We start from the raw sequence: 144179 nt of genomic DNA, 5'->3' as shown, positions 1-144179 counted from the left end.
TTTGTCCTCCTTATGGAGATAAAGAACTCCATTTTCAGAGAGGGGTGCTGGGAGGTTCTGAAGAGACTGATTGTCTTCCCAGGAGGGTTAAGGAACTCCACAGGTACATCCATGTCCAGAGCAATTGAAGAACAGTCCTGCCTAGAGGCAGAATGACACATCATCCTGGGAAGTGAATTAGGTGAGGATTCAGAACAGCCAATGGTACACAAGAGCACCTGACTTCAATTCCCTCCCACCCCTACCTCTTTAAAAAAATTAGAGAAGCCAGAGGGCCTCCATGTTTGCATGCACAGTGTGGATGCATGAACCTGTATCTGCCTGACCCCCTCTCCTGGCCTTTCCAAGCTCCAGGAGTGCACACATGACGTGCACAGACATATGTGCAGACAAACACACACAAACTAACATACTTCGTTTAAAATGAATAAATAAATATGAAGGGCACAGAGTGAAGTGTCCTGTGGAGCAAGTCTGCACAGATGTCTGCAGGCCCACTTTCAATAAACTAACTGCAGAGGCAGCCCCGAGAAGTTTGGCAAGCAAGCTAATGTTTTAATTCTAGCAAACGTATGAATTCAGTATGTTATCTCTTCTTTTTACTTTGAATATCATATGGGGGCAGTTCTGGCTTGAATATGTTCATAAGTTTGAACAATTGGTCCCGAGCTGGTGGCACTGTTCTGGAAGGTTGGAAAATCTTTAGGAGGTAGAGCCTCACTAGAGGAAGTGAGTCGCTGGAGAAGATGTTGACCGTCATAGCCAGAGGCCACTTCCTTCCTTCTCTTGGCTTCTTGACTGTGGGTGCAATGCCATCATTTACCATGATAGACAGTATCCCTTCTGTAGGATGCAACAAAGTAAACACTTCCTCCTTTGGGTTGCTTCTTGTCATGGGTGTGATTACAGCAGCAAGAAAAACAACTAATTCAGAAGGTATCTCTTAACTACTTTGATGGTGGTCTTAATTGTGTCCTGTGTGTATTATCTCTCCAGTTCAGGACTTCTTGCTTAGGGAATGGTGCCTCCCACCATGGGCTGGGCCTTCTCACATCAATTAATTTAATTAAGACAATCCCTTTACAGATATTCCCTTCCAAGACGACTGTAAAGTGAATCAAGTTGACAATGAAAACTACCCATCACTGGGCATTACCTTACTTAACAGTGGTACAACCTGGCTTCTCCCTCTCCCATATTTCTCAAGAAAGCCAAACAAATTATTTATGTATTACTTAAAATAATATGCAGCTTCAAACACTCCATCAGGTGGCTTTTAAACATCCAAACTGTTCCATATGAAATTAGGTAGATACGCAAAGATAAAAGAGATCTTAGGGGGAAAGTTCATTGATGCAATTTGTCTCTTAAATAATAACAGAAGGGCCATCTCGTCTTTTATCTGAAATTTGGCTGTCTTCATTTTCTCTACGACACAGGGCCCAAGACCCACATTATTGCATTATGTTTTTGCAAAGCTATCGAGGGGCCCTTGAGTGAGATTCATCATCTTGTCCTCAATTCTCTGCACACTCCAGTCAAAGCCTAGTGGCAGGCAGAAAGGATTGTCAGAAAACGTAAGAAACAAAATAAAAATTGTATGCTTTTCCAGGCAAGTGAGGATTTGCCCTGTAGCATTTTCTGATATTAACTCATTAATCCTCATGAGCTATCCAAAGGAGAGATTTAGGGGAAGAGAGCCCTTAGCTTTATAGTCATGGCCAAGACTGACACCAGAACACGGCCCCACCCCAGGCATAGACTAAGTTTAAGAGTATTCTCAGAGATCTGAATGGAGCAGGAGAGAGGAATGGATCAGATTCGGAAATATCTCTATAATTCCCTCCTCTGCTTAACCGGACAGAAAAACCACAGGGCCCAGCCCTGAGTTTAAAGAGAGGAGGCCACCGTTTTGAAGTTTCCAGGAGTGGATCAAGCAGTCCTGGATGTTCAGTCGGTTTTCCAGTCCTGTCTGACATGCACCTTAGCGGAACAGGCAGCGATGGTGTAGTGTTTGGGGCAAGACATGTCTTTTTAGTCATAAGCTTATGACAATCATACAGTCATGAAAGTCCACATTCTCTCTCTCTCTCTCTCTCTCTCTCTCTCTCTCTCTCTCTCTCTCTCTCTCACACACACACACACACACACACACACACATCATTGTACAAGCTTTCCTGTGTGTGTATGAAATAAACTGACCAGGTGCTTAGATTTATGACTAAAGCACATTATCTATCAGTATCTATTAGCTTCTTTGATTCATTTTTTTGCCACTCTTAGTTCATGTGTGCTTGGGTCTAGCCCCTGTTTAATTATTTTATATTTAATCGTTGCCGTATAACCCTATACCTTCTCAAGAAGAGGCATCTCGGAAATGTGCCATTTCTAATAGTCAGTACGAAATCATAACTTAGGAAAACATTGCTGAGCTAATTAAAAGCGACTATCAAAATAAATCCACATCTTTTCTGGGCCACAATCCATATCCGAATCATAATAACTGCGAAAATGTTTACAAATCCTTACAAATTTTCCACATAGCTTTTGCTGGGCGTTAGAACCAATGGCATCTTCTTCATCATTGGAGTTGACAGGCTGGATCATCTCCAATGAGAGCTCGGGTTTCAGAAACACTCACTTTATTAGCAACTACACAAGTCAAGAGACAGAACTAAAATGGGCTTTAAAATGTAGAATATAAGGAGCATGCTTCAGGAAACTATTTGGAGTCTTTTCATAAACATAATATGTTATTTATTTTGAGGGAAACATTTCTTGACATTTTAAAGACAAGAAACTGAAGGATCCGCGCCAAGAATTTAAATTGTTTTGCATATTCTAATGGTTTACATATTAAGCAAACTAGGATGTAGCCTAAAAATTATAGCGAAGTAATATGTTTATGACAAAATAAGGGGGGAGTGGATTCTACACATTTGCCTATTCTGCTCTTCCGTTAGCATGGTGCTGATCTCTGCATGTAAGGCCCTCTGTGCCGCTATGCACACAGGATTGGAAGAGCACGTTAACTCTGCCTGTCTCACCCCTCCAGAAGTTCTGGCTCCTCATCTTGCTAGGAACATATTCTGGGAAATGATGGAGTCAGTTCCTTCAAAGCCCTAAAACTATGCCTGTAGCTAGCCAAGTACCCCATTTTAAAATTCAAGGAAGAGGAATTCAGATTCAAATTCTAACAAGAATGATATATCCATACTATATGAATGCCTATGTAAGTAAGCTCTTGGAGTTCATGAACCCCAAATCTGGTGAAGGGTCATTGTTCTGCTGTGAAATTTTCTGTCCTCTCACTCTCAAAGAATTAGACAGCTAAAGGAGTGGCCCAAATGCTCCATTCTTCGGGGCTACAAGTCCACATCCGGGGGCTTTTTTAAGCTCAGAATCCACAATGTTCCAAACAAGTCAAATATCTTACTATAAATGTTCCTTGATTCTAAAGCCACTCAGGTTGCTTTCCTGCACACGCTTTGTCCAAGTTGATGTTTGTCCTGTGGCCGAGGTGTGCATTTGCCATGGGGATACCAACTACTTTGAAACTGCGACTATTTCCAGCCTGACACAACTTGGATGCCTTCTGTACCCTCAGACACCCATGGATGACTCACACACAGGAAGACGGTGTCAAAATAGAGAACACAGCTTCCCTTGATGGCAAACGGAAGAATTTCCAATTGGGCTAATATTTTTCTTAAATATATGGGGAATATGTAAATAATTCTATGACTTGCTAAATATAGGAATGATATTTTTCACCAAAATGATTTCAGCGAATTGCAATCTCATTTCTGTCTTCTTTAATAAGACATTTTTTTTCCTAAAGAAAATTCAGTTACATGTTCATATAAAGTACTGTTAAGAGTTTGTTGTCTTTGGATCTGAGGTTTCAAACACCTCCCTTCAGATTCAGAACCCCAAGGTGTTCCAAAGAGTGTTTAATGTAACTCATCTGGACTGCCTTTCCTAGCAGTACTAGAATCTTCCATGATTCACTTCTTTGGAAAGAAATTGAGAAAATATGAGCAAAAATATAAGCAGTTCCTTACATGCATCCCAGTGGGTTGGTTATGACCATAATGATTTTTTTAAATTAAAATTATGGGCAAAAGCAGGGTAAGTAATGTAATGTTCTATAAAATAATATAGGAGTTATAGTCACAAGTATACCTGCTCTCAAGGCTTGGGCACTTTGGAGAGGTGAACAAGGCAATTTGGTGTACTTAGAGTGTGCCAGCCTTCTGAGCAGAAACAGACCGAGTACCTTCTCTTGATAACCCTTTACTTCCCAACCCAGCGCTGTTGGCTCAAGAGAAGCATGATAACCCCATCTGAGCCCAAAGATGGTTCCTGATTGACACATCACCACCTTCTATCTCCCACCTAATGACCAGAGAGAGCCCGGTGAGAGACAAGCACAGAAAGAACTCTGCAAGGAGTTGCCAAACAAGTTAGTCTCCATCTTGCTCTCTGATGGCTACACGGAGAGACTTTTCACTTTCGTTGCTTGCTGAGTATTAGGAGCTACTGTCCGGTTTTCCCTCTCCAAGCCTTGATGGTGTGAAGCAAACACAGTAGATGGCACACAGGACCAGTGAATAAAAACAAAAAAGAAATCCAGGCCCTTGAGTACCGTGGTTTGAAGGGCCACTCAGTTAACTCATTTCTTCTGGGTTTCAGGCTTTCTGTGCCATTCACATGTGCTGACCACAGGAAGGTCGTGGTCTATAAACCTAGCCGTGTTATCATTAGAAGGCTGGGTGTAGTAACAAGCTACATCTCTGAATACTGTAACTATCACTTTTTTAAAAAAATAAATGTGGATGGGAAATACTTTTTTAAGTAGCAATTGGGTCCTGGGATGTTGATTATGTCCCATACACAACCGACCCACAAAGGTTTATTGAACAATATTAATAATGGCATTGACCGACCCCTTACTTTGCTCACGGCAATGAGCAAATGCTACTTTTCTCAATAGGAAACTGTGGTAAATCACTGGTCCAGAGTCACTGGACGCCTGGCAGAAGCAGGAGGACAATCCATGTCCACCGTGTATTAAACCTCATGCTCTGAGCCCAAATGGCACCCAAACTTCAGTAGGCGGTGAATACCTGAACGATCTTGAAAATTTTGATCTGGTGGCTTGAAACGTGTGTAAGCCACAGAGTGCCTAAGGCAAACCGGCAAACACATTACTTGGCACAGTTATTGATTTGTGGCAAGAATATGAACAAGTAGAAATTGTTATGTGTGATGGTCACTGTGTTCAAAAACAGCCCCTAAAATCCTCCTGGCTGACAGAAATCATACATCCCTTGGCCACCACCGCGGACCCCCATCCATCATCTTAGTCTACGCTTCTGTGAATCAGGCTTTTCAGTTCCACGAATGGGAGACCTGTGTTTATATTCCTGCCTACTTTATCTCATTTAACTGAATGCCCTCCTGGTTTATCTACATCGTTGCCATGACACAGTTTCCTTTTATTAATGCTAGATAATACTCTATTTTGAACACACACAACATTTTTTATTTATTCGTTCTGATGGATACTTAAGTTAATTCTAGTGTTGGCCGCAGTAAGGAATGCTGAATTAACTATTAGCATATTAATTACTTTTTGCTGCTGCCGTGATAAAATGCCCTTATTAAAAAAAAAGCAAATGAGGCTGCAGAGAGCTAGAGTCCATAATGGACGAGACAGCGTGGCGTGGAGGCAGGAGCAGGAAGATGCTCCACCACCTTTGTCCATACACAGAAAGGAGAGAGAAGGACCTGGAAACTAGAGGGAGAAGCTACCCATGCTTACAGCTCACCCCAGGTGAGATATTTTCTTCGCAAAGGCCTCGGTTCCTAAAGCGAATAGCATCACCAGCTGGGGGGCCAGGTGTTCAAACACAGGAGCCTATGGGGAACATTTTTCATCCAAACCGTGACAATGAGTAGACCATGTCTCTTCAACAAACTGTTTCGTTTCCTTTAGATACCCACTAGAGAGAAGAGACCACTTGGCCATGGGATGGCTCTTCTTGTAAGTTTCTGAGGAACCTCTATGTCATTGTGCATAATATTTGCTAATAACTTATCTCTAGCAACAGTATGTAGAGATCCCTTGTCCTCTCATGACTTCACCAACATACTCTTTTATCTCTCATCTTTTCTATAACAACTATTCGAATAAGGAAGAAATAATATCTATTGTGATTTGATTGAATTCAAACTCTAATAATTAGCAATGGTGAGTATTCGGGACTAGCAATTTTTCATGCCCCTCCTACTTCTCAGAGTCTGGCAATGCTTACTATTGGAAGTTACGTGTTTAGCCTCTAAACTACACAACTGCAGTCATCTACTTTGAACGATAATTAACTAAATCTTTTTATATTTTCACTGTAGAAGATTCTGAACTGTAGTTAGGTCTTTTCAATCCCCAGAGAAGTTAGCCTATGAAATAATACAACCAGGAAAAAATAAAATAAAATTCTATTCAGATAAGTATGGCCAACTTGCCTCATGTATGTCCTATTGTTTGGCCTAGTTCTGATGTCCTGATCATTTGCCAGCTGACTTTACTATATTGCATTATGGAGATCTTTCAAATATGGGTGCTTCTAACCTTGGGTGTTTCCCTGCCATTTCATGGCTTTTGAATTTCCAATAGGAAAATCAGGAAAAGGGTGATTAATCATCACCAAACCTTGTTATTGTGGTTTTAATTCACTGTTATCAAATTGATTCAGCAGTTCCAGGTCAAATTCAGATGTTAAAGAGAAACTGCCCCCCTGATTGATTGCTTTCAAAGGATGAGACTTGAATACACACGTCACTGTGTTCCTCTGCAGCTGATTTTCAGTTGAAAAGCTAATTCAAGCTCCCTGAATTAAACCCCAGCTCAATGTTTGCCATCACAATAAGGCTCCATCTTCTTCAGATGCCTAGTGAATGGGATGAAAATGTAAAAATGCATTGTCCACACCCTCGGCTCCCTAGAACTCCCACCCCTGTCCACCTCCGTCACTCTCCTGAAAAATATTAATGGTTGGCCATTCTACAAACACTCTAAAGGAGCATATATCTTCAGAAGGGAAAAGAAGTCAGAAATATTTTGCAGCGTTACACCGAATGACACAATTTGACAAATTGACCATGGATATCAATAAAATGTTATCACGGGGCAGTAAATAAGCACATTACGTCTGAATGACTGGAAGGCACATGAATAACTTTCGGTCTCTAGAGTCCTTTCTGGGGAGCAGAAAAAGTCCTTCATTAAGTGCAGCTCTGACCATATAGAGCTTGATATGTGGCTTCAAGCAGTGAGCTACATACTGAGAAAGGTGAGCTAATTGAGCCCTATTCATATCAATTTAATGAATTTTGTGGAATTTGAAAATGACCAGGGCATATGAGATCTCTAACAATTTATGAGTATGATATAATGCCTTCCTAAGTTAGTTTTCCTCAAAAGAGTGCCATGTAACACAGGGATTTGTTAAGATAATTAACAGTTTTTTAAAAAATGTATCCACATAAGCAGCATTCAAATAGGTACTGAAATAACATCCGGAATGGTGGCAACATCTTGCATTGCTTACATGGTTATGTGTTCATTATCCATGTTCAATGTCAGTTGCTAGATAATTACCTGTGCAGTATATGATTGCTCCCCTCAAGACCCAGGGAAGCATTCATGCAATTGTCTTATTTATACTAAGGTAAACTTGGCAACTATTAAGAGCCTCGTTACTTGGCATCCGTTCTGATGGGAGAGCTAGCTGCCATATATTTTGGGGGAAAAAAAAGCTAAATACATGTGTCCTTTCTGGGAAAAAAACACTGAAGAAAGCACAAACCAGATGGTTTTTCTGTTTCCTTGTACAGCTAGCTCTCCCTGAAGAATAGTCTTTCTTGGTCCCATTGTTTCTGGCAACCAGATTTTACCTCTGCCCATTGTCGCCTACAACACCCTCATCTCTCACCTGCAGCTGTAGCTCAGCCACACCATGTTGTCTCTAGCCCTAAACACAGCTCCCAGCTTGCAAGCCAGCCCCCCTTCCAACCACAACGCCTGGCTCTCAGCCCAACAGTCATCATCTCTGCCGCCCCAGCCAGCCTGTGACTTCAGAAAGGCCTCCACACGCACCACAGACCGGGTTTTCTTTGCCTCCATAACGTGTGTAGTCTCAGCCCCTCATCAGGCCTTCTACTCCCCTCTCAGTTCTCTCTAGACATGGTCTTCTCACCAAGTCATTCATACGTGACTTGGAGATCAAAACCAATATGTCTTAGTAACGCTTCACCGTATGGAGGATAATTTCTTACAGTCTTGCGTCATGATTTGGTTTCTTATAGAAAGAAGCAGGGTCATCGTCTCTTTTCTGATGGATTCTCAAATCATAAGTTGCCTTCCCAAGACCAAATGTATCAAAATATTTGTGGTTGTTCTACCATAATATGGTCTTCAAATTACATAGGCGCAGCCAATTAGACGGCCCTTTAAAGACATTTGGCTATGAGAGAAAGCAAGCAGAATGACATAATAAGAAAGCTAGATCAAAGGAAAGTTCTCTATCTTATGGACAAGGTTTGAAGGAGGCATGAGATAATCCACAGAACACAGAAAAGTGGGTGGCAGAGCCGAGAGGGTACAGGATGAGGCAGACTCCTTCCTGCTGGGTAGAATCTCGGGAATATCAAAACAGGCTGGGGTCAGTTGGAGGAGTTTCGTTACCTGTACAAAAGTTTGCATTTTCTGCTGGATCAAATGGGGATACAATTCATGTGTTCATGTAAAACCGTATTGAGTGAGTGTCCAGTTGATGAGACGCAATGTCTCATACGAAGAGGGTTGACCTCCAATGCACTGGTATGTATTTAAGCGTGTGTTGAGTGCTCTCCACCTGTCGGACACCACATCAAAGTATTTCTACATGCAGTGTTGGATTTGGTTGTCAGCCTAGCAAAATTTACTAGGCATTTATAACCATGGATGTTATTAAACACAGCACAAGAGAGTCCCCCCAAACCAACGCTTACCAAAATGGATTGTTTGTGTTGCGGTATGTTTTAGCTTATCCTCAACAAGGCCCCCAGTGTCATTTAGAGCAATTGAAGAGATGTGCTTGCATGGTGGCTGCCTCCAGAATTGCTCTCTCCACGGAAGCTCCCACGAGGCATCTACAGTGCTGTTCTGCAGTTGTAATAAAGCAAATGATTCAGTAAGTTCAATCCTTCCATCGTGTGACTAACAAAGATGCAGAGAATTATACAGTGCATCTCACTGCGGCATGCCCAGAAACGGGCACCACAGTCTGCCCCTACCACAACAAACAGGGGTCTGAAGTGTCCTGCCGTTCAGGGGAAGACCAGGCTGGGCAGGGGCAGGCGTGATGAACACAAGTTTATATCTTGATGTATACAAAGCAAAACAGGCCACAAATATGGGCACGGAATGAAGTCCCTGATGCTGCAGGTTAGAACATGGATAATGTTACTTCCAAGGTGTTGCCTTCTTAAAGCACTGAGATTTTATCTGGGATTATACACCTTTACATTCAAAGGAGCATTTTAGAGATGGGTACATTTCTGAGCAGGTTCACTTAAAGGTCAGGGTTCATTCACGCTTAGCCCAAGGTCACGGAGCACGTGTTCAAGAAGTTAAAATGGAAGATGGGAACAAGATGGCTGAATAGAAGACTTCTGGGCATGCTCACCTTTCAGTGTACATGTTAGCCAAAAAGGAAGAGCCACTTAGAAGGTATGCCAACAGAGGTGTTTGCCTCTAAAGCTGTCCACCCTGCTTAACAGCTACAGGGGACATCAAGCTGTTCTTTTGCTTCTTCACATAAAATCAAGTCTCATTTAAGTTATATCTCAAGTGTTTGTTTCTTGGATAATCTTTCATGCTTTTAAAGAATATATTTGAGGGGCTGGAGAGGTGGCTCAGCTATTAAGGGTGTTACTGCTCTTACAGAGGACCTGGGATCCATTCCCAGCACCTAGGTGAGGTGGCTCCCAACCGCCTGTACCTGCAGTCCCAAGGTCCTTGTTTTCTTTTGGCCTCCATGGGCATTGGCATGTGTGTGTTACATGTACAGAAAGGCACACATACACATTTTCAAAATAATAATTAATGAAAAATACATGCGAAAATACTCTCCCACTCCAGACCTGCTCCATGAGTGGAACTCATGCCCAACACTGTTCAGGTTGCCAAGAATTTGAGATTAGATAAAACCATAGACCAAGGAGAAAATGCTTTGTTTCACTAAAGGAAAATAGCAATAAGGTGACTCCTAATGACTTTCTGCTAAACCCACAGATCAGTGCTCATCATCAGAGAAACGTCCTCCTGCGGGAGAGGGGCACAAATACAGAGACCCTCATCTGGACGATGTGCAGAAAGTGAGAGAGCTTGGAAGACTCAGTCTGAGGATGCCCTCATCAGATCCAACCCCTCAGGGCTCAGGACGGTGTGTGGAAGAGGGAACAGACTGTACGAGCCATAAAGGATGGATGATATAAGGGAAGAGGGTCTTCCGGATACAACAGGATGGATGCACATGTGAGCTCACAGAGAAGGTGGCAACATGCAGAGGGCCTGAACCGGTCCCAACCAGACAGGCTCCCAGGGCTGAGATGGGAAAGTGAACACGTGCTCCCATCTGCAACCAAAACGCTATCCCCCAGTTGACATCCACTCATAGAGGAAAAGTTAGCTTTCTCCCAGGGTGTCTCCCTGGGTACACAACCCATGCATAAAGATGGGCCCCATGCTCGGCAGTACACGCCAATGCAAAACAAACTCAGTGGCATTTGGGGAGATTTTCTTGTCTCATATTGCTTTGTTTGGACCTTTTTTTTAACCTTATCGGTCGTTTGCTTGTATATTATAGTTTCCAACTTTGTTTTGATTTTTCATGGTGTGTGTGTATGTGTGTGTGTGTGTGTGTGTGTGTGTTTGTATACATTTCTTGAGCTCTTTGCTTCTCCCCCCGCCCTTTCATTAGTTTGTTTTTTTTATCTTAGCCTTATTTGTTTGTCTTTCTATTTGCCTGTTTGTTTTCTTGGGAGACAGAAAGAAGGTACAGAGTCAGAAGTGTGGGAAGGTGGGGGGGGGATTTGGGCAGGGATGGGGGAGTGGAAACCGAAATCAGAATGTATTGTGTGAAAAATACTTTATTTATAATAAAATACATAAAATAATTATTATGCTATACTTTCATACAAAGTGCCACCAGTGTCTTTCTAGTTTCATAAAATTACATATGTTTATAGACACATTGTAAATGTGGGTTTATATGTACCTATAAATATATATGCACATATATAAATATATATAAATATATTTGCATACATGTACCTACACATAAATGATGATGTCCTAATGACATCTCATACAAACTTAGAAGTGCTAATAATCATTAAATTTTCAGAAATTTTGTGAGTCAATGGTTTAAAATTATATAACATTACAATTAAATTACAATGAGAAGAAAGGAAACAAATGGCACTCATCACTCCTCATTTTAAAAAAGTACTCTCCCCTACTATATAGGAATTAACTGTATATCTTATCAAGCAGTGATCACACATATTTTTATTATAAAACCATAACTCAAAAGTATTAGTTAATCATAAGCATGAGCTGACATCTGGAAATGTAGCAAAACAGGTGGGCAGGTCTCAGAAAGAAAATCTATGAAGTATTTCATGTAGCACAGAGGGGAGCAGAAGTAAATGAAAACATAAAAGGCAGTTTAAAGTCAAGGAACCATGCCTGAAGTGCAGACTGCCTCATCAAAACTACTCTCCTCCTGGGCATCATTGTCCACAAAAAAAACACCCCATATTCTCCCTGAGTCGTGACCAGCAAACCCCAAATTCAGAAGAGTGGTCTCACTTCAAGCCTCACACTCCGTTATGGTACTCAGCCCATGGGCCAGACTCCTTAAGAGAGAATCAAAGCATGGAGAAGACAGAACAAGGCAAAGGACAGAAGTCTGCATGTGGACAGTTGCTGGAAAACATTTTAAAATTCAAAAGACATAAAAAAACAGAGAGAAAGAAGAGAGAGAGAGAGAGAGGGAGGAGGAGGAAGGAAAGAAAGAATGACGGATATAATGAAAATAATGTGTGTGTGTGTGCATGCATTTTGCTTTAACTTGTAGAGAAGAGATTAAATTACAGCCAGATTTTATTATTCTATTCTGCATATACAGATTATTAAGGTACTGAATCTACCTCATGCCCATAAATAACTGTAAATGAAGCAAGACAGATTCATAGCTGACATAAATTCTTTCTGTATTACTGCTCCTCTGGACATGGCGGCTTTACCTTTTGCTCTCTGAAACCAACACACACACACACACACACACACACAGAGCAATCATAGCCATAAACTAAATGGCTACATACTTGCCATAGATGGATGCTAATTGATAAAGACATCATGCAGCTATGAGCATTGCAATGTTAAGGAGACTCCTGGCCTCATTTCTGGCTCTTTTATTCAAAGTTTAGTACTTACACTGCTTTTTCTTCTTTCTTTCATGCTCTGGAAGGTTCTTCTTAAGGCTGTTGGATTACTTTTTACTGCTGATTTTACCCCTTGGAATTGGACCAAGAGTACCAATTTTTAACTGTATTTTTAAACACGTGCTCAGCAGCAATGAGGCAGAATGAAAAGGGATAATGGGAACCACATTACCAAAAGAAAACAAGTAGAGAAAACTGATTAACGGATTTATGCAGGCAGCTATTTGGCCTCATTAAAAATTGAGTCATACTTTGCATTCAAATACAATAATCTCCCTTCCCATGCTGGTGTCTGAGTATACGAAGGAAAAGTCTCCAGTGAACACCTTGTATTGCTGATGGGTTTTTGAAAGGTAGGGAAACATCCATCCTGAAGACATCTGTAAGCTTAAGCAATTTTTCGGGTCATAGGAAAGACCTAAGAATCCAATGCAGAAACTCTGAACTTCCCCTGCAATGTTTGGAAAACGCAGCCAGAATTAGCAAAACCTGGAAAGAAAACAGGGCTTGATACTCTGCCCAGCTTTTCTTTGGCTCGCATTTATGATGATTCACAGCGAGACCACATGGTTTCCCTATGTCTCAGCTCCTTCCTTTTCTAAGAACTCATGTTTCTAGAAGCCTCCATCCCTCTCTTGGACACTGGGGAATGCAGAGAAAAAAAAATAGAAAAATGCAGATTTGGGGTCTTGATGGAAGTGTGGGAAATGTTTCTTTTCATATTTCCTTTTAGAAGTAGAGTTGGAGAAAGCCAATCAATCATATAGTGGAGTGGTGAATTCTTAAGTTCGAGAAGACATATTTTCCCTAGTTTAGCTCACTTGCAGACCATTTTATGCGCTGCAGAATTGTGCATGCCACACATAAACCCCAGCAATGTAACTAATTCGCTGCTCAGATGCTGGCCGCAGTGAAGGCGGAGGAGACTGCATTTGTTTGCACTCTCAGAGAGTTAAATGGCTTTTAAAACCAACAACAACAGCGTCATCTCCAGCAAGTAACCTCGAGGAGAGCGAAGAAGCCGATTTCCCAAAGACGTGGTGACTGAAACTGAATTGCTCAGATCTTAAGTCCAGATTACAAATGATGGCAGCCCTAGCGGAAGTCGGTTGTGATGACCTCACCGAGTGACATCACCGTCGCCATTTTTCAGCGCCGAGGTAATTTGGCAGGGGGTGGCCGGCTGACGGTCCCACGTGCTCCTTTCCTGGGAGCTTCTCTTGGAATACCAGCCATCATAGAATGGGGAGCGCTCGGCTTGGTGTTGCAATCCCACAGTTCAGCCCAGGTGGGCTGCTCTTACACGAAGGGACATACAGCTGTTAGTATCATTGCCTAAATTGCCCTTCCTGTTTAAAATTTACAGTACCATCTCCCCAAGCAATAGCTACTAATGCCCCCAAAGTCGCCTCTTATTTCCCATTCACTCCCTGGAAGCAGTCAAAAAGGCTAACATCATTTAGAGTGAGGTAACCCAGACCCAGAAAGACAATTATCACATGTACTCACTCATAAGTGATTTTTAAACATAAAGCAAAGAAAACCAGCCTATGAATCACAATCCCTGGGAATTTAGACAGCAAAGAGGACATGCATAGATCTAATCTACAAGGGAAGTAGAAAAAGACAAGATCTCCTGAGTAAATTGGGAGCATTGGAACCTTGGGAGAGGGTTGGGGGGGAGGCAGGGAGGGGAACAGAGAAAAATGTAGAGCACAATAAAATTCAATAAAATAAAATAATAAAATAAAATAGCTAACAGACCACTCTCTAAGGGACTCCGAGGATGAGGAAGTAAAATGCCACCATTACACACAGAAAAAAAAAAAAAGGAAAGAAAGAAAATAAAAGAAAAAGAAAGGAAAGGAAAGTTTCTATTGCAGCTGCTAACAATACACACATCTAGATTGCTCAGCCTGTAATGCCTGTGTGCAAACCATCTCAGAAAGCTAAACAGAATTTCTGGCCTACCTTCCCACCATTGTCAAGACTCACCATCTATGCCAGCTTGTACTTGGACTGCGTGTGTGTGTGTGTGTGTGTGTGTGTGTGTGTGTGTGTGTGTGTGTGTAGCGGGGGGGTGTCTACAGGTACATAGGTTATTTCAAGCACATAGATTTTTGTCAGTTAAGGCTCATGAAAAGTAGTTGTCCCCGCTAGAACTTTGTGATCCCAATGACATCATTTATTTCTTTAACTGACAGTGTTTGTCCTCAGCTGAGAGCTGTGGAGGGCGTTGAAGGAGCCTTGCGCAGCCTGACAAAAGCTACATAGGGTGGGTTTGTTTGTTTGTTTCTCACAGCTTTGAAAGCATTTACTTTTTATAATATTGTAAGACTGTCTGAAGGAAACAGTACATTAGGAGAATTAGTGGGCTGAGAACAGAAAAGCTAACGTCAGACGGGAAGCTGAAACACATTGTATTTTGTACGTTTTACAAGTGAGACACTGACCACGGGATGAAGTCCTTACCTAATACATCCTCGTGTGTGTGCAATGTGTGTGCATGCGTGTGTGTATGTGTGCATGTGTGTACCAGATGTCTTCCTCTCTTGCTCTCTTCCTTAATTATCAGTCAGGGTCTCTAGCTGAACTGGAGCTCATTGATTAAGCCAAGACTAGCTCTCCAGAACCCCAGGGATCCTCCTGTCTCCATCCCCCAGGACGAGTGATAAATCAGGATGTGCCTCCATTGCCAATTTTTTGTGTGGGTGCCGGGATCTGAACCCAACTCCTGATGCTTGAGCAGCAAGCGCTTCATCAACCAAGCTATCTCTCCACCAATGGCACTTAGTTGGATTTTTCACGGGGTAAATGGCTTCCAAATCAAATTTCTGCAATATTATGTTTAAAATGCCGTCACAAACAATTTGCTCCTTTTCTTGCCCCAGAAGCGCTTTCCATGATTGTTTGACCTGTCTGCATAGGCTTAATGTGTATGCCCATGGCAATGATTGTTTCCTCTGATGTGGGAACGTCTACTGACTGAGAAACCTAAGAAGACCCTTGCACAGCTCATGGCTCTAACCTCTATGAGCAATTTCTTAGTGTGTGTTATTAGAAAGTTTTCTTACTTTTAATTCTGTTGTTTTCCGCCCATCCACAACAACTTTTACTCATTAATTATTTGTTTGCTTTTTATGAAATGTATTCAGTGGCCAAGCACTTGGGGGCTCTGCATAAAATTTAAACTAAAACCCAGCAGCTAAAATCCCTCTTAAACTATAATGGAATTACCAAGTTAATGGAGCGGTGTAATCAAGCCAGAAACAATAAATATAATGTGGCCTAAAATATGCCATGAGAAAAAAAAAGTCAATCGATATTGACAATTCTCCACATGAAAGCATGGCATTCGTTACATTTATGTTCATGTTGTCACGACTTTATTATTTTTACAGTCCAGTGACAGGGAATGTCTCAGAACCACAGTCTCCAGCCTAATAGAAATAAAAGGTCCAGACAGTGTTCCACCTTCCAAAAGCACACTATCCCGGGTGTTTAAAAAAATAGCACACATTAAAGTTCTCCGGAGGGGTTAGTCCATCAAAGTGCACAAACACCCACTAGCACACAGTGCAAAAAATGGGTCTCTAAAGCCTGGTAGAAAACACAGGCATGTGAAAGGAAGGCTTTAAGTTATAAATATACTACAGGGTACATTCGGCATCTCTTCTAGTCTTCAGAGGGAAAATATTGAAACTCATGGAAGTCTGTGTTTTGGATTGGACGTAAGCATACAGTTCTTCAGAGTGTGTGTAGCTTTCAGCTTCTTCTGGAAGCTTCTTATAATATCCACTTGCATAAATGGACTGTACGCCAAATTCCAGATTTGAGAATGGAAGAACTCCTGGGGCAGGTGGCAGGATGACCCTTTGCTGTCCTGTGCCATGCCAGGATCTCCTCTGATCCCCAAACTAGATGAAGAGAGATAGTGGGGACCCCTTCACACTGGCCACATTACCTTGTAGAAGCTACCACCTATTGGCTTCTTGTTCATGGATTAAGAGACCTATGAGAAATTTCCAGAAAGCAAAGAGAGGAGTTTTGCTATGATGCAAATGTATAAGAAATCATATCGTTTGATCTACCTTCATTAACAACACTAAACCAACTTTAGCTTTCCTCTTCAAATTTTTGGCGATGAGGTCAAAACATTAAAAATAGCATTTGGGCTACCAAAAGAAGTTGTTTTTTTTTTCTCTTTAAGGGAAGATATAAAATATGTTATGATGAATCATAATTAAGGAGTTGTTTCAATAGAGGTGAACACTACAGTTTCTAGCTAACTGAGCTCCTTTCAACATTTTCTCTTTAAAAACTACAGGGGGAATTGTTGACATAGAATGACAGACACACGGGAGTTCATTGATTGAACTCTTCTCTGTGCTTTTTGCAACTTTGAAAATCTCTACTACGAGTAAAAAATAACACTGCATATTAATCACAGAAAATTTGTGAAGTGTAAAAAGAAAAAAGAAGTCATCGAAAGGAAGTGTTTTAGGCAGCATCCCTGTTGCTTTCAGACTATAACACATCCACTGTCACTCACAGATAGTCACAGAGACACATGTGCCCTATACCGCACTGCTCCGCACTGCTCTCTCTCAGTTTATGATAAAAGATTTCTCGTGGTTGTAAATGATTTATCCACTTATTATAAATCATTTCTCAAGTACCTTTCTTTGCATAAAATCTCATTTTATGAATCCAAGTTGATTTTTCTACATCATACCCTGATTACTGGACATTAATTGCCCCTTTCCCCCCACAATTATTAGGAATTTTACACTAAAATGTATACATGATATTTAAGATGATACAGCTAGGCCTTTAGGGCACTGGAGAGGAAATACAATTGCCAGGTCAAAGTCTGGAAAGCTTAAAATTTTTCTGGGGCAATTTATCATAGGAAGATGAAGAAATGCTATCAATTCTTGTGTCGACTAAAGATGGTCACCGGTGTCCATCACTGCCACCCCCCCCCACCACATGACTCTCAATCTTGCAAGCAACAAATTATGAAAGATTTGAATTTCTTCAACCGCTAGTAAGATTGTTAACCTTTTGCGATTTACTGCTAACCATCCACTTCATAGACTCTAGGATCACCTGGAAGCCTGGCCTCTGGGCATGCTCATGGACTAACCACAATTGTTTTCATTACAGCCAGAAGGCGCACCTACTTGGGGATGGAACCATTTCCTGGATTGGGACCCAGAATTGCAGACATGGGGAAAGGGATCTGAGCATCAAGCAGCACACACTCCTCTGTGCTTCAGTATTCTGGGTTCTAGATGACCAGGTGCGTCAAGCCCCTACCCGCTTAGATTTCCCCATCATCAAGGACTTGAGCTTGAATTGTAAGATAAAATAAACCTTTTTCCCTTATGTTACCAAAGTGTTTTATCAAAGAAGCAATAAAAAAGGATACCTTTCATGTTCAGTTTTTAAAAAAAACATTTCTTCTGAGATGTTCCCGCTTTTTTTTTCTATGTAGGAAGGGAAATCTGTATATTTCTTATTACCATGTATTTATTTTCATAATTCTACTTATTCGGTGTTTTAATTTCCCCACATTGGGATATGATTTTAATACAACCATTCTCATATACTAACCGACTTTCAAAGGTGGCTTAGTTATTGTTCTATTTCTGTAAGAGACACCATGACCAAGACAATTTATAAAGGGAAACAAATAACTAGGGGCTTGCTTACAGTTTTAGAAGGCTAGTCCATGACCATCATGGCGGGGAAGAGGGCAGCAGGCACACATGGTACCATAGTAACAGCTGAGAGCTCACATCTAATCCATGAGGTTGAGGGAAAGAGAGAGAGAGAGAGAGAGAGAGAGAGAGAGAGAGAGAGAGAGAGAGAGAGAGAGAGAGAGAGACTGGTTCTGGTATTGGCTTTTGAAACCTCCAAGCCTACCCCCAGTGACACACAAAGCCACAACGCCTAATCACTCTTAAACAGTCAACCAACTGGGAGCCAAACATTCAAACATAGGAGCCTATGGGAGAACCACTCTCATTTAAACCACTACAAAAGCAACATTGTGTGTGGATCTTTGTTTTTGTGCCAATGCCATGCTGGTTTTATTATTATTACTCTGTAGTATAATTTGAGGTTGGGGTAATGCCTCCAAGCAGTTCTTTGATTATTTAGGGTTGTTTTAGCTATCCTGGCTTTTTTGTGTATTCCCGTATGAAACTGAAAATTGTCCTTTCAAGATCTGTGAATAATTGTATTGGAATTTTGGTTGGGATTGCATTGAACCTGTAGATTGCTGTTGGTAGAGATTGCATTGAATCTGTAGATTGCTGTTGGTAGGAACTGCACTAAATCTGTAAATTGCTGTTTGGTAGGGATTGCACTGAATCTGTGGATTGTTGCTGGTAGGGATTTCATTGAATCTGTAGATTGCTGTTGGTAGGGACTGCATTGAATCTGTAGATTGCTGTTGGTAGGATGGTCATCATTACTATATTAAGCCTACCTGTCTGTAGACAAGGGAGAGCTTTCTATCTTCTGATATCTTCAGTTTCTTTCTTCAGTGTCTTATGATTTTGATTATACAAGTCTTTCACTTGCTTGGTTACCCTAGGACATTTTATACGATTTGAGGCTATTGTGACAGGTGTTTCCTGATGTTTTTCTCAGTCTGTTTATCATTTGTATATAGAAGGGATACTGATTTTCTTTAGTAGAAGTTTCCCAGGAGAACTTTTAGGATCACTTATGCATATTACCGTATCATTTGCAAATAAAAATACTTTGACTTCTTCCTTTCCAATTTCTATTCCCTTAATCTCCTTCAGTTGTCTTATTGCTCTAGCTAAGGTTTCAAGTACTATATTGAATAGGTATGAAGAGAGTAGACAACCTTTTCTTGACTACTTTAGTGAGATTGCTACATTGCACACATGTGTAATAGAACACATGTTGCACACACAATAAATAAATAAAAAATAAAGAAAGAAAGAAATCTGACCTTAACACATTGTCTTAGTTTGGATTTCTACTGCTATGAGGAGACACCATGACCATAGCAACTCTTATAAAGAAAGATGTTTAATAGGCATGTGCTTACAGTTTCAGAGGTTTAGTACATTATCACATGGCAGAACATAGCTGTGTGCAGGCAGACATGGCACTAAAGAAGGAGCTAAGAGTTCTACCTCTTGATCCACAGGCAATAGGTATTGGGAGCTGCAGATCCCTGGTCGCCCCCTGACTTTCTCTGGCTGCAGCTGCTCTGAGCACGAGGCCTTGATGGAAGGCTGATGAGACCTCCAGCTGAAAGATCCTGAAAGCTGGGCATGGCTAAGGATCCCTATATGAGCTGCCCCTGAGCACAATAAAGTTTGGCATTTGGCATCAGCATTCTTGTATCAAGGATGACCCGTGTCCGTGTCTCCGCCTCTGTCACTCCCTTTGTGTCTCTGTGTTTGTCTAAGTGTTTTCAAGTCTCAGCTTAGTTCCGGCTTACTTACTGGTCCTGTGGTGGCACGGGAGCTATAGGACCGTCCTCGTTCAGGTTTTTACAAATAGGAATTGAACTGTCACACTGAGCATGGTTTGAACATTTATGAGACCTCAAAGCCTGCCCTCACATTGGCACACTTCCTCCAACAAGGCCACACCTATACCAACAAAGCATACCTCCTAATGGGCCAAGCGTTCAAATACGTGAGTCTTACAGGGTCATACCTATTCAATCCACCACCACACACATCAATGCTCATAAAACTGCCAAGAAGTTCAAATGGACACAGTGGAATTGTATAGGCTTCCCTGTAGCAAGTTCAAGTCACATGGAATGTATGATAACTCATTAACAAGGAAACCCATGACTCATGGGCGTGGTGCCATATTAAAGGTCGCCCTAGCAACGACTGTGATGTGGCTGTAGATGTTATTATCCTGTGTGTGTGTAGCTGGTGGTCAGAGGCTGGCCCCAAGGACTCCCTCGGTAATTCTCCAGCTTAGTATTCTTTCTCACTACACCTGGAGCTGATCAATTTGGCTTAATTCCCAGGGACCTGCCTGTCTCTGCTGACCCATCCCAGGAATTACAAGCATTCACACGTGCCATGGCTTTATCCATGGGTGCCGGGGATCTGGATTTTCCATTCTCACACTTGTCTGGGTGTCCTTTATCCCCTGTGCCATCTCCTTAGTCTCCCCGCCTTTGTTTAATCCTGCAGAATTGAAACATTTACATGTTTTTCAAAGACGCAGAGATTGGATGAAAAAAAAAGATTACACACGAGCGAAACATCCCTAACACTCAATTTAACAGATGGAGGCCCTCCAGTATGTTTATGTGTGGATAATAGCATATTTCAGTACATGCTTTTAATTACAAATTGAAAACATGACTAACAATAGGTACTTTAGAAAAACGAATATCAAGTTAAATATTAGTAGAACATCTGAATACAGCTTGCAGACTATTGCCTTGAGACACGATGCAGTGTATTATAACATGGGCTCTTAATTTGATAGTCTCGAGTTTAAATTCTATCACCTCCGCTAAATGGCTCTGCAATGCTGGGTAAATAATTAACTCCTTTAAGCCCGAGCGATCACATCTGTTGTGAGGTTTAAGGAAGATAGGGCACAAAAAAGCAGTTAGCCAGAATGCTGGTTTCGATAACAGGAATGATAAGGTTTATCTGACTGACATTCTTTTTTCTCCCAGACTTTCCTTATCAGAGGGAAAACTACAGCGAGCCTGAATGCCCCAGCCCTGCATTTCTGATGCCCTAGGTGTGTTCTTATTGTTTTCCCTAAAGCACTCCCCACTGTCTAAAGAAAACTGCATTCATTATCAGTCAGGAGATACAGTTTCCAGTTTTTAAACACACGCAGAAGGTACTCCGCTCTTTGTCCATCTCTACTTCCCATGGACAGACAAAATAATAATTAGACATTCGCTCCCATCTGGAAATGACATCGAGGCTCACAAACTCCCGCGACAGGAATTTCTAGGAAAGCAGAGGGTTTGTTATTGTTGTTGTTGTTTTGTTGTTGCTGCTGCTGGCTGTCATTTTGGTCTAGTTCTCTGGTCAAGTATTTGTGACATTATCATGTAGCCACTAGTACAGATTTCCTGAACATTTGAGAAGGGCTGTAACCCTGGCTTCTGAGGAAGCTGGGGCAGGAAGACTGCGTGTTCAAAGTCTGTTGGGTCAGCGAAGCAAGTTCACCGTCAAGGTTGGCCTGGGAAAATTAAGGAAATGCCTTGCTACACATAGTCAGCCATTTTAGATGGTCTCAGATTGTGAAGGTTGTTTCTTTTACTGGTGTTTTGTTCCTAGCACGCAGTATAATCGTATCACTGAGCATTCGCCGGTGGGTATTGAGTTAAAATCAAGCCTTAGTACTGAGTTTATCTCCCCATACATAGGAAAGGCAGTTGTCTTTGCAGCCCTCCTGTATTGGACCTTAGGAGAGCAGAAACAGGAAGCTCCCTGGGTATAGAGGGAAGGAGCCACTTGTCTTATCCCTGCAGAACCCAGCCTTCTCCTACATGAAAATAAGAATTGCCCAACAACTGTGTGGCACAAGAAAAAAATGGATTTTGTTGGCAATTCAAGGGAGGGACAGATCTACCAATGGTTTGAGAGGAGACACGAGCAATAGGAGACTAGAATGTACAATGCTTTATTGTAAGCCGTCCTTGACTTTCGGACAAAAGACCATGATGTCCCAGAGCCCTGTGGCTCTCCGGAGACAGGTAAGAATGTTATCACGTTCTGAACCGTCACACTTCAGGACTGGGCTGGCCAGGCAAGGGGTACCCACCCGTCCTTTGAAATCTCTCCACTCTAACTGCCTTCTCCAGCTGCTGAACCACAACCAAGCTGCATCAGTCAGCTCTGTACCTGTGGCCCTGCCACGGATTGTTATCAGAGGGTCCAGTGGCTGAAAGAGACAGAAGACGCTGTCTTAGTAAGACAGTTCAGAAAAATGATGAAGATCACACACAACCTTCCAAATGATCTAAGCAACCTTCCAACTGATCACTGGTGAGATTTCAGAACAAAACAGAGCCTAGCAGAACACCCTAACTCCAAAAGCATCAAACTATGGAAGAAGTGTTGGCAAAGATCAGTACGGTCCCAGGTAAACTTTGTACTGGTTCCTCAACATCATTCTCTTCTAAGATCTATCTTTTCTTCATTTATTTTCCTCCCAACCTTCAACTTTTGTGTGGTTTGTTTTCTTCGCAAACAGTCTAAATTTATATGCTTAGTCTAGCATAATTATTTAAAGATTTTTCTAAGAATAACATCTATATTTCACAAAAAATGAAGAACTTTATTCCCAAAGGTGACTTTGCTGGTCAAAATCCTCACCTGATAGAAGTTGCTACTTTACATTGTATCCAAGTCATTCCTGGATCCTGGTACCCACCGGTAGCAGCATCCAAGGGCATGATGTGGTCTCTGTAACTTCAAGTTGGAAAAGAGCTGTCAGTCAGCCATGGCTCTGACCAGTGGCTTGCAAAACATCAGCCAATGCCCTGTCTTCTTTTGTGGATCTGGCCTCTCAGCACAGAGAAACAATCAACCGCCACCTTAATGAGAGATTCCCGTTGTTATAAGATAAAATGGGAACTGACCCTAGAAGCAGACTGATGGCAGAAATCTTCGAAAAAAAAAAAAATGCACATCTTCAAGGTCTGCAGCACGGAGGAGCAGTCCGCCTTGAAGATGTCTGAAAATGCATCCTATCTGGAAAGGATTCGTAAATGTTAAATAAGAATAACACACAGGGTTTGCGATTGCACTGAGCCATGGGGGTAAGCCTAACTGCAAGAGTATATTCTATTGATTGACTAAATCCCTCATCTCTGCTCTTCAAATATTTATTGGAACATACGGCAGACAGTGAGAGCAATCACTCTTTCAGCCCCAGACTCGAGTATGTGGAATGAAACGTGGAAGGTAAGTTCTAAAAAGGCAGCGGAAGGCGCTTCCTCTTTCCATGGTATAAACCTCAGCTTGGCAATCCTCCCCTAGAGCCGAACTCTTTTAAGCTACAACAGAATTTTCCTTCTTCAAAGGTCTCTTAGTAAAACACAAATACTCCCGGTATGTGTGGGGCTACACCATCTCATATTTTCATTATTACTATGTAGGGCGGCTAGCCTACCAAGCGAGAGATGCTAGATGAGTCAGAATCTATTGCAATAAGCACTAGAGACAGTGGGGAGAGAAGAGAGGCGTAGCAGGTGACATGGAAGGTTCCAGAAAAAAGTTCATGCGCCCATCTCGGCCCCAGGGTGTTCCACACCGCTGAGATGAGGTGAGGCACGGAGAGGGCCACAGCACCACGGGAGCTCATTCGCAGTCCATCCGACTGTTCCGTTCACAGCCGTGGGACACAGGGTCAGTTTGCCCAAGCTCTGGGAGGATGCGGCACCTTCATCTGCGCCAGCGATTCTGGTGAGCGGCTAGCCAGTGAGGTGACTTCACTTCCCCGGCTTCATAAGCACGTGTGCACACCAGAAATGTTTAATGACAGTCGCGTTGTGTATGTATGTGCTGCAGGGATCGGTTCAGGCAATGAACGCTTGGGGAAATTATATGGTAATAGAATTTTTGAGAAGAGGCTTCCTTAGAGATTATCTGCTGGTTCTTGAAACTTTTAAAAGCACGGAATCCTTTCTTGCAGAATTTGTATGAAAGCTATTATGTAAAAACAGATAAAACAAGAACGCATATATATATATATATATATATGCGGGATGAGTTGAGAGGTGTCTTAGAGAAGGGGACAATTTTTGCTCAGTCAAAGCACTCACAGAATTCCCAAGGGGACAGACGAAAAGCAGAAGACTTTTCTGCTATTAATTTCATAGCACAAAGTCACTTTTAGGGAGTTTTGGAGGAGGGGAAGTAATGAAAATGTTTTGTTTTGTTTTTAGGTATATGTACAATACCTGCCTATCTATGTAAGGCTAGATGCAAATGAGTGCAATGCCTGCAGAGGCCAGAAGAGGGCACCTGATGCCCTGGAACAGGAGATAGAGGAGGTTGTGAGGTGCTGAATGTAGGTTCTGGTAACGAAGTCAGGTCCTTTGTAAGAGCTTCAAATGGCCCTACCCGCTGAACCGTCTCTCCAGCCCCTGAAACCATCTGGTCATACATAGCTCGCTAAAGAGAAGGGTGAAGCTAGATCTTTTAGGCTAACCCAAACCATGTCCTTTAAAGCCTCAGCTCCCGTTTCGGCAGTTTGGGCCAGTCTGTTTGATGACCCTTCTAGAAAGGAAATATAGGATTTTTTTCCCTCTGTTTAAGCATTTTTACATCATATACAGGTAGCTTAGGTTTGTTAATTTGTCTTTGGACCAAGTTATCACTTCCTAAACACAAATGAGTGACCGCAAGACAGTCCCCAGCAGCATGGAAACAGGTGAAACTGAGGTAAATCATAATATACAGATGGGAACAATTGAGAGGACTCGCTTAGAATTGTGGATTTTAAGCCTAAGCAAACTGGGACCCATTAATCTGTAAACTACAAGCATTCTCCTAACAGCCACCCCTGCCAGGTGCAGCCCTTTCAGCTCCTGTGGAATTCTACATCTCAGAACATGGGAGGAGGTTTTACTGAGGGGGGGGGGTCAAAGCTTCAAACGTCAGGATGAACAAGAGGAGAAGACCGAGGTATGGAGCCTCCTCTGCCTTCCTAGCACAGAGACGATTGTGAGGACCAGAGAGCTGCTCTTTTGTCTTCTCATGTGAAGTGTTTAAAAGCAATCTTATCAATGGGCAGATGGGGGGGGGGGGGGGGGAGCACTGGGGGAGGGACTAGAAAGTCTCTTTAGTACTCTAAAGCTGAGCCACTTGTCCAGGGCATGAATAGCCAAATCTCGTGGACCCCATCACACTCCTCATGTCTGCCATCAATCATGACAGTAATTAATTGAGTTTGGGGACAGCTTCTCCAGCTGAAGAACGGGATGGGACAGGCACAGCCCATAAATTTCCCGAAGCTCACAATGAGTTCCCAGGTCACTTATAGTCAGTCCCATCAACCGCACAGTATTCAATGACCAGCAACAATGGAGGGGAACAAGGCAAACACAGTTATATTGGTTACTTTACCTGTTGCTGAGACAAAATGACTGATGGAAGCAATTTAAGGAAGAAAGGGATTCTTTTGGCTTGAGGATAATCTGTCATGGTGAAGCCCTGGTGGCAGAAATGTAAAGTGGCTGGTCACATTGCCCCCACGGGAAGCAGATATAAGTGAGGCTTAGCTATCCAACATCAAGGTCTCCCCACGGTGGTGGCCCCACCTACACTAGCAAGACCTACGGCTTAAAGATACAACCACCTTCCAAAACAGTTACCATCAGCTAGGGACCACATACAGGATGCTTTGTAGGGCATTTCCCGTTTGAACCAAATTAACCAACTTCCTTGTTAAAATCTTAGGAGCTATTCAAGCTAATCTCAACTGTGGTTTCAAAAGAAACACGACACACAATTATGGTAGCTGAGGCAAGTGTACTACAGAGCCATGTCTAACGGTGTTAATATTTACAAAGAGTATCAAGAAGGGCTAGGCTAGCTCTGCAGGAAGGTGCCACCATTCTTAAGTCTTAAACAGTAAAGGAAGAAAGGTTAACCACACTCCGAGAGAGCTATAACCATGCTTCAATATGTTTGGTATAAGGACCCAGCTCTCTGCTGTCTAGAAGGAAGGAACCTGGAAGAATGCTCTGACCTCATTTCTCTACCCTCTAGTGTCCATTCACTTGATTTCACATTGGCCAATCCTAACAATAAGGCAGAAGGCAAGAAGAATTGTAGACACCTACCCCCCTTCCCGCTGGCACCTAGAGAAGTTACATCTCTAGTACACAAGGCCTAGTGGGAAAAGCCAGAATGGTGTGACAGGCAAGGGGGAAATGGCCACACGCAGTAAATGGCAGGACCCAGTGGCAACCTTGTAGGGCACAGCTTCAGGAGAGCAAGGGAATTAAGGATTGCAGGACTTAGGGTGGGCTAGGGAGAGGTGATGAACAAGGAACAACTTTCTCAATAGACAGAACAGAAAGAAATGGAACACCTTACAGAACTGTCTAAATATCCTAGGAACAGGAAAAGATAATGATTCCTACTTTGGGGGGGGGGCAGAATATTTATCTGAGGAGCATTAGAATTCAGCATAAAGAGAGAATGAAGATGAACAGAATAACCCCACCTGGGAACATAGAGTGCTCTGAGGAGGAGCTGTCTATGGGACATCGCTGCCCCAGCCACTCTCAATTATAAATTCTAAAGAATTTCCTGGGTATCAATTTTCAATTGAAAACTTTAGGAATGACAGTGTCTGGATTCTTAAGATACTGTGAATCTCGTTTGTGACATTTTTTTCATCTATTTTTGAAGAACCTGACTGATATTTACCATATCAAGGATGGGATCAAGAAAAGTGAAGTTGGAATGTTTAGCTCTGATAAAAACCTGGCGAGCTCAGGATCACTGGGATTGCTCACGTACTGACGCACCAAAATACCAGTGTTCACCATCAAATTAGCCTCTTCCTAAACTCTCGTGTGCTTCTCTCATGTTTAAAGGCACACTCTTCCTTGAACATGCAATCCACATGAGTTGGAAACATTCTGGAAATGCCCACGGCACAGGTGTGGAGACTGGAGTGCTTTCATTACAAGGGTCCAGCTCAATAATCAAATAACATCGAATCTTCCCACATTCGATAAATGTGCCAAAAGTCAGAGAACGTGAAAAATAAACAAGTCACCGTAAATCCTAGTATCGGTGTTTTCCTTTCCCTTCCAATACTAAAGCAACAATGTAAAACTAGGAAGTGGCAATCTGCGGGCTTCACTTAGAAGCCTTTAAGTTCAAGATTAGCCTGAGCAGGAAGCCTTAGCTCAGCCCGCCCCGACGAGATGCCTTCCTCGCTGGCACGTCTCTCCCAAAGAAGCGGGAGACTAATGTCAGCCAAAACCTCTGCGAAAAGAAACCTCCGGACTAGCAGGTTTTCACAACTATTCTATACGGAGGGAAAACATGCTGCCCCATAAAATTAAACGACTACCCCCAAACTCACTTCCCTATTAATTATAACATTAGCTGCATTAAGGTAAAATTGGAATTCCATGTTTCCTGAGGTAGCTCTCTTGTTACCAACTCCATCTTTACTGTAATATTCCATCTGCTCCCAGAGTCCAGAACTGGAATAGCGATGAAATGAACTGTAGAATGTCCAAAGAAAAGGGCAGGACAACTAGGGGCAGCTAAACGCATCTCCTCATCGGAGGAGGAAACCACAATTACTCTTAGGAGAAATAAATGTGTTTGCAGTTTAGCAAGCACTAAACTGCAGGAATGCGAGCCATTCTAACCTCACAGAAGGTGGCTAGCTGCATTCCATTTCTCTGGAGTAAAGATCAAAAGGGAAAAAGGGGGGGGGGGGAATTAAACACTTTAATGAGTTTGGAAGTTAGTGGCTCATATTAAGTCTGGCAATAACTATGAATTGACTCTAGTCTCACTAATTGAACACATTCTAATACAGTCCTTTTAAAGTGGGGTTGAGAGTCAGAACCGTGTTCCTGAGTTTAGACTTTGTAGTGCGAACTCAGCCAGCCCCTTGAAAAGGAAAAATCCCAAGGAAAAAAAGCAACATGACAACCAGCCTGGAGAGATGGACCATATGTGAACGAAAATAGGGAGGGCTTCTGAACACGGGTAGACTGTGGCACCATTTGGGTTGTTTAAAAATTGAGAACACATGAAGGAGACACGATTATGAACCTACGTAAATCAACACGGTAAATTTGTCCCGGGAGGCAAGAGGAGAGATGCCTACCATGGTAAACTGGTTGCTTTGTACAGAGTAGATCCAGTCAGGGCAAAGTACCATCCAAACACTAGCACCAAGAACACCAGGAGGTGCCAAGACTCCCTGCACTTTTTTCATGCAAGGATCCATCTTCGTTAGGGTTTCTACGCTGCCACAAAACCCCATGGCCAAAAAGCAAGCCGGGGAGGAAAGGGTTTATTTGGCTTAAACTTCCACATTGCTGTTCATATTGAGGGAAGCCAGGACAGGAACTCAAACAGGGCAGGAACCTGGAGGCAGGAGCTGATGCAGAGGCCATAGAGAAATACCCCTTATTGGCTTGCATCCCCTGGCTTGCTCAGCCTGCTTTCTTAGAGAACCCAGGACCACCCACCATGGGCTGGTCCTTTTTCCATTGATCACTAATTGAGAAAATGTCTTACTGCTGGATCTCCTGGAGGCATTTCCTCAGCTGAGGCTCCTTCCTCTCTGATGACTCTAGCTTGTGTCAAGTTGACCCCAAACCAGCCAGTCCATTGTGCAATCTCTTTGGAAGGCTTTGAGGCCAATAGAGGTTTTAATTGTGTTTTATGCCTGGAAGAACTGAGCCCATGGTGTCTGGATTTGGCACTAAGTATCTTACATATCAACCTCCAAGCAGGTAAATGCATGGTGTAGTGCATTCCACAGCCAAAAGAAGTATAGAACAACCAAAGAATCAAAAGATGCAGGGTTGGGCTTGTCGCTCCGTGGTTAGAGCGCTTGCTGAGCACTCGGGTGCCCCTGGGGTCAATCTGTGCATTGTATGAAGTGATGTGATGCCTGCCTGCCCTTGGCCTTGATCGTAGGCACCTGGAGGTGGAGGTAGGAGGACCAGGAATTCAAGGTCATTTTCAGACTAGGTTTCTAAAGACCCTTTCAAAACAAGCAAGGTATGTGTATATCCCTTGCTATAATGTGTATATGTATATATGTATTAAGTTATATATAATATGGACATGTAATATGTGTTGTTGCTGAGTTTTTTGCTATGGAAATTTCAAACATGGGCAAGAGTAGATAGTGTTTTAACGCCATTTCTACGGCAATCCCAATTCCATCCACTTCTCTCGATATTTTGGAGTAAGTTGCAGGCTGCCATCTCCATCACTAGTAAATATGCATCTCTAAAATTCAGGTCAGCTTTTCCTTCTAAAGACCACAATGCCATGGTAAGACTTTTAAAGGTTACAATTTTGCTTAAGACCAGCTATCAATAGCCAAAGGCCCAGTCATTTATCACTTCCCGGATATAGTTAGCCTTCTGCATCAACCCTCTGAATTGCTTCTTAAGTAAATTTCTGTTCCCACTGCAATTCGAGCAGCAGGTGGCCTCATCCGGCCCCATGGGTGGGCGGGGCCTGGGCTCCGGTTCCCTCAGCGACACTGGGTCCCACCCCGGTTGCCTAGGCGACGAGGGTTGCTTCCTCTAGCGGTAACATGGCGGGGTCGTCGGGAGCTACCCCAGGGGCGATAACCCCAGTGACTCCAGCAGGCAGCACAGCTGACTCTGAGGTATGCACCCCCTTCCTGTCCCGGACTGGGTCCTCGACTAATGCCGAGGTCACTCCTTGTCAAGGCCACAGTCACCAGGAACGCAGTCACCTGCTAGTTGCCTGTCAGTCAGGGGACCGCTCTGAAACTCATTACACACCCTGGGGGGCTTACACTGGAAAGTTCCATTGCTCGCACAGCCTCACAACCATGCAAATAGTCAACTAAAACCAAAAGCGGGAAAAGAAAAAAAAAAAAAAGCAGTAATCTCTGATCTTAAAGGGGACCAGTCCCTTTCTGTAAGTGCCACCGACTGACTGTGAAGATCACTCACAACTGATCAAAAGGTTCGTGAAAGGCTGCTGCTGTGATCTGAGTGGCTCCACATTAGCCTCTGTTGTCACCAGGCCCTTTGCCAAGAGAAAGAACCAAAAGACCCTGACCTGAGAATCTGTTTCGGTCCGGGCTCCCTGGTTCATCATGAACTTGCCCTTGGTGTACCAGGGACCTCTTGTGTAAGGTCTGTCCCCGTTAAAGCCCTCTCCCCTCCTAGCACCAAGTCTAATAGGGGTGGGGGAGACATTAAGTCATTTTGCTATAGGCTTAATGTCTTGAAGGCCTATTTTTATTGTATTTTTACTAACTTGTGAGTGGGTGACTGGTTGGGTAGGTAAAAGCCTGCATGCCATTCGTTGTTCAGTGTGGAAGTCAGAGGACCATTGGTGGTGTCCATATGGGTCTCCATGATGAAGCTCAGGTCTTCAGCCTTGGCAGCCAATGCCACCATGCTGCGCTGAGATTTTTTTAACCACACACGAATCAGCTAAGCCATGTGTGAATTTTTTTTTAAAGTTTAAGTCTCCTCGCTGAGTCTATCAAATACTGTTTCTAGGATGTTATTTTTCCTTCCTTTTTTTTAACAACTCCGAGGACTGAATAATGAAGTGTTAATTAACATGGCTTTGTCCAGCCTCCATATTAGTCTAAACAACACGCTTTGTGCAGAAGGTAAGTGCTCGGTGCAGTCTCCGCAGTCAGGAAGCGCAAAACCAATAATTTCACGCCTTCCTCTCTGACAAGCAAGGCAGTCCCTTTTCCAGGTTCCCCAACACTGCAGGCAGACCGCTAAGCCTCCAGGCTCTCCCATGAGCCTTTTGAAATAAAATTAGCACATATTAAATGCACATTTTGACATGATAAACTGGGTTCCAAGTCCATCCCTTCTTCGTGATCGCTAATGTAAGTTAATATAATTTTTAAAACCAGCACAAGAAACTTTCCCATTAAATTTTTGTGTCGTTTGAACATATACAAGAACTTCTCTCTTTTTTTTTTTTTTTTTTTTTTTGGTTTTTTCGAGACAGGGTTTCCCTGTAGTTTCTAGAGCCTGTCCTGGAACTAGCTCTTGTAGACCAGGCTGGCCTCGAACTCAGAGATCTGCCTGCCTCTGCCTCCCGAGTGCTGGGATTAAAGGCGTGTGCCACCACCGCCTGGCTACAAGAACTTCTAAGACTGTATAGACTCCTTGTACACACAGTAACACACCAGTGGATGTAATGTCCTCTCTCTTAAAGATAGCTCGTAATTTCAAGTTTAATGAATTGGTATTTAAGAATATGTGTTATGTGTGTACATATATGTATATATGTGATATATATGTGTGTGTATATATTTCAATTTTTATTAGCTCAATCATTTTATTATTAAGTAACTGAAGAAATCCATTTGTACCATGGACCCACTTAGCAGTACCCCTTGGCTAACAGTTAACACACAGAACAGTGGACTCTCCATATTTCAACCCTATAAAACAGTTACGGGACCTGCCATCTGGGATGTCTAGGGACTTTGAGGTTAGAAAGAAAACACAGCCAAAGACACCTTTGTACTCCATACCTAAGGCTGCTGAGGGAAAGACCCTTGGGTCAGATTTCCTGTAGAGCTGACCCCTCACGGTTACCCACATTAGGCTTTCTCTCCTGGTAGATGCTGAATCTGAACTGAATCAGGCAGAAGACCATCTAGTCATCCGAGGCATGCAAGAATAAAATGTTTATTTTGGGGGGGACCATGTGTTGGCAGTGGACGGAATCTAGCATAAAAACAGGTGACCTAGTCATACAGGAGGTGCTCAAGCAATGACAGCAGCACATTAAAGCCACAGGCAGCCTGCCATGCGCCAGATGAAATGGTCTCCGAGACTACAGTCTATGCTGAGCAGCGGGCATGGGGCACAGAACCAGGGAAGCAGACTTTGTGATGCTTCCATGAGCTCTGCTTGCCTGCTTTCGAACTATGAGGTCCAGTTTCCCTCTGTGATATGGGACAAAAGACCTCCTTTTGAAATACAAGACTAGACTTTCAGCCTTTGCCTGTCTGACTGTACAAGGACAAAAGGAAACAAATAACAAAACTCAAAAGGAAAGGTTCTCTATGTATAGATCTATGTGGAAATAGTTTATAAATAAATATCTGATTCAAATTCTACAGCCTCCTGGCCAGCTGGTTCATAAATTGACTTGTTTAGTCACTTCAAATAGGTTAATTAATTAGCATTCTTCAAAGTAATATGGTTTAGCTCACATCAGAGAGCTAAAGGGAATGAACATGCTTCTGTCCTAATCACCTTTGCTGAATATGATTCTTTATATTTGTTTGTTTGTTTGTTTGACTTGTCTAGGCAGGGTTACTCTGTGTAGTAATCCTGGCTGTTCTGCAGCTCTCTTTGTAAACCAGGTTAGCCTCGAACTCAGAGAGATCTACCTGCCTTTACCTCCCGAGTGCTGAAATTAAAGGCGTGCGCCACCGAGCCTGGCTCTGAATATGATTCTTAACATGTCCTAAATGGGCTATGAGCCCACTGCCTCTGGGTATTTACTAGGATGCAGACATTACCTTATAAGGAAAGACACTGATGTTCCTCGCAGAGACCATCAACGTGTCTGTCTATACTAGGTGGTCCCTCTAAGATGTCAGAAAACACACCCTGTTGGTAATGAGAAAACTCGGGCTCAACTTTAAGAGCTAATCTCTAAATGTTTGCATCCTCAGTATTATCCCAGAAGTCAATGTGTGAGACAGGGTGTCTTACTAGGATGTGGATCTCATCAGTTCCCCAAGACCAAACCTCCCTATTGTTGTTGGGACCCTTTAATACAGCTCCTCACGTTGTGGTGACCCTCCCACACTGTGAAATTATTTTCGTTGCTACTTCATAACGGCAATTTTGCTACTGTTGTGAATCTGGATGTAAATACTTTTGGAGTTGGAAGTCTGTCAAGGGGGTTGCGACCCCCAGGCTGAAAATCGCTGTTCTAGGCTCTCTGGCTTTGGAGCTCCAGGGATCTGCCCATCTCCATCGCTGGGGTTGTTAGAGCATACCTCCTGCCTAGCTTCTCATGTGAGCTTTGGGGATCTAAAGACAGGGCGTGTTGACTGTGTGGCAGGCACTTTACCCATTTCCCCAGCCCTTAGGCTGTCCACAATGTTATATCCTTTCCATATTACGCCTTTATATCTAGTTTGCAATGGTCCCTTTCACCGCCTTAACTTCTCCCAGCTGTCTGTATCCTCCCCTAAGAATGCAAAAGTTACCCTTGAAAGTTCTAGGGAAAACTCCACTGGGGTTCAGAATTGTCTTTGCATTACATTCATTGTGTGAGAAGAATTGCATTTCTTGAATTTAAAGGAGCTTCTAATAAATTTCTTTTATCGTTTGTCATCCTTCAAGTTCTGACAAAGTTTTAGGATTTGGTTATAATTCTTATGCCTTTATTATATTCAGAACAAAGTATAATTTAATCAAGTTTTGGGGGCATTTCCATTTCTAATTAGTTTCTCAAGAAGAGAAAAGAAACTGGCTTTGTGTATTTGTGCTATGTATAGCCATTTTACCCAGTTTCTGAGCTGGATGTTAGTACAATGTCAGCCTTCTTAAGGACACTATGATGTAATCTTCAAATAAAGGCCTTTTTGTTCCTTTGTGTCTACTGCTTAGCCGCCTATTTTGTTTCTTTATCTTCTAACCGGAATAGAGGGAAAAGACTCCCATGTTGACTTGCAGTAAGGTTGCTAGTTGGGGCCCCACCTCCAGTTCTTGATTCTATAGCATTGACTACTATCCCACCATTTGGCACAACGGTGGCTGTTGGTTTTGGAGTCAGTCTGACCAGCTCAGTTTTCTTTTTCGGTTTATATTTCCATTTATATTGCTGCTGAGTTTAGGAAGATGCCTGCTGGGTCTTTACGTAACAGGTTCAGAATGTGTATTGAATTTGACCAAAAAACTCATGTCCCCTCTTGTAGTGATGGTTCTGTCCAGGTGATGGGCCGTTATCCTTGAATCACAGTGGGTCTCACGTTCGCGAAATCTATTTTGAACTCTGACCACAGCCCAAGTTCATTAGCGATTTGGGTTTCTATATTCTCTTATTCTCTTTGTGTTTCTTTGGATTCTATGCACATTCTAGATAGGCAGCTTTTTACAAATTCTTTCTTTTTGGGGGGTGGGGGGAATGTTGGTGTTTCAAGTCAGGGTTTCTCTGTGTAGCCTTGGCTGTCCTGAAACTCACTCTGTAGTCCAGTTCCAGCCTCGAACTCACAGAGCTCCACCTGCCTCTGCCTTGAGAGTGCTGGGATCAAAGGCGTACACCACCAGTGCCCAACCAAAACCAAACAAAGCCAAAACAAACCTGAATTCTTAATAGCCTAAAGTTATACCTAGATTTTGATTAAATTTAGAATTTCAAGGATAATACCACATGAGCAAATTGACTTTGCAAAAGGTAGAATCCAGTTTGGATCCTGTTTGGTTAAATCAATTTTCTTCCTTCTCCCCGCTAAGTTTTAACAATTTATATTTTCCTAGGAAATCATCCGTTTCCTGGTATTTTCTAACGTTCTGCCCCCTGCTGTGGCAGACATTCACTTCCTTTATCCTCTAATCATACCAGAGAGCCGCCTTTCTGATCATATTTTTAAGTAGCTAACTATTTTACTTGTTTTTTTTATTCCTTTAATTACATTTTTTTCTTTTAAAAATAATTGGTTTCTGAGACCTGTAGAAAGATTACAATGAGGGAGGCGAGGCCCTGTCCAGCTTAGCATTTAAGATGTGCTAGTACCTTGTCGATGGTTCAAAGGAATGCACTTGATAAAATCAAAGTGGGTGCAAGAAATAATGGAATGGATCAACTTTTAAAATAAAGACAGCGTCAATATCCCTGATTTCTCTTTTGCCTCTGATTCCAATATAGTTTAGGACAACACTGTTTTTAAATTTATTTATCTTTAGGTTTGAGGAGGGAAAACCTCTTTCAAAATATGGCATTTGTGGACAAGCTCATGTTTCTTCTGACATGGAAAACCCTCTTTCCCAATCAGACAAATCTGTTGTCTTTCCTTCAATGAAGCTCCTTAGAGGCTCTCCTACATGGAGCACTACCAGCCACGGATGCAGACATGTTCCTAAAAGCCCGGCGTTCTAGGAAGAAAGCGTGTTTACAAGTGTGAAGTGTTCCAATGACATTGGAGGAAGAGAAATCAGACAAAAGATTATCTAGTAAATAACAGGAGGCTTAAAATGTTGTTTTCAGAATAGATGTTAAAATCCAGCAGGAGGCCGGACGCAGTGAGCTAACAGGGCAGCTGCGTAGCCACAGAGGTGCCAAGCAGGAGACACGGTGGCACAGAAAGCCCAGAGACAGGTGGGCAGTTTTAGCCTGTTACGAATTGCCATTATATCTGTACACCATAGAGATCAGAACGTACACACTGAAAGATCAAATGCTTTTAGTCACTTAATACACTTTCAAGTACAAGGCAGCTTAGAAATTAAAAAAGGAAGAAGGGAAGGAGGCTTCATTTAAGGTAGGTGCAGAAATATGCGTTTTTTCAAAACGCTGCTATTCCTATCACTAGTACTAATAAAAGAGGCAAGCTCTTTTATGCTGAAGAATGATTCTCTCAAACCCCCAAATTTTCCTGAAAACGGTGGCGCTGATGTTGAGCATCGCTGCTAAAGCTCCGACTGCCAAAGCCCTGATGATGTTAGATTCCCTTTCATGGAGTTCCGTGTGATCTGATTTGTTTCTATCCAGAGTTTTTCTTGTCAAGTAAATTGATCTGTATGTCAGTATCGTTCATATTCCATGTACTTCTTTCTCACTCCGACTCATCGTGCGTTCCTGCGAGTACCCAAACACAGAAAAAAAAAATGATCTTTTAAAGTCTAAATCCAAACTTGAGATCAAACAAGTTGGCTTGAGTTGTAAAATTAATCAGCAGTCCAACCATGACCTTGTGTGCAGCTCCTCTAAGCTCCCAGTTCTTCAACACACTCTGAGCAGCCGCACCATCATGGGATGAAGATGAAACTCAGCCATCCCTGAGCAACCCATGTTGACTCAGCAGAGTTTGCAAAATTCCAGACAGAAAGAAAGACAGGCACGTGTCTGAGGCACTCAGAACCTAAAATAATTGTCAGTAGAGGAACAAAGGCAATTTAGTGCTAATAAGGGGCGTGCGTAGCTAAAACACACTTAAGCAAACAGAACACTGTGTCTCTGACTAAAATGCTGTCTTCCACACAAAACCATCCATTTGATTGGGTTTAGAAGTATCTGAGAGGCCAGCATGTGCAAAGTATATATGCTAGATGCTAAAATAGCACACCTAATCAATCCTATGGCCTAGTTGAGTTGAATTTGCTCATCCTATATTAATCGTGTGGCATCAGCCAGTCTAATATGAAGTTATAAACACTGAACCAACAGCGATTGTGTTAGCTTTGAAATTTTCCCTTAGGAAGTGGTGAGACGGGTGCCGTAGATGAGTAAGCGAGGTGCTTGTGTAGCAGGGCAGAAAGGCCTGGACTTGAGCTCCGGCACCAACCAGACACTGGTGGTGCACATTTGGAATCCCAGCATCTGGAAGTAGAGGCAGGAGGGTCAGACATCCTCTGCTGTAGGGTGGGCTCCAGGCTATCTTGAGAGAGGCCGGGAAGGGACATGATAATTACGAGGTAGCCAGGTTATTAGCTACAGTCCTTTTACTTATCGGATCCTCTCATGGGAATAGGTCTATCCCTGGTTGGTGAATTGAAATGCCCTCACCTGTGCCCATCCCCCCCCCCAACATTCCCACCCACCCTGTTCCCAACAAGCTTTGGAGCCTATGCAACTGACTCTCATCTCCACAACACGCTGCAGTGCACACAGCTGACCAGACTCCATCTCATTCCTGGCGCCTCTCCTGGACACCGCTGGGAACTGCTCACTCGGGGCTCCTCCGGGCTCTGGTTATGTCACAGGCCTGAGAGGCCGTTCTCCGTCAGGTCCATTCACATCCTTGTTCTGTCTTTGCTTAGAGACTGAATGCTCCACATCTTACAGCTCACTTGTTATGTTCTTTCTCCTTTGAAATATTCCTTTCTGTTGTTTGAGGATTTCATAGCATATACAATGTGCTCCGTTCAACACCACTCCTACCCTTGTCTTCACCATGTCTGTCTCATGTTTTAGTCACCTTTACTACAGAAGCACCTCAGTCAGTGAGCTACAGCACCAATCCTGCTGCTTTCTAATGGAAAATTCCAAAGCTAACAAATCACTATTGGTTCAGTTTTTAAAACTTAATATTAAATTCTTATACTGATGTTGTGCTATATAGATAGAAGTTTCTGTCCTGCCCAGTTCCTCAGCCATTCAGTCTCAAAGACATACACAGAGGTTTATATTAATTATAAACTGTTTGGCCTTTTAGCTCAGGCTTATTATTAACTAGCTCTTACAACTTAAATTAACCCATAATTCTTGTCTCTGTTTAGCAACATGACTTGGTACCTTTTCCCAGTAAGGCATTCCCATCTTGCTTCCTCTGCATCTGGCTTGTGACTGACTCTCTGCCTTTCCTCTTCTCAGAATTCTCTTAGTCTGGTAGCCCCACCTATACTTCCTGCCTAGCTACTGGCCAATCAGTGTTTTAGTAAACTAATACAAGTAACAATTCTTTACAGTGTATAAGATTGTCCCACAGCAGCATTATTGACATAGGATGAGTAATTTAAGGACTTGATGTTGAGCTTCTGGAGGCAAACAAATCTCTCCGTGCCTTTACCCTCTCTTGAGCCTGCAATTCAAGGGAAAAATTGTAGACAATCAGTGTTTACTGAATTGCAGAGAAGCCCTTGGTTCTGCACATGCCCCAGGATAGACCGCCTAAGTGTGTCACTTCTCAGTGGAGAGCCACCACCACATAACAACAAAAAAGAAAAACTGAGGATTTTTGTGTCATTGGGGGTTAGTGTGCAAAATATACGAATCAGGTAACTCATTCTGTTCTGTTTTGTTTTTAATAGAAAAACACTGAATTCCAGGAGAATGAAAAGATTCTGTCTCAAGATTTTCTCTCAATTGACCAGATCACTGACCTGCTGAAAGAGGGGGACATAGATGGAATTCAAGAGTAAGGACTTTAAAATTTTAGTCAAGTTTAATCAGTTTTAGGCCTTCATGGTATCTGTTAATGTTGACCAAGAGCCACCTGGATCTACCCTGTGCCCTCTTCTGTGTTTTGTCTCTTCCATTCATGAAGCTGTCAATATGTCCAATAATCTAAGAGACATCCTTTTGTAACATTAATTATATTAATATATATATATAATATATATTAATATAATATAGCAAATATGTTAATAGCATCAATTGTTAGGGTCTTCTCTTAGTTTGGGTTGCTATTGCTGTGATCAAGCATGAAGAAGCAGGATGGTAGTAGCACACACCTTTAATTCCAGCACTCAGAGGCAGAGGCAGTTGAATCTCTGTGAGATTGAGGCCAGCCTGGTTTACAGACCAAGTTCTAGGACAGTCAGAGCTATACAGAGAAAGGAAAGGGGCACAATGACAACTTGATGAAAATGGAAAATTTGGGGAGGAAAGGCTTTATTTGGTTCACACTTCCACAGCACTATTCATTAAAGGAAGTTAGGACAGGATCTCACACAGAGCAGGAACCTACAGTCAGGAACTGATGCAGAGGCCATGGAGGAGTGCTGCTTCCTGGCTTGCTCACCATGACTTGCTTAGCCTGCCTTCTTATAGAACCCAGGACCACCAACTCAGGGGTGGCCCCACACATCATGGGCTGGGTCCTTCCCCCATCAATAATTTTAAGAATATTCCCTATAGACTTATGGAAGCATTTTCTTAACCGAGGTTCCCTCCTCTCGGATGACTGTAGCTTGTGTCAAGTTGACATAAAACTATCCAGCAGTTATGATATTGTCAGTTCTGCATGCTAGCCATTTGCCAGTGAGATTTATGAAGAAAATGATGCTAAACTCTAGACTCTTATGACATGTGTTGTTTTAAATGTAGGTAGGAGTGAATTTGCCACAATAATTCTAACATCCTGCTGTCAGGGCTGGTGTGTTGCGAGGACCCATACCTTGAAATCTGGTCTTTGCAAGCCAGTACTCAGGATACAGGCAAGGTGGCACAGGCCATAATGAACCCGTGACTCCTTCAGTGGTGAGAACAGACAGATCTTACAAATGCTGTGTCACTGAAGTGGTTTGCCCCTGAGAAGGATCTATGGCGGATGTCCTGGATGGGAGAGGAGTCTGAGAAGGCTCATCAGGAGCAGGCAGACAGCATGGACAGTTTTTTTTCCCAAGATGCACACGGAAGTGATAGCAATGACTGGACCTAACTGTCTACTGTCTGCAACTCCCTGAGAGCCCGTCAGAAAATTAAAAAATTCCCACCCATTTTAAATGATTTCTCATAACACTTTTTATTACCATTTCTACATAAATAACTAGTGGGAATTCCTATTCATAGCATAGGGATTGATGAAAAGAAAAAAGCAAAAAAAAACAGATAAACAAAACAAAAATGTGTATCACAGATGGATTGTGGCGCCTGAGTTTGAGCCCTGTCCTACATAGTAAAATGAACTCCAGTAAGTTCTTCTCCAACCTCGGTACAGGTGCTATGGTGTGTGCACACCCTCACACAAACCATACACACAAAGGGTAAGCAAATAATTCCAAAAAATTTTAATAATTGATTTAAAATAATCGCTCATGGCATTAATAATATCCATAGTGATTTTGTGTAAAAGGTTCTTCCCACTTGCGGGTCACTATATGAAAATGATCTTTGCCGTGCAAAGCAATACTCAGTACTAAGTGAGAGCATACAATACAACTGATAGATATTTCATCCAGCTTCCAGTTTACTTGTAATAACTAGTAAGTAAAATGTCAACCTTAAAAATACCAAACATCTAGTATTTAATAGTAATTAATATTAAATAAAATGTTAGTTTCTAGAACAGTGCATTTTTCCATCGTAAGTTGTACTGTGGTTATGTGCCCTACCTTATGGAACACCAATTTCTTTTCAATTATTGACTGTCCTTCGCTGTTAAATATCCAAATTCAGAAAAGACTTATAAGCACCGGGAAGACGTCTGTGGAATGAAGCATGGGCCACAGCCAGTGCCGCAACAGCCAGAGAAGGACTGGGAGAAGCAACATGGCCAGGGACAGAAGCATAGGCTGGCTGCAAGTGCACAGCCAGCCTAGCTTTCAACGTACATCTGGGACAACCAGGGCCACCTGGCTAGATACAAAGACACAAACAAAAGCAACAGAACACAGCACAGAACTTAGCAGCTGTGTCTAAAGCAGGTCTCCAGTGATGCGGACGATCACGGGAAGGGATCGGATGCCGAGTTGTAGGACAGTGTTATCCGAAGGGCCATTTTCTTGAAACTTTCCTGTGTTTTAAAATATAATTCTCTAATAATAATCTACATATATTTGCAGTCATTTTCAATTTAAAACAGCATTATTGTAAGTGATGGTTATATATTTTTCAAAAAGACAGCAGTATAATTTAATTATCCTCTCCTGAGTGACCAAAATAGTCCCAGATCAGACAGTTTGAAGAGCTATAAACCCACTTAAATAAATTACAACGGATCATCATATTTCCCTACATTTCACAATTATGAACTTTTTCTATGTATCAAAGGGCAACCCAAGAAACATGAGGGATTATTTCAAAATAATAGACTTCACATGCCTGGTGTTCTTTTCATGACTTTCTAATGTATGCAATCGATAATAATTTATTTATATACGACTCAGTAGTACTTACAAATCTACTCCAAAGTTTTATTTCAAGAAGACAGGAGAGGTCTGCAGAAATGGCTCAGTGCTTAAGAGCAAAGGCTGCTTTTGTAGAGGACCTGGCTTTGATTCCCATCACCCCCATGGCAGATAACAACTATCTGTAATTCCAGTTCCAGGAACTCTGATGCCATCTTCCAGACTCCTCAGGTATCAGGCACACAAATGGTACCCAGACATACGTATGAGCAGAACACCCATACAAATAAAATAAAATTTTAAAAGAATACAATCTTTAAAAGTGGTAGAGGCTAGTTAAAAATAACTTTATAAACACAGAAGTAACACGGAGCCTTGGTTTTGCTAGATTGTATTTTTGGAAACCAAGTCTGACTCTTGTCACCCAGGCTGGCCTCAACTGAAAGGAACACTCCTGTCTCAATGTCTCAAGTGCTACAAGTTGTGCACCACCACACCAGGTCTCTCAAGATACCTTCTAATAACCTTCTGTAGCCAGACCTCTCTGAGTGGCTCAGCTGGTCTGCAGAGTTCGTTTCTCCACGCAGATGTACTTCGGAAGTTCTAGAGCATGAAGGAATGATGAGATAGTTTTGCTGACACTCTTGATGAGGCAAAACATCACCTCTAGCTACGTCACAATGTCCTGAGATGAGTTTCTTTTCTTTGTGTGCATTAGCCCATTCTACACTACAGCTGTGGCTCTCTCTCTCTCTCTCTCTCTCTCTCTCTCTCTCTCTCTCTCTCTCTCTCTCTCTCTCTCTCTCTCTCTCTCTCCCTCTCCCTCTCCCTCTCCCTCTCCCTCTCCCGCTCCCTCTCCCTCTCCCTCTCCCCTCCCTCTCCTCCCCTCCCCTCCCCTCCCCTCCCCTTCCCTCCCCTCCTCTCTTCTCTTCTCCTTTCCAAACTGGTCAGTAGAAGACTCAGACACTGTTCCAGCTGTAGTAGTGTCTTGCTCTCAATAACTCCTATATCACCTCCTTTAGAGTGGAATGACAGGTGAAGAATAGAAACGGTCAAGTCAATACTAAGCCACAAAGGTCAAGTCACGGGAGGGAGTCCACTGGCAGTAGGGAAAGGGAGGAAGGGGGAGGGGTGTCGGCCAAAGCTGAGGTGGAGGAAGTCAGGGAGTGGTCACCAAAATACGCTCGAAAAAGTTGTTGAGTTCATTCAAACAAAACAGTAAAAAAAAAATAAAAATAAGAAACAAAGACCATGTACAGGTATTCCGGTCAAATATTTACCCAGAGTGCAGGTGGCAGATGAAGAGAAAGTTTAAAGAAAACTCAACAGACGTGAGAGAAATGTTAACCAAAAGCTCATGATTAAAGGCTGAATCAATTCCGCAAACCAGGAGATTAAAGAGCTGGTAAGATATGTACATAAAGAAACCCTTGGAGCTAAAAGAAGACGCTAAGCATAAAGAACTAAGTTAATGTGAAATCTGCTTTGCCGAAAATGAAGTCAGCGACAACAGAAGAGAACGCAAGGAAACTCGTAGCGGGGTGTGTGCAATAACACGGTGGGAGGGGATCGGGCTACACATCTCACATCACGAACCAGAAGAGAGTGAAACTTCATGCAACGCAGGCTTGGCCTTTCCTGTTTCAGTGGAATGAAACTTCAAGCATTTCTTTGTCTAGAGTAAGGTGACCCAGGGACAACGAGTAGGCAGGCCTCTCATAGTTCCCTGTCAGGCATGAGCAACAGCTCTCTGAGGACCAGGCAAGCCATCCCAATCTGGTTCATAGAAAGAATGTGATTTCAGAATCACATTCTTGCAGGGATTGTTTAGGACATTTTTTTTTTTTTTTACACAAAGAACTCAAAAAAACTCAGTGTCTTGTGGTTTATTTGAAAAACTGACCTATCACCTCAAGATTAATCAATTCATTGATGCATCTAACAGAACAATAAGAATAAAACTATCAAAGAGAATTGTGATCTAGAAAACAAAAATAAGAAAATAAATTTAAAAATCCCTGGCAGTGAGAACAAGATTCATTTGAAATTAAAATAAAGGCAAACAGGATAATTATAAACTAGAACAACTATTCTAGAACATTCTGGTAAAAATAAGAATGTGTGTGAGGGGGGAATAACCCAATTTCTACCTTTCATAAAAATAAAACTGAATTTTAGAATGCTTTCTAAAACTGTACCCCAAATACAAAGGGTCAGTAGTTCTCGTGACACCAAAGCTCTTAGAAAATGGTTTGTAAATGCAACTAGTAGGAGTTGGGGAGATAGTTCAGTGGGCGAAGTGCTTACTGCACAGGCGTGGTGACTGGAATTCAGAGCCCCAGCAAATATGTTAAAGATGGGCAGTCATGGTGGCTGCCTATAATCCCAGCACTGGGAGGCAGACAGTGGATCCCAGGGCAAGCTGGCAAGTTGCCCTCTGGCCTCTACACACATGCACACAAACACATTAAAAACTTTTAAGTGGAGGCAGATACATAAATACTCTATGTATATATATATATATATATATATATATATATATATATATATTATACACACACACACACAGATACATATAATGTCACTATCAAATTCAATATTATGAAACCAACCTGCCCCTAAGTCTCCTGTTATGTGATAGTTTAGATAAAGATTACAAGATAGCTGCCAATAGCAATCAAAGCTACTTATTTATGACTCTGTTTGATTTTTGCACAATGGAAGAAAAGCTAACTTGTCCTTGTAAGTTAACAAGGTAATACACACCTACAGAAAAGCTCTTCCCTTAGGCCAGTTTTATAGGCTTAACAACATCGTGTGCCATGGTGGGAAGGGGGGAGGCAATGAAGGGGTGGCTTAAAAACCATCCTGATAGCATTTGCTTTGGGCGTTGATTTGTTATACACATGTCAAAAGACATTTTAGCATCTAAACTTGTTTTAATTATCACTCGTTTAAATCCGGTGAAGGACAGGGCTCTGCTTTTGAAGACGGTGAAGTGAATTTGCCACACATAACCATCTCCCAAGTCAGCCCAAGAAATCACATATTAGCAACAAGAAAAACCAATTAAGCCTTTGTCAAGAAAAGAGAATGCAGAAGACCCAAGCCACGAGCTTTGAAGGTGATCCCCACAACTGGATGGGCAGGAGCCAGTCTGAGGGAGATACACACAGCTGTGGGCTTAGGATGAAGGAAAAGTACAGGACACCTGGAGAAAACCCTAGATGTTATGCTATGCATCCCCATTTGAAGTATAGGATCATGGTGTGCAGGAATGGGGTACACATACCTGTATTACAGACCATTTATGACACAGTATAGTGAGTCTATGCTTTTTTCTTTTTTTATTTCACTAATCCATACAGACATAAACATTAGAAGAATTGACAGAAAGTAACTGCACACAGGAAATGCCTATGGTTTGGCTGTCAGGACAGAGGAAGTACCAACGAGTTTGTATCACGGCACCGGAAGTGTCTCCTAGTGTCGATACAATGACTCAGGGAGCAACCAATAGTTTGTACATAGGCAGGTCTCCACACCCAGCTCATTTCCTGCAAGCAGCTCTCCCCTGTTCAAAGATAAGACCTGAGGACTATGCCTGCAGAGACAGCGACAGAGCAAAGACCAGGGCAGGAACAGGACAAAGACACTGTCAGAAAGATGTGAACAGCGATTTACAGAAAATACAGGCTAATGTTGTGCCACAGATTTTTTTTTTCAAACTTATGGAGCAATAGCAACAACAGCACAAAACAGACTTATAGCCGCTGGGGGAAGAGATGACAGACAAGCAAAGGCTAGAAACAGCAGAAGAAAAATGTAGAGAAAGAAAGGATGTTAAGAGGAGCTCAGGGAAGGAATAACTGCTTAACCCATCCTTGAGAGAGGAGAAGTAAGAAGAAATAGACTCGGGGAAAGGAAGGATGTTTGAAAAAAATTAAATGTACCTGACAGAAAGCCAATGAAACGGGCACAGGCTGTTTCCTTTGCAGAGAGAGAAGGATATTTAACAACCTGTTTTCAGAAACAGATGAAACGTAATCAGTAGATTATTTTGTAGAGAGATCCCGGCTGGAGGTGCGGCTGAATTGGTAGGAAGAGCGCCCACTTTGAATACCTGCCTCTAATCCCAGCCATAGCAATGGAATTTGGGCATTGGGATCAGGAGCTCAAGGTGGTCTTTGGCTGCATGGCAAGTTCCAGACTAGCCTGTGCTACCTGAGGGTTTGCCAAACACACACACACACACACACACACACACACACACACACACACACAAAGAAGGGGGTGTTGAACTTTAAATTTCAGGAGGGAAAAAAATACCAGATATTGAAAGTATAAGAAGTAGAGACAGAGGGGAAAAAAAAAGAATTGAGGGGTAGGGGGAACACCTTCTCTTCCATCCTCTGCTGCTCTTCTCCTTCCTTCCCTCCTCCCCTTTTCCTATCATCTGTGGGTTCTGATATGACTGAACACTTTAAGGTGAGACACATTCTAGAATTTTCATTGAACTTGTTGCTTTCAAGACTTCTCAGAACTGTTTGGTATTTAATCCCATTTAATGTCTGCCTTTTGTTGTTGTTGTTACAGGAAAATGAGAGTATTTCTGAATATTAAAAATCTCCAGACTTGCTTAAGAGATGCCATTCTCTTGGACTACTATGTGTCCGGGTTCCTTTGGGCCAAAGAAATGGACTTTTCCCTTGACCAATATTCAAAATTTATGACTCTGCTGGACATGTTACTGCATAATCTTCAAAGTAAGCCCAGTCCCCCTTTGTTTTTTTAAAGGGAAGAAATGTAGTCTGTGTAAATTAATATTTCAAAGCCAAGATGCTTGCTTCATTGTGGTTCCTTTAATAAGAACTGCGGGTTTGTTTCCTGGATACACAGGGACAGCTCATTTCACACTGAATGGTAAATCCTCAAAGAATTCCTAGCAAGACTAAGGCTCTCTTTGTTGATTCGCCAAAGTTATTCTAATTAGTATTCCCCGCACCAATCACACTCAAAATATCTTGGGATACTCTGATATTTTGTGATTTTTCTGTATATCTAAAACTATGTTTAAATTCAAATATCGTTTAATCTATCTTAAAAGTAGATTACTATGTATTTTACTTTTTTAAAGGGTAAAATGGGGAAGAAATCCTTTTGTGTATTGTATGAAAAGACTCCATATCAGCAGAGTAAAAGAACATGAAGAAGTGTTTTCATAAAAACTTTTGTTTATAAAAGATAAAAAAGGTGTATATTTTTATTTATATGCATACAGGGAAGAAAAAGAAAATGGGAAAAAATGTGAATTGTCTGTGAATCCTGGCATGGAGGCACACACTAGAACCCTAGTACTTGGGATCTGGGGAGGTTTGAGGGGGAGAGTCTTAAGATGAACCTAACACACAGCAAGAATGGGTCTTATTTAAAAAAAAAAAAAAGAATAAAAACCTTTTAGGGAGGATGTGGAAACTGGGGTGTGAGCAGTAGGGGCTGGAGGAAGCCTTTTCAGGCTAGATCTGCATATAAAGCAAAACTTGAATGCATCGGTCACACAAAAATTAAAGTTCCAAAGAATGTTTGATGTAGCTGTCCAAAGCGTCACAACTTCTGAGCAGAGCATTTACAGTCAAAAGAGCGCAGAAGGCCAGAAGGCTGACGCTTTCGAGAGCTTCCCCGTCCAAATCTGAGTGAATATTTCTGTTTCACACCTTTCCCACGCCTCCGAGCCTCCCCATGGCCTTCGGTGGAGCTCTGTGTGTTGGTGTCAGTTCGAGCCTACACTTCTGACCCTTGGAGCAGGCTTCACGCAGCTAAGTCAGGAGAGAGTGAAAGTGGATGCGGGGAAGCAAACAAGTTCATGTATACATCTGGGAAAAAAAACAAGCGGGGCGGTGGTGGTGGTGCATGCCAGCACTCAGGAGGCAGAGACAGGCGGATCTCTGTGAGTTCGAGGCCAGCCTGGTCTACAGAGTGAGTTCCAGGACAGGCTCCAAAGCTACAGAGAAACCCTGTCTTGAAAAATAAAAATAAAAACAAAAAAAAAAAAAAAAAAAAGAAAGGAAGGAAGGAAGGGAGGGAGGGAAGGAGGGAGGAAGGAAGGAAGGAAGGCCCTCTCAAGCCATTTGATGGAATTACAGTGTGAACAAAGAGACAGAGTCAGCTGGTTTACACAGCAAGGAGGCAAAGTGTGTTCACAGCTAAAGCAAGAGACCATGGGGACCTGAGGACCAAGTCATCAACAGCACTCCACCACAGCTCCAGCCACTGAGCACAGCCCGGGTTTGTGGTTGCCAAGCCCAGCCTACTTTTGGACAGCTGGGCTTTTGACTTGGTCCTTGTCCCAAACCTGTGTGGAGTGTGTATAAGATGTTCTGCATAGAGCCCACCTCAGATCAAACCGCATCATCTCAAAGATACGCAGTTTGGAGACTTATTTTTATGGTTTGTACCCACTGAAGACAGAAAATATTTCTGAAAAAAAATCACTTCTATTCAACAAGTTCAGATTTTCCATTCTTGTCAGCATTTTCTGAACAATAGACCACAGCAAATAATTTCTGCATTATTATTCAGAAAGAGAGGGGGGACTAAGATTCAGAGGGATTTAGTTAATTCCTTAAGTTGACATGAGGTCCCCTCAGCAAACAAGCGTCTATCCTTCTGATGCCACATCCAACATGGCTTGCATGGGACAAAACCTAGAGCGAACAACAAAGATAATTCACTGGAAACCTGAACACAGTAAAACGCTAGAACCCAGTGCACATGTGATAGATGAGAAATGATACAGCCTAAGAACAGCACATATATAGTGCCATTCATATACAGTAGACCAGAAATGGGCACATGAAAGGAAAGGCATGTATGTAAAGGAACAGGGGTATGTGCTAAGAAGGCAAATAGGTAAAGGGCTGGAAATGGGTACATGCTAGGAAGAACACATATGTAAAGGGCCAGAAATGGGTCCATGACTGGAAGGGCGTATGTGTGAAGGGGCAGAAAGCACCACACATTATGAGCAGCACACACAGAATAGGCTTGAAGCTGGTTCTCGGTAGAAATAGTACATGTATAATTGATGAAAATGCGGTACACAGCTGAAACAGCACATTCATAGTAGAATATAGGCTGGCACACACTAAAGCGGTGTAGGAATCATCAAGTACAAAGAGCACACACGTAGACTAGCTGTCCCCAGGTTTCTGTGCATTTCCCGTTTGCCTGCTGCAAGCACACCATCATCTTGGATGCAGGTGTTCTCATTTAAAGACAAAATGGCGAGACCAGCGACCTAGCTGGCAAGTGCCTTTACCTGATTCCATCCCAAGTTTTCTAACTAGCTACAAATCTAGTCTTTTTCCTCGCCTGAGTTTGCATTTGGTTTAGTTCCTCCCAGTCTGGTCACTCCGCTTGTGGAACTTCAGTTCCACAAAGAAAAGGGGTAACCCCTGCACTTCTGGAAGCAATCCTCTCTAGCAAGGCAGGCTCCAAAAACAGTTCTAAAGAGTCAGCCATAAAGCCACATTTTGTGTGTGTGTGTGTGTGTGTGTGTGTGTGTGTGTGATAACCATAGTGCCATCCAGAATTCAAATCAGCAATCTAAATAACCCTTTTCTCTTCATCTCAGATTAATGAGTTTGATTTTTCTATTATAAGTTGTCCTCCTCGGGCTCATCTTCCCTTCCCAAATTCCCTTCAGCTGTGGGGGTTATTTTAAGGTTTATTGTAAAAAGAGGAATGTACAGTTGTTGTGTTTTACCTGGGATGACAAAAGGCCCTTGACCTGCAGTTGTGTGTGACTCGTGTGATAACCGTGACCTGTAGGAGGGCCCAGTTACATAAGAATTACCCTTGGTAATCTCTGGGTACTGTGCTTTGAAGGGCTCCACCCAGCACCAGGCACATTTACTGCAGTGCTCGGTGAGATTCAATTAATTTTCATTTCTTTCTAATTGTTACAGATAGAAGAAAATTTGAACAAAATCATTGTAAGCTAGTGCCTGTCAGTAATGTCTTTCTAAACGTTATTTTAGTAATGTTGACATCCGGTGCATGTGGAAGGTGCATTCCAGAGAAAGGGGGATAGGTGCCGACTCAGCTTCTCTAGATGTGGTCCAAGCACTATCAGGCTATACTGTCATATCTCATCGCTGCCTCCATCCCCATCCTACAACATCCAGTTCTCGTACAGGAAGTAGGATGAATACTGATGGATTCCTAAGAGAGCTTCAGCTCTGTACTGTAACCTCCCCACCAGGCACCGAAGCTGAGCGTCACCTCTCCCGATACCCAGCCCAGACACATTTCCAAGACCTTTCAATTCTGCCTCCTGTCACCTCTGTTCTGTGTGGATGCCTACCCCCTGGGGCCACATCTGTGTGTGTCTACCCCCTGCTATCCCCTGGTGCCACATTTGTGTGTGCCTGCCCACTGGGGCCATCCCTGTGCACGCCTATGAACTGTGGCCACATTTGTGTCAGGAAAGACCTTCTAGATATTCCAGTTGCCTGTATCCACTCTCCCAAGCGGGAGGGGGAAAGAGCATGGTGGTTGCTGATGTTATTCTACCTGCCGCAAGAAGAACTAAACACAAGCAACCAATCAAAAAGAACAATAGACATTTATATTTTCACCAAGGACACTATAGAATTAAGTCTGAGGCTATTGATATGTAAGTTTCATTTTTCAACTGGACACAGGAAATAACCTGTGGAGAAATGCTGCTTTGTTGGGTGCATTTGTGTTTCATTGTTGTCTCTATGTAGTTTTCTGAGAATCTTCCAGAAGCACCAAGCTGCTCATTGTGGGTCATGGTGAGGAAGTTGTGTCATTTCCATCCGGCTTTGACATTCTCTCGAAGGCACATATTTGACAAACAGGTTATATAGCTTTGAAGTCTTTAATGGTGGTGATATTTTATACAAAAATCCCTATTTTCAATATAGATATTTAAAGGGCTGGCGAGATGGCCCAGCAGGTAAAGGCACCTGCCACCAACCCTGACGACCCGAGTTCAGTCCTCGGCAACCCACGGGTGGACAGACAGAACCAATCCCCTGAAATTTTACTCCTACCTACCCACAAACCATGCGCTACAAAGAGAGACATAAAATGAATAAAATGTAAAATTAAATATGGAAAATTTGAAAATATCCATATATTTGACTCCTATCAAAAACCTTCCAGCCAAGTTGTTCACATGGCAACAGCCATGTGTTGCCAAGAAACAGGGGACTCTACTCATTGGCCTTCCACACCCAAGTTCAGCACCGATGTCCACGGTGATTGAACCCATGATCTGGGTCTCCTCACCACTTATGGTGGCCAGATTTTCTCTAATTTTATAAACCCCTCTTTTTCCCCCTTAAAATATGCTTTAAAAATTTCCTTTCCATTTAAAAGTGGTATTTAAATAGATATTGGTGGTTTTGCATTTTTCAACTGGGAACAAACCATCCGACCCACCATGTATATATAAGGTCATAATGATTGGTAGATCAACCACTACTAATCATCCAAAAAGCAATTATTAACTTGTTGTCGAGAAATAAAGAGCTTCGCCGTTTCTCCCCTTAGACGCTGGGCAAGGGGAAATCTGGGCACATTCAGGACCTCCTGGACTCTCGTACCTCCACAGCAGCTACTGCGATAATGGGAAGGCTTTCTGACTTTGTTTTCAGCACTCCATATGTCCTTAGAGGACAGCATCAAGTGGCTCGGGGAAGTGATGGCAGAAATTGGACCAAACCGTTCACGGAAGAACGAGGGGTTGCACGTCTTTGATGTCAAAGAAGCCAACGCCATCATCGATTACTTGAAAATCAGGTATGACTTGTATTTGTACCATTTATCTTTCGTTTCTTGTCCTATAGGAAACACCTATGAAAGATAACCTAGACTTTAGTCAGTTCAGATGGGTGTAGAATTTGTGCAACAGCTACTCAGTCAGCGGATAGCTGCTGGGCCGCGGAGATGGCCTGAGAGAAAAGGCACTTGCCACCAAGCTCTGATGAGCCAGGTTCCATACCTGGGAACCACGTAGTAGAAGGGAAGAATCGACTAACTCCTCCAAGTGGCTGGTGGTCATATGGCAGTGGCACAGGTGTACCCACCCCCACCCACATGAACACAAAATGAATTTTCTTTTTTTTTTTCTTTTTTTGGTTTTTCGAGACAGGGTTTCTCTGCAGCTTTTTTAGAGTCTGTCCTGGAACTAGCTCTTGTAGACCAGGCTGGCCTCGAACTCACAGAGATCCACCTGCCTCTGCCTCCCGAGTGCTGGGATTAAAGGCGAGCGCCACCACCGCCCGGCCAAAATGAATTTTCTTAAGGGAGAGAACACTCAACTTCTCCAAAGTGAGGACTTGAGCATCCGTCTCACTCCGCGGTTTGTAAAGGGGATTCCTGAGTGGCACCCTGACTTCACCTGGCCTGGGGACTTCCCTGAGTGTGGAACTAACAGCATTTTAGAAACAGAATTAAACCCCGGTGTAATGGATCCGAAGAGCCACATTTGCATTTTAAAGAGCACCATTCATTTCCACTTAAGAGTTGATTTTGCATGATTTGTGTTTGCACTGAAAGAGCTACAAGACCTCACAGCAGAGGCCCCAAATCGTTGGGGGTGGGGGTGGGGCAAAGCACTAAGGTGTGAGTTCAAGGTCATCCTAAGCAAGTTACCAAGACCTTGCCTCAAAAGTATTCACAAAAAGGACTCAGAATGTAGGTCCTTGGTAAGGTGTTTGTCTCTACCAACCACGAGGTTGTGTACTCAATCCCTGGCACAGAAAAAAAAAAAAAAATGAAGAGAATCACATACTTCATCAAATTTATTAAATACTCTAGGATATTTTGAACTAATAACCAGTTTAACTCGTTATTAAGTCTTACTTTCTACTTACAAAATGATTGTGGATGGAGTGGAATATTTTTCTATAGTTATTCTTCATCACTGTATCAAGAAACCTGTCTCATTTTTTTTTTTTTTGCCTATGTATATGTAGTGTGTATGTGTGTTTGCTAATACAGGGGCACACATATGTATGAGGGTACATATGTGTGCAAATGTGTCTGGAGGCCCCAAATTGACCTCAGGTGTCTTCCTCAATTGCTCCTCGCTTCCTTTATTGAGACAGAATCTCTCACTTGAGCCCAGAGCCCCTCCAATTCAGTGGATTCAGCTAGCCAAATTGTCCCTAGGAAACTCTGTCTCCACCTTCTGAGCAATGGGATCGATCAGTGGTGGTCTACCACGCCCATGCGGCATTTATATGGGTGCTGGGGACCTGAATTTTGGTCCTCAGGTATGCACACCAAGTGCTGAGCCACCTCCCAGCCTAAAATCTGCCTTACAGAGCCTGCCACAAAGTATGTGTGAGAGTCATGCCTCCCTCCAGAGACAATTTTCAGACTCCACAAATCCCGGGACACCAGGGTGACAGTCCGCCTCTACCTAACTATGCCTTCCTGCAGTCTCTTCGCTCTCCCTTTTCAAAGGCATCTCCGCGGCTTCCCAGCATTACAAGTTAGCATCCTTCAAAACAGAGGGCCACCCAATGTCCTACACAGGTTCAAGACCTCCTGGGCAAAGGTCCTGGTTGTTGTCTGGGAGCTTTATAAACATTAGTGTGTTTAATATGATAAAGCTTATATACTGATTTCTGGTGTGGCTTAGTAATGGCATGGAATGTGGTACTTTTATAAGGTAACATCTAATACAGTGTGATTCTTTTAGTACAAACCATGCTTCCTAGTGTGGGAGTCTCACTGAAAGCCTGAGCTTTTAGAGCAAGACAAGTTCCTCTAGTGGGGGAAAGAGGAGGAAATGGGCAGAAATCTAACCCCCTTTTCCCCCCATCTCTCCACCCTCACCCCCCACACTCACTGCCGAAGCCTGGGGACAGGAGTTCAGATTCTTAGAACCCACGAAAAGCCAGGTGTGCCTGTAAGCCCAGGACTGACTCATAGGGAGTTAGGAGGTGCTCGGAGAAGCTCCTGGCCCAGGCAGCAGTAAACAGGAAAGACCACATTCCAGGACATGGTGAAAAAAGCAAGGATCAACATAGAGGTTGTCCAGCCACCTCTATCACCCACCACACAATGCATACACCTGAACACACACAAATACACACACACACACACACACACACACACACACACTCACACATGAACAAGCACATGGAAATCTGTGCTTTGAGGTCCTTCTGCACCTAGGGCCTGAGATTCCCTGGACAGGGGAGGTCAACCACGCACGTTTGCTCTGACTTCCTTCTTCATCTACACATGTCCACATGCTGGTCTGCTCGGGCAGGACACATTTTTGCAGCTGAGTCTTAAACCCAGGTTTATAATGCAAATGGGGTCCCATAGCTAACGAGAGCATCAAAGCTTCCACGCGTGCCACGATGTCCCTTTCCTGACAGCGAGGGACAAGCTCCCTTCCCTGTCTCATCTCTCCAGGCCATGTTCATCAATGTACATCTTAACAGCTCCACACGCCCGATCTTAGATCGCCTAATAAAAAGAATATTTAAAGAGATTAGTTAAATACAGAAAATCCAGATGTAATGCTGCTAAATCTCCACATTGTGATTGTGGAGTAGCTACGCATTTAAATATAGTTATTAGACAAAGGATAAAGTCTCAGTGATTAGGATATCTGGAACTGATAATGAAGCTGTAGGAAGCTGTAGGAACCTTTCCACAGCTGTGCAGAATCCCTCATGAGTTCACACATAGAAGAAACTCAGTAGCAGTGAAATTACCCAACATATTCACTTCAATGATTATTAAGTTTTAAAAAGATGAAGACAACTAAACTATCAAAACTATGTGTGCTTCAGTTTAGCCCGGATGGTCTGTTGATCCAACCACTGAAAGCCACACTTAAGAGACCAAGTTTTCAACCATGGTCCATGGCATGTGCATTCCATGACTATTACTGGAGAGGTGTGAACCAATGGCTGTTCACCCTCCAGAGAACAGACAGACAGACCAAAGAAATAATTCTGCCCAAGTCTAGCTTAGTGAAATAATGAGTTTATTAGAATTACTTCCAGGAGCATGGGTGACTCAAAGATAGCTGAACCATCCCTGCCCCCACCACCAGCAAGGGTGACAACTTATGAAAGCCACATCCTTCAAGCCCCCCGCAGAATGTGACAGGTAGCTTTATCAGTAACTTGCCCCTCTCCTGTGACTGCTTCTTATTGCTTATACAAGTTTGGAGAGGGGCCTCTGAATCTTGTCATCTTCTGGGCTTCTTGAGCCCCTGGTTTCAGGGTCTCTTCAGCCATGTAAATCTTATTGTCATCCTAAGTCTTGTAAAACTCTCCTTTAAGGAGGGAATGTGGCTGTTAGGAGGAAATAGTCATGCAATATAAAACTTAACTTGTCAATAACATTACATTTCTTCAGATACCTTCACTTTAGTCTAAGTGCTATATTTATACCTGTGGTCTGGAAGCACTACTACCAACCTTTCTTCTCAACATGAGTAGGGGTGCTAACCCACTGTAAGAAAATCAACCGTATCCCCACTTTGTGCCAAACAATGTGTGATACCAGGCCAGACAGCTCGGACTGTTTTTATTCCATCTTGCTTCAAGGTCCAACCTAAGAGGTGGATAACATCATCTAAAAGCTTGAGTCAGACAGAAGTCCAATGGAAGCTACAGCAAATGCATTCCCGTGGCTGAATTGTCAGCCGATTCTCAGATGTGGCACCTATTATTTCCCTGAAGAAGCTGGAGGGTGCAGAGAGACAGAGAGGGAACTTGGTCTCTCCTTCAGGAAGTGTCCCCTTAGGCATCTTCCCCTGGGTACACATCCTGGTACTGGTCCCAGTCCTGCCTCTCTACTGCATCTTTGACCATCATATCCAAGTCAAGGATGCTGTTTGCATTGCTTAAGGCCCCTCTTGGCAGCCAGAGGACAGCCCCATCACTCTACGTAACAAGGGTGCAGAGGCTGGAAGACGATGTTTCAGAGTGGAAACGTTTTACCTATATTCCATGTCTAGCACAAGATGGACAAAGTGGTACTTTTTTCTAGTTCATTTACAGGTTAGCAAGCTGGTTCCCAGGATAGCAGGCTGGTTCCCAAATATGGCCTTCCTTTGATTTGTATAACCCCAAATCAGTTATTGTCGGTGTGATAGTTTTGACCCCACAGTTTTCTCTAGGTCACCAATATAAAAGAGAGGAACGCTGAATTTATTTTTACTTCAGTTATTTATCAGACTTCGCTAATCTTCCTGTGTTTTTCTAGCCAACAGATCAAAGCAATGTCAAAAGCTAAGTTAGCCTTGTGAATGTTGATGAGAAAATCAGGTATTCAGTGGCTGCAGAGAAGAAAGGAAACTTGACTGGGCCCACACAGCGACTACTCTTTAATGGATTGAGCTCCCAGGGAGGCTCCACTGCTAATGTAACTCAGAGGGGCCCAGCTGCCTGAGGATTTCTCCATTGATTTCAAATGAATTGAAACTTTGATCCATTACAGCATCCAGGAGAAGCCATTATTACAGATGCTCTGTAGCTACATTCTTGCAAATGTTAATTTCTCAGTTATATTAAAATCAATTTTCTTAAATAGCAGAAGGCACCAGAATGAAAGAGAACCACTAAGACAATTTTTTTTTTGTTCTTGGGCGTTTTGCTGTCTTATGAGTCTATTAATTTCCCCAACCAGCAGGATGAGAATTAGAAAAATTCAAATATTATCACAAACAGGATATTAGAAATCAGCCCTTCGGTAACATTTTTAACTCTCAATGATACATCGCCAAGCTGTGAACTTACTAGAAATATTGCTTTGCAAGCGCGTGACTTGGTGCTCTTATAGCCCATGGGCATTGACCACCTAGCTATCAGGTGAGAAGAGATGATCCCTTTAAACGTATGCCAGCCAGACTTTGACATGTGAGGACACATCCTGCAGGGAAGTCAGATGTCTCCAAAACAAATCTTATACCTTACCAAGTCATTTTTTCCGGTGTTCCTGGAGACTGATTTACTCTTGAAACATCTCAGCAATGTGTGGCGTAATGGATATAGAAACCCAGCCCAGTTCATACCTGGACTGAGTCGGGTCTCGGGCAAAACACAGCTGATGCTGAGACTGGGTAGCTGTCTGGAGTGGCAGCTTGTTTTGGAAAGAAAGAGATGGATCTCTGCCCCTCTGTTTACTGTCTCTGGCTTGGCCAGTTCCCCTTTCCCTTGAGGCTATTTTCTTCAGATATTTTCTCTTTTCTCACGCTAGTTGCGTGTCTGTTTTGTGTTTCAGCTTATTCCAGCACTACAGGCTCTATGAGTTTATGTTCTACTCGACCAGAGAAGAAATTGTCATAGGAACCGCGGTGAGTAACGTGGGGTAGAGCGGCCTAACCACTTAGCCCATCTGAATCCGGAAATGCTCAAAGCAACTTCCGGTCATGATCGCCAACGTTAATATAGCCTAGTAGCAATGAAAAAAAGAATAATTATGCCAGGTGAGTTTCCGATTAAGAAAATAAGCTGTCTTTGGGTGGCGGGAGCGCCTTGAGTTACATATTCAGGCATCTGTGGATTGTTTGACGAAGCTCCCTTGAGTAGGGTTCTCATGTCTCCGTGCAAAGAAAATCAGGAACCCCTCAGGTGGATTGGCCCGGCACAGTCTCTTCTGATTTTGCACAGTTTTCCCTCTACTCCTTTTGAAAACCAGCATCAAACTTCACTTCTCCACCTAAGCAAGCTCACTCACGGCATTGTGTCTCCAGCAAAGGATTTGGGTTCCTTCACTAAACACAGCCTCTCAGGGGTTTTCCGCCTCATTTCAACTGATCTCCTTTTGCTAAATTTTGGCTCCGGTTACACAAACATCCATCATCCTGCGGATTTCTCAATATTTCCTGTGGGTTCGTATAGCCAGGCGGTCCATCAGGGATGTTCCCCCAGGAGAGGGTCATCTGCCTGTCTTCTCTAACATATGGCAGCCTGGAGCATCATATAGGACACAGTCCTCCCGAAATCAATCCTAAGCAGCCAATTAGGTGTCAGATGGAAGGTAGGAGGTTTTACAGTCCGTGATATACGGAGAGACGAGGGAACCTTCTCAGACAAGTCACATGGGTGCAATCGCTGGGAATGAACCCTGAGTGGGAAACCAGCTCAATGAGATGAAGATGTTAAGGTGTTGGGAGCGGTGAGACCCCAGATCCTGAATTTCTTGTAATCCCCTGATCTGAGTGCCTACAGCTGCTCTGAGCATGAGACCTTCAGGAGTTCCTGATGGCAGGAGAGTGGTTTCTGGTGGGTTTGGCTGGGGCGTGGCTATCTCTATATATTCTGCCCCTGAACACAATAAAGGGGGCATTCTTGGGGGGATTCAAGGATGACCCATGTCGCTGTCTCTCTGTCTGTATATGTCTTGTGTATTTTAACCTCCAGCCCCTTGCCGGAAGCTCAGTAGCTGGGTAATAGCGCACAGAGCGCAGACACGGGGGCGCAGTGCGCGGCATTAAGGAAGCTTTTCCATCAGTTCTCCGTCTACTTCAGCAGCTACACTGCTTCCTTCATAGAAGGACAAGGGACAGGCAGAGCCATGGCCAGAAAAGTGGGTAGGAGATCCCACCGTCGACCCGCCTTTCCTCACCTTAGGTGCCAGATGGGATGACTCTAACCCGATCTCGTCCACTTAGGACAACTTGTGTGGTGACAATACTCCAACATTAGTAGAATCAGATGTTTATATCCATGATGAGTGCGCCTCAGGGTTTGTCCCCCGCTCTGTTCCTCTGCACTCCAAGGACAAGGTTAGACAACATCCATGCGCATGGAAGAGTAGCACGGCTGAAGTAGATGGAGGCTGGCTTCTTCGTTGGCTGGTGTGCTTTTTCCATGTGGTCAGAGTGGCAAGGTGTACTCCAGGGAAGGATGTGGGTCTTCCAGACACTCGTGGACTTCTAAAGGACTAATAAAAAGCAGGAATTGTGTTAGAGCATTTGGTGGCATCTTGGAAGTCACTCATGACTTTTGGTGCGATTACCTAGTTTTTAATTAACGGGAAAGGGCAGGATTCTGGCCTACTACTGTGTGGCTGTTTGTGCTGGTCTCAGAGCTCTGGACTCAGAGGTGATAACCCCGACAGTCGCCAGCATGTTTCAGATGTAACAAGCTAGACCACACCGATAAACGTGAGTTTCTTTCTTAACAGTAGATAGAAGACTAGAGCAAAACGCGTATGCCTCTATTCATAGACATAGCCAGATCATAAATGAAAATAGGAAAAAAAAGACATAGAATGCCCCAGTTTTCAGCCACTGATTAAGTAGCAGACCCAGGAAATGCTGGTCAGTGGCTGCCAAAAAACAGAGAGAAGCCGAATATTACTGGTTCCCTAATAGAATCGTCGGAGTCCATCTGAGTTGATCCTGCTAGATCTTTGAACTGCTCAGAATTCTGACCGTTCTCACACTAACTACTCATTTGCTGGCAATACGGAGGTTCGCCTGAGTGTTGGGGGTGTCGTGGGAATGCAGTGAGCTTATCTGGCTGTGTGAGACTGTGTTGGATAGAAGATGAAGAATCCAAAAACATGAAAATAAAAATGATAAAAATGTGCAAAGGAAAAAGGATAAAAATGATTCAACCCCAAGTGCACTCTGGCCTCCTTATTGAGAGCACGTGGTCTGGCGTGGGTGTGGTTTAAGTGTGTCCATCCAAGATTCATGTTGGCTGAAGCTGAGGGAATCTTAACGAGGCAGTGCCTCGGGAGAGGATCTGTCTTTGGAGGGACACCCTCAGAAGGGGTTGCGGAACGTAATCTCTCACTGATATCTTGATCCCTCCCACATGCCCATGCCCTTGCATCACTGGCTCCCATGCTCCCGTGAGGACTTCACCATAACATCACCAGAGTGAGCAACTTGCAATTAAATTTATAGGAATATGAAATGAATTAACTCCTCTTCTCTGTAAAGTTAGCCTTGAGTAGTTCATTACGGTAATGGAAAAAAAAAAAAAACCCAGACCCATGTGCCCTAGTTCCAATAACCAGGGAAATAAACCAGTACAAGCGGAGTTTAGTTGTGAGACCACCAGACATCTGAGCACGAACTAGCTGTGCATTTGGTAATGACTCTATGCTAATTTGTGTAACTCATAAAAATGTCATCAGTGTTTTAAGGGTTGACAATTCAGTTAAGTGGGGGAATTTGAGAGGGGGCAGAATTATTCTGTATTGCTCAAGTGGGCTCAAAAACGATCATTAATTACCTCAGAAGAAAACCAGGGAAAGGAGATGAAGTGGGGAGACTTAGATAATGTACATGTGGTTTTGAAAGAAGAGGTCCGAGCTCAGTTAAGTGCCCTGGCATCTCTCAAGGGAAGACCCGTGACTGTGCTGATTTCTCAACATTAGATTGACTGTTATTGCTCACTATCCTTATTAAGAAATTTAGAGAGAAACTTAATGTATGTGTAGATTTCTAGCACACGGCATACGTATTTAGGAAAACAGCATTTAATATCAACTGCAATAACTGTCTATAGGTTAGATTTCCACCTTATACAAAATTCTACAGTGAGTTCTGCTCACTCAAATCCCTTCCCCAGTAGCGGACACATGCAGCAACAGCAGCCTAACCTTTCCCCTGAAAACAACTAGAAAAACAGGACAAGATAAAATTTTAACTTAAGTATTTGAGATCTCCCCTACCATAGCTCAAAATTATTATGAATCATTATGGAGCTGGAGAGATGGCTCATCAGTTGAGAGTGTATTGCTTCTGCAGAGGACCCCAGCACCCACATCCGGCTGGTCACAAGTCTTGGTAACTTCAGTTCTAGAGGATGTCTGGCGCCCTCTGCTGGTCATCACAGGCATCTGGCCTCACCTCACGTGCACATGCTCACACACATACTCATAATAAATGTATATGCATCTCAGAGGTAAGTCTGGCATTTGGTGATGCTTTCTGCCATAGCATCTGTCTATTTTTAAAGGATGCTAAAGAGACTTAGAAAATAAGAGAAGGGTCTTTGGTGGACAGTTGGAACAGAAAAAAAAAAAGTGAGATAACCCTGAGAGCTGTGTGCCCATACCCCAAAGGATTGCCTTTGAGGAAATCAGTCCCTACGTGGTCTGATTTTCAGCTTGAAACTCTCTGGAGTATTGAAACCAATTTTGTACTGCCCTCCAGAAGACGGCAACAATTTCCCATAACCAGTACCTACCACATATTGAGGTCACCAAGCACAGAAAATATGAACAGACTGAAGAAGGTCTTTATGGATGAAGTAGTCAGATATAAATAATTATACTAAAGAAAAATATGTTCTCTAAAAACTACAGGACATTGTATTTTGGCAAAGAATGTATCTTGCTATTCTTGACCTAGATTCCTTGGTACTTAGACTGGGTGACCAGCAAACCTCTGGGATCTGCACATCCACCTCAAGCAGTGGAAGTGTGTGTCACCACTCCCAGCTTCTTATGTGCTTCCGAGGATCAAACTCAGGACCTCCATCTTGGGCAGCATGCCGTTATCCACTGACCTATCTATCTCCTTAGCCCCTAAAAGGTTCAGTCTTGAAGAAAATGTTTGTTCTCTGGTTCTCCGTGGCATTCTATTGGCAGCTCTTTGCTTAGCACAGTGTAAAGTTACTTGGCTTGTCTTCTGGCTCTCACAGTTCCTGTTGGGAAGCCAAGTGTCCATCAACTTCCTCTTGCATCTCCGGAAGGAAGGTCTTTTCCCCGTTATTGGTTACGCCACCCTCTGCATACATAGGTATGGATTTATTTGGATGGGGAATTTTCTTTTTGCTAGTTTTTAAATTAGGTGTCCAGGGAATGCAGTGGCTATGAACACAGACAGAGCTAACGAAAGAAGGAAGAGAACACTGAAACCAACCCACGGTGCTCAGTTTAAACTACAGCTATTAAGATGGGAGAAATAGGTGGGAGGAAACATTTTGTCTTTAATTTTTGCCTTTCATGTGGAATGAAACACCTGAGTTTCTAAATTTTTTTTTGAGACAAGATATCACTCCGTAGCCCAGACTAGCCTTGAACTTGAGATCCTCCTTCCTCAGACTTCAAACTCCTGTGGTTACAGTCTGGTGTTTAATTTTTTTAGAAGGTTTTTTTTTGGGGGGGGGGGTGGAAATTGGTTTGTTGAAATTGAATCTCTTTCACTTTGTAGTCCTGGCAGGTTTTAAATACATTCACGTTTTTTCTGCCTCACCCTCCCAAATGTGATTAGACTTTGAGTCACCATGTCAGGCTTCCTGACTGTTTGATGAACTAAATCAAATTTTTTAAGTCACTTGGAGAAAAAGAAAACACTTGGAAATTACCAATGGTGATCAAAATACATCACAAATAGTTCATATAATAAAATATGTAAATGAAAGTCAGACAGGAGAAATATGGGGAAAAATGCAGAGTTTGTAGCAGCTGAATTTGGTCAAATTGGGGCTGCAAGGATGGCTCAATGGTTAAGAGTTCCAGCACCCATTTCAGTGGCTCACAGCCATTTCTAACTCTGACTCAAATGCCCTACTAAGACTCCTGGGTCACCATAACCCATATATACAGACAAATACACATATAAAAATAATAAAACAAATTTGCCACATAAGGGGCTGGAAAGATGGTGCCGATGTTCTAAAGGCTTACTGCTCTTGCAGAGTACCTGGGTTCGATTCCCAGTGCCCACATGGAGGTTTACAATCATTATTACAACTCCAGAGTCTCCAACAACCTTCCCTGGTCTCTGCTGGCGCAGGCATGGACTTGGAGCACAGACACAGGCAGACCCAAATCATAAAATTAAAATTTATTTTTAGCTGGGTGCTGGCAGTGCACGCCTTTAAGCCCATCACTCTGGAGGCAGAGGCAGGCGGATGTCCATGAGTTCAAGGTCAGCCTGGTTTATGGAGTGAGTTCCAGGACAGCTAGGGCTATTACATAGAGAAACCCTATCTCAAAAAACTACACACACACACACACACACACATCAAAAGGGAAATGATTAAATAAAAAAATAAAATGCCACCGAAAGCTACAACATCTTTAGAAGGAGTACCTTTAGCTAGGCACGGGATGTGATTGACCCTAGAAGGAAAATGTGAATTTGGGAGTGAAGAGCAATTATGGACAGTATCCCGGGATTTATTTTGAAGGCAAGCAGACATGAAGATGTGTAGCCATGTACATGACAGTACAAGGACAGAAAGACCTCACGGCGAACATTGCTATGGCTTGCCTCCAGGTAGCAGGGCGTAAGCGGGAACTGGCTGGGGAGGAGAAAGGGGCGTTTTGCCCTGTCTGTTCCAGATTGATGCTGGTATTTCACCATGTGACTGCCTTTGCGTACCACTTGTACTGGAAGAAAATAATTCCGAGCTGATTTCTGAGGAGGCACAGTTGGTAAATTAAGAGCAGGTGTATGTTCACAGTCGCCACCAGCATCTTGGCAGATAGACAGCCGGCCAGAGAGACGTTACCCGGAGCTTTACAAGAGAAAAGCTAAACGGAGAAATGATTGGTGCATTTTCAGCCCATAAATTTAAATGCTTTACAACCGTTCTGCCATATTTAACTTTTAACTACAAACCGGGTCTGGCTGAAGAGTCACTTACAGAGTGAAAAGCTGGCATTCTACTGTAACGTCCCAAATTTTCTCCCACAAAAATAAAATCGGCTTCCTGAATCATGAGCTGTGTGTCACGTCTTAAAATATTGATGCAGTTCAAGTCCAGCCGAGCGATGACGCAGCAGACCTCGAACCACAGGCACTCTCAAAGGTCGCCATGCGTGTGCACATGCGCATTGGGAAGACGAGAAATTGCACAAGATTTAGTATGTTTCAATAATTCCCCCAACTTCTGAACTGAGATGGCACAGGCAGTTGGAGGGCTAACTCCAGGAACCAGCAGGCTCACTCCTCAGCAGGGGATGCTCAGACACTGGGATGCTTCCCCGGCCCCTCGTGTAGCTCCATGGAAACTGTTGTTCACGCTGTAGAATGTGTGGCTGCAGTGCAGGCAACAGCACATCCTATGGAGCCGCTGGCAGAAACCCTGCTTTTCCGAGCGGTGCGGTGCCCAGATATGACTATTATCCATGTGATAGATGTACAGAGATATTTAAAGAGAATCATAAATACAACTAAGTGCCTACCTTGCCTGGAGTTATACTTTGGCAGACTTTCAAATCCCAAAATAATACCACTTAAGGTCAGCAAATACAGGAATTCGGAGCTCTTCCAGCTCAGCGGATGTCAATGGGATATAATTTCATGTTCTGAACACATACTCTTCAGCACAAACAAAATCAAGGAAACATTTTTTCCCTCTTATTTCAAAAGTCACTCAGATTATGGGTGTTAATGATATTGTAATTTGAGGGGGAAAATAACAAGACAGAAACATAAATTTTATTTCTGTAAAGTATAAAGTTCAATAAACAAAACAGGAAACTTATGTAACAACCATTGTATCCGCTGTCTTAAGGAAAAGAGAGCAGTATAAACAGCATTCTAGTCTGAACAGATTTGGGAAGGCAAGAGGCAATTGAAGGATAGCTACAAATGTCTTTTCTTCTTCGTCTTCTTCTTGAAATGAAATTCACCTATTAATAATTCACAATACCTTGTAAATCCAGCTCCAGGGGATTCAATGCTCCCTTCTGGACACTTCTGGCACCTACAGTCACATACACAGACCCACCCACAGACACATAAATATATACACAGAACTGAAATAAAATATTTTAAAATAATATCTAAACTAACACAAATGACGTTTTTAATCTTGGACGGGATTTCTGTCTTGAATTAGCCCATTAGCAAGCTGCTGGGAGAGAATGTCTCACAGTGTGTAATTTGCCGTTTGACCCAGCAGAACGGGGTGCTCTGAGAAAAATCTATCAGAAATTGTTGTGTTGAAATAACTTTATCTGCTCTGCCTGGCGCGTGTGACAAAGTGACTGGAGAATCTATCACTTAAAGAAAGTGGTCGATGCTCCAGCCTACAATTCATCAAGCTTCAGGCTCGCCCTTTTCCCTCCAAGCTCTGAAAAGTAATCATCCTCCCTTAAATATCAATCTTTTCAGAGAAATTTGAGGGAATTTGTCTCTAGCCAAACAATTGATAAATGGCAGGTGCATAATTTTAAAGATGGTTTCCATAGCGGCTCACCTGGCACTTGGGCTCCTGAGCCTGTCACTCAAGAGTTTCTGCCCTCCTGGACCACTGTAGCATCCATCTCAGCCACTCTGTGACCTGGCCTTTGAATAAGGCTGGGCTTCTGGTAATTGCATTTTCCCGCTCTCCTTTGCCTGGATGTAGAAAGCCTCACTTACTGTCCAACATTTCTTTGCCAGTCCAAAGTGATTATTGCTGCATTGTGCAACTTGAGAGATGTTTTTATTGAAGGTAGGAGAGAGGGAAGGAGGGAAGGAGGAAGGGAGGGGAGGAGGGAGGGAGGATGGAAGGGAGTGAAGGAAGACAGACAAGGAATTTTTTTTTTCCAATGCTATGTTTCTTTCTTCAGCATTCACTCCCTTGCTGGAGATCACCATCCCTGTGTTATGCCTTAGAAGCTGACTTAAATTCTAGCTCTCCACCACGGAGCTAATTATAGACCACTAAGCGGCCAGAGCATCAGGCATTTTTACTTCTCTTGGTTTGCCCCATGCAGGCACTCTCTACATTCAACCTGTGCTCAAAATTGGACCAAATTAAGTGATGGAAAATATTGGGAGCAGTCTTTCATTGCCTGATTTAAAAACACCACATTTGCAAAATACTTTTTTGTGTATCCAGAGAAAAACCTAAGTCAGTCTTTAAATTATAAATGATCATCCACTAGGTCCTTTACCAAGAGCTTAGACGCTGTTCTTAAAAGAAAGTGGTTCTAGTATTCATGTTTGATTATGAAAAATATTTTTATATGGAACCCCTTGTGAAATGTTGAAATACAGCTCATTGTAAGTCAAGACACTGAGATCCCAAATGTCTTTGCCTATGTCAGAATCTTATGTCTGGGGGTAGGAGGTTACTCTAGACCAATTTAAAAAATCAAACCTCTAAAACAAAATCTGTGATGTAAAAACGTGACAGAAAGGGAATAGTACTCTTGATAGTCTCCACAATTCCATTTTGAAAATTTATACAAAAGACTCGTGCTGAAGGAACCCAACAAAAGCATTTCTATGGGATTGTAGAGGTGACCCTGCAGTTAAGTGTCTTTGCTGTTCTTGTAGAGGACCTGAGTTTGGCTCACAGCATCCATGTCAGGCAGCTCACCCACCTGCAATTCCAGCTTCAGAGTATCTGATGGCCTCTGACCTCCACAGGCACCTGCATGCACGTGCACAAACTCTAAAGCAGACATAGGCACATGCACACAATTGAAAACATGATAATCTTCTTAAAAGCCTATTTACACAAGAAGAGACATAAATGGCCAATAAACTCATGCAAAGATTTTCACCATTTTCAGTTCTCAAGGAAAGGCAAATTAAAAGCCCTATGTGGTGGCCATGGTGTTATGAGCATGTAGGATTGTCACAATTTTGAAGCAGGCCTGGTAAACATGGTGAGTTCTTGGTGAGCCAGGGCTATCTGAGACCCTATCTCAAATCTCCCATCCCAGAAAAAGAAAGAAATGCCAATTGAAACCCCGACATTCTGAAAGGTTCCAACTGCAGCACCCTGCCTTGGGAGAACGTGAGGACAAGCATGTCCCCTCTGGAGTGGCAGGAAGAGAAATGCTGCAGCGTTCCAGTGACAACTGGGTGACTTTGAAACATGGTCACTCTTCATGCACGTCTGTACTTCCTCAAGTTTATCTCAAGTAGATAGTAAGACAAGGAGCGGAAATAAGAGTGTGTGTAGTTGGAAAAAGGTGACATAAATTGTGACATACTTAAATGCCTTTCATTAGAAAGGCAAAGCTCAGAGTATGTGTGTATCTGTATGTGTGTGTCTGTGTCTGTGTCTTTGTGTGCGTGTGTCTCTGTGTGTGTGCATGCACATATTCAGGATGGGAAGGTCTGTGTGTGGATATCTGCACCTGTGTGCAGGTACCAATGGAGGCAAGAAGAGGGTGTTGGATGCCCTGGATCTGGAGTTATAGGCAGTTAGGAGCTGTCCCTCATGGGTGCTTAAAACCAAATTCAGATCCTCTAGAAGAACAACAATTATTCTGAAATAAAGCACCATCTCTCCAACACCCATCTTGCAGCTCCCGTTTCTTCTCCATGTCCTCTGGCATCTCTCCTGTACCTAGACTCAGTTCTTCCTCTCTCTGCCAAGAAGTTCCACCTAGCCTCTTCCTACCTAGCTATTGGCCATTCAGCTCTTTGTTAAACTAGGCAGAAGATGCCTTGACAAAAGCGCATCTTCACAGTGTACAAAAAGATTATTCCACAACAGGCCAGACCCTTGGGGTATCATCTACTGCTTTTACCATGTTCTCCTCCTTACTTCCTGAATCTTCCCATGGGTTCTAAGTTCTCAAATCCCAGGAAGGGTTTCCGAGCATGGATCTAACTTGTACTCTTTTTTTTCCCTTCTGGCCCCTAAGCCTTATGAAATTAACACCTTCATCTCATCCTATCGTTTATCTAATTTACTTGCCAAACCCCAGGCTAACATAGAGGATGCTAATTGCATCTCCCTTTCTCGTTCCAATTACTCCTTTATATAAGCAGGAGCCTGCTTTACACAAATAAACCCCTCTTGTCCGCCATCTTGGCCTCAGATGCATTTCTAACTATACACGACCAAGGCCAGGCAACGTCTACTGCTGCTTGCTGACACTCTCAACCCTTGGGCACTAATCTCCAAGACTGTGAAATTTCCTCTACACCTTTAAGTGTGTTCGGGGCATCTCTGTATTAGTGGGGGTGGACTCTACTCATCAAGCAAGGATGCTACCTTATACCACATAGATGAAGACTGTCATCTTGGAATTCTTCTCACAGACACTCCTCAGCCTGATGGCTCAGCCTTAGTTGTAGGCCTCACTATCCATAGCAAGAACTGTGCGACCACTGCCATAGCACAAAGGGACACTAACATTCACCACACAAGAAAGAACAACTCTCGGTATTTCCTCCATGGATGCTCATCCCTCAGGCTTCTCGGTTTTAGTTGCATACTTTGCTGTCCATAGCCAGAACATGTACTCACTTCTCCCAACTCATCTTTGGTTCTGTCATGCCCCTGTTTGGGCACCAATTATGCTGTGTGACAAAACTTCCTGGGGAGACACAACACACATGTCCATTCACTCCAGACAACGAGCCCACAATAGACCAAAGTACTGACACTGGCAATGTCCACCTGGGTGAACCAATGAGTTTTACTGGGGTTATTTACAGGAGTATGGATGAAGGTTTACTTACAGGAGGAGAAATGACTCAAAGACAGCTGCATCACCAAAACCCACCCCTTAGGGGTGACAACTCACAAAGCTGGGGACCTGGAGCACACGGTACAGCCTGCAGACAGCTCAACAGGATGGAGAGTGTCCTTACCAAGAGACTCTGGTCCAGGCCTCTTTCAGCAGCTCAGATGGTTTCTGCTTCTTCCAGGCTGCTGGTCTGGACTCACAGTCTTCTTTGAAGCTTGGATAGTGTCTCTTCTGAGACAGACTCTTACCTTTTATAATCAACTTTGGTAAGAAGGGGCCTACTGAATCTGGTCTGTTTTAGGGAGTTGTCATAGTTATTTTGAGTTGTTTACCTTCCTGCTTAAGGAGCTTCCATTAGTGCTCTCTTAGTCTGGTTCTCCCGCCTAACCTTATCCCACGTAGCTATAGGCCAGTCAGCTTGTTTATTAAACCAATCACAATGACATGTATTCACACAGTAGAAAGGAATGTTCCACAACGAAGGGTGTACAGAGCATCTGGAAAACAAAACTCTAGCCACAGGGATTTGTTGTCTAAAATATTATCTAACCAATAGATGGCAGGCTGTAGAGGAATGGATGGAATTTGGAAAAAGCCCACGTGTTTCTGTTCTGTGATCGCATGCCCACAGAATCCATCAGTAATCCCAGATTCAGTTTCCAGGTAGAGCAGACTTTTCAATGTTGCCTGAGGTGTCCAGACACGCCCAAGGTAGGCCTCATGGCAGTGAGCAGCCCAGGTGTTTAAAGGAGCATTTTCAAATGCTAAAGGGAAAGCAACCTGGATTTGCTATGAGCCAGAAGCCTCTGAGGTTCTCAGTCAATGTAGCAACTGCCTTCAAATCTGAAGGACTGGTAACAAAAAAAAAAAAGGGACCAGTTTGGTCTGCTGAACTCCCAAGGACAGACCAAAACCAGTGGATCAGCTGGGGGGACGATTTGGACTAAATGAATGCTATCTCTTTGTAAATAATAAAACTATCTAAAACTGGAGGGGCAAGATAGGGACGACCTGAATGCAGGCCTACCTTCCTCTTAATAGTGCTGCCTCTTGGCACAGGGCTTCACCCCCAGAAGGCCTTGTCAGGTGATAATCAATCGCCTATTGACAAGCTCTGAAGCTTCACAATGTTATTCTTGTTGCAATATTTTGTAAAGTCTTCAAGGACTTGGCTGGCAATTGAGTTAGTTGATTTATCTACAAGTATAGAATTATACATGTTGTAGGATGGTCTTTCTGTATGCTGTGAATATATGCTGTCATTGGTTAGTAGATAAAGATGCTTTGGCCTATGGCAAGGCCAGATAGAGCCAGGCTGGAGATACAGGAGAAGGGCAGAGTCTGGGAGACACTAGCCAGCCAGTCACCCAAGAAGAAAGATACCAACAGACCAGTAACACCATGGGCCACTTGGCAATGTGTAGATTAATAGAAATAGGTTAATTTAAATGTAAGGGCTAGCTAGTAATAAGCTTGAGCCATTGGCCAAGCATTTATAAGTAATATTAAGCCTCTGAGTGATTATTTGGAAGCTAGAAGGCAGGAGAGAAACCTCCAATTACACATACAAAAATGGGGTTATCTACAAGTATGGGATTTTTCTAGACAGTTTAAGCTATATGTATTTTTAGCATTATTTCTTTAAATGGACATTAAAACATGTGTCTCCAACAAGGGTCCAGATGGCCTTAATCCAGGTTTCCTTCTGCACTCCTGCCCTCAGGAGGCAGAGCCCACACCCCTGCCTGGCTTCTAGTGAGCACAGTGTGTGTGCCTGGCTTCTAGTGAGCACAGTGGGAGAAGGGATGCAGTCTTAGTTAAGTTCTATTTCTATGAAAAGACACCATGACCACAGCAGCTCTTATAAAGGAAGCATCTCATCTGAGAGGACTCGCTTACAGTTTCAGAGATTTACGCCATTATCATCATGACCGGGCACATGGCAGCATGCAGGCAGACGTGGTGCTGGAGGAGCGGCTGAGAGTCTGCATCTTTCAGCCAACAGGAAGTCAACTGAGACACTGGGTGGTATCCTGAGCCTAGGAAACCTCAAAGCCTGCTCCCACAGTGATGCACTTCTTCCGATAAGGCCAACCCCACGCCTCCTAATAGTGCCACTCCCTGTGAGAGTACAGGGGCCAATCACCTTCAAACCACTACAGATGGGGTGCCTCTTCCAAAACTGTCTACAAAAAAAAACCACTGCTTCCTGAGTGTTCTCCCTTTGCCCCGGCTCATTCATTACTGTATATTAATTGTGAAAGTTACAGGTTTTATCATGACATCTTTATGCATAAAAATGTAATTTTATCATACTCACCCTCAGCCTTCCTTTATGCCGGTCCTCTTAATTTCCTCAAATAGTGGCCTTATACTTTCACGTCTTCTTTTAGAATCTGAGTTACACATGCAAGTGAAAACATGCAACATAATGTTTCTCTGAGCCTGGCTTTCCCCTCTTAATGTGGAAACTGGACCCAGGCCCTCTCTTAGAAAATGTAGGATTACATTCTTTGCAATGGCTGAACAGGACTCTTGTTGTGTGACAAAACTTTCCCTGGGGATACAATGCCAAGCTCTGTTCACCACAGACAGGAGGCCCATGGGAAACCAAAGGATAGATGCCACCAGAGTCCAGCTTGGTGGGCCAATGAGTTTTAATGGGGTTGCTCACAGGAATATGGGTGAGGGGTTCCTTATGGAGTAGAAACAACTCAAGGACAGCTGTATCCCCAAAGCCTACTCCAGCATGTGTGACAGCTCACCAAAGCTGGGAGCCTGGAGCCACACTGACAGCCTGAAGGTAGACCAGTAGGTTGGAGAGTGTTATTTCCAGGAGGCTCAGTTGGCCTACACATTTTCCAGGCAAATGGGCCCATTTCTGTGTCTTCCAAGCAGCTGATCTAGTCTCAGGGCTTCTTTGCAGCTTGGCTTGTCTGAAAGTGACCCTCAGCCATCTTTATTGCTTACCCTGAGATGGAGAGGTCTAGTGAATCAGGTCAGTTTTGGAAACTTCCCATCGCTGTTTTGAGTTGTTTGCTCTCTTAATGATCTTCCTTAGGAAATGAAATGTTTCAGTCTTAGACTGGAGGCCTTACACAACACGTGTGCATGGTGACTTTCTTGACATCTGTGCATTGGTGCCTATCTTGTGACATGGGGACCCTTAGGAACCTCTGCAGAGGTTCCATGTCACCCCACAGTGTCATGTGCATGGGCTTGGAAGTGATCTCTCTGGTTGAGGCTAGTGAGGACTGTAGGTCTTGTGGATCACTTGATCACACCTTTTAAGAGACTTTGAGGCAATGCCACAAGGCATACCCATCCTGGGTGCCTGTGCCACAGGACTCCATGTCTCTAAATGTCTATTTAAACTGGCAGATTTGGGGTCGTTTGTTACAAAGCCCCAGATAACGTCTACTCCCTTCACGATGTGTGTGAAGTACCCACCCCCAAATGCTCAGTCTCAAGTCTCTATCTCTACCTGTCTAGTCCTGTCTAGCCTGCCTTGGATGCTCTGCTGCCCATCACTCTTAAAACTGCTTCTAGAATTGTAGCTCAGCTCCTCAGTACAACACCGCTGCACATAACGGATGCTCAGGAAACATCTATGCACAAGTTGACCACCGTTTTCTTTTGCCTTGTATGAAGAAACCTATCCCTTGAGAGATGTCTTGATGAGTCATTCACACTAAAGTCCAAAGAGATGTACCAAAGTGTTCAGAGCTAACCTTCCTATAAACAAGGCTCTAACCTGACAGACAAAGAGCATCTGCCCCTCACATCTGAGCCTGTTAGATACCGACTTACTCAATGCTTTTTTGCTTCTGCCATGGGAGCAGGCGCACACCTCGGTTCCCACAGAGGCAGAGCTGTGGTGCGCTGATAGTGAAGCAAAGACTCTGAGGCACCAAAAGTCTCAGGTTGACCTACGCAAGCATTTCCAAGGCTGGGTGCTGTACACATCCTCTGCTATGTGGTTGTCACATTTGCTGAGCAGCTGTGTAGGCCTATGATCCATCTAAGTGCCTTGGGGCTTAGTGCCTGTGGTCATCAGTTTCCTGTACAGCCCACACTTCTCCTATGATTCTCTGGTGTCAGCTCGTACAACAGCCCTGGTGGCTCATCATGAGAACGGTAGCAGCAGAAGTGGCCAGCCATAAGAACATAAACCCACGAGAACGTAATTCACAAACAAAGGAAGGATCCAGACTAGTAGAACAAGCTGGAGCAGAAAGGTTTCTTGTCTAGGATCAGTGGATGGGAGGGATCTACTCTGAACGCTGTACTCCTGAGCAGAGATCACAGGATAAAGTACAAAAACTGGGCAAACACGCAAGGGAAGTCAAGTTAGCTAAGCATTTCTCCCATGCCTGGTTCCACGCACCCTTCCCCACAGCCACAGGAGGTAGGCGCCACTTTCAAGATTACGGAACTCAGTAGCCGGGCGGTGCTGGCGCACGCCTTTAATCCCAGCACTCGGGAGGCAGAGGCAGGCGGATCTCTGTGAGTTCGAGACCAGCCTGGTCTACAAGAGCTAGTTCCAGGACAGGCTCCAAAGCTACAGAGAAACCCTGTCTCGAAAAACAAAAAACAAAAAACAAAAAACAAAAAAAAAAGATTACGGAACTCAGGGAGATGGCTGCATGCTGACCATTATCCCAGATGCCTCTGGAACAGTGATGACGTCATTCCGAAATGAAGGATTGTGGCACCCACTTGTAGGGTTGAGTCGTATATGACGTGTTGATAACCCTCAAAGGTTTCAACAGTTAAAACACAAAATAGAACCTAGTTTAACTTTATTACCTTCCCAGCATACACTCCTTAAAAATTAAGTATGGCATAAATAACATCGTAACAAAGTTATTTTAAATATTCATCATTTTTACAACCCTTTCAACTTCTTCATGCTTTCTAGCCAAGAGTCTTCTGATGGTCTCGTTCACACAGTAAATAATGCTAATCTATTACGTGTGCTCCCCTTAACACACAGTGTGCGAAAATGGACACAGCCAAAGCGGAGGAGAGAAAGGGGAATGTGGTTCATTAGTCCCTGCTAAATAATGAATATATTTGAAATAATATGATCATTAACTGCAAATTAGCATAACTGCTAGAAATGCAAATTTTTTCAAAAGTTGAACATTTCCTTCAGATAAACTCCTTGGCTAAAGTTCTGAATATTTAATTTTTCTGTTTTCACAAAACAAAGACAGACCAGCAATTCAACATAATGAGCTGTCTAGGTAAAAAAAAATAGTGTATAACACACGTAGCTGGTATCTTTTGTTTATTCTTCTAGACTCATACCACCCTCTCCTACCCTGCCCTGCTCCCCAGTTCCACTCTACGGGAACCCTCATTAAATAGGTTCCTTCCTCCTCAGGTCTCTAGCTGGGTCACTGGGGACACGAACCAGAAAAGTGAGAGAAAAGTGGTTTTACTCCCGGCTGCCTGGCTGCTGGGTCACGCTGGCCTTGGGAGAATCCTCCACCAATGACTGCAGTTCCTTCCCTGACCTCTTCTTGCTGGATAATGGAACCCGGTCCATCCCTGACTCTGTCGAGGCCAGGAATTAGCAGAGGTGCTAACATTGTTTTATCATGATTTTCCCTACAAGCCACGCTTTTGCAAATGGCCCCTTCACTCAGTCTGTCTCAACACAGTTTTTCACTGTGTTAGGGTTTTTTGTTTGTTTGTTTATTAGTTGCTTTTTTTTTCTTTCTTACAAATTTGACTGTGATAAATGATACCAGGAGAGTTGCTCAGAAATTGGCCTTCAAAACCTTCAAAGTAGAATCCTGAGCTGGGTTATCTCTCTCTCTCTCTCTCTCTCTCTCTCTCTCTCTCTCTCTCTGTGTGTGTGTGTGTGTATGTGTGTGTCTGTGTGTGTGTGTGTGTGTGTGTGTGTTCCAGATAACACCGTGAAGGAGTGGAGGAGAAGCTGCAGTAGAATGAGGATCTATGATGGGAGAGAACTGAGCAGAAGCTTGGGCAGGGTGGAGGTGCTGGTGTTTGTGTGGGACTTGAGAATGTGGCTCCGTCACTCAGCCAGGGAGTCACTGGTCTGCTCAATGGGTTGACTGACAGCTAAACTCACTGGCATCCAACAATTAGGTCGATGAGCCCCAATGCTGAAGGAAGGATCCTGACAGTCCAGAAGTTGAATTCCCTTATTAAACTCGTTACTGTTCCCTGCCCATCACTCCTAGCCGTGCCCTCGACAAGATGCGAACAATGCCTGGGAGAGGGTCTTTATCATCGCTCGCCACCATGGCATCTTTACCCTCACAGGTCACCGTGGTCCTGGCTGTGCACTAGAAGCCAGCACTTGAGCATGAGATGCTTGGACCCACAATTTGCAATGCTGAGGGCAGCAGTCTTCACTCACCAGTTTGTTGGCACAGTTGTATTCGCCTAATCCTTAAATGAAATGTTATACTATTAAAGAGAAGGAGATACTGGGATGGAATACTTCTCTGTGTGTGTGTGTGGGGGGGTGCATTTATGTGCCAGTACATACACACACAAGAGGTCAACAGCTAATGCCATTCCTCAGGTACTGTCCTCAGAGTCTCTACTGAGAGAGAGTTTCTCACTAGGTTGGAACTTGCTGATTAGGCTAGCCAGAGGTCCACCTGTCTCCACCTCTCCGCGCCATGATTTCAAGCACTTGCTTACCTTTTTCTGTGGACTTAGGGGGCCAAACTTAGATCACCATGCACGCATGGCAAGCTCTCTATCAACTGGTCTCTCTTACCAACTTACAATCAGATAGTTTTAAGGAAAATTTCCAGTAAAACCTACCCCAGCCCTTGGGAATTGTACCCGATAATGTGAACATCGAGGCAGGCATAGTCAGTAAATCAGGCACAAGGCACACAGAGCTGGTGGGAAAGCTTGGGTCAAAGGTCAGCACTCCTCACACATCCTTGGGGGCAACGTTCTTAACCTCGGAAATTCCTCTCTATCATCAACAAAGCAAGAGAAATATTTTCCGCCTCCCATAGGAAACAAGACGGGGCCTAGGAGGGAAGGGTGGCTCAGTGATCCCAGCAAGTTAATCCTGCTCCTGCAGCACCTGGAACCCAGAACGGCAGACTATGTTGCAGACCTGGGCGATTGGAGAGTTAATCTCCACAACAGCATTAACAGTTCCCAGCCCAGCCCAGCACCTTACTATGTGAGCTGAATGGATGGATGCCTGTGTTTGAGGAGGCTACGTGAGAATGGTCACTTTGTTGGCTTCTCTTTTCATCCACCTGAACTTAATCACCTCCTCACGGGTCGTCTTTACAGTCAGGGAAACACTGATGAGCCCTCTTTGGGGTGAGCCCTTTCCATCTTGGTGCGTTTGTGCTGCTGTGACGAAAATAACATCAATTGGTGGCTTAGAAACAGCAGGAATATTTCCTACAGTGACAGAGGCTGGGAAGTCCAAGATCAAAGAAATAGCCAAGGTGGTGTCTTGAGATGCTCACTCTGTCCTTCATAAGTGGTATCTCCCTCCTGGATCTTCACGGGGAAGAACAAAGCTTCCTTTAAGAAGACACTAATCTGTCTGGGGAAGGGTTCTGCCTTCAGGACTCATTCACCTGGAAATGACCCCTCCCAGTTCTGCACACACGTACTTCAAAATACATGTTTTGGGGGAGGGATGCATTGAGACCATAGCAAAGTCCTGTCCTGGAAGGAGTGTTATTAGAAATAAATTACATCGCAATTAAAATATGTAGGAATACAGAGTATGCCATAAATTTTGTTTCCCTTCCTCTTGTCCCTTTAGTATTTCAAATGCCGAATGCTTTGCAGGCTCCGAGATAAACATTTGTGATGTGCCGCTGGATGAAGCTCTCATTTTGAGAGCCCACACGCTAGTCATTCCTTTTATGAAACTCTTAAATATCAGATTACTGCCCGTGGGGTTGCAAAATATTTCTATGCCTTTTATGGTTAAAATGCTCCAAGAATTTGGACCTGATCCCACTTGTGAAAGTTACTGCAATAAATCCAAAATGAACAGACACGGAAAATAGCTCACATTCAGCAGTTAAAACTTTGAAGAGGCGAGATCCACAGTTAATTCTACCCCTTGTGTTTCTGCAAATCGTACGAGACAGTTTAAAGCATTTACCCCAAAGAGGCTCACCTAATCATCTCTAATGGGAGACATCAACTCATGTCACCCAAGGATTATTCTTAAAAATGCACATATTGTCTGACTTTACTTGGAATAAACAAAAAGCTTAAATTAGATTATTGCTTAGACATAGAGCCATTAAACTAATATGAGGCCAGACATTTGGAATTAAGTCCATTTAAGAGAGTCACCTTGCATTAAATCATGGCTACAATATTTGCATTGTGTTTAAGCTTTATGCCCAGGCCATAAAAACCCAGTAAAAAAAAAAATTATGGTAGGTGCACACAGTAGGTACGCAGGGCTCTTATACAAATTCCCAAAACCAGAGCCTTCAAAGGAATCTATTTTATATACAACAGTCAACACGAATACACGCTGAACCATTAAAGACAAAACACCCGAAGGTTTCAGAGGTCAGTAAAACCTCTAGTTTTTACTTGTGCCCTGCCTTTCCCCTTTCAAATGGAAGCAAAACGTCCAGGAGTTCTCATCTCAAGGGCAGGTCAGTGACACCCCTCCTTCACGGCTTTACCCTGGGACTCCAGCACCTACACCAGGGCCTGGCGTGTAACAACCTGAGGGGGGGGGCATTTTATTTATAGATTTCTGTGTGCTCAGCAGCTTTGCAAAAACCCGCATTTTTTTCAGATGAAAGGAAATATTTACACAATGAAAGCTCTCCTTATCATTCAAAAATGAGGCCGTAAGTTCAGCAGGGGTGGGCAAGCATGCCTCACAGTCTGTGAGACTTGATGAGTGCCCCATGGATTAGAGTCAGGCTTCTGCACCCCAAATACAGGCAGAGAGGTTTAAGGACATTGTTTTCTTATTTGCCAAAAACCAGAAGAAATTCGCCCGGTGGCTGTTCTTCCACTGAGCTCCTTGTGGGTGGTTGTGGCAAACTTTGTTCGATGCTACAAACATCTAATTCTAATACAGTGTTATTACTGGAGAGCTGAGATGCTGAGTCTGTGTGTGTGTGCAAGTTCACATTCGTGTGCATGTATATTTACATGCCTGTGTGTACATCTGTGTGTGTATACATGCCATCTGTGAATGCTGGTGTGCATCCACATTTATTTGTGTTTGAGTATGTCTCTGTGTGTCTGTCTGCATTCCTGTTTGTCTGTGTGCATGCATCTGTATGCTGTATGTGGGTGCATGATCATGTCTGTCTGTGTGTGTATCTGTGTGTCTATGTCAGAATGGGAAGTCAAACAGGGCAGGAAACTGGAGGCAGGAGCTGATACAGAGGCCATGGAAGGGTGCTGCTTACTGACTTGCTCCACATGGCTTGCTCAACCCAGGCCCACCAGTCCCATGGTGGTACTGCCCACAGTGGGTTAGGCCCTCCCCCGTCAATTGCCAATTAAGAAAATCCCCTACAGGTTGCATACAACCCAATCTTATGGTGGTAATTTCTTAATTGAGGTTACCTCCACTCAGATGGCTCTAGCTTGTGTCAAGTTGACTAAAAAATAGCCAACGCAGGGAGTGGAATGTGACAGGTTTGAATGTAATTGGTCCCATAATTTCACAGGGAGTGACAGGAGTAAGATGTATGGCCTTGTTGGAGGAAGTTATGTAACTATGGGGGCGGGCTTTGAAGTTTCCTATGCTCAGAATACTCCCCAGTGTCTCAGTCAACTTCCTGTTCCCTGCAAGATATAAGAATCTCAGCTACTACTCCAGTATCACATCTGTCTGCATGCCACCATGCTTCCTGTCATAATGATAATGGACTGAACCTCTGAAACTGTAAGCGAGCCACCCCAATTAAATAGAGTTGCCAGGGTCATGGTGTCTTTTTGCAGCAAAAGAAACCCTAACTAAGACTTGCCAAAACAGCCAGGATCAAGGTGACGAAGTGGCAGGAAAAGGCTGCTTGTGCAGGAACAAGACTGGCATGGGAGAAGTGATCTGCTCCAGGTACTGGCTGGCCTGGGCTGTGACTAGTGGCTTGCCCATCCTGGAAAGAATATCTATACAGCAGAATGGAATCTTTGGCAGGAGCCAGGCCACAAGGCAGTTAAAGTTCAGAAACCAGAGGAAAGCAGGCTAGTCAGCATGACCCTGAAGTGCAGCTTTGAGAGTCAGGGGGTCAGCGGTCAGCATCTCACCTCAGGAAGTCTGAAACACCCAACCCAAGTCAGCTCAGTCCATGACTGAACGGAAGCAATCTACCCCCATTCCCGCCTGTCTGAGGGAGATAACAAGTCACTGAGCCATAGACAACATCAGCTGAAGAAATGTCTGTGTCTGGGATCAAGAAGAGAAAAAGAGGAGGGAGGAGAAAAATTTTCTGAAGAGAAAGTGGCCAATTTACATGCGAGTTTACAAGAACCATTAACTCACAATTCCAAGGAAGCCAACCAACTCCAAGCTCAAGACGCTTAAAAGAAACCAAGCCACAAGACCTAATGCTAAACACTGCCAATAAAGAGAAACCTTAAAAGTCCAGAGAATAAGGTCATGCTGTGCCTATCTGGAGGACCGAAGATGGGGATGAGAACAGGGAAATGAACTGTCAGCCCAGAACTGGGTTTACGTGAAATGCAGGTGAAATACTTTACAGGGAGACCAACGCTTAGAACTTCACCACGGACAGGCTCCCGTTGTAGGAAATGTTCAGGGCTTTTCCCGAGGCAGGGGAAAGTGGACCGTGATAGATGTCTACAGCTACGTGAAGACAGGGAAGCAATTTTTAACTAATAAGACAAGGCATTGCAGAAAGTAGAAATGAAAGCAGTGAGTTGTTGGATTTGTGTCATACAGAAACTGAAAGGTAAGAGAGCATTAGTACATTCGCCAACAGGAAAGAGATAAGAAGAAAATGCGGTTGCAAGTGGCTTTTAACAAACCGGTAGGCTATCATTTAAAGCAGGCTGGATTAAGTCGAGGGTATACAGTGTGCCCACCTAAATAATTACCCAAAACTTAGAGACAAGAAGCAAACAGAAAAGGGATGGCGAAGTGTAATTATTCTCAATCCTAAAGAAGGCAGGAAAAGAGACAGTAGGGGTCCAGGAGCAAATAGATGCAATTGGTGACATCGTGCATTGAAACCCAACTTAATTGTCACATTCAGTGTACCAACCCGTATAACAGCACCAAGCAGGTGATCCAAGTATACCAAGCTTTCATGACAGGCTCTCCAAATACAAAGACACAGACACACTAAACGTGAAACAGATAGGGAAGTGAATACAGAGTATCTCAGGCTCTTCCACTGCTGTTGTGATGAATTGCTCTGAAAAAACCCATTTATTGAGGAAGGGAAGGTTTCTTCTGACTTAGAATCCAAGGGTACAGTCTAGCATGGTGGGGAAGTCAAGGCAACAGTCAGTCACATCCCAGGCAGGAAGAGGAGCACAGGAGGAAGCTTTCCACTGTTCAACTCCTCCTCCCATTTGCGTAATTCAGGACACCAGCCAGGGACTGACTCCACCCACAATGGGTGGGTCTTCTCACCTTAATTAACATAACCAAGATAGTCTCTCACAGACATTCCCAGAGGCTAACTTTAATTTAAATCATTTTACATAGGTTTGCCCAGAGGCCAAGCTCCAGGTGATTCTCGATTCTGTGAAGTTGACATTGAACACTGACTGAATCAGCCATTTAACAGTAATGAAAACAAAGTAGTAATGATTTTATAACCAGCTGACGTCAGGCCTAGGAAATTATCAGAGAGAAAGTTATTCTATAGTGACAAAGAGGCCAATTCCTCAAGATCACATAACAATCGTGTGCATTCATGTGCTTAACAGACACTCAAATTACAAAGTAAAGCTCAACAGAGCTGTTAAGAAGTGGATAAATCCATCAGAATAGATTTCAGCACCTCCTCTCAATAACAGACTTAAGAAGAGAGAAATTCCAAATATGAAAATAATTTGACTAATGCTAAGAAATAATTCTATATAATTGACCTTCATTAGACAATAACACAGAAAACACATTCAAGTACACAAGCAAAAGATAATGAGAAAAGGGGCTCACATCCTAGACACAGATCCTGAATTAATATCAAATAATTAACATATACAAAGTGCATTTTTAATCCCAACTGCGTTGTTAAAAGTCAGTAAGAGTAGTCTCACATGTGTACAAACCACAGTTCCCAATAACATGTAAGTACAAGAAAAAAAATAAAAGAAACTTAAAATATGTGAAAACAGAAACCAAACTTGTGAGAGAAAGCCGAATCAGGCCGTGGAGGTCAGTTTTGGGTATGGGTGGGGTGACCTGTAGGCTGACCATGCCCCAGTGGGTGGCCCCATGCCCATGGCTTTTAGCCTGCACTGATTACATTCCGTGGGTTATGGAAAGAAAGAGAAGAAGGGATGAAAGGGTGGAGGGGACAGGAAAATGAGAGCTCAGTAGGAAAATCCAGGGGCCTGGGAGGAGTTGGAAATATGGTTAGAAATAAGTGAATACAGTCAAAATACGTTGTATACATGTCTGAAATTCTTAAAGAATAAATACAAGTACTATATTTTTAAAAATCCTAACTCTATGGCCTCAGCTTTCAAGTTGAAATTCTAGTAAACAGGAGAAGATTAAGTACAACCAAGCAAAGAAATAATGAAAAAAAAAAAGCAGAGATCAATTTTCAAATAATAAGAGGCTTTCTAAAAACTCATTAAAATTGGTATCTCTATTATGGCTAAGCAGGAAACAAATGATAGAAGGAAAAGGCAAGGCCAATAACATCCAAAGTAAGAGGCTGGCAACAGCTGAACTTCTCCAGATGTGGCGAGTCTAATAAGCGGGACTGGGAAGGAACATGGCCAGGTCTGAGATTTTACCTCCTTTCTTGACTTGGGGTGCCACTGACTCATAGACTCTGGCAAAAAACAAACAAACAAAAAACCCACCAAGATTCCTGACGTAACGCTGACATTTAAAACTGGAAAATGTCAGGAGCTGGAGCCGTGGCTTGGTGGTTAACAGCATTGGCTGCTCTTGCCGAAAACCCAGGCTCATCTCTCAGCACCCACATGGCTGCTCACAAGCGTCTGTAACTTCAGTTTCAGGAGACCCGGTGCCCCCCCCCCCCCCGTTGCTTCCTCAGGCACCTGCATATATGTGGCGCACACACATACATCCAGAGAGATACTAATTTACATAAAATATACTCGTATCTATCAGAATAAATAAATACTATTTTTAAAAACTGAAATATAGCAGATTGAACTTGAAGAGGGGGAATGAATAAAAAAGAGCAGAAACTAATTAAATAAAATTATGCAGTAATAACAGTAGTAAGCTGTGGGATGGCTCTTCAGCAAAACTAATAACACTGAAAAGCTCCTAGTAAGGTTTAAAGACTCCAGTGTCGGCAACAAATCCCAGTGTCTATGGATGAGTGGACACGCAAAGGTGAATATAACCACTGGTTTTCATAGTAGGTAAAAGTAATGAAAATTTGGAAAGTTTTAAAAGCTATATATCAAAGAAACTGAACTAAAACTTTGCTTACAAAGAAACCTCTCAAGTCCATATTATAACATTAATAATTAGGAAAGAAATGAAATCAATTTTGGATTACCTTCAGGGTATGTAGAAGCGATCACAATGACTACTGGCCAAGCCTGACCAGGACAATGTAAGAAAGAAAGACTCTCTAAGCTCTCCTATGAACATGCATTAAAAAAAAAAATCAGAAACCCCAGAGTGTAGGACATGACAGTATCTGTGCCCACAGTAAGCATCTTTCTGGACTACAAAGGGGAACAGTCAAGGTAGCTAGCTGTACACACTAATAACAACGAGGGACTGCGTCATTTTTCTCAGGAGATGCAAAGCAGTTGTCCCGCGAATCTCCCACCCAGATATTATAAAATCTGTTAGCGACCCAGGAATGGGGCAGGGGAGAATGCCTTACTATATAGCTAGACTTTAAAGGTCGCTACAAACCCCACATCAAGCCTTATCAGCAACGGTCCACTTCTGAAGCCTAGCCTCCTGAGAGTAGAGAGGGGCTGCCTTCTCTACAGAAGCTGTTCTGTTTTCTATGTGCCGGCGACTCCACCCAGCTCGGAGGAACAGACGGAGTGAGCCAGGGAGTAGAAAGCAGAAACGTGGGATCAGAAGGGCCTGTCACATGTGATTTCACTGTATGTGTGGAATGGAAAAGAGTTCGCAGAAAAGTCATGAAACCTGTAAACTAGTCACATAATCGATCACATGGAAAAGATACGGAATCACTTTTTTTTTTCTTTTTTTCTTTTTGGTTTTTCGAGACAGGGTTTCTCTGCAGCTTTTTTAGAGCCTGTCCTGGAACTAGCTCTTGTAGACCAGGCTGGCCTCGAACTCACAGAGATCCGCCTGCCTCTGCCTCCCGAGTGCTGGGATAAAAGGCGTGCGCCACCACCGCCCGGTCGGAATCACTTTTTATATGCCAGGCAGAAGCAACTAGAAAGTAGAACAGTAAAACGGTATTAGAATAGCATACAAAGCCTAAAACGTCGAGCTGTGAATATCTGAGTCATATATACATGCAGACTACAGAATATGGAGAGCAAAATCGAGTCTGCACTTGGAACTCGGATTTTTAAGCGTGCGATGAAATGGAAGGAGGGCCTGGGAGGCGGATCTGTGCTTCAGCATAAGTGCTGCTCCTGCAGAGGACCCATGCCCAGGTCCCAGCACCCACCTTTGTCCTGTACCTCCAGCTCCAGGGACTCAGTGTCTTCTGCTGACTTCCCTGGGCAGCTGTACTCATGTGACACAGTCCCCACCCCCACATGCACATCATTAAAATAGAAATAAATACTCAAAGATAAGAAAATAAAATAATTTAAGAAAGGCAAAAAATGGATAAAGCAATGTTGAAGATTTAAACTAGAGGCTTTATATCACTATTCCAGGAGTGAGAAATTTATAGTGATTTCAGAACATTGATTAATTCATCCTGGCATAAATATAGGCATAGTGCTGGAAGGAAATAAAAGGGAAAAAAAACCCACACTTACATAGTCATTTACTATATGACATTATATTGTAGAGAGAAAGGAGTCATTATTCTCAATATTAGTTTCAATTATTTTAAATAAATGATTAAGAGTCTAGGGAATAGTTCACAAGGAAAATAATGAATTTGGACCTTTAGCTCACAATATAAGGAAATATTCTTTCCATCTCAATTATAAATCTCAACATTATGATAAAATACTTAGGCTTCTAGAAGATGGTATCGTAGCCTTCAGCAGGTAATACACACACACACATACACACACACTGTCATGGGGCATTCGGTTTGTCTCTATTTTGGAAGGGGGCGGGGCTTATGGCTTTCAACCATAAGTTATGTGTGTACATCCCATCTCCTCTATTTTAAATAACCTCAACTTCAGGTAAGCAACCTAAAAAGCTCCAGTTATAGACTCAGAGGGATTCATTTAGGGCTGACAGATGACAGCCCTGGATACAGGATGTTTACTAAAACCCAAACTTTCTAATAGGTCAAAACACGGTTTCTCCCAAGGTTGTTTAACTCACTGGTATCTCCTTTATACTCAACCATATTTTTTAGCTATAGATACACAAAATAATTCTAAGTATTTTCCAGGCACATATTGGAGCCGAAAAAGCCAAACTTAATAAGGAAAATAGCACAACGCAGCCACTTACTGAGCTCTTAACTATGGTCAGACTCAGTTAGAGCATTTACCTGCCTGTGAGGTTTGGAAGGAAAAGAAAATAACCAAAGAATCAAAGCCAAAGACAACAAAAGAGCAAGAAAAAAATTGTCCCGTAGACTCTCAACAGCTCCAAGACAGGACATTTTGATGTGTGCCAGCTCTGTGGGGAGGAAACCCAGGCTCCAGGAACACACACAGGTAGGTCTTCAGAAGACAGGGGCGTCTTCCCTCTGAATTAAAACCTACCCCTTCCACATCACTCCACATCATGGAGTCCATCGTTGAAAAACACATCAATTTTATGCCTATTAGAAATCTGCAGGATTCAATTTACTTTCATTTTCATAATGTTAAAATCTTTAAACATCCATTCCGGGAAAGAAAGCCAAATGGTAACTTGGCTTAAAAATAAAATGCTTTTATATAGAGGCAATTGTATAGTATTCTTAGAGAAAACGAATCAAATTTCTGACGCTTTCACGTAGCACTACACCTGTGGCGTGTTCTCTGCCGTAACTGATGGCTATTGAAACAGTCAAAAGGGGTGGGGGTAGAGGACATTATGTGGAACTTGGCATGAGAGAACTCTGTAGACTTGTTTGGAAAGAAAAATAAAGTCAAATATTTAGGGGATTAACAGCCTAACTTAAGTCCCTGAAACAAAGCTAAAAGGTTAGGAAAGGGATGAATCCATGCGCATGCGCCACAGCACAGTACGATTTTGTTAGAGTTGGGAGTGGACGAGGCCTTTCCAGGACAGCATTTAGACAGGTTACCCCAGAACTTTCCAGTTCAGCTTGGAGAAGGTGGAAATCAATGACTTCATAAAGCAAAGAGCTGGGGGCCAGAAGGGAGCACCGACCTTTCCACCCAGCGACAGGGGAGCAACTGAGCGTGCTCATCACGTCTGTTGCGGAGAAACTGGAAACTCCAGTCTGAGGACACATCAGGCCGAGCAAGCTAGCAGTGCTCATCAGCATGGTTCAGGCTGAGCACAAAAACAGTCCAAAGCCCTTTTTCATACTTGCCTGTGAGGATAGAGATGATACTAAAGGGAACTCTACTGAGATTTGTTTTCAATATTTTGTTTTGTTTGGGGGTGGGTGGGGTTGAGACAGGGTTTCTCTGTGTAGCCCTGGCTGTCCTGGAACTCACTCTGTAGACCAGGCTGGCTTGGAACTCAGAGATCCGCCTGCCTGTGGCTCCCGAGTGTTGGGATCAAAGGCGTGCACCAATACCGCCCCGCTAATGTTTTGAATGATCTCTTTTGTTGTTGTCGTTCATTTTTGAGGTTGCATTTTAATTACATTTCTCCCTTCCCTTTCCTCTCCGCGAGCCCTCCCACATACACCATGCCACCCCACTTCAAATTCATGGCCTCTTTTTCCTAAGATTTAACGTCGGAAAGTTCTTCCCAAAGCGTGGCTGGAATGAAATCTCCCCGCCTGTTTCCCATGGAATCAGCCTGAGTTTCCCTAAAGAGAGTATTGTTTTTGACATGAAGCAAAGGTTAGAATCTGGGTGTGCTTGCGTCCACAACATGATGATTTGTGTATGTGTTTTAATTTCCGAGATTAGGGTCAAAAGGCAGGCTATGGCAACAGGCATTTACAGCAGCCAGTCAAGCTGCCCACTTCAGTACAAAAATAAAAATAAGTAGTTCACTGGGAAAATGTTTGCACAGCTACATTTAAAGTAAGTTACGAATTATTTGTGAGAAGTAAGCAGTTTTCCATGAAGAAATTATTTTTTAAACAGAATTAGTGTTCAGGAGCTGGGGGAAAGACTCGGCAATTGAGAACCTTTACCGCTCCTGGAGCAGACTAGAGTTCTATTCTCGGCACCCAGATCTGGTCGCTCACAAACACCTCTAGCTACACAGCTCCAGGGGATCCGATGCCCTCTTCTGGCCTCTGCAGGCAACTGCACTCAAGTGCAAATGGCCCCACTTGAACACACACCCGTATGTGTAATTAAACATATTTTTTAAGAAAGAAACAGAGATCTGAGCGTCTCTCTCTCTCTCTCTCCTCCCTCCCTCCCTCCCTCCCTCCCTCCCTCCCTCCCTCCCTCCCTCCCTCCCCCCCCCCCTCTCTCTCTCTCTCTCTCTCTCTCTCTCTCTCTCTCTCTCTCTCTCTCTCTCTCTCTCTGTGTGTGTGTGTGTGTGTGTGTGTGTGTGTGTGATTTTTATAAATGAGGCATATGGTGATTACAGGGTCAAGACAACTCATCAGAGAGTTACTCCTGTCCTCAAAGGAGAAAAGTCACTAGAAAGAGTTCAGACAACCAAGTTTAAGATTAAGCATTTACCAAATAACTGTGAAAAATATCAGGACTCCTTCTCCACATCTAACAACTAGGAACTTTGTCACACACAACCAAGTTTGACTAAACTTCTGGGACATGTTTGTCTCGGACACGTATTCACTTCTGCCCACACCTCTTAGGTACTTAGAAATTGATTTCCAATTCATAAGAAAAAGCTGAGCACAACAGGCAGACAAAAGGCTCAGGGATGAATTTTCATTTCATGAAAGTGTTTCAAAAACAGTTTTAGAAAAAGTCACCAGGTTAAAGAAACCCACTTTAGGAGCACTCACGAATGGAGGAGAATTGCTCCAGTACATAGTTTGAAAAAGCAATACCATGACTCTGATTTTCTGTATAATAAACCAAACACCAGATTTCATCGTTGTTTTCCCGCATCTCAGAATGATGATGTAAGACAGTGATTGTCATCTCCTTGAGACAGTCATGATAGAAGGGTGTGTTTACAAAATGACTATGTTTGATTACCAACCTTAACTGAGGAAGGTAAAGCCAATGATGTAATTCCAAAGAATTGGTATCAGACACCAAGCTGTTTAGACCATGTTCAGGGAGGGAGCTGAGAACCAGGCTTAAACTCTCTAGATGTGAATACGACATGGGGTCATGTAGGCGGAGGCGCCCAAAATAACCACACACAAACTGTACAAATTACAACACTGTTTTGGCCAATAGCTTAAGCATATTTCTAGCTAGTTCTTACATTTTACATTAACCCATTTCTATTATTCTGTGCTTCACCATGAGGCTTGTGGTTTACCAGCAAGGTTCCAGAGCATCTGTCTCCTTTGGCAGCTACTGAGCATCTCTTTGACTCTACCTACTCTCTCTCTCTCTACATCTCTGTTCAGATTCTCCATCTGACTTTACTCTGTTAGACCATTAGCCGAAGCAGCTTCTTTATTAACCAATGTCTATAAAACATATTCACAGCTTACAGAAGGGAATCTCACATCACCTCTCCCTTTCTGTCTAAATAAAAAGGAAGGTTTTAACTTTAACAGAGTAAAATTATATATAACAAAACACTAATCAAGCAAGAATTATAGTTACAATATTCAGTTCATTTACATTTGGCAAATTAAGGAAAATACTCTATCATTCTTATCTTTGTGAGACTAAAGTTTTGTATCTAAACTATCTTTTATAATTATAACTATCTTTCTTCATCTCCACCAAAGACTCCAGAAGGATATAATATTACCTAAGTAAACAGGAAGTACGTTGTAAGCAACTTCCAAAACTCTAGAATTGACAGAGACATCTCGCTACCTGGACAGTCACCCAGAGTTCTTCTGTTATATTCTGGCATCCATTTTTCAGCCTACAGGCCTATAGTATCCAACAAACTTTTCCATGAAGCGGGATATTTGAATATCTGTTCTCCCTTGTAATAGCAAAGCCCATCCGTTGCTTTCTTTTTGTCCTACAGAATGTCTGGTAGACTCTTTCATGAAGCAAAACTTCCGAAGGATGGTCTCACTTTTAGGCAAGTTCAGCAGTCGTTTCTCTGTGGGTCCTGTGTGTCCAGTTCATACAGCATAGCATCAAGCAGTTCAGGAAGATCTCTTTCTTACTGAAATGGCCAAGAAACTCCATAAGGAGCCTCTTACATGCCCCTTTTTCTCTTGAAAATTGGTGCTGCCAGGAGCAGATGAGTCCCATTGTCATGAAAAGTCCCAAGTTCTTTAAATATTTTAAATGCCATATTCTATAGTGTTTGAAAAGTTTGAAGAACAACTATCCGTCTGAACTATATCTCTGTACATCTAGAAAACCTAACGTGACTACAAGCTTAACTATTATAGATGACTATCTATTAACCTATATTTCTTAATTATACATTACATTTTTAAATGAGCTATACAAAAACAACACCTGAAGAGCAGCAATATACATATAACAAAACTGACATTAAATTTGTATCAGTAGACCACAATCCATACCAATGCAAAGTATTCATCTTTATAGCAGGGCCGCAAGGGACACAACAGAAAATCCAAGCAGTGCCTTTCCTGGATGAACTGGAGAACGTTTTTAGCTCCTCCCACTCCTGGTGACAAGACTGACAGGCAGTTGGGTGTGGCTTCTCTAAAGAGCGCTTGCTGTTTGGGGCCTGGTCTTTCCATTGAGAGCAGTCACACTTCAAGAACACAGTAACTTAGATAGGCAAGCCTTTCTTCTACCACTTTCTCAAAACCTTTCGAAACTCCAAAAGTTAGAGGCTAAAGAATTAGTTCTATTTCATGGCATGGCCCTGTGTTTCTTCATATAGAATTTAGGAGGTCACTTCATTAAAAACTAAGTAGTGGTTTTTAAATTAGATGTGATAGCAGAACCAAAGCTTGGAAGAAGGAAATAAGGAAGGAAATAAAAGATAAAAGTAAGGTGGAGATAAGAAGAGAGAAAGTAACAAAGGAAGAGGAGGGAGAGGTGGAGAGAGGGGGAGAGAAAGGGAAGAAGAAGGGAGGGGAAGAATGAATAGACACAGTCGAAATTGATGAAGATTTATTCTAAAGGAAGATTTTAACCTATATGTGTTTTGAATACCCAAATAAATTAAGGGGAATATCTATGACATAGAAATAAAATGTAGTGGAAAGAGAAATGATGTCACCAAAAGGGCTAGGCAGTGACATTAAAAGGTTTCAAAATATCTGAGATGATAAAGAATTTAAAGCAGCAGTACGGGAAAATCAACCTGTGATGTGCAGAACAAGTTCCAGAAAACCACACAATGAATGAGAAGGAAAAGACAGACAAAGGTCCCAGGTTTTTGATGGAGATATAGCACGCAGAAGTCCCAAACACTGGGAAGAAAGGATTGGCAACAAGCCATCCAAACATTGAAATACTATTTCCAAAGTGCCTGAAGACAACCTTTATGGAACAAAGGGAATGATCATTCTGGAAATGAGCAAAGAATGACAAACTGCAGGACATAGTCTAGCCTAGTAAAGATACTGGGCTTCAGTGGCAAAGCACCCATCATAAAAGGATCCACAACCCAAAAGAAGAGGGTAGAAATAGGAAGAGAAAAGGAGGAAGTGGAAGGGAAAAGGAGGAAGTGAGGAGGGAGTGTGCAGGGGGGAATCTAATGGGTTAAGAATTTTAAATAGCATCTTTAAATGCAATACATTTGTAGGAAAATATCAAGCAAATTCTAAAAGCGATTTGTCTCTAAGATGTCACAGTCAAGTTGGTATCCAGCTGTTCAGAAAACAGGAAGTAACTTCAGGATTTGAAGAAGTCTATTTCTCTGAATATTGATGGCAAATCCTCTTGCTGACAAAATTCAACCAATATTCCATGTCGCCAGCTTGGTTTCCCATAATCAGATGTCAAGATGGAGTTCAGAATCAATAACTGTGGAGGGAAGGGGAAAGAAAGTGGATTGGACAGAGAAAGATTCTGGCATGTAGTGATGATGAACTACAAATTCAAATCTGTCCGTGGAGCATCTTTGGAGCAATGGTTAGCCATCAGAGTGAGCATGTGGGGCTCAAATGGTCACTCAAATCCCCATCACACAAGCCCCAAGTAAGCTGATGGAGAAGGCTCACTGATAGCAACTGGTGGGGCCATTTTGTCCACTCTGCTAGTGAATGGTCTCTGATGGCCTTTACGTGGGATACACACACACACACACACACACACACACACACAACCTTTGTATTTATCTACCGGCCTCCAGGAAAGACATTATTTTAAATAGTAGTAGGAGATCTTCAAATGTTATATTTTGGGTTCATAAAATGGTTGCCAATACCTTCCTATATTATACACAGTACATAAAAATACCATCTGTCAACATTGATTACAATTAGGAATGAAAATATGGGTGCAGAGTCAACACAATAGAAGCAGCTTGAAAGTCTTTGAATTCTCTGGGGCCACTCAGGAGCCAAAGAGTGGGTCTAAACAAACACGGCTAGAGAACAGCAATCTATGTATAGAGAATGGCACTTACATAAATAACAAAGCATGATCTTTGACTCATTGCCTTCAATTAGATGATAGGCTTCCTCAAGGTAGGGCTATTTATTATTTATTTGACACTTCTGCAGATCTAAACAAAGGAAAATGCTCATTAAACATTTATTGAGGCAAACCGATTGCATTCACGAAACCGATGGAAATATCATCATTTTAATATCTATGTGAACGCAATTGGAATTTATAAACACTTTAAAATTTCAAAGCTCTTTAGTTGCAATGAAGAAGAGTCATAAATTTTCTGCTACATAAATCTCAAGAATAAATTTTACAATAGTGAGATTTTTAGTGATGCTCTCAGAATACTGGAGAAAGCTATTTAAGTTGTTTCAGGTTAATAATCTCATACCTCAGAAAGTTCTAGAGCTGAAAGAATGTACAGCCCAAACCCTTGCACAGAGCATCTCTCCAGTCAAAATAATGATAACAATTAGATATGTGTGTTTCATCCATAACTCTCTTCAAATAGCAGTGGTTGTTTTTAAAATGAGTTTGTTCCATGCAACTAAAATACAAGCAAAATTGGAATTTCTTTTTGCCCATTAACATTCTATCCTTGTTGTCTGTCTTCTACAATGTTCCTCTTTGTTAAGCAAGAACATTTTCTGATTTTTTTCAGATGATCAGAATGACTCAATTAAAAAAAAAACTCTAAAATAATTTTGAGTGCCTACCCAGTGATATTTGAAAGTATCCACAGGGATGAAATAATTCACCATCTGAATTCTGAATGCTGATGCAGGAACACTTCTCCCTGCTTCACATTCGTCTCTCCATATAAACTATTTAAGTCACAGTGTAATTATGGAACACATTAATAGCAGGCCAGCAGAGTGTTTTGTCAATGTCTGTATGCATCATTTACATTGGTATCTGTTACAGACTCACTTCTAAATTGTATTGCTAGAGCCTTAAAATCACCAACATCAGTGTTTTTAGATTTTATAGTCCAAGGACTAAACACTGTTGTGAAACTCCCTTGCTTTCAAGACCATTTTGGGTGTCTCTAAAAATCAGGGGGAGTTACCTTTCTGATTCTTTGAAAGTCTTTCCTATGGCGAATTAAGTCTTTCCTTAATTCCTTTATGCACTAGAAATCTTTTTGACTATTACTGTCTTTTCTATTTTTCTTGTTTGCTTTATACAATGTTAGTTCTTACCTGTGTTTATGTGCTTGTCTTTAATACTTGGCATGTCAATTGTCAGATGTTTGGCAATAAAAGTCTTTCTCCTGAATATGAACATGTGGACAGTAGCACAGTTGTCCTGTCAGAGCTACAAAGCGGTGTCATGTGTCACCAGGCAATGGCAGATCTCTGGAGAAATAGGAATCAGCATCTTAAGGAAGCCCATTTGCAATTCCCTTGTCAACTCACAAAAGCAAATAGTATCTCCATATTCATATCATAGTTTTAAAGAAAAAACAAGTTTTGAGCCCTAGAGATTAAGTGGGGGAGGGATCAATGCTAGGTTCCTTTTTTGTTTTTACACATTTAAACCTATGATGACACCAATTTATAACAAAAGACCCAAAGAAATGTGCTTTAGAAAGTGGGTTTTCCCCGAAGACTTGACCAGATTGTGCTTCATCTTCATAGCTAGCAGGAGCCCAGAGCAATGCTGCTTACCCAGTCCTGCCCAGTTCCCAGCCATCCAAACCAGCAGCAGCTATCCTGAGACTCACAAGGCCAGAGTCTGGGCTTCTCAGTGATGTGTCCTTCCTCTCTTCTTCACTTCCTTCCTTTCTTTCCTTCCTTCCATCCTTTATCACAACAAGAAACTAAGACTTAACCACAGTAACACAAGAGCACCTAGCTCTTGACCTCTAAATGCCAGAAGCAAGCAGCCAACATCGCCTCTTCCCCAACTGATAAAAATGCACAACACGAAGAACCCTGCACTTTGAGACTTGAGCCCAAAGGTACACAGCAAGGAAGCTACCACTAGCCTGCAGTTTGTCCTCAGGGGTTGTTCAGGAACACCATATATTATTTTGATTAATTTAAAACTACACAGAAAGAAAAAAGTAAAACAAATATAAAATGCTGACCCAATATGAGATTTTTTTAAACCCCAAGATCAACATCATTGGGACATGGGGTAGTTCCCATCAACCACTGAGGCAGGGGATAGTGGGGCCTGGCTACAAAGGCCTAATGATATCATTTCCTTCCCCTGAAGAGGAAGCCAAGGTACAAGCCAGGAATAGGAATTTCCTGACTTCTTCATCTTACCCTGCAGTGTCAAAGAGATTCTTAAGACTTGCCTAATCCCTTATTTGATGTTCTGATTTTTCTTATCTTAAGAGAAAACCAATAACTGGCCCTCAAAAATACTGAATGTTTTAGGTAAGTCAAACTTAGAAATTAAATGTCTTTGCACAGAAACATTCTAATTAGAATGCTCAAGAATGGAACATTTGGCATCATTTTGACATTTTTTTCTGAAATAATAATCTGTTTCTTTGGGGAGAAAAAAGGAGGAAGGAAGATCAGAGGACTGTGTGTTCTTATAGCACAAATACCTGCACAGGGCTCTTCGATCAAGCAATGGTCACAGTCATTAAAGTATGGAACCAACCCAGGTGCTCAGTAGAGGAGACAAAGTGAATTGTCTATGCACAATGGAATTTCATTCACCCATAAGGGAAAATGAAATTACCATTTTGCAGAAAGGTAGACGGTGTTGAGATGCGCTTAGCAGTGTCACATTGAGGGAGTTAAGCCAAATTCAGAAAGACAAATATGTTTTCTCTTATGGGTCCTAGATTTTACATTGATACATAAATCATATATGTACATATGATATAACAAGACACGTGAAACTGTCTAGGGCAACCTTCCTAATACTGTGACCCTTTTATACAGCTCCTCAAACTGTGGGGACCCCAGCCACAAAATTATTTTTGTTGCTGCTTCAAAATGAATTTTTGCTACTGTTATGAATTGTAAGGTGAATATTTATGTTTTCTGATGGTCTTAGGCCGCCCCTGTGAAAGAATCATTTGACATTCCCAAAGGGGTCACAATTCACAGGTTAAGAACCACTGGTCTGGGGGAATGAAGGAGACAAGGGCTGTGGTCAAACTCTATCATATCCTTGTATGAAATGTACTTATGAAGGACATTACTCTATATAATGAATATTTCCAAGTTTAAAAATAAGGAAAACACAGGAGAGAAAAGTTATTGATGGCTTTGCTAGCAGTGAACCCTGAATGCTACAACACTGATCTACCAGGCGAGATGCGTCCACTTGCGCAATAGTGGCATGGAGGTTAGTGGGTCACCAACCACTTTGGGATTGTCTTTGAGGCCTGCTTGACAGAAGGGAATTCATACTTGGTCCTTTAAACATGGACTAAACTCAAGGTTTAGAAGGTCACAGGCCCAGGAAGGAGGGGATTGCTATTTCTGTCTCTCTGTGTGGAATATTCCTTTATACTGTGTAAATATATGTCACTATGATTGGTTTAGTAAAAAAGCTCACTGGCCAATAACTGAACAGGATAAAGTTAGGCAGGAGAGCCAAACTGAGAATGATGTGAAGAAGAAGGGTGGGGTCAGAGAAGGTGCCAGCAGATGCAGGGAGAAACTAGATGGGCATACCATACTGAGAAAAAGTACCAGTCATGTGGTAGAGCATAAATAAGAAATATGGATTAATTTAAATATAACTGTTAACTAGTAACAAGCCTGAGCTATTGGCTGAGCATTTGTAATTAATATTAAGTCTTCTTGTCAGTTATTTGGGAACTGGTGGGTGGGAAAAAAAAATCTGCCTGCATGTCTATTAAATGGATGTCGTCAAACTACCTTCTAGGTATTTATGCTTATATTCATAGAACAGTGTAGCTCTCAGGCTTAGTGCTACTCTCTACACACGCACACACGCACACACATGCGCGCGCACACACACACACACACACCAATAATAATAATGATAAAATTTTAAAAGAAGAAAGGCTAAAAAAGAGGAAAAAGGTAAACCAAAATAAAATCTCATCAATAAAACACTTTTATGTGCAAACAATATTTTGATATGTTATAAAATCTAGTGGAAGCTGTCTCAGAAGTTGGGTTCATTTGACCTCCTGATATGAAAGCATTTGATAGCAATGAATCTATTAAGATTTTGAAGCAATAAAATGTCTCATAGTATAAAGGTTCCAGTGAACTAGATTCTGGATGGCAGGACTGAAGACATGAGGGAGTGGTAGATCACTTGCCATTTGTCAGTAATTAAAATGGGCTTAATCCCCATCATTGCATAATAATAAAATATTATAAGTTATAAAATAGAATGAGCCTCTAAAATAAACAAAGAAAACTGGTTAAGTATGGCTGCATTGTCAAAGTATCAGACTGTATAACAGTTGCCAAATTTACATGACAAAATGTTTAAATGCTATCATGTGTAAGCACATATCCAAGTCTTTTTGTATTTTTAAATCTACCCTCTGAATTATTTATTGACATAAAGGTCTGTCAGTGGAAGCTAAAAGTAAAAGATATTTAAATTTAGACAGTGTGTCTAGATTCCCTGGGAAGGCAATGAACTAGCATTTTAATTACTAACAAATTTAATTACTCAAACCAGGTGTGAACCATCACAAGTATACCTCTATTTAAGCAAGTGTTTTCATCTGTATGATATTTTAATTAAAAAATAGTTATTGTGGTGTGTCTGTGTGCGCGCGCGCGTGCGCATGCCAGAGGACAGTTTTGGATCAGTTCTGTCTTTTCTGTATTTTGGGGTTGAATTCAGGCCGTAGATGGCAAGTGCTTTTACTCACGGAGACATTTCTCCAGGCTCATTTGTATGAAATCTTGATATCATCAGTTTCTAATTTGGAATGCAGGCTCAGAAAGCTGTCAGATTTATACTGCGCTTACATTATTTTGTTTCAACTACAAATTCCTAGACTATCAAAGCTACCAGCATGTTTCCCACCACAGAGGTTCTCAAAATACCCAAGCCCTCCCCCATTTCCCTTCTATTGTTAGGATTAGCCCACATGACATTTTTGAGCAAAAAAACTATAATGAGATGAATAGCTTTCTTACTGGAAATATGTATGTTATATAAACAGTTATTGGAACCATATAATCTATATCGATATCCACCAGGCCTGTTACTTTTCAAATTTAATGAAACTGTCCATTCAGTGCAGCTGGCTTGGTCTTGCAAGGCTCTGTTAGTCTTCAGAATAATAAGACCAGGCTCACAAAGATGCATGGCAACAGCCAAGATCATAATTACTTTTATATTGATTTAAATCTAGTAAAATATTAACATTTTTATCTCTTGGAGAATGGTTTGAAAACATACTACTGAACTGTGAGTTGGGAAAAGGGACTCTTTTTTTTTTAATTCTACATTCGGCCAAATATTCACCATAAACACTGCGGCAGACGATGTTTCCAGACACTTTATGACAATAGAGAGTGCCACTGTAGAATTTATAGTTTGATTCTGTTTCTATGTTTGCTAAGATTGATTTATCTATCTACTGTCTAGTTAGCTAAACATGTCATTATAAGTAACATGGATATTTGAAAATAATGTGGTCTACGCAAACAACTTACAAACACATCCCAATTACAAGTAATAAGTGCACTTTAGAGCACTGTCTTCAGTTTTGATTGATTAGCTCACCAGCTCTAAAATATCCCAGCCATTTTTAAAGCATGCTGTAATTTTGACCTATTTAGCTTTTGCTTCTTTCAAAGCTTGCGTCTTACCCATTTTCCTGTGTTTGAAGATAAAATTTACCATGACTACATGCCTCCAAAGAAAGATTAAATTACTCACAGTCGTTTTTACTCGATAGAGGAAACACCAACTCCCATGAAACCTACCATCCTGAGTTTTGACTACATAGAATTTTCCAGCTCGGGAAATGCACACAGTCTCTTTGAGACACTTCATCCAAACCTGGGTAAGGACAGAATGGGCCTCAGCTGCCGCAGCTTGAACCAATCACACGACAGTGCCCTCCTGTGGAGGTTTGCTACAAGCTTCCTTTGCCTGCCCTTAAGAAAGAGTTTTCCATAGGCAGTGGCAAAAAAATCAAGGCATTCCGAATTAGGGAAATTCTACTGGTTGAGTCACTTCTTCAGTTTGTAACTAGATGGAAAGCGACTTTCAAAACCGAAAGGCATTTACAGTTCATAGGATTTGCAGATTCACATCCACGAAAGGGAGAGCAGCTTTTTATCTTTCTGTCTTAATTATTTCATTGAAGTAGCTTTCCCCTTGATTTTAACTAAAATAATTAAGTATTAAAAGGGGAAACAGAAAACCCAGACCCTGAAGTAGGGAGATAAACTCTTCAGTAAAGACATTTTCTTCAGATTTGCTCAGTGAAAAACCGTTTTCATGTTAGAAGCATAAAGACTATAGATTTGTAATAACAACACCAAAAAAAGTAGCGAAGTTTAATTTAATTAGACTGTGTGGTCATCTATGTCCATTAAGTGTCTGCAAAGGGGGACTTCTTCCAAACCATTAGACTTTTAGCCCCACTCGAAGAGATAACTTTTTCACCCAGTAGAAATCAGTGACACATATTAGATGTTTGTCGCAAAATAACTGGTTTATTTTTCCTTCTTCCAGCACTGACCCTCCTGCTGTGCTCAGTTTTCTGGATATGGCAATGAGACAGATGCACACATGTGTAGACACACACTTGCGTACACCCCAGCATCTCTTCCTTCTTGACACAAATCTCTCAGTAGATTTCAACATAGCCAAAGTCCTCCAACTGGTGGACTTAGATGCCCTAAATTTGGGGTGTGTTTTCTCTTTTTCTGCCCCCCCCCCCGTATATGGCTTCCTTTGAAATTCATTAATGGTAAAGTCCCCTGCTAACTCCTCAAATCTCAAACCCCGCCCTTCTCCTCCACTGGCAATGTCCAGAGGTGCTAAGAACCACCAGACCAGTGGTTCTCAACCTTCCTGATGCTGAGACCTTTAATACAGTTCCTCACGTTGTGCTGACCCCTACCCTCCCCATAAATTATTTCCTTGCTATCTCATAACTGTAATTTTGCTACTGTTGTGAACTGTAATGCAAATATCTGTTTTCCAATAGTCTTAGGCAACCCCTGTGCAAGGATTCTTCAACCCACAAAGGGGTCATGACCCACAGATTGAGAGCTAGTGCACTAGCCCCTAATGAAGACTCTTGGGAGAAGGAGAGGATGACCAAAGAGAGGCCCCCCCACAAAACAAGGATGCTATCTGCAGCATTTGAGTTAAAAATACAATGGATTTTTTGTCTCTTCATGTAAAGCTCTTTAAATCTGCCTCCTACAAATGGAAATGGGAAAACACTGAATTTTCAAAGTCTAAATGTCTGTAATTACAGACTATTAGGTAACTGCAGAGCTCATAGCTCGAGAAGAGAGCTCAGCTCTGTCTGAAGCCTTAGCCACGATCAAGAGATGATGAATAAGCATTTCTCCACGAGAAGAGTAGGGCAAAATCTTCCAAACAGAAATAGCATGAGAAAATGCAGTGGAGTGGGGGATGGTGTCAGCTTCCTTTAGTAAAAATGGCCTAATTAGTAAGACCGGATTAGATTAGAAGCATAATTGAGAAATCCAGCCTGCCCAAAGAGTCCCCTAAAAATCTCAGAAAAAAGGAGATTAGGGGGCTATGGGAAAGGGGTAAATATGTTCAATGTATAATATAACCTTGTATGAAGGTATTGTTGTGTAACCCAGTGCTATATATATTGAATATATATGATGAAGATTAAAATAAATGAATAAATACCAAAATTAAGTGAAGTAATTTTAGTGCTGGGCATCTTTTGTCTTCTGGGTTTAAAAAAAAAAGAATTCTGGAAAAAAATGAGAGTTGCCAAGGCCAGGAATAGATGAAGTTCCATCAACAAACAAGGGGCTACCCAGGCACTTAACAGATCAGACTAAAGTAAATAAGACAAAATGGGCCACAGCTAGATGATGTTCCTCAAATGGATTCATAGTGAACCCCATGGCATCCCATACTTCAGGACAAACCCTTTCCAGAAAGCTAAGTAGCATCAGAGAGAAGTGACCTCCCTAGACCCCAAAATAATAAAAACAATCATTTGTCAATTAGGTTGGACAGTGTCACGGAAGTGAAAATTATCTAAGAGTGGGTAATTGTGATCCTTAAACACCGAGTCTGAATTTCCCACCAAGAGACCCTGGGCCAGCCGGTCTCGAGTTGCAATCTAACTGCAACAGAGTTTCCCTCCACTCCCGCCATCCCGCGGATCCCACTGTCCCAGAGAAATCCTCTGCACAAAAAAGAAGACCTTCTTTCCGAAGCACAGGATTCAGCTGGGAATGCTAATGTTGTTTATTCCTTTGGGGTTAAGTTTGTTTATTCCTAAATTACTTTTCCTCTGCTGCTTTTCCTGTCACGTGAGCCACAGCAAAACCCACTCTGGATTGTGGACAAGCCAGTTGGGAAAGCGAGTGGGAGGGAGGAAGGTGTGGCGAGGCGGAACACGGCTGGACTCCAGAAGGGCTTTGCGGGATGGGGAGGTTGTTCTGTCTGCAAAACTTCATCATCGGCATGAGTCACATGGAGGATAATGAAAATAAATCTTGATACACAATGCAGCAGTTCCAGCAGGCAAGAGCTAGTTTAGCATCTTTACATTCTGGCTTGAAAAACAACAGCCAATTAACTATATTTAAATTGTAACTTTCTGTAACTGGATACGATTGGCTAAAATAAGTCTTCCTACCTTCTCCTTCTCTGATGATATAGGAATACAGAAGCTATGGCCTATTATTTCACAGTTGGAGACATAGAGGACACTATATCTTGTGGCTAAGTCTGGGCCCTGTCTCTCAGCATCCATTTCTTCCTTTCTTGGTCGTGAAAGACTGTTAATCCAGGGGAGAGTGACCAAGACAGAGACCACGTGACCTAATAGTTCTGGCAGCAAAACTTTAGAGTGTCTTGTTATTGTTATTTGGGGGTGAGGGTGAGGGAATAACATTTGTATTGGTTTATTTTTATTTTTCTGGCAAGAATATGAAAGAGCTGTCATTTAGGACCGTCTGGTGATCTTTGGGTAGAGGCCAGGAGCACCTCAAAGAGACCAGGTCCCCCAAAGCTGAAGCACATTGGTGGTTTTGAATGTTTTTCTCCAGCAGCTTTATGTGAAGACAGCATTAAAACATCAGTTCTTTAAAGTCTACTGGATTTCGGTGTTTTCTGTCACTTTAGAAACCAAATACTATCCAACTAGAGACTCAGACCCCCACCCCACCATGTGTGGATGTGTGCATATGTGTACACAGATGATATTCTGTGTACTTATGGAGGTCAGAGGAGGACACCAACACCGTGCGTTCTGGTCTGTCACTCCCAGCCGTACACACTTGAGACAGGGTCTCTAATTTCCCTGTCTTAACACCCACACTGTTGTGGTTAGAGACCCATGGGGCCTTTCCTGTCTTTAGGCGAGTGCTGGGACCTGAACTCAGATCCTTGTGATGGCACAGTAAGTGTTCATCCCTTCTGAGCCATTTCTCCTGTCACCGTAGTTTTTGATATTTTAGTATTTTAAATTTTTAATTAAAATGTCAGAATAAAATAATCAACTATATCTTCTCCATCAAAATATTTTTTTCCTGAGGTTTTGGTGCAGCTCAATGTCAGAGAGCCTGCCTAACATTCATTAAGCCCTGACTCTGTTCTCCAGTAGCCTCCCGCCCCCGTATACAACCAAAAGAAGAAGCTTTTATATTACCCTATCAAAAAATTATTCTAATAGATGCTATATTATATCTTAACAGCTATATAGGAAAATGAATTATGTAGTAGTTTAAACCTTCTTACAAATTACGTACACTAAAACTCTATTAATTTAAATCCAAATCATTTTCAATTTCAGGAAATCAGCCTGACTACAAAGATAATAAACTCTGGTCTACAAAACAATAAAGGCACAATTTAGATACTCTGACACAGAGGGAGTTTAGTTTCAGGGGTATGGAAACACCAGCTATCATATGTAACGCACGTGCACACGAGTGCGCGCGCACACACACACATATGCATACACACTCACAGATGCCCCAAGACCTCTGTACCCTGCTCGTGAATTTATAATTGCTCTTACTCTCTTTATGAGATGGAATTTAAATTTGGCAACAGTTACTGTTTATATGCAAATGGCCATTGCTAATTATAAGTGGTGTTTGTTTCTGGTCTGTCTCATTGCGTTTTTCTCAGTCATTAAGGTAGCCCTACAATCACTCGTGGTAACACTTCTTCAAATAATTACAGTTACTCTAGCAATCTTTTTCACCAGCGGTTCCGTGAGAAATGGAGTCCTACAGGGAACAAGGACAATTCTGAATTCTTTGACGTATAGTATATATAAGTGATGGCGGATGGATGGGAGAGAAGTTAATTCATAACAAGCGCGGTACCTTTGGTTTTGCAAATCTCGCTTGAGGCTGAAAATCATCCTTCCTAAAAATGTACATTGTCTGCTTAGAAAATATCCTACAGTTCAGACTTGCCATCAAATCCCAACAGGCTTTCTGGCCAATTCATCTAAATTCATCTCTTTGGTAAGTATGGAAGCAGCTTCCATTTTAAAACCCTGTCTCTGGTAAGAGCACTGCTCTCCATGTAACTGACAGCAATTTAACTGGTGGGACTTGAGCGTGAGACTGTTGGGATAAAAGCAGAAGCTTGAGGAAAGTAACTTGGCTCTGGCGCGCACACCATTTTGAAGAGAAAGAAATTATGGACAGAACGACTAATTAGGAAGATAAGAAAACTAGGCATTACAAAACATGGCTAGGGTATGGTGAGTGACAATAGTGGGGAGGGAGGGACAACTATTATACTGGAAAGGAAACTTGATGCCAAAGTTAATGGCCACTTGGATAAGGAACTCTAGGGCATTAGGATGAACCAAAATCGGCTCAGACATGAAAGTGATTATACCATCAGCAGAATTAGTAAAACTACATTTTTTTTTTTGCCATACTGAGAAAAGTTGCAACTACAGGTTTAGTGTTGGCTACATTAAGATCAATATATGAAGATCACATAAACACAGTATCCTACAAATAACTAGAGGCCCAGGAATAGAGAGGCATAGTAGAAGGGCTACTGGGTCACTTGGGAGGCAGAGCGCTTGCCCAATAAAGTTTGTGCAGCCATCTTTGTGCAGGCTCCTCCCACCACCCACTGCGCCGTCACTGCACAAAGGTGCCAGGTCCAAGGTCATAGTGCAGCATGAATGTACCCTGTGTGGTCAGGCTCTGGACATTCATGAACGGTGGAGGAGAAACCAGCTTCAAAATGCATGAAACCAGAAGCTAGTCTGTGGAAAAAAATCCTCCTAAGCCTCAGCCGTGTGAAAAGCTAGTCAAGTCTTGCCGTGAGTTAAATGACATTTTAAGAACTCTAAAATATATTTCTGAAGACTTGGAATAAAAACCAAAGTGCAAATGAAATGCAAACATTTGATTCAATACATTTTGAATATACCATTTTAACTGTAATTTGGACAGACTTTTGGAATGTTTTAGTTCAACAAGTGAGAAACGATGTTTCATGGAGGCTTGGATCTCCATGCAAGGCATCTTTTGTCATGCGAAAATTGATTTGTAAAAAAAAAAAAAAACACTGAGAAGAAAATCAATATATAATGAAGGATGGAGCAGGAGTCATCTAAATCATCCAAAGTTGTTCTGACAACAAAAATTAAAATGCAATTCCCCCAAATTCAGATCCTAGGAAAAGCGGACAAGTGACAGCAGATACTTAGAAGAGCAGCCGTGGTCAGGGCAGCCTCCCCGATGGTTTAATGTCATTAAGGGAGAAGAGCAACTCACGTGGCCTCGCTGGAGAAGTCATTTTACATTTCTTACATTTTAGTAAAAAGCATCCAACTATGGTTAAGATCACTTGACATGCATGATGTGCCTTTACAATAAGGGCATCGGGACAAAATTGGATAATGACTGTCATTCACTCAAGAAAAAAAGAGCATCTTAAATTGTCCCTTACATAAAAGAAACTGATCAGAATTTTAAATCTGTGGCCCACATCTCAAGGAAACTTACTGCTCTCTGCTGATACTCCGCATCGATCCTAAAATTTACTGATAATTACCAGTGAGGGGTTCTGAGGGTGAAATCATCCTAAACTGCCAGTGATTAGAAACATCTTGATTAACCAAGAAAAGAACAAAATTTCTTCTGTGGAAAATATTATAATATTGTTAAGTCTGACAAGCTGATCAGACTGAAGCTCAAAGCCTACAAAAATATAGTATTGAATATGGGTCAAGTGATTGACATGTTCGATTCATAGCTTTGTATTTTAAAATGTGTCAGCTTTGTAACAAACGTTATTTATTAATTCTTTGGTTCCTCTGTAAATTCTACATACTGCGGCTCGAATAAGGGTCCCCCAAGGGTCTAAGTGCCAAAATATTGGCACCTGGAATGCTGTTACTGGGATCTGGTGAAAACCTTCGACGAGAGGAGTCTATGGGAGAGTCTGAAGCAGGAAGGGGATCTCGTGGGAGAGCCTTCAGGCATTGGCGGCATGCCCTTGAAGGGGACTGGTTCCTTTATCTTTCTGTCTTTGCCTCCTGGCCAAGAAGCAAGCAAATCTCCTCCACCATGATGTGCCCCTTCACTTTCTTAGGCCTGAAGCAGGGGATCACTTTTCCATCACAAACCACAACCTTCCCAACTGTGAGCTGAACCTTTTCCTCATTAGTGCCCTACCTCAAATACATCACTGGAGCAAGACAAGGCTAGCATACATGTGCAGACACACACACACACACACACACACACACACACACACGCCATTCACTTTTGTGTGTATTTTGATGGCAACCTTGTTGTGGGCTTTGCACAGTCTGTTTCAGGTCTTCTTGTCCCTGGTTGAGTGAAGAGAAGAGGAAGAGAGAATGGAAGGCGACAGCTGTGACCTGGGTGTCTTGGAATGGAGTGGAGGTGCAAAATGTGGGAAGAAATCACTGTAGATTTAGTTCAAAGAAGGCCTGGCAGGAGTTATTGATCAACTGACACAAAGATAAAAGAAAAGGAGGGAGAAAAGCTGCTTCTCAGGGTTCAGGAGGACAGCCAGGCGGACATTAACACTGTGACCCGCAACAATGGGAGGAACACAGGGAAGAAAAGTGGTTCCTCTTGTCTGGGGCTTCTCAAATACATCGTGTTTCCCCCAGACTCTAGAGTCCTGCTGCATCGGGCTATCAACACAATAAAGGCAAGAACTCACTGCTTCACCTTTCCTGGACGTCAGTTTGCTTTCCAGTTGAAATTTAGCCCGTGTATCGTGCCAACTACCATTTACAAGATGTTCGATGTTCTACCAAAACTAGATTCAAATCTCTTAAATAAAAAAAAAATTAAAATGGATAAGAGCCAAGGTTGAAGATAAAGACACCAGAATTAGCACTTTGGTTCTGTCCCTTGTTGTCTGGGAGCCTTGGAAGAGCAGCATAACTTCTCCAAACCTCTTATTCCTCATCCAAAGATGAGAATGAATATATGCCTAGGATTTTAATAAGGTAAAAAGAATAAAACAGTGCATTCAGAATTCTTATCCCAGCATCCAGCATGCATCAACACTCAATAAACCCTATGATGCCCTTGCGTTTGGTTCTCTTTGTATACAGACTGTACCTTCAGCAGGGATCCCACAAAATCAGTGTAGTGGAGACTATGAAGTGAGAGAAGTCATATTCTGAGCATAAGAACTTATCTTAAATAATGTAAGGACAAGATAATAGGTTTCTTCACTCTTGCAGTCCTAAGAGGGGCCGGGAGAGGGGGGACTAAAAGGCACTGTGGGCAAAAATAGAATGAATTTACCCAATTCTTTACTGCACTATTTAACCTCTGCTTTCTTAATCATACGCACAGCAGGGGAAAGGATGTGTTAAAACAATTCATGTGTCATGAACAAAGCAGCCATGGATTTTAGCTCAAAAATCACGCTAGGAAAACCACCAGTTGGAAGTAAAGTAATAAGGCCAAATTTATTTTCTTAATTGAGTCTTGAGTTACAAGCAACCCTTTAATTACATTAATCAAGAGGCTTCCTCTTAGCAAATGATGAGAGAAATGTATTGTTCGAACTTTTGCTAAATTCGTTTCTAAAAATTGCTGGATATTATTCAAACATATGGAAAATAGGTCCCTTGATTTATTTTTCTTCTGGCTTTTTTTTTGCCTTTATCTTTTCATTGTAGTCATAACAAAAGACGAACACACACTAACTTCTAGACATGACTGGAAGTCACATTTGAAACATTTAAAACATTTACATTTTCATGTTTTTAAGTCTTAGCAGGCCTTGACTAGACTAAATTACTTTGTTGCTGTTAAACTTTAACACCGTTTTTTTTTAATTGTTCCAATTTTGGAATTTTGGATATCTTTCCAAGAAAACTGGCTCTGTGAATTGCATGACTATCAACCCGAAGACAGCCTACCTACGTAAGACATGAGAAACCTAAGGTTATTGGAAATTCAATGAGTTTGCCCAAAGGTCATGTGATGATTGAATGTCAAAAATGGATCTGGACCCAGGCCCACTGGCTTCTTGTCTTTGCAAACGCCATGTAAATCTTTTGCTCTGGAATGCCCTTCTTCCATTTCCATTCTTTAATATGTGTTGTTACTTCCCTTGTTGCTCTGTCTCCTGCTCCATCCAACCCTGTCTGGACACTCTTTCTCACCTGACTCCACTTGGGCTCTGTGTGCTCACTAAGCATCCCTGATTCTTTGACTGACCTCCTTCCCCTGCCAATGAGTAGGCTGCTTCTTAGCTGTGTTTCTAGGACACTCTACATACACTTTGAATAATTATTTCTCTTACCGTCCTTACCCCACCGCATACCCACACACTGAACTGTGACCTGTTTGAAAGTAAGGGCTGCATTGTTCATTGCTGAGCCCTAGACCTATACTGCAGGACCAGAAAAGACGCCTGGGCAATGACAGAGAAAATGGAAAACGTTGTTGGTTTGAGAGAGGAGCTTGTTATGTAGCCCAAGTTAACCTCAGACTTATAATCCTCCTGTCTCAGACTCCCCAGTGCTGGCATCAGGGTCTATGATGACACATCTGGCCATAAATGATTTCAGAAATAAGGAGCTACTCTTTTCTGTAAAAAGAGAGTATATATAGGAAAGCCTTAAAGAAGTGCTTGGACTCAACCTTTAAAGACACACAGAACTTACAGAGGTAGGCTATGGAAAAAAATGTTAAAATTTAAAGCCAGTTATTTGGAATAAGCCCTAAATTGAAAATCATTTACAGGAAAATTATTACAGGAAAGTTTTTAAAATCTTATTTTATATTTCTGTTGTTGACAGTCACAGTTTGAGAACACAATAAAAAATAATATTTTACAGTAAGTACCGTAAGTGTATATATTAAATGTTTTCTATTTTCCAACCTTTAAAAGTCATCATCATCACCATATCATTTACATAGTGTCTAGCCACCCCTGAGAAATAGAGCATCGCATTAGCAGTGCTGTCAAGCAACTCAGAAACAATCTCATTGGTGAAATATTTTATAAACAAAACTGATCCGAGACAGGTGTTGTTTCTCAGATAACTTAGTTCAAGATGAAGCCAGGCACAGTGACACATACCTTTAAACCCAGCACTAAGGAGACAGAGGCAGGAGGATCTCTGTGAGTTCACAGCCAGCCGAGTCTACAAAGCAAGTTCCAGGACAACCAAGGCTGTTACACAGAGAAACCCTGTCTCAAAACAAAACAAAAACAAAAACAAAGCAAAAACAAAATCAAAGATGAAATTGAATTAGATAGATAGACTTAGTCTTCTGTAGATGGTAGGCCTGTGCTATACCTGCAAATCAGTCTTTCTCACACTAAGGGGTGCTAAAGAACCAGAGTCTTCAAAAGGAGGTGTGGTCACCTTGCTTTACCATGCCTACACAGCAACCCTTGATCACCTTGGAGCTCATTTGGAAAAAGGAAAACTTATATACACAGCATAAGTCTCAGGAAGACAACAGTGGAGGCAAATGAGACCAATATTTTGATAAAACCTGGAAAGTACTTTGTGCAGGAGGTGAAGCAGTATTAGATTCATCCTAATTGTCCACCTTCATTCTGTGGACTTATATTTTAAGTAGATTATCTATTTGGGGACTCTCTTCTGGGATTAACGCATAGTCCTTTGAAAGCATAGCAACCTTTCCGCGCTGTTCCTGTGTATATATAGTCAGTAATGTTGTCAAGAGCGGTTGGGGAAAGGACTCTCTAAATACATGCCAGGAGTTAGCAGTATTTGATTTTTTTTTTATGTTAAACTATCAAATGTGTTTTCCATAATCCATCACCGGTCCTGCTAAATGTAAACATTTTAAATAAAAATAACCATTGGCCAGCACAGTATTTCTCCTGTTCTCAATAATCAAAGAAATATATATCAAAAATTAACTGTTATGCACACATTCCCCAAGAGCCAAATCTATTTTGATATATTTTTATTTTCTAAGAATGTTTATTGTCACCCATTTCTTTGACTTTGGGTCAGATTGTGATAAACAAAGGTGTCCCCCAGCATCCACCATGCCCTTCCCTTTCTTGCTCCTCTCTGTGGTTGTCCCCGACTGTCATGTTACTCCCTTGCCACCAATATCCATCCCCCAACTGTGGCCATTTTGTACAGTATTACAGTTGATTACATTCACATTTGTTCCTCCAGTCTTCTAGCATCTCTAAGTCTCTCCACTACATCCCCCATTGAGGACAAAATCTTGCTTATATCGTACCTAATACATGACAAATGACCAGATCAATTGAGTGTGTCTACATATTATACAAGAGGCAAAATTGTGTATGGTACAGTGTAGAATTTGCTAACAGAGCCACAAAGGACCTAGCAACAGTTTTCACTAGACATGAACACACATGTGTTGTACACACAATGCACTCACACACACACATACAAGCAAACACACACATACACACACCAAAAGAAAAGTTAATGAAGCAGAAGTAGGAGATGCTTTGAAGGGATACAGCAGGGGCTGGAGAGATGGCTCAAAGATTAAGAGTGCTGGTTGTTCAACCATGAGGACTTGAATTCGGATCTTAGAACACAACTTAGTACACAACTCCTAAATTCCTGAAACTCCACCTGCAAGGGATCTGATGCCCTCTTCTGGCCTCTTTGGGCACTGCACTCACATGTGTTCATACACACATAGAGATGCACACATATACGATTTTACAAATAAAAAGGAAAGCATTGCAGGCATTGTCCATTAATGAATATCTTAAAGACCACTCAACTCCCATATTGGGCACTGTGAGAACAAAAACCGTTCAAACCTGGCAAAGCTACAGGGAGAAGTCTGCAGAATCTAGGCCTGTACTCCCCAGCTCAAGTCTGCAGCATTCACCCTTCTCTTTGTCAGCCCTACATCTCACTCCCCTTTAATAACCACAGCAGCAAATATAATGATAAAGCCTTGCTTATATAGGAGGTTTATCTTGTTAGTGCACTGAGGCCAGTGGAGCTCTATCGGGGCTTAGTATGTACTCGCCTGGGTGATTTAAAGGTGGTAACTTGATGTGTGATTTATTGTCATCTAGTTCCAGATACTAATAATATGACTCAGGAGTTTTTACGTTTTTTTAGAGAAGCAACTTGGCTAAATCCTTGCCACTGTTTCTTACTGGGGTCATCTGGACTACAGTTCCCAGACTATCTGTGAAAGGATGTGCTTTCTGTATGGGCAACAATTGTAATCTATCATAGCTGGTACCGGGTCCATGGATTGCCAGTGTAGAATGTCAGCCTGGTGAATTAAAGCTTTGTTGTAGACCAGCTTGCTACACAATTATTTCCCCATTCATGTCCTATAAATCAACCTTGGGCTCTGGCAACCAGAAACTTCCACGAAGCACGCGAAGCACCTAGGTTTTGTATTGATTGTGCTGTGTAGTGCATCATCTAGAACTGTACTCCATTGCTGCTGCCCACTGCTTGAAAAATAAACTTCCCTGTCACTGGAACCTATTTAGGAGATTGTCTGTGTTCTCAGTGTGTGTGTGTGTGTGTGTGTGTGTGTGTGTGTGTGTGTAGCTGTATGATGTTGAAATAATAGGAAGTGAATTTAAATAGAAACACTTCTCATGTCTTATCTCTCTACAAACAACAACACCGAAAAACATAATTTACAATAAATTATCACGGCATTTGTTGGTGCAGCCAGCTTTTGCTTTGTGAGCTCACACCTAAGCTCGCGAGATGGCACTTCAGAGTAGGTAAGCCGTATAAGGCACCTCTGGAGGTGATTAAATCTGACAGATGCTGGGGGAACGGTGCAGTGTAGAGGCACACCAGCAGACACCTTAGAAAATTCTTGTTAAAATAATAAAGCATCTTACGTAGCGATAGAAAAGCGGCTCTGCTTAAAGAATGCATCAGTTAAAATGTTAGACTTTCATGTCTGAGACCAAAGGAAAATCATTCACCAATAAGCAACTAGATGAACCAATTACTGGGAAATAGACTTACAGAATGGTAGTGATTTAGGAATGTGGAATATTATCTTCCCAGATGTCCATATTTATACATCACCATCAAACCCAATGAGAATACAGACTTCTGCGGCACACAGAAGCTAAAGAAATGGAGTGTGTCTTTTCATAACATTTTGATAGTCTCTCTGCTCTCCAAAACATGCCTTCAACACCAGATTCATCAAAGGTAAAGTCGTCCTCGCCTCCCTGGGCAGCGATGGCGATCAGATGGTTAGTGTTTACAACAAGACTCCCAATCAGAGATACGGTACGGCTTCATTGCAGACTGTATAATTAGATTAACCCAATTAATGAGATAGCTCAGTTTCACAATGCACCTTTATTATTTGAATGGTCTTTAGTCCCGGTTTCTTATTTCTAGCAGGGGAATCTTGAAACAGCTGCTTTGTCCCTGCTTGGTTTTGATTACCGCCGCAACGTTAGCTTTTCCAGATTGATAGGGCAATGTGCGGAGGCAGCATTTTACAAGACACGCCGTTTTCTGGTGGTCTTGGCGTAAATATAAGCACCTAACGCACAGAGTTCCTTTGTTAGTTTCAGCAAGTGCCTTGACTGAAGTAACGTGTACCAGATTTCCACTGTCGCGATAGCAACCCTTCTTCTTACCTCCACCACGTTCACATAAGAGTGAAAACCAGAAAGCCCCTTCAGGTGTCTCCAGACCTGTACGTCCCTCACTGGGGAGCAGACTCCATCATTCTGAAGTCTCAGGGTCCTGCCAACATATCTTCATTTTATGTAACTCCATAGAGCATTGACATCCTTCAGAGGCATCTAATCATGAGAGGAAGAATTTTTAAGAATGAGTGACCACACACCACTGGATAGTCCAATGAGAAGCAGCCTGAGTTCAGGGTGTGACTACCGTCCAAGAGGATAATCCTAAAACTCTATGTCTATCAGGGAAATCATACAATGAAGACTTATTGGCCATCTGAGCCCACACGATGTGGTCTTACATTTAATGATTGTATAAATACCATTACTGCTCCGCAAATCAGCCACCCACGCATACATGTGCACATACAAACACATGCATACTTTAAATTTTTTTTTCTATGCCGTACATAGTGCAGGTACTTTCCACACACCGACCTGAACCTCACTTAAAACCCACGGGCTGGAGTGGTTGCACCTCCCTCTTACAGACTGTCCTGACCCTGGGACCAGGGACAAGCAGGCGCTCCAGCTGCTCTGTCCACACAGCAGATGGCGCAGTCTCTAGTGCTGGGTTGTTAAATACAATCCGTGGAGTATTAGTAACTGCTCTCCTCCGTTTCCCACCCAAAGAAAGGAATGATTTGAAAAGTGAAAACGAGAGTCTAAAACCCACAGGACAGAGTCAGAGCTCAGTCCCCGATGGAAAGCCGAGACACCCCTCCCCCCGCCGGAGGTCTCAGGAGAGGAGCTTGAGACCACCCTTGGACTCCTTCCATAAGAGTCATGGATCAGATCCGGAATTAGGGACCAGGGGGACAAGGATGCTGAACCTACAACAGCACTCATTCACCCAGCTTTGACTTGAAAACTGTTTCAGCCATGAAAAATTATTTCCCCCACTTGTCTTCCATCCTGAGTCATCCGGCCATATTTAATTTTAATCATTAATATGTAAAAATAATAAAAGTCACCAAAAGAGTCCATAGTCAATTTTCTGATAAAGTAAATTTGCTCCCCACCACCACCGTTTGCGATTTAAATGGCCTCCAGAAAGTGTTTTTTTGAAACTAAGTGTTAATTAAAAATATGGAAATGGATTTCAAGCATATTACAGTACAGGATGCCAGAGGTTGGCTCACACAACCATACCCACTCCTAAAGAAAAAAAATGTTTTTTAACCGTCTAGGTTGCTGGTTTTTCACATCCCTCTTCCTAGAGACATCTGTGATCCTGGCGAAAACAGTAATTATAATGACAACAAACAGGACAAATAGCTCGCCTAGCAGAGCCAGCCGCTCGCTTGGTCACCACAGCCGCCTGTGCCACTCTTCTGTCACAACACGAGTTAGTCATGTTCTCACCCCGCGCTCTAACCCCAGCCCATGCTTTCCACACAGCGCCGTATTCAAGAGAAAATTCCATCTCCCCCACCGTAGGTACAGGCCTTAATTTTGGGACAAGTTCTCTTACTGAATTTAACCGAGAACTTTCCTCTTCAGATCCCCAGTGTGTGTCATTCCTCCCTCCCCTTTTTATTCTTTTGTGCTTCCATTTCCTCACCCACAAACGATAGATAAATATTTTAGCCAATCAAGAACCGATGTAGTATTGGAATTAGCCCGCCCCCCCCCCCACCAAGGATCAGATAATACCAGCTTCCTGTCAACCACAGGTGGATTCAAGTTCTGACTGGATTTCACCATTTCGTGTAATCATGGCTCAGTCATTTAACATCTCTGGTTTTAGATGTCGTGACGTCACTGAAACCTCCTCACAGGGAAGCATGATTCCAGAGTGAGCCGGTAATGTGCTTTGTTAACCAGCCCCAGCCCATTTCTCCTAAACAAGTGTTTTGCCCCCTAAGCACTTTCTTTTTCTGAGTGGGGACTGGCTCACCCACCGCACAGTTCCACCACCTGCCTTTACCAGGGTACTCAGAGTGGGGTGGGGGTGGGAGGTTGCCAAACAGTATTGCAAATAATATCGTTTTTGTATGATTATTTCAGGTCAGGGCAGCCAGGAAATGAACTAGCGGTCTCTTACTACAAAATTGGCACTCCAACGTGGTCTACTATATCCACATAAGACCTGAGAAAGCTTAAAGAGGAGTTCTAGACACACACACACACACACAGACAAAAAAAAAACAGAGTTTAATACAGCTTCTTGCTCTGTTTGCTGGCTATGATATGCCACAGCTCCTTTAAGAAAGGTCTTCCTGATTCAGGGGCAGCAAAAACAAACAAACAACAACAACAACAACAAAAACCCCAAAACCTTACAGTTTTGAAACTGTGGCTTCCTGGGTCATTCTGCTAGCACAAACTCTGACTCTTTTGTGTGTGTGGGGGGGTGGGCATTAATTGGAATTTGTGAACATAGTGCTACAACTTGCTTAATGGCAACACAGACCTGCTGCTACCCGACCCTGGATCTGGGGTGGAGAGAATGGCTCTCAGAGCAGCCAAGGGACCTCCACCATGATGGACTGGGTGGAGCCAAAAGGCAAAGCAGCCTTAGTCCTAGCCAAGCTGTTTTGCATTTTAAGAAGAACTCCTAGAAAGAAAAGAATTTCAGAAACACAATAGGACGGATTCAGACATAAAAGATCTCTAGATGAGACACAGTATATTTAAAAAATGTATGTAGGCTTGGGAGAGAGAAGAAGAAAAGTAAAGAGACAGTAAATGTAATATAAAAGAGTACAAACTGTTATAGGTTAAAAGAGTAAAGATAATAAAATAAATATTGAACTTGTAGAATAGATTAAGAAATAAGTTATATAAAGATGGAATATATACAGAGAGTCTGCATTATATATTATTATGTTTTATTTGAATTTTTTAACTGTGAACAAGCTAAATACAGAGGAACATTTCATTGTATAGACTGCTAAGCTAAACCAACCTATATATTTTAAAAGTATCTTGGTTCCAAAATTTGAGTCTAAGGATATGTTGCTTTGGAAAAGAGGTTCTGCTTTTGTTTACACAGAAGATGAGAACCTGTGGATTAATTCCAGTCTAATGTGGTTGGATGGACCAAGACCTCCCAAAACTGTGAAGATCACTTCACCCAACAAAAAGCAGGAAGCAGTTCGGAGAGAACTATGCCCAAATTCCCAAATATTGCCTATAAATGTTTGTTTAAATTTAAAGGGGGATATGCTAAAGAGATTTGCATTATTATGGATCTTGGTTTATTGATGCAAATTTAAAGGTCGATTTTGTTATACTGTGTATATGTATTTCTGATCTTGATTAAAGTATTGCATTTGTGCAGTTTATTTAAAAATGTAATGTATAGTTAAGAAATATAGATTAATAGTCATCTATAATAAGTCAAGCTTATAGTCATGTTAGTTAGATTTTATAGATGTGCAGAGATGTATTTCAGATGGATGAGCATTCATCAAACCTTTCAAAGACTACAGAATATGGCATTTAAAATGTTTAAGAACTTAGAACTTTTTGATGACAGTGAAACACATTTGCTCCTGGCGGCACCAAACTGCTCCAAGAGGATGATGGGCACTGAAGAGGCTCTTTATGGTATTGGTTGGCCCTTTGGGTACTAAACTGCTCTTGCCTGGACTGCTTGATGCTATGCTATATGAACTGGACATGCAGGACCCATAGAGAAATGACTGGTGAACTTGCCAAGAGGTGAGATGGTCCTTTGGAGTTCCTGCTATACAAGAGTCTGCCAGACATTCTGCAGGACATAGAAGAAAGCAACTGATGAGCTTTGCCATTGCAAGGCAGAACAGATCTTCAAATTTCCTACTTTATGGAAAAGTCTCCTGGATACTTTGGGCCTGTAGGCTAAAAATGGATGTTTCATCAGTACAGAAGAACTTTGGGCAACTGTCCAGGCAGTGAAATGTCCCTGTTAATTCTAGAGTTTTAGAAGTAGCTTAAAATGTACTTCCTATTTACTTAGGTAATATTATATCCTTCTGGGGTCTTTGATGGAGTTGAAGAATAGATAGTTATAATTACAGTTTTCCTTAGTTTTGTTAAAAGATAAAATAGATATAAATATTGTAACTAATTCTTGCTTGATACCTGTTTTGTTGTATGTAATCTTGCTATGTTAAAGTTAAAACTTTCCTTTTTATTTAGACAGAAAAGAGGAGGTGATGTGAGATTCCCCTCTGTATGCTGTGAAAACCATTGATTAATAAAGAAACTGTCTATGGCCTGCATAGGGCATAATAGAGTTAGGTGGGGAAAATAAACTGAATGCTGGGAGAAAGAAGGCAGAGTCAAGGAGACACCATAGAGCCACCAGAGGGGAAAGATGTGAGCTGCTAGTTGGAATCTTGCTGGTAGGCCACAATCCTCATAGTAAAATATAAAATAATGGGAATGGGTTAATTCTAGATGTAAGAGCTAGCTAGCAATACACTTAAGCTATTGGCCAAACAGTATTGCAAATAATGTAGGTTTTTGTGTGATTATATCAGGTCAGGGGCAGCCGGGAAATGAACTAGTGGCCTCTTACTACACCCCAGGCCCCAGTGTTGGTTAATCTAAACCACCACTGATTTACAAAGGAGAATCCCACATCACTGGGGAGATGGATACGTAGGTAAAAGCATTTGCCACATAAATGTGAGGACCAGCCTTTGATGGTCAGCAGTCTGGAGGACATGGTAGCCCTCATCTATTGCCAGTGGTTGGAGGATGGAGAAAAGGAATCCCTGAAACAGGCTGGTTATCTAGACTAGTAGAATCTGTGAGTTCTGGGTTCGACTGAGAGAGCCTGTGTCAGGTAGGGAATGATCCAGGAAGATACCCAATGGCAACCTCAGACTTCTACAGCCATGTTCATAAATATATACACACATGAGTATTCACATACACACACCTGTGTGTCCACTCACATGCAAACACATATGTGAGTTCAAGGCCAGCCTGGTCTACAAGAGCTAGTTACAAGACAGGCACCAAAGCTACAGAGAAACCCTGTCTCGAAAAACTAGGGGAAAAAAGTTAGTAATCCCATATGGCTGGAGTCCAAGAAGGCAAGAACTTGGTCTTCAAAGACACAAATGAGCGGTCATGAGAAACAAGGGGGAAAGGGATAGCAGACATCATGAGACAACCTAGAGGTGTCCCCAAAGACCTTTGCGACTGATGTAGCCTTAGACAAAAGGCGGAGAGAGCAACCATTCTCCTGTGAGTCTGATAGCTGCACAGCTCCTGACATCACTAAGATAGAGAGGATAGGAGGAGGAGGAGGCCTGCAAAGGCAACAAAACAGAGTGTGGAGCAAGCCCGGGCCTGCGTAAAACTCCAGTAAGCGGCGGCTGTAGAGCCGAGCTAGTCTACATCACTACAGAAAAGCCCTGGATCCGAGCAATCTCTGTCTTGCGTAAACAGAGCAAAGGCCACTTGAAAGTCAGTAACATGGAACGTAACTTCTGTGACTGGAATAGAGTCTACCTAAAGCCGCCACTCCGCCACCCCGAAGGACTTTACAGAAAAACCAGCTGAGACACAATGGAAGCAGGAGGAGCCAATCTAGGACTCCAATAGCCACTGGGGGTGGGAGCCCAGATTTCTAGAACATTCCAACCTTGAATCAAGATATCATCTAACTATTTCAGAGATGCATTGAAGACTAAATTGGCATAATTTGCTAAATATAGGCAAAAGGTTTTTTTTTTAATGAGAACTCCGTGTGTAAGAACAACATTGTTCACAAAGCCCAACTTAGTCTTAGTTACTAAGATTTCTTATCTGACGATAGAAAACTCCAGAACCTTAGAGTTCCTTCAAGCCTGTTCTTTGCAGTTCGTGACTGCCTCAGATGCTTGCCATTCAAACACACCCACTAGACAGAGTAAAGAACTGAGCATGAGAAAGGAAGGGCCCGAGGCTCCTGCTAAGCGAGTTTGCTTTTACAGTTACAGGCTCCAAAAAAAGTGACCCAGGCAGTGACATCTCCAACACAGGAAGACCTTTTCCTGCCAGCCTGGAGACAGCACCCCACACAATTAAAGAACCAGCTAGCCAGAGATTAAAAGAGCGAGTCAGGGAACCAGGGAGAACTAAGCAGAAAGGCAGGGAGATATTTATAACTATGACAGCAAGTTTCCTAGTAAGAATTTATGAGCCTATCGGAGAAGAGGGAAGCACTCAGTCTATGAATTTAAAAAAAAAAATCCAAAATGTAAACATCATGCCCTCGGCAAACTCTCTTTAGCTGAAACGAAGGCTGAGGTTGAGTAAAGCAAAAGGCTACATTTTCGTGGTCTCTTGTTTCCTTGATGCGAAGGGTTACCGGCTGATTTACAACTTCCCGTGTTGTTTTTCAAATCTATATTTGTCAGCGCATTTTTTAATGTCAGATTACTTAAAATAGACACGCCGGGTCTTCGCCGTCAAGAACAATAACATCCATTGACTTCTCTAATGCTACAAGTTTCAGAGTTCTTCACAAACATCCTAAACGTTTAGCCTCCCAAACGCCGTATTTCTAAATGGAATTCATTTTGCTGTGGTTTTAAGAAGTTGTTTTTGGGTTTTTTGGGTCCCCCCCCCCAACCTTTCTGATGACTCTAGGCCTGGAGTTCCATGAGAACGCTTTGAAGTTAAGTGAATTATGTGGCCGCTTCATCCTAATAGACTCGGTCTCCTCTTGCTCAAGGATTTTAAACAAAGTAACAGAAAGCACCCCCAGCCCCACCCAAAAGACCAGAACCAAAGAGATTTAGTATTTTCCCATTGTAATTTCTCTTCTAACCACTATAATTTATTGTCTGCAATAATTTCTGCAAATTACAGGTAGTTAGCTGCTCAAGAAAAGAGAGAATATTCTAAAATTTGAAAACCATGAAATGGCTTCATCTGGCTATAAGCCCTCAGCAGGGCCAATGAAAATGCAGAAGGAAAAAAAGTATAAAACCCAGACTTTAAGTTCACAATTGACAATTCAAAGCAGGCTTTATCCAAAGATGATCGCTTAACTCATCTTTTTGACTCGGCAACCGAGAGTGCTGGTTAATCTCAAATCCTTAAAAAGATTATCTGATGTACTTTTTAAAATACTAAAACACTCAGAGATCATGCAGTGTACTCACATAAAAATGCATGAATGACTTGAGTATTTTTGAAATATTTCACAGTGCTTACGGGTCCCCATTGCCGACTATACCACGGTCTGGTAAACAAGCATACTGCAGGTGGTCCAAAAACAATATTCTGAAAAATCACTCGGTGTTTCCCGGCTATTTATAACCATGTTTTTGACTCTCCCCCCCGAGGAAGTTGTCAGATAGTCAGTCTAAGAATCAAAAGTACAAAGCCAAATTTAGTACTTTCAAGATCACTGCTGCTTCGTCTTCACAAGAAAGTGCTCGCAAGGCCGCCTCGCGCGGCCCGGATTCTTTACTCTTGATAAAAACGTGTGAAAGGGAACAAGTGAGATCTAGGCCACCACAGGCCACATTTGACACAGAAAAACAAAAGATAGACTGATAAATGAGGCAAGGGAGAGAACAAAATCCCCTTTATCTACTAAGCGAATGATTTGCTTCAGTCCTGATAATGTGAGACAGTTGTGAAATGCCTAATAATATCAAAGAGAGCGTTCCTGGGTCCAGGGAACTCATCCGATGAGGTGGCATTGGTTGTGTTTGCGAGACTGTCACTAATGGGAAGCACTGTTGAGAGCACATCCTACTGAGCTCACCGAGTGGCCTGCGCAACGTTAACAGATACAGATAGCGTGGACCCATGTCATCAAATATGGCTGCTGTAGTCTGTCTCCCAGTGACCCCGTTGGCGAGATGATCTTTTGAATAATAACAGTAATTATAAATAATAATAAGGTTTAATAATACCTCCCCCTTTGAAGAACGCCCAGCATTTTTATCCGCATTATCTAATTTGTGCTTGAAACAATTCAATGTAGTAGCCAGGTAGCAATTATCATTACCCTCGTTTCATAGATAAATAAACCGAGGCCCAGGGATTTTCTTCGCCTCACACAATTAGGAACGGAGCCAAGCCTGGAGTCTATAATTCAGCTCTCCCCATCTTCCAGATTACTGTCTCCTCAGAAAATATCTGGGCATCCGAAGAACAGCTCTGCCCCTTAGGAAATGTTTGTGCTGGAGTCAGACCAAAACATCTTTTGCTTCTAAACTGCATTTATACTAGAGAAGGTAGGCCTTTTCTGATTCATTAGCGAGAGGCTGGCTGGCTGTGGTCATGATGAGAGGCACACTTGGGTTCTATCAAATGGTATCACTGGCCCCAGACAGAAGAACACTTGAAAATCCCAAAGCTCTCTAAAAGACTCTAGAATCAATATAATTAATTATCCTGTATGTGTATATATATGATAATTGAACAATACACATATATATGTGTATATATATGATATATACATATATGTATATATCATACACACACACATATGTATGTGTATTTCAAACCTGAGTTAAATATGATCAAGTCAAGATACATTCATAAAAATGGGCCCAAGGTGTTAACTGGTGTACCCTAGCCAGATTGCAAATTGGCTTTCTGGGGTTTGCCAATTTAAATTCTTCCTTGCAGCTTCAGCTGGAGTGGGGCGTCTTCATTTCCTGCCCCGACTTGTGCGGTGCTACCGGTCCCAGTTTAGGGTGATTAGCATGTGTGTGGATCTGCCGGTCCCGAAGCTCTGTTAAGTTATAAATGTTCAAACTACCAGTGTGCTGTGGGTAAAAATAGCACTCGCTATTAGATGTCAATTCATAGCCTGCAGGAGCCTGGCAACGTTTTGAACCTTTTCAAAATGTAAATACTGCATATTAAGCATAGGAGAGAAAAATTAATGGGCTGCTTCTGCAAAATCATTCCCAAGTCAAAAACCTAAAGAAGAGGAGGAAGAGGAGGAGGGGGAAGAGGAGGAAGAAGAGAAAGAGGAGGAGGAGAAGGGCACCTCTAACAGAACTGTCATCTGCAGCAATGGGTATAGTAATAAGTTTGTAATGGCCAGAACACAAGAAGAAAACAATTCTAGGAGTGGATTGATGAGCCTCTCTGATCATCTCAGCTTTTGACTTTGCTCTTTTAATTTTCCATTTATGGCTTCCTTGTGACCTTGCAGGTGCCATTTGTATGCTACTACTTTACACGCAGTATATTGTGGGCAACAGGACACCATTTGTTCTTGTTGTTCTTGTTGTTGTTAATTTTTTTTCCAGAAGCACACAAGCACTTCTTCATTAGACTTGCAAATGAGTCATGGCTTTTCTGGGGGAGGGGGAGTAGAAACTTTACAAGAATTGTTTTGTGCCTTTTCCCCTCAGTTCATGGTGGGAAAAGTTGGCAATCAAGTTCGCTTTTTGAAACTTTGACATATTTTAGTAAGTTCCGATTTACATATGAAGTCATCCTCCAACAATTCCAAACAAATGTCTTTTCAAAGCGAGTCTACTTCTTGCCTTTGGCTCACAACAGAACTGAGTAGATTGTTCTTGCTTTTCGACCACTCAAAATGGTGGGAAGTTGTCGGCTCAGTAGATCCTTTAATGTCACAGATCCTCTAACGACAGATTTTAATAACTGCCAATTCACCACCTTAAGGACTCTTGAATGGTACAAGCATAACCCACAAACCATTTGTGGTTTACCCATTCTCCAAAGATTCATTGCTAAACAGAAGCAGTGGGTGGGGGTCAGTACCTTTGGAAATGTTAGCTCAGAAAGTCTAGAAGAAAGAGCGAAGTGCCACAGCATGTACCACGTGACACCGTCACATGACTTCTCAGACACACTAAGATCTGGAGACAGAGTCTGATTTCCTATAAGCATATTTTTCAGAGCCAAACTGACCCTCCAGAAGAGGTCAAAATTCCTAGCGTTTATTCCCATGGTAGACATCCAATTCATATTGGAAACACACATTTCAAAAGATTTCTAGTGATTTCATTTGGCTCGCAAGTAAAGGGCTTACATTAGAAAAAAGAAAAAGAAACAGTTTTTGATGGTAGAGTTTTGTACTGATGAGTATTAAATTATGCCAAAAAGCCTGTCATTTGCTATTCCTTAAATACCGTAGCACAAGTCAAGTAAAGCATGGATTACAAACCACCTTCAATAACACAAGTGCACACAAAGAACAATACAGCCAGCTTCAGGTAATTTCCATGTAACAGATAACATCTGGGGGAAATGCAGAAAATAAGTTATGCAAAACTAATTTGCAAGTGACCACATCTGTGGACGTTATTTATTGCATGTTCACTTAACAGTCCATTATTCTGTTTAGAACTCTCTTCTCTTCTTTATTAGAGCTTTTAACGTGCTCACCTTGGTTCCAACGGCCTGCTCATAATCAAGGGGGGAAAAAGTCTAAGTGGCATTCACGTGGAGCAACATGGCTGTTTTTATTATATCCGTTTGTGTGCAAGCATTCAGAAATGGCAAGAGAAACATTGATTGCTTTGCATCCAAAGTAATACTTAGGGGTATTTGAATGTCAAGCAAAACCAGTCATTTGGCCAAATGGATGTGTGTATGTATCAGAAAGCCCTACCTTTTTAGCTCAGCGTTAGGCCTGAGGCAAGTCTCTCAAAGCATTTCCCTTTGGTTCTTGGTCTGAATGTCATGGGTGCTAGTCTCCTTGGAAAGGGGATGGGGGTGAGAAGTGGCTAAATCCACACCAAATATGCTGTTTGTTGGTTTTGTTGCTGTTGTTTTATTTTTTAAATATGCTCACTTTATCATTTTTCTGCTTCTCTTTTTCCAGTTTTAAAAGGTAACACATTAGACTTCTGAGGGGGGAAAATATGAGACAATTGCCATCCTACAGGAATGTATAAAAATAGTTATAAAACTGGCTTTATTTAATTTGCTTCAACTATTCGTAGACTTGAGGAAATTATAATGTTCTCTCAGAAAATCTAACTCAATAAAGCTGACCATGTCTCTCTGTTTTAAATAGATTTTATTACAGAGCCAGTGATGTTGTAAAACATGAGGTTTTGTTAAAAAAAAATACAAAGGCCTAATTGTATTTTTTAAAGAAAGTAGTATTGCATCAGACGGTTTTTTCAAGCATGTTTGCTGGCTCCGCGTGCTCACCAAAATTATTGATTCTAATTTCCCTTGGACTTTCCATAGAGAAAAATTCACTGTGATGATACTTGGGATCCTTTTGTTTATTTCAAACTCTGTATTTAAAACTGCACCTTCGTCTACTGCCTAGCACAGCTAAATTTAATTCTTTGTGAAAGAGAGAAACAGCTGTGGTTCGGTTCATTAACAGTATGCAGAGCATGCAAAGAAAAGAAATTCTCACCCCCACTCCTGTGCATGAATTGAATCAATTTAATAGTTACATGAACTACACACATTAAAAAAATCAAGAGAAAGAAAACCTCAACTGTCAGCCGTAATTTCAGTTTCTGGGAATAAATGCAAGCTTCAGTCTACCAAAGAAAGGAAGCATGGAACCAGAGATCCAAGTCTTCACGTGGGTGTTAGGGCACATGTGTGCATGCATGTGCACACAGATGCACCTTAACAATTCATTCACACACACACACAATACATTCACATACATTGAATCATACATATATACATTCATACCCATGTGCGCATCATATATATATTCACACAGATGCACACATATACATTCATACATACATGCACAGCATATACACACAGATGCATACATATGTACATATATAATACTCATATACATACACTCATATGAATATATACACATACAAATAGACGCACATACAGTTACACATTTACACAGACACAAATACATACACATAGACACATAGACACACACATACATGTATACATACAGAGAGAGAGAGAGAGAGAGAGAGAGAGCACAAAGACAAAAAAGAAATGAAGAAAAGAGGGAGGGAGGGAGGGAGGGAGGGAGGGAGGGAGGGAGGGAGGGAGGGAGGGAGGGAGAGAGGGACGGATGGGCCTAAGCTGTGAAAGTTCTAGAGGACCTGAGTTCAATTCCAAGCAACCGTATTAGGAGCCTCAAAACTCCCTGTAACTACAGCTCTATGGGGATATGATGCATTCTTCTGGCATCCAAGACACCCAAATCATACATACATACAAACATACATACATGCATGCATACATACATGCATACATACATGCATACATACATATCCTTTAAAAGGAAATCTATCAATCAATCTAGACCACAGGGGTGTGGGGGGGGGAAAATGTAAGACTTGAACACAAACATCTGTTTGCATTTAAGTGTAGAATCTGCGGAGAACTGGGGCACCGGAGGGCAGATCGTGGGCTCTGCTTCACCAAATGGAGACACTCTCTGGAAAGAATGTCAGTAGATGAGGGTAAACAGGCAGAAAGGCCCAGCCTGTGTGCTCAGAGCACAGCAGCGGTGTGGGTGACAGTGAAGGAGACAACCCTCTACCTCAATGAAAAGAAAACCATCCCCGCCCTCTCCCACCCATCAACGCATGCTCAAAGCTTGTAGCCAATCCCATCTACTCGGATTCCTCTGTCCAGCGTCTCACTTGTCACTGGCACCCCCAAACACACCCTGCACTACATACACTCTGTTTCTCACCGTGTATTAACGTCCGTGCCTCCAAGCTAACACCCCCTTTTCTTCCGTCATCGGATTCTCATGAGAGCTTCTTCATTTCTCCTGCAAGACTTCAGAGGCCACCAAAGCATCATTCGCCTCCATCTTGCCTGGGAAAGCGAAGAGCAATAGATTTGGGAGTTTGCAAGCCAAGCACGGGGTGGGGACGGCAAATAACGGTGAGAAGATGGGGTTCCTTCGCCCCTCACTCGGCAAAAAGCAACAGCTTGTTCATGTTAAGAGAAGAAAGCCCCACTGCCCTGATGTCCCCTCAACATTCTGATGAATGAGGAGTTTACTCAAGATAAACAGCGGGAGTGATGTCATCCAACAGAATAAAAACTAAATGCTTAGCAATAGCAATAATTTCCCAGGATGGCTACTTGATGACGTATTGCAGCTTACTGAAAACAGCAAAAGCGAAGAAGTCACTGCCCCAGGCTTTAACGCCACAGCTGTCACTAAGCAATTATTTGATCTTAGACCAGTCCCTTTCAGCTCTCCATTGTAAATGTCCTTGCTAACGTACATCTACAATTGAAGAGCAACTTCTCATATGTTTGCAAAATAAATAAATAAATAACAATATAAATTCAGTCCAAATGCACACACACGAGCAAAGCCAGGGAACAAATCTACCTCTAGCATGCTTCAAAACCTATAAAGGACAAACATTAATATTTAAATGATAGGACGTAACACAGAGAACTTAGGAACAAGTGTACAATTCTTTCATGGTTTTTCCCCCCACAAGCATCCTAAGATGGTAATTAGGGGGTGCTGGGTATGCTTTCCCAAAACTCTGTCTTCAAATTTGTATGCTCAGGTCCCACTCTGTCAGCACACCGGCGAGTGACCTAATCTCAGGGCTCCACTAACAGGCCCGTGAGAGTCTGCTATGTAAACTGGAACAAGTTATTGATTTATAGGGAGGTATGTGAAAGACATAAAAACCAGAACACTCAAGTAGGCTTGTCTTTGCAGATCAACTGAGATGGGAAATTAAATTACGGTCAAAAACATTGCTTGTTAGCCATGGAATCAGGACAAGAGGAACTAATTAAATGACTCAGAGGTTTAACGCTGTCAGTGCTCTCGTCTCCTCTCTCACTCTACCTGGTGGTGGCCGGGTGGACCTTGCCAACACTGGCATCCATGGCTCTCCTCGCCCTTCGCTGCCTTTGTTGACGGTCTCCCTCCAGTGTGTTTACACCCCCTTGGCAAAGCTTGCTCTGCTATGAGTTCTCAGTGAGCCCCTCTGATGATTCACAGTGCTCTGGTTTTATACGCACATTCTACTTCTAAGATTCTGTTGTGTTCACTGCTCTGTTCTCTCCTCTCTCTCTCCCTCCCCCCCCTCTCTCCCTGTGTGTGTGTGTGGTGTGCATACACACACATGTAGCCACCTGCAAGTGGAAACCACAGGTCAAGTTTGCATGCTGTATTGCCCATCTCTCTCTCTCTCTCTCTCTTTTCTTTTGCGACAATGGAGCTTCCGATGATCCCCGGGACCCTCCTTTCTCTGCTTTCCAAGCACATACCACCATGCTTGGCTTTTTTGTTTTTGTTTTTGTTTTTTTTTAATATGAGTCCTGGGGATCCAACTCAGATCCTTGGTAAGGCCAACCCCATTGGGTTGCTGATAGCCACTTTGCTCCTACCACAAGAGCATCGAGATCCTGCACCAGGCTGTCACTGGGTGTAGAAAACACGGAACCATCTGCCAGAAATGAAGAAGACAGATGCGCAAGGGGTCTGAAGCTTGGCTCTCTCCCTACAGAGAGTTATAAACAGGGGTGAGAGGCAGGGGCAGGATACAGAGAACGGTGCAGATGAAGGAACCCTCAACCACAGATGACACAAACGGTCAAGGTGACGCCAACGGTGAGCGAGAGATGGTGCTTGGAAAGCAGCGGGTAACGAAGAGGGCAATGATATCAGAGTTGAAGCAGATGGTACTTAAGTAAGATACCAGGTTTGGAAGTACGCCGGTCCTGTGAGGAGCTGGCTGCGATGGTGCCCCTCAACCCAATCTCTTCTTTTCCAGCAAACCATCGAAGTTGGCAAGCCCGCAGACCACCCTTTTCCAGCCCCACTGGAGGAAGGGATCTCCTTGGACATATTTTCAGCCTTCATAGAGCCATCGCCAACACCAGAGACTGAACGGAAGGTAGGCTTGGTGTTGCTTTCCCTCACCCTGCTAAGTAAGCATTATACGGGCACAAAACGCAAAGAACCCCATGTCCTCCCGTTGTCTTCACCTCTGACTTTTTCCTGGCCAACAGAAATATTCTCTTCAGTGTTGAATCACACACAGGCCGGCTGATGGTGGTCAGTATTTTTGGCCTCCTCCACCCCATCCCAGGCTCCACCTTCTCAGTCCCCAAAGTCTCTTGTAATCTCGCGATATGTGGAAACAAAATCAAACTCTCCTTCCAGTTCACTATTGCTCCTGGTAGAGTGGTACAGGGTAGAAGTGAGGTTGCCTATTGGGCCCTGAGCACTCAAGTGCTCGCTGGAATGTGATTTACGTTCAATATCGGCCTGTGTTTATTTCCAATGTCTTAGGCGCTGGATCAAGAGGAAAGCCCGCTGGAGCCCCAGACAGAGAGTGAGGCTGCAGAGGTGGATCCTTTAGTCGGCTTCACCATTGACGATGTAAAATCAGCCCTGGCTCGAGTGACAGATGAGGTTTTGTTGAACATTCAGGTACTGAGAATGGGCAGTGAATTCCACACCACGCTTGGTGAATCAGCCAGCGCCAGCCTCCACATCTGTAAACACTGCCCTGGCCAGGCAGGAGCAAGGTTTACGGCCTGCATTCTTTATCTTACAAGGCTACATAATCCTCAGCTGAGTCTTCTGAAGTCAGTGAGATCACAAAAACAGATTTGCCGGCAGCACCTCGTGTGCTGTGTGTTATCGGCTTGCAAAAATCTGTCGACACTGAACCCCAGAAAAACAGCACGGTGAAGACTTTGAGCCCCATTACACTGTAAACAGGCCTTACGCAATAGTAAGTGACGCAGGCTTCCCGAGAGCGAGCGCTGCCGATCAAACCATCGTATTTAGCTAAATCTCCTCGCTCGGTTTCAGGCTTGAAATCCATCCCAAGCACTTCCCATTTTCACACATCACATCACTAATTGTTAAGCCATTGGCTAAGGCAGCCTAAGTATGGGTAGTAGGCCCCACCTTTGGGCAGCTGCCGGTCATCTCCCAAAGAATAACTTTGTGTTTAATAGTTCCCTATTCTGTCCAAGAAACAAATGGCTACTATTACCTCCACATAAAGACTTACAGGAATCCACGTGATTTTCTAAGCCAAATGCTTAAATAAAGTGAATTGCATGTTTTGAGAATTGACCACAAATCACCGCAACACTTAGGCATCTGAGGGGAAGATTTATCTGTTATCTGAACTTGGGACCATATATAAAAAGCGCACTGTATTAATAACTAATTTGGGAAGCATAAAAGCTTAGGTTGTCCTAAGCATACCTTGTGGCTCGTTTAATCATCAAATGTTATTGCGATATTTACACGAACATTTAATGATCTGGTGCCAACAGAATCGGCCAAAGTCCCAAGCTTAATAAGGGGTGTTTAGTGTTTACCAGAAATAGTGGAAGAACACGTTTTACACAAAGGCCTATTGTTAAGAGCCCTGCGAATGTAATAACTGGTTACTGTGTAGAAGGGCAGAGCGCTGCTGAATTAAGCTGACTTCAGAACATACCTCCTTTTTAGATTTGATAACATTCCCTCTAAATATAGTTTATGTATAATCATGGCCCAGGGCTCCTTTGCAATCCCACAGCTCTGAAATTATTGCTGAGGAACTACTAGACAAGCAAGAGAATTGTTTGCGGGACCCACAATTGAAAACATCTTTCCCAAGCCCACGTTCCATGAAGGGAGCTGCACGATTTTAGCTGTTGACGGATGATTTTCTTGTCGAGTGCTAGAGCCTGCAACACCGGTAGCTCTCTTCTTTAACAGAAAGAATAGGATTGCTATTCGGGCTTGCTATCTTCCCATTAGCAAGAAGCCATCTGGAAGTTCAATAGCTTGTACACCTAAGTGCAATTAGGAATGGAGAGAACATGGACCAGAGGGGAGACACCCAAACCCCTGTAGGTACTGTGAATGTCTCTGGACTGAGTGCCTCTAATCAGCTCAGGCCAAATTACTGCTGATTTTTTTTCCCAACAAAATGGCAAGATGCTGTAGCTTTCTCCAGCGTCTCAAGATAGCAAACCACACTCTGCATTTTCTCTCTGTAATCCTGCCGACCTCCATCCAAGTGAAAAGGGAGCAGCTGGTGACAAAAGGGACCCAGACAGGTTGCTGTTTGACTATGGTTGCCAGACTCAGCAGGCTCAGTAGGTGCTAGGAGCCTGGACCCTCTTGCAGCTCCAGCACCACCCAAGGAAGTCGCCCATCTAACAACAGGCCCAGGCGACTTCGACTGTTAATACACTTGTGGCTCCGTGCTTTCCCAGCGTCTACCTTCCTCTTGGACAAATTCCAGGTTGGATCCTTGTCCTGAGCCTCGCTTCAGTTTTTCCCTCGGTGTCAGACAGGCTAAGTTAGTTTCCACTTCGAAATGACCCTAGTGCTTAAAAACTGCCACACACCTTTCCAAAAACCGTGTGCCAATGGACTCTGGGCCCATGCATCTGCCATGCGCACTTCACACATCTTGTGCTCAGTGTTGGTGATCACTCCGTGATATTTTCTCCTATTTAAAGGCATGCTGTCACTGCAGTTTCTGCAGAAAAGGTCAACAGAGAGTTCATATTCTGCTCCATTGTCTAGAAGCTAGTTCTCTATTGTAACTCCAAACCGATATCAACTTCTCTAATACAGAACCTCCTGAAATGGAGTATAAACCCTTAATTTTTTTATGTTCATCTACTTATTTTTCCATGATTCACTTCACAATTCTAGAGATTTATTGAGAATGAAGTTACCTTGGCCCTCGGATGTCAATTCAAATTATAGGAAATAGACCAAACATTTTAAGCCAATATAGTTCAGTACTTTCATTTTAAAGATACATTCAAAATGAAATTAGTTCTGCCCTGAGTTGCATAATAAAAACAGCACCCAATGGAACAAACTTTAATATATTGAAAGAATAATATTCTAGAGAAACAGAAATGTTAACACTGGACTCTTGCATTAAATGCTGGTTGCTGGCCCTGATACAGCCAAGGAATAAACTAATGTTAGAAAAGGTGAGAATTTGCCATCCTGCCATTTACGATGTCTTAGGTCAGCTTTAAATTGTCCGGGTTAGAAAAGTCATCCGAAGTAGCGGTCAGTGAAAGGTACTGAACACGGGGCAGCGGCTTCAGAATAGCTCCTAAAGGAGATAGAATCAGACCCAGCCCCAGGTTGAAGGTAATGCATCTATTCAGCAGCACTGTGGGATGTTACAAGGATGACAGCAGCCACCAGGTCCAGGGAGGAGACACAGATTCCTTTCCTTCAGGCTCCTCTGGTTGTACGTAAACTAAAGTGCCAACCAACAAGGTCTGGCGCTGGGGACACTTCCCTTCCTGCCAGTACTGTAGGCAGCTAGGCACATGCTGCCCTCCTCGACCTTCTCTTCAGAGCCCACGTGAACAGTAATAAACACAAGGAGAGCTCCCATATCCTTGTGAAGACACTAGTGAGGATCCAGAGAGGACATGGCAGGTGACACCCCGCTATTGTTTCCTGGGAAACGTGAGGTGCTGGGTGGACATAAGAGAGAGCATTAGTGAAAGGCAAGTCTGCCATCTGGCTAGAGCATCTCCTCCCAATCCATTAGACCTGTGTCAAAATGATTTCTCCCGACCATTTCAACACCTCGATGGTGCAATGTATCATAAATGCATGTTCATTCGTAAGGTGAGATAATTTTTAATATTTCATGATAATATATTGGTGAAGTGTATTGTGAAATCAGGAGTTGGGATTATGAATGCAAAACTAAAGTGCAATGCTAACTAACCCCTATTCGCTACTTCATCTTCCAGTTGAAGACTAGGCAAAGCGGGTAAGTGACTTGTCCAAAGTGGCCCAGCCTAACCAGACCATAGAAGAGTTGATAGTACATAACCACGTTCCTTTTAATTCTGCTAAAGTACCGCACGGGAGTATCAGTGAAAAGGGTAACTGGAGGACCATTTCATCCCTTCCCTTGCCTCATCCACTCACCAATAACAAAGAAGAAAAAAAATGAAGACACCATAAGTCAAAAGAAAAAACTTTCAAAGCCCTGCCCCGTTCTATACTCACATAACTTGTGAGTCTAGAATTGTTGACACCAACGTGACCGGCCAGAAATATCAACTCTTTCTGTGATGGTAAAAACCAAATCTCATTAAAATGGTAATCAGGGGAAGATGAAAAGCATTTCAAAATCACCCCTAACATTTTACTTTCTTAAAAATTACATAAATACATAAAATATTTTTAATCCTATCTGTCATAAAACAGATAAAATAATAGTGGTTTTTAATTTTCTCTATTTAAATTAAATAACAAAAGTTTCTCAGAAATACAGTTACTATGGAGACTTTAAATTGTGTCATATACTAAAATATTCTAGTGTATAAAGTACTCTCCAAACACACATAGATGTCCCCGAGTCACACAAACCATAACAGCAAGCCTCCCAACTGCCATAGTCCCTGCATGCAGCTGTATTATTCATCTGGATGGAAGGAAGGGTTTCCTGAGCTCCCAGCATTGAGATATACCAATACAATGAGGTGTATTTCTGAAACTGCGCAGGTAGCGATGTTAGTGTGCAGAATTATCACCACTAGAGGCTCAATGCCATCACAGCTGCCATGATTGCTAAAACCTGTCACCAATTGCTTATGAGTTTCTTTCTTTTTTTTTTTGCTTTTGTACCAAAAAAATATTACAAAGTGGCATGCATGCAGGAATTGTAATGTATGATGAATACTCTTAATTATGAGAGCTGTCCTAATTATGAGATTATTTGTGCTATTATTTCACACACTGAAGCTTCCAGGAATGCCACTTAGAATGCATTAGAGGGAAGGCCAACACGAAGGGTGGAGGGGCCCACATGACTGCATCAGCTGAGCCCAAAGCAGTTACTCTGATTCAGCCCTTATTGGCAAATGTGTCTGGAAATGCAGGTCAGTCATCCTATCTTCCAATATGAGGCTGTGTGAAAAGATGGCTGTCCGAACACCACTTCCTGTCCACGGGAGACACGCTATACACTGGAAATGTGCAGAGAAATACGATCAAGCGTTATCGTATCCCCACAGGCTGGAGCACAGCTCTGTCTGCAAAACAGGAAGGTGTGTGAGGGATAATGTCTGTCTTTAGGCACTATAGTATGTCAAAACCACAAAGACAATGTGCAGCCAAAGATAGCTCCGTCATAACCACTTTTTTTTTTATGATTGCCTCCACAGAACGAGATAAAGGAAAAACTGCAAGTCCAGGAAGAAGCCTTTAACGCACGAATAGAGAAACTGAAAAAGGCCTGAGGACTCGCAACAAGCAAAGTGATGCCGAACTTCAGAGAAACAGACAAAACTGGCCAGAGTAATCGATTCTCTGGAGTGTAGTGTTGCCTCCACGCAGCCATGAAAGGAAAGCCCACTTTTCTTCATGCAGACTGATTAGCAGCGCACTCTCCTGCCCCTCCTGTCCCACACCCACCTTTGAGTCTGCAGTGCCAAATGCAACTACACTGCATGGTGTGGAAGGGTCTGGAGCGTCACATAGGAAAATATAATTACTGTTAGGATGGCCCTATGTCATTTTTGACTAATAAACACTATTCCTCTTCTATGGGAATGAAACCAGTCTTTTGAGATAACCAAAAAACAATGTAGAAAAATAAGTTTTTACAATTTTGGGCTAGATGGCCAAATGTAGCGCTGTGAGGAGGGGCCACACATTACTATGATGGGCAGGCTTGCTAACTACGGTCATCTGGTCATCCTGGCGTGTACTACAGGGCTGCTTTTGTTTTGTTTGTTGTTGGTTTTTTTTCTTATTTAACCCATTTGAGGTTCTTATTTAAACGTTTCAGTGTGAAACCAATTTTCTGAAATTATATAACGCAGTTTGAAGCATTTTAATTTATTCTGCGCTGTATTTGCTGTTTCTAATCTTGTTACCCTCCCAGGAGAACACATGACCTATATAAAAAGAAGCAATGTATAAATGATTATTAAAGGCCAATCTATATATAGATTGTAAAATTCTTAAATACAAATCAAACTCAGAGTTCCTAAAATTAACCATTGTACTGCACTGGGATGATGGGTGGATTGGGCGGGGGGGGGGGGGGGGCTTAGGAAAAAAAAAACCCTCAAGCCTTTAAATACCCTTATGAAAACACAATTTCAAGATGAAAATAGCTACGCGCCAGTGGTTTGTCCCTAGTCGGAAAGATTAATTAACCGCTACCTAGACCCTTTCCTATGTTCCTAGAGTTTGGAATATTCTAGAATGAGGACACAACATTGCTGAAGGGAGAGAAATCCCTCAAGAATTTTTGAGGTGTGTGATTCTGAGTGACACTTGGTTGGATATGGGTAATGGCCTTACTCTCTAAGTCAGGATCCAAGCAACCTCCAGGACATATTCTTCTGGGACAGGGGTAAAGCCCATAGCATTGCTACATCCTCCAACTCCAGAGGAATTCTTAAGATAAAGGCTTGCTTGCTTCTCATGCAAGAGGCCAGGGACTGCGTCCCCCACCCTCAGGCTCCTCTTCCTGCAGGAAATATGGAAGGCTGTAGGAGACCACCAGGAGGGCCCCTGGACTGCATTCCCTTAGCTGTCTTTTCTCGAGAGAAGGCAGTGGCTCTGAAGAAACCAAGGACAGGTAATAAAGAAGCTTCTAGAAATGACCAAAGTGAGTGATCGATGCTTGGTCCAAAGGAGCAATCAATGACATATAGTGGACCTAAAAGAATGTGTCCCTGAGCAAGGATTTCAAGATAGATAGATACATAGATACATGGATGGGTAGATAGATAGATAGATAGATAGATAGATAGATAGATAGATGATAGATAGATAGATAGATAGATAGATAGATAGATGATAGATAGATTATAGATAATATAGACAATATATAGATTGATTAGATAGATGATAGATGGATAGATAGATAGATAGATGATAGACACATATAATCTCTTTGTAACGAAGATTAGGTATTATGAGCCTTATTTTGTAGTGCTGGGTAGATCCTAAATCATGGACATAATTTAAATCAAGTTACACAATTACTAATTAGTGGATCAGGGGCTGGAGAGTTGGCTCAGAAGGTAAGAGAACTTTCTGCTCCTGTAGGAGAATCATATTTGGTTCTCGGCACCCACATGGTGGCTTATAACTTCCCATAATTCCATTTTCAAGGGCTCCAGAACCCTCTTCTGGCCTCTGCAGGCACTGATCACATGGGCAGTCCATATACATGGAGACAGGCAAAATACTCACATACATAAATAAAAATAAAATAAATATGTAAAAGAGAATTAGTGGATCAAAGCTTTAAATCCAGTTGTATAGGCAGAGACTGCTCTTTGGTTTCTAGGCTGCCCAGGCCCGAATAATAACACAGAAACTATATTAATTACAACACTGTTTGGCCAATTGCTTAGGCATATTTCTAGGTAACTCTTACGTCTTAAATTAACCCATTTCTATTATTCTGTGTATTGCCACGAGGCTGTGGCCTACTGGTAAGATTCTGGCTGCCAGCTGGCATCTTTTTCCTTCGACAGCTATATGGCATCTCCTCAACTCAGCCTACTTTCCCTCTAATCTCTCTTTGGATTTCCCATCTGGTTTTACTTTACTAAGCCACTGGTTGAAACAGCTTCTTCAATAACCAATGGTAATAAAACATATTTATAGCATACAGAGAGGAATCCCACATCATCTCCCCTTTCCTTTCTAAATAAAAAAAGTTTTTAATTTTAACGTGGTTTTTACAAAACAGATATCAAGCAAGAATTACAGCTATATTATTTATATCTACTTTATCTTTTATCATAACTAAGGAACTATAATTATAACTATTCTTCAACTCCATCAAAGACCACAGAAGGATATAATATTACCTAAGTAAACAGGAAGTGCATTGTAAGCAACTTTCGAACTTTTAGAATTGACAGAGACATCTCACTATGATCAGCAGCCCTCTTCATGAGCAGAGCACTGGAATCGAATCCAGCAGCCAAGAGGCCCTGCGCATGCTTTTACATCTGCATATACAGTACATGTGACCACGCCCAAACTGGGCCAGTATCCTAAAGGCTGTTGGCTGAAGGAGTTCCCACAGCACAGTTGTGCATAATTTACAGAGGATAAAGGTAGAATGTAGAGAAATTTACAGTAATTTCCCCATTATTGCAAATCTGGTCATTGGTAGATTCAGGTTTTTAATCTGGAGTCACGTAATCAAAATTGATAGACTCAACCTTTGTCTCCATCTATCTCATAGTGAAGATGAAGTAAAATGAAAACTGGCATTTTTTTTTGGTCTGGAACACTTATATAAGCAGCACATTCAGCATTTAAGAGGATCACAGGGCCAGATGATTAATCTATGCAGCTCCATCTACCCAGTCCTCGGTGGAATATTCAACTGAGCATGGCCTGTGTGTCTGGACATTAGCTGGTCATCTGGAGACAAAATTTGTCTCTGTCCTGACTACAGGTCACAGTGAATACCATGGCAATAAAAAACAAAACAAAACATTTCAGGGAGTTAGGGGCACACTGAGCGAAGCATGCTGCCCTAGCCTGAGATGTCAAGGAGGAGTTAACCATGCAAGAGTACCATGCAAGCTCTTGCAGAGGGGCTGCCACCTAAGAGACCCAGAGTTTACTTAATGGAAGGTGCAGGAAGATGCACTCCAGGCACAGAGAGAGAGAGGGAGAGAGAGAGAGAGAGAGAGAGAGAGAGAGAGAGAGAGAGAGAGAGAGAGAGAGAGGTGCAAGGTCCCTACAATACAAGTGAAGCCTAAGTAATTGGCCAGAACCAGAGCTTTCATAAGGTCATTGGACACATTTTTTAGCCTAAAATAAAGCAAGAAAAAATTGCTAGCAAGTTTTACATAGAAACATTAGATTGATGTTTCTACAAAGATTTGCCCTTTGGTACCAAGACTGCCATCCATGGATCCAGGAAAAGAAAATACTCTTATGAAAAGACACCTAATGTTATGAGGTGATATAGTACCATGTAGCAATTCTAGAGAAGTGGGGTGATGTTTTTTAAATGACTTTAAGTTGCATGGTCTCTTGACTCTAAGTGCAGAAGGCAGTCCACTGAAGAGACAATTAGAAATATTATCTATTTATGCCTGAGACAAGGTTCAGGCTTTCTCTCACTGTCCACACGCAGGAATCATCCATCAGGGATCTTCTCCCTAGCTTCAGAGAGCTATCTTATTCGCAGTATCATGAGCAAACCCCAGCTGCCACTGCTGCAGGTATTTGCAGGTGTGGTCACCCCTGACAACCACTGTGTCATCATTTCTCCAAATCTCGAATAAGAAGTCCCGTCGCCAACCACCTGGTGGGCACCTCTCAGCCATAGTGGGAGGTCACTGAGTTTACTCCTTCTCGATGGAATTCCTTGATGCTTCTGTTTCCCTGGAGAACAAACACAATTCTTCTGGATCTTCCAGGGTCTCCAGAAGATAGCCTCCACTTGACTTAAAAGTCAATGTTTTTTTCTTAATTAATTTAAATAACTCAGTGATACCTCCTTGATGGCAGCCATAAGACCTATGGATTTCCATTCCCTAAGCAAAATCAATCTAGCTTCGAAGAATCTCATCTCATTAGGATTTACAACTAACCAAACAAGGATCAGATGCTAAAAGTTCAATTAATTTGCTTCCAGCACCTCTTGCCTTTCTGTGGGAGCACAGCCATTGGAAAGGCTGGTTCACCACACTCGGTCAGAGCTGTGAAAGAGATTTTGCATTTCTATTAATGTGTATCTTCAGAGCCTACTCCATGAAATTGTCCTCAGTGGTCAGCCTAATGCCTGTATCTTTCTTTAAAAAATATCTAATCTAATTTATTTGGGGCAGTTTCTCAGTATTAGGTTGAAGAAAACTGATAAAGTCCTTGAGAGCATGTAGCTAAGAATGGTTATCACCCAATGGCAGATGATGAGCAAGTGAACAGAAGGATGATTCATACAATAAGCAATGACATATGTGAAGGATAGAATGTGTGGAACAGACAGGGTGAAGAAACATGCTTCTGCTCAGCCTAGGATAATCTGAGGATAAACGGGAGGAAGATGGTGATCTTAGAGTCAAGAGAAGAGGAAGGAAAGGGGGGAGAGGGGGGAGAGAGGAGAGGGAGGAAGGGGAGGAGAGGGGGGAGGGGGAGAGGGAGGAGGGGGGGAGGGGGAGGGGGAGGGGGGAGAGGGGGAGAGGAGAGGGAGGAGGGGGAAGGGGAGGAGGAGAGGGAGGAGGGGAGGGGGAGGATGGGGGAGGGAGAGGGGGGAGAGGGGGAGAGGAGAGGGAGGAGGGGGAAGGGGAGGAGGAGAGGTGGAGTGATGGAGGAGAGTTATCTGTCTATGTTTCTTTCATTGGTTAATTAATAAAGAAAACTGCCTTGGCCCCTTAAGAGACAGAAAACATAGGTAGGTGTGAGTAGACAGAACAGAATTGTTGGGAACACGGAAGTAGAGTTGGGGAGATGCTTCAGGCAACCTCGCCATAGTAGTCTCCATGCTGATCTCTCCGAGATGGACGAGGTTAAGATCTCCCTGGTAAGCTCCACACCTGTGGTGTACCAGATTATAAATATGGTTAAAGGTAAGATGTGAGAATACCCAATAAGAGGCTAGATGGAAACTATGGGCCAGGCAGTGTTTACAATAGTGAGGATGGGGGAGGGGGAGGGGGGAGAGGGGGAGAGGGGGAGAGGAGAGGGGGAGGGGGAGGGGGGAGAAGGAGAGGGGGGGGAGAGGGGGGAGAGGAGAGGGGTAAAGGGGGAGGGGAAAAGGAGGGAAGAGGATGGGAGAGAGGAGGGGGAGGGAGGAGGGGAGAAAAGAAGCAGAAGAAGAAGAAGAGAAGAAGAAGGGAAGAAGGAGAGAAGAAGAGAGAAGAAGAAGAAAGAAGAAGAAAAAAGAGAAAGAAGAGAAGAAGAAGGAAGGAAGAAGAAGAAGAAGAAGAAGAAGAAGAAGAAGAAGAAGAAGAAGAAGAAGAAGAAGAAGAAGAAGAAGAAGAAGAAGAAGAACTCTGTCAGTGTCATCAGTATCCAGCCTCTTGACCTTTCAATGTAATAGGAACTGAAAACCTGAGACTCTCCAGGAATCTTCCAGGCATTGAATACCAGGTTGAAACTGTTAAGGCATTCAGCTTTGTCCCCTGAGAAGTTGGATGAGGTTCTCAGCTCTTCATCTCACAGATCACTGGACTACTAGGCCCTTTCAACTGTAAACCATTCAATGGAATACACACACACACACACACACACACACACATACTTTCCATTTTGTTTTTCTAGAGAACCATGCCCCAAATAGTTCCAAATGCCACCCTGTCATGATGAAGAAACCAAGGCCCAGAAAAGCAAAACTGCTATGCACACCATCCAGGGTAGAAGGGTCTTTCCTACAGATGCCTGTCTGTGGGTTATTGTTGCCCCTGTCTTACCTCCCTGAACTGGCTCAGTGTCCCCTTCTCTGTGAGTACTGTCACAGTGTGTCTCCTACTGATCCCTGTTAGTGAGCTGTGACAACTGACCAGTCATTAACTAGGAGCGTGTGTGTCCTTGTATTGTGTGATGTAACAGCCTCTTCACTCACGTAAGCCTGAGCTTCTCTCCCAAGGCAGCAGTCTATGACACAATTGACTGTCTCACAAGTATGACCAATAGTTTCAACATCAACCAATGTATGTCACATTACATAACCAGAAGAAAGCAACTCAAATACAGGGAGCTTCAGGGGCATCCTTGGGAACTCTGGTTGCCTCTGCTGTGGTGCACACAGTTAAGCATCCAGGTATTTATCCTCGGGGTTGTTTCCTTGCAAGCCAAGGAAGGCAATAACATCCTTGTATACTTAAATAAAAGATTTCTCTTCTTTGGCCTCTCTCTTTAACATATTTTTTGAAATAATTACAATCATATGCAATTATTAAAAAGTATAAGAATTGCCTAATTACATCTTATGAGACAATAGTACAAAGTTAAAACCATAATAATAACATAGAATGCATTTTATACATGTAAGGAAATGCCAAAGAGCAAATTTATTAATAACAAAGATGGAAATGAAAAAAATTACCCTAGCTGTGTCTCTTTCTTTTTCTAACTCTTAGTGTGTGTGTGTGTGTGTGTGTGTGTGTGTGTGTGTGCGTGCGTGCGTGCGTGCATGTGTGTGTATTCACAGTGTGTCTCCGAGGGTGGGGGTGCCGAGGGACTGGGAAGAGCACACTGGATCCTCCTGGGACTGGAGTTACAGGTGGTTGTTTACCCGACCTGGGTGCTGGGAACCAAACTTGGGTCCTCTGGAAGATTAGTACATACTCTGAGGTGCTGAGACATCTCTCCAGACCTTTGGGTGTTTTTTTTAAGAATGAAAATAAAGTTTCCCAGAGCCTGCTGTATGCCTTTAGCCAAAACCATATCACATGAGCATCATAGAGAAGCATCATAGAAGAGCACGCTATTAGAGAATAGCTCAAAATGGCTTAAAATTTGCACAGGGAATGTATTCCAATAGAGACTGAGATAAAGGCTGGGCATGAGTTAACTGTATGATCATGTTTGGTGCTTGCTTCTAGTACAGTTTATTATCCAGCTCAGTGGACACAGGTCTTCATGCTACTTCATTACTATAATTTTGTTACTGTTATGGGTTCATATGCAAGTATCTGATACACAGGATACCTGTGATACCTGCGCAAGGTTCGTTCAACTGCCTGGCCCCTGCCACAGGGGTCTCAACCTACAGGTTGAGAACCACTGCTCTAGATGATTGGGCGCTGCTCCCGTCCTGCTTGATGCCCTATCTCCAGGGCGAGCACAGTGCCTGGCTCAGAGCGCGTACTTCATGAATATTTTGTAGAAGGAGCGGCAGATGGTAGACAGACTCGCTGGCTGGTTGTCTATAACCGGCACCACTATTTTGCTTTTCTTACGACTGCAATAAGACAACATGTAGAGATCAGAGCTGTAATTAACCCACAGCTGAAATCATTATTATGTGTAAATAATAAGATTGCTTAACTGAAAACCCGGGAGGGAAAACGACTCCAAAAACATCATAAGATGTAGGATGATGCCGTCGATATTTTAAATTTTTATATAAGTTAATAGTGGTTAGGAGCATAGTGGGGTAGGAAATCTCTCACAATCAGATATCCTGATATGACATCAAGAAAAATAACCTGTATGGAGGAAAACATAACACTCTTCCAAGGGATCTCTGCGAGGCACAATGTTTAAATATAGTAGAGAGACCGAGTTTTCCATGCAGTTGCATTAAAAAATCTCAGGCAGCGTTTTTGTCTCTGCTGATGCTGGTCTGAGGTTGGCATGAACAATGAGGTGGTGGGGGGGAGGGGCGGGGGGGTGACGACGTGAGAAAGCTCACCAGCAACAAGAGGCAGTACTTTTTTTTCCAGAGCTGAGAACATTATAAAATTCAGATTCTTAGAAGCATATCATAGAGAAATGGAAACCAAGTTATCAAATCACAGTGGAGGGCTTCGAAATTGCTGAGGATTAAGGATTTATTTTACGACGGAGTTTATTTGGGAAGAAAAGTCTATAATTTTGGAGCCATTCCATGAAGAGATTTGACCCAGCGTCTCAGCCAATTAGCGAACATGCAACTTAATCCATCTAATGACAGTTAATAACGAATCGATGGGAATGTATCCCATGGGGAATGATATTAGAACGTTTTATTATCTAGGGGAAATGTTTACATTTGTGTTTTGTGGGTGAAATTTTACAGAATATATAAAACTACAAAATTACCATAAGAAAATCCCTTGCAAGAGAATGAACTGCAATAAAACTAATACAGTAATAGCACAAAGAGCAAGAAAAAAGATAATGTGTGTGTGTGTTTGTGTGTGTATGTGTGTGTATGTGTGTACACACGTGTGGGTACCCAAGAAGGCCAGAGGAGGGTGTCAGATCCCCTGGTGAACTGAAGTTATAGGTCATTATAAACTCCATGAAATGGGTACTAGGAACTCTCAATCCCCAGTCCTCTGTGCTCTTAACTGCTGAGCATGCTGGGAACTGAACCCAGGTCCTCTGCAAGAGCAGGAAGTTCTTGTAACTCCCAAACCATCTCTCCAGTCACTAAGTGCACAGAGGCTAGAATCTGATGATTCCCAGTGGTCCCCTCAGGCAGCTCACAATTGCCCGTAATTGTAGCTCCAGGGGATCTGCTACCCTCCTCTGGCCTCCATGGGTTTCTCCATGTGTGTGAAGCACACACTCAAAAGCAAAAATAAATAAATACACCGTTAACTTCTGAGGTCTCTCTCCAGCTACTGAAAAGGAATTTCAATATTTGTATAGAAGACTTTTAAACCTTTCCAGAGGAAAGGATGAAAATTCGCCACAAACATAAAAGAAGAAAACTGAAGAAGATACTTCCAGCGTTAAAAATCAACGATTTTAGGTCTCTTGCTGCAGCAAGGAGACTGAGAGGACTGGAGCGTGAGCTCAGCACGAGACCCCACAGGTTGTAAGAAAATGGCAGACAAGTCGGACATCAGGAAAATCACTAGCTGCGATCAGGCCAAGTTGAAGAAAACCAAGCACAAGAGAAGAACACCCTGCCAACCAGAGACCACTGGATAGGAAGAGAGGAGTGAAATTTCCTAAAATCCTAGATTGGAGAATTCCCCTACCCTACCATGTTATCTCTGAGATTTTCGTGGTGTGGAGGAAGAGCTACCTGCAAGATGGACTCCAGCTACAAGCTGCACCATGAACCTGAGCCCTCCGCACCTATGCCACTGGCCCAAGGGTCTCTGAAGAGGGACACCCCCCCCAACACTAATTGAACTGCCAAATCTCACCAGTTTGTCTTGGAATATTATAGAAAATTATTTGTATGATTGATGAAAATAAGACACACCTTACCTTATGGGCAAAAAATAATGATTGTAATATAGAAATAACTCTTTTAAAACAAGGCAAAAGATGTCAATAACTCACCAGAAAATTGCTAAGGATATGAATGAATAACTCAAAAATTAAGAAGTCCATATTATCAACAACAGCATGGTACTTAATTCCAACAACTTTTGAATCTAAATGCACTACAATTTAAATCACTTAAATGTAAAGAAATCCTTAAAGAGAAAAGCAGGAATAAAAAAAATACTGTCCACTGCCCTACAGGAACTAAGACCACCAGACATGGGAGAACCACGCCTTTCCCATTTAACCCCTCTGTGTTAAAGAGTGTTTTAAATTTCAGGCAAGATGTCAGGTCTCCTTTTTGGTAAATTGCAATATGCCACTCATTCTTTCTGCCAGCCCCCATTCTTCTTTTCCAACATGGCATGTGTGACTTTCACACCACTGATAATTTCCATGTCATAAATATCCATCCAGATATCTGAAATGCATGATGGGACAATTGCTGAGCAAAAATATGCAGAGGTCTAGAGCTGGGTCCCAACCATGCGTTCTCTACATACGTAGCAACCGTGTGGCGGTTGTTTCTAAGAAAGCTCACCCGACCCCTTTGGAAAGCACAAAGTGGGGACAATTAAACTGGCATTTGTGTGTGTGTGGTGTGTGTGTGTGTGCGCGCGCGCACACCACACACACACGTGCAAGTGCATGCGTGATCCTTCTTGTGTGCGGGCGGGTATGCACACATATGCATAGTCATATAGAGGCCACTGAGGTTCCTCAGACACCATCTACCGGTTCTATTGTGGGGATCACCTCTCACTGGCCTGGAAGTTACCAAGTAGGCAAAGCTGGGTGAGTTCCAGGCACCTGCCTCCCACCGTGGGGACAATAAGCATAGCCACCACGAGTGACTTTTCATAATACAAGTTCTAAGAATCACACTCACGGCTTGTGCTGGCAAGGGAAGCATTTTACTGACGGCTCTCTCTTTATCTGTCCAGTACCCTAAGTTGGCATTTTTAAATAAGAACCCCAATTAATTCTTAGGTGGTTTAGTGTTGAAAACCAGTGTCATGACAGACCACTAAATCTTTCTATAAAAATCAAGAACTCTAGAGGTGAAAAATAAAAAAAAAAATGTACGCAGAATAGCAGCTCCATTGTACGTGAATGACCATCCACCCCCACCCCCAGAGCTCTGTTCTCAGAACCTTGTTACGTCTGAGGCAATGTCTCCTTAGGTTGTTCTCCCACTCTCCTGAATCAAATTCTAGTCATCAAAGCTTCCAGTCTTCAAAAGTTGCTTTCAGAAAGCACATAAATTCGGTCCCTCGTCTGATGATTCAGGCCCTTAATCACACCATAAAGTTAATGGGATCCAATTTGAATGCAGACACCTCAACAACCACACTACATCGAATTCACAGCCTTCATAAAACATGGGTTTCCAGATGAATCACCAGCCTCATGGGAAACCCAAAGCAGGATGCTCTTCTCTCATTGGTCACTGTCCATCTCTTCAGTGGCCAGGAAACAAACAGAGAGGTCACCGCAAAGCAGTAGCCCTGGCAACCGCCACACCACCAGGAACTTCTCAGCACTCAGAAAGCTAGAAGTTACAATACACATTTTAAGCTGTCCTCTAGGCTGCTGGGAGACCCTGTGGCTTAGAGCAGTCATGGCTCCTCGATGGTCAGATCCTGCCTGTCAATCCACAACCCCCACATATAACAGTTCACAACACAGGCTCTCATGGTACACATTCCTGCAGTGGTACCTTGACTCTGGGGTGTCAGGGAGCTACCAAGATCCCCAAGAATTCATTAGTTAAGCACCAGAAAAGAAGAGCGTTGTTGGGTTGGCCTTGCAAGCATCCAGTTGTGCTGTCCATGTTGTCTGGCGTCCCCTCTTCTGTGGCAACATCTGGATTATAGGTGCTGAGCTTTCCATCCAGATGTTCTGCTTGGTGAGACTGGAGTGCTGAACTGAAGGTGAGTGGGTTTGCCTGTGGGAGCAAGCTGTGAAAGTGAGCTCCCTTAGGGAAGTCCCTTTGTGGTCCATCTGCTTCAGATGGTGGCATCTCTTCCTGAAAGGACATTAGACTCTGCAGAACTGCTTCGATGAACCATCTTTCCTGTTCTTTAGCAGTTGTGGTCATTTCTAAGACAAGTGGAAGGTAGACAAAAGCCTTCCTTAATGTCTTTTTTTCCTTAAAGACCATAGCTGGAATCAACCCATTCTTAATAGTTGCCTCAAATAGTGGCTATGCATATAAAAGGAGACAAGGCCCTCAAAGTGTCTTGTACAGTCTAGTTTAATGTGTTGAACTGCTGATTTATTCCACTGAAATGGTTTGATGCAAACGCTCCTTCTCAAATTCCTTTTGTACAAAATCTTGATTCATAATGTTTAGCATTGGAAAATGTATTAAACTACACTGAGATGCTTTGAGCTGTATTTTGTTTTTATTTTTGCTTTGTTCAGTAAGAAAATGAACAGGGACATTCTCTCTCCTCTTTGTGCATGTGTGTGTGTGTGTGTGTGTGTGTGTGTGTGTGTGTATTTTAATACTTCTTGTTCTCAAGTAAATCATACATAAACTGTACCTTCTGAAAGCTGTTTTTCATAGAATATTTCTCTCTCTCCCCTCTCTCTCTCTCTCCTCTCTCTCTCTCTCTCTCTGTGTATGTGAAAAGCTTTAAATGTACGGTCTTAATTGCTTTTTTATTACTGTGAACACCACACAAAAGCACACATACACATACACACAATTTTATAAAAGAAAAGGAAAGCAATTAATTAGCTTGCTTACAGTTTCAAAGGGTTAACATATTATCAACATGGCGAGAAGCAGACGGGAGTGGTTCTAGAGCAATAGCTGAGTGTTTTACATCTTGATCCACAGGAGGCAGCCAAAGAGAGAGACACTGGGTATGGTGTGGGCTTTTGAAACCTTAAAGCCCACTCCCAGTGACACACTTCCTCCAATAAGGCCATACCTCCTCCTACAAGGCCACGCCTTCTAATCCTTCCCAAACAGTTCATCAACTGGAAACTAAACATGCAACTATATTGGCCCATGAGGATCATTTTCATTCAAACCATCACACATATCAAGTTATAATTCGGAATGGAGTAGTCAATTAAACTGATTTCCCTCAGATTTCCCAACGAAGTCAGATACAGAATGATACGGCTTTCTGGTTTATGTCTGGAAGACGGTTCAGCAGTTGCCTAGGCAGATCTTACTACTGAGAGTGCTTCCTGGTTCCTGCCATTTTAATTACCTTGATGATGGTGAGAGCTTACTGTGCTCAGGTGAAGCAAGTGTGCAGAGAGATACCTGTGTGCTCTAAGGGCCAGAAAGCAAACAGAGAGACGTCCAGGGGAAGCTGTCACCTCTCACAAAGAACTCACAGGAAGGTAGCTACAATGGGTCCGTGTCTTTGCAGGGCTCTGTTTCACCATTTTGCTTATATTTACATATCCTTAGAATACTAATAAGTGTTAATGGAAAAGGGGTTGCAAATGCAACGAGGAGACTAAAACCCAACCTTAAGTCTGAGTCTACCTGGTCACATGACCTTGCTTACTGTGCTGGTTTCAAGTTCAACTTGTCAGGCGACGAAGAAGTATTTACTCTTTTGCTACCCTCTTCTGTCTCACTTGTCCTGTGACTGTGACAAGACCATCTTAGGGAAGGAAGAGTTTGCTTCAAGCAGCTGGTCACCTTGCATACACAGTCGAGAAGCAGGGTGCAGAGTGCTGGGACTCATCTTCCTTCCCCCCCTTCTGTGCAGTCCAGGACCATAGCCGAGGGAATGGCACCACAGACTTTATGGATGGACACTCCCACCTCAATTAACCCAACCATCCCTCACAGGGAGATGCCCAGAAGCTCGTCTCCTAGACAACTCTAGGTTCTGCCAAGTTACTGTCCAACAATAACCATCACAATCTCTGAATCCCGGGGCTCATTGAAGGGACAATAAGAAGAGTGGAAAGGGCTTCATAGTGGCCGCAGCTGCAGCTGCGTTGCTGGATTCTCTTCTGCATTGGATTAACTGTATTTCCTTCTGAGAAAAGACGGCAGTCACCTTGGCTCTCCTCCTACACATTTGATTCTGGGCTTCTCCAAACCATGACTGGAGTGGACCAATTTCCCTAAGGGACACTCCTATAGTTTATACCACTTCTGCTAGGAACCCTGTCAAGAAGGCTTTGGCTGGCATTGGGTACTCATAACACTTAGAGACATGGCTTTCACTTATAACCAACCTTTCAATTTTGCAGCAGGATGCTATCATCTATCAAACTGATGCTGGAGAAATGTATAATCAAGGCACTATATATATATATATATATGTTATATATATATATATATAATAAAAAGCCACATTTTGAATTTTATTTTGGGCTGTGTTCATAACTATATTCACCCATAGTAGCCTATGGGCTACAGACTGGATGCGCTTGCATTTGGATAAATGCACAGGTACCCAACTGCCTACTCACAGCATTGCCCACAGCCTCCCTTCTGAACAGCTCACCTGGACCACCTGGCTCCTTTTTGCCCATTTCCTCACCCTTCTGGCTTAACAGGTAGCTCCAAAACTCCATTTCAAACTTTTTTGGGTATCATCACCATCATGACTCCAAGTATGCACTCACCAGTGCTTTCTTTACTTGCTCTACCCGAGACTCGAGAATGAGGCATAGACAGAGATAGTGTTTTAGATGTAGTTATAAAGACACTGCTTAATCCCTGTTGTCAGCTTGATGAGATCTAGGATCATCTGGGCCCTTGTGAAAAGAACTGTCTTTTTTTTTTTTTTTTTTTTTTTTTTTTTTTTTTTTTGAAATAGAAATGGAATTTTTTTTTTCATGGTTTATTTTTTTTATATTTAAAAATTTCCATCTCCTCCCCTCCTCCTCCCCCTTCCCTCCCCTCCTCCTCCCCCTTCCCTCCCCTCCTTCTCCCCCTTCCCTCCCCTCCCCTCCACCCATACCTCCCCTCCCTCCCTCTCAAGGCCAAGGAGCCATCAGGGTTCCCCACTCTATGCTAAGACCAAGGTCCTCCCAACTCCCCCCAGGTCCAGGAAGGTGATCGGCCAAGCTGAGAAGGCTCCCACAGAGCCCGTCCATGCAGAAGAATCAGAGCCCAGAGCCATTGTCCTTTGCTTCTCAGTCAGCCCCCGCTGTTGGCCACAATCAGAGAGACGGGTTTGGTCGCATGATCCATCAGTCCCATTCCAACTGGAGTTGGTGATCTCCCATTAGTTCTGTCCCACCGTCTCCATGAGTGAACGCACCCCTCACGGTCCTGACTTTCTTTCTCATGTTCTCTCTCCTTCTGCTCCTCATCAGGACCTTGGGAGCTCAGTTCAGTGCTCCAATGTGGGGCTCTGTCATTTTCTTCATCTATCGTCAGGTGGAGGTTCTTCAAATACGTGGCACAATCAGTAGGAACTCTGTCAACAAATGATGCTGATGCTGAGATTCACCAATAGCCTGGTGCCTTCACAATGAACACGACTGGGGTGAACCTGACAATTCCAGTAGTTAAGACACTGGCAACTTGGT

General features: G+C 42.6%; 1 protein-coding gene and 1 long non-coding RNA gene across 4 annotated transcripts; one reads left to right on the top strand and one right to left on the bottom strand.

Annotated features, from left to right (window-relative positions):
• The first annotated feature begins 29833 nt into the window (after positions 1-29833).
• Cabcoco1 (ciliary associated calcium binding coiled-coil 1) lies at positions 29834-129199 on the top strand. The gene is made up of 8 exons (XM_038342209.1): positions 29834-29949; positions 38285-38391; positions 45641-45810; positions 50731-50875; positions 56336-56408; positions 123490-123612; positions 124011-124151; positions 128894-129199. The coding sequence occupies exons 1-8, from the start codon at positions 29875-29877 to the stop codon at positions 128966-128968; spliced, it is 909 nt and encodes a 302-aa protein (XP_038198137.1). The 5' UTR covers positions 29834-29874; the 3' UTR covers positions 128969-129199.
• On the bottom strand, positions 87345-124393 carry LOC119822726. 3 transcript variants are annotated; one of them, XR_005286835.1, is made up of 6 exons: positions 123415-124393; positions 121425-121552; positions 108794-108961; positions 90736-90891; positions 89550-89648; positions 87345-88945 (listed from the first exon to the last, which is right to left on the bottom strand). It is a non-coding gene; the product is annotated as an uncharacterized LOC119822726 (long non-coding RNA). The 3 variants fall into 3 exon arrangements; XR_005286834.1 differs by having other exon boundaries at positions 123704-124393; XR_005286836.1 differs by lacking the exon at positions 108794-108961 and having other exon boundaries at positions 123704-124393.
• Positions 129200-144179: the final 14980 nt, after the last annotated feature.

Source organism: Arvicola amphibius, chromosome 9, assembly GCF_903992535.2.
Source record: "Arvicola amphibius chromosome 9, mArvAmp1.2, whole genome shotgun sequence".
Taxonomy (NCBI): domain Eukaryota; kingdom Metazoa; phylum Chordata; class Mammalia; order Rodentia; family Cricetidae; genus Arvicola; species Arvicola amphibius.
This window is presented reverse-complemented; position numbering and strand designations above follow the sequence as displayed.

Bases quoted from the DNA above. Each gene is read 5' to 3' on its own strand.
- Cabcoco1 (XM_038342209.1), top strand. From the start codon at position 29,875: ATGGCGGGGTCGTCGGGAGCTACCCCAGGGGCGATAACCCCAGTGACT. The intron at 38,392-45,640 runs GTAAGGACTTTA...TTGTTGTTACAG, and splicing joins GACATAGATGGAATTCAAGA to GAAAATGAGAGTATTTCTGA. The intron at 124,152-128,893 runs GTACTGAGAATG...TTGCCTCCACAG, and splicing joins AGGTTTTGTTGAACATTCAG to AACGAGATAAAGGAAAAACT.